This window comes from Leucoraja erinacea, chromosome 12, assembly GCF_028641065.1.
Source record: "Leucoraja erinacea ecotype New England chromosome 12, Leri_hhj_1, whole genome shotgun sequence".
NCBI classification, from domain to species: Eukaryota; Metazoa; Chordata; class Chondrichthyes; order Rajiformes; family Rajidae; genus Leucoraja; species Leucoraja erinaceus.
Genome location: NC_073388.1, coordinates 4,227,410 through 4,371,588, shown reverse-complemented (window position 1 = coordinate 4,371,588; position 144,179 = coordinate 4,227,410). Strand labels below are relative to the sequence as shown.

Genomic DNA, 144,179 nt, shown 5'->3' with positions numbered 1-144,179 from the left:
GAGGAATTGGCCATGTCTGACTGGCCCAACCCTTCTACCGCAACTAGAGAGCAGTCCTGAGCTACCATCTTATTGCAGGCCCAGTTCAGTTTAGTTTATGGTCACGTGTACCGAGGTACAGTGAAAAGCTTTTTGTTGTGTGCTAACCAGTCAGCGGAAAGACGATACATGATTACAATCGAGCCATTTAAACTGTACAGACACATGATGAGGGAATAACGTTTAGTGCAAGGTAAAGCCAGCAAATCCGATCAGGGCTAGTCCGAGGTAATAATAATAATAATAATAATAACTTTATTTATAAAGCGCTTTTAGACAACATCAGTTACCACAAAGTGCTGTACATGGGAAGTCAACAAAAAGTTATTACAAACTACTAAAACCATTAAGACGACAGGACTATAAAAACAGAAAAAATTAAATGACATTAAAAGCACTAAAAACAGGAACAATGTCTCAGCCAGTGTCGAAAGCCAGTGAATAAAAGTGAGTTTTTAGGGAGGATTTAAAGATGGACAGTGAAGGGGCCTGTCTGATCTGCAGCGGCAAGGTGTTCCAGAGTGCCGGGGCAGCAACAGAAAAGGCTCTATCCCCTCTGAGCTTCCGCTTAGACCTTGGTACCTCAAGGAGCAGCTGATCCGCTGACCTGCTCCTTGAGGCACCGGGCAGGAGCATATAGGTGGAGCAGCTCAGAGAGGTAAGGCGGGGCGAGGCCATTCAATGATTTAAAAACAAATAAAATAATTTTAAAATGAACTCGAAAGTGCACTGGGAGCCAGTGAAGGGAGGCCAAAATTGGCGTAATGTGCTCCCTCTTTCGAGTTCCGGTTAAAAGGCGAGCGGCAGCATTTTGGACCAACTGGAGACGAGCCAACGAAGCTCGTGAGACTCCAGAATATAGAGGTAGACAAAAATGCTGGAGAAACTCAGCGAGTAAGGCAGCATCTATGGAGCAAAGGAATAGGCAACCAGTCTGAAGAAGGGTCTCGACCCGAAACGTCGCCTATTCCTTCGCTCCATAGATGCTGCCTTACCCGCTGAGTTTCTCCAGCACTTTTCTCTTCCTTCGATTTCTCCAGCATCTGCGGTTCTTTCTTAAACAAGGGTAGTCTGAGGTTCACCAATGAGGTAGATAGTAGTTCAGGACCGCTCTCTGGTTGTGGTAGGATGATTCAGTTGCCTGATAACAGCTGGGAAGAAACTGTTCCTGAAACTGAACATTTTGCCTGATGGTTGAGGGGAGAAGAGATAGTCACCAGGGGTGCGACTGGTCCTTGATGATGCTGCTGGCCTTGCCAAGGCAGCGTGAGGTGTAGATGGAGTCAATGGAAGGGATGTGTATGAAAGAACTGCAGATGCTGGTTTAAATCGAAAGTAGGCACAAAATGCTGGAGTAACTCAGTAGATCAGGCAGCATTTCTGGGGAGAAGGAGTGTGTGACGTTTTCGGGCCGAGAATGTTTTGAGTGATGGTCTGGGCTATTTCCACAATTTGACCCTTGGACTATCTTTGATTGGACTTTGCTGGCTTTACCTTGCACCAAACGATATTCCTTTATAATGTATCTGTACACTGTAAATGGCTCGATTGTAATCCCCGCACACCCTACACACACTAGGGAAAATTTAGATTCATATCAAGCCAATTAACCTACAAGCCTGTACATCTTTGGAGCGGGAGAGGAAATTGGAGATCTCGGAGAAAACCCACGTGGTCCTGGGGAGATAGCACAAACTCCGTACAGACAGCACCCGTTGTCAGGATCGAACTGGCGCAGTAAGGCAGTAGCTCTACCGTTGTGCCACCGTGCCGCCCTTGTTGGCACTCACTCAAGTAAACGCTGGCAAAGGTCAGGTTGAGGCTGGGATTGACACTGCGTAATTGCTGGCAAAACTCATGCAAAATCCGCGGCGTTGCGATGCCTAGGGCGTGGACTGGACTTTGACTATGGCGCCAAATAACTGGTGCCTTTAGCATGCGGTCCACGTAGACTAGATCCGTACACTTTGCTCATCGTAGATTGTGTTTCGGTATGGCAATGCTCTTCTGGACTGTTTGTGAGAAAAGGATCTCACTGCGTTTGGGCTCATGACGAGAAAGACCCACTGGACGTTGAACATTCTCAACGCTGAGCGAGTTTGGTGCGTACAAGGAAGGTTACATGACGTTCTTCTGGAAGGTCACGTGTGGAGATGCAAGAAGGCACTGCGGTGGAGTTGCCGCCTCACAGCGCCAGAGACCCGGGTTCGACCCCGACTACGGGCGCTGCCCGTGCGCAGTTTTTACGTTCTCCCCGTGACCTGCGTGGGTTTTCTCCGGGAGCTCCGGCTTCCTCCCACACTCCAAAGACGTGCGGGTTTGTAGGTTAATTGGCTTTGGGTAAAAACTGTAAATCGTCCCAAGTGAGCAGGAACGGGTTGACTGCTAGTTGGCGTGGACTCGGTGGGCCGAAGGGCTTGTTTCCATGCTGTGTCTCTGACCGTCGAATAGTGAAAGGCCTGGATAGAGTGGATGTGGAGAGGATGGTTCCACTAGTGGGACAGTCTAGAATTATAGGCTATAGTCTCAGAATAAAAGGACTTTCCTTTGGAAAGGAGATGAGGAGAGGTTTCTTTGGCCAGAGGGTGGTGAATCTGTGGAAATCATTGCCACAGACGGCGGCTGTGGAGGCCAAGTCAGTGGATATGTTTAAGGCAGATATAGATAGATTCTAGATTAGTACGGGTGTCAGGGGTTATGGGGAGAAGGCAGGAGAATGGGGTTGAGAGGGAGAGATAGATCAGCCATGATTGAATGACGGAGTAGACTTGATGGGCCGAGTGGCCTAATGCTACTCCTCTTCCTTATGATCTTATGAATATTTGACCTTCTGATGTACCTGGAGCCTGCGAGCTGCTTGTTTAGTTTAGAGATACAGCATGGGCCTGTTTCCATCTTCCAATCAATTCAAACTGATATCTGAATGGCAAATTCTGCTCCTATAATGTATATGAACGTTTCGGGTTGGGACCCTTCTTCACCCTGATCGCCAATCTGCTCCAATCGCTTACGAACGAGTGAAGGGAGTTGCCATCTGTAATTGGCTAAGTAAGAACTGCAGATGCTGGAAAATCGAAGGTAGGTTGGTGGATGCAAAGACGACATCCAAGTTTAGCGACCTTATTTATTAAGACAATAGCTCCTTGGCTTACAGGTCTCTGCAAACACGACAACGGTGGGCAGTAACACAACTGTGGCGCCAAAGCAAAATCGCACGAAAACAGCCGCCCCTCCCAAGTCACGTGACCGCGGCTTCCGAACGCCGGGTTCGATACCTGCGCTCGCCAGCAGGCGCTGTTACAGTAGACAAAACATAGAAACATAGACAATAGGTGCAGGAGTAGGCCATTCGGCCCTTCGAGCCTGCACCGCCATTCAATATGATCATGGCTGATCATCCAACTCAGTATCCTGTACCTGCCTTCTCTCCATACCCCCTGATCCCTTTAGCCACAAGGGCTAAACTGCTGGAGAAACTCAGCGGGTGAGGCAGCATCAATGGGGCGAGGGAAATAGTCGATGTTTCGGGATGAGACCCTTCTTCAGACTCATCCCCCAATATCTCCCTTCGACCCAACTTGCCCATACTGACCAACATGTCTCAGCTACACTAGCCTGAAGAAGGGTCTCGACCTGAAACGTCGCCTATTCCTTTGCTCCATAGATGCCACCTGACCCGCTGAGTTTCTCCAGCATTTTTGTCTCCCTGTCACCTGTAACTGGCGGCCTAATCCTAATGGATATGTGTTTTGTTTCCGCAGACGTGTCGGGCTTGCGTTGCCCACAACACATCCTGTGCCTACAACAGGAGGCTGAGCAAGCGCTGACGGAACACACCCAGTGCATCCACCAGCAGGACACACGTCGCCACGGCCAGATAGAGCTGGCGCTGGCCTCCTTGAGGGGCATCAGCCCCCACATCGTCACGCAACTCTTCTTCCGACCTCTGATCGGAAACGTCCAGATGAACGCCCTGTTGGTGGAGATGCTCAGCGCCAGCTAGTCGCCCGCCAGCGCAAGAACAAACCCTTCCTGGGACCAACGACAACCCTTTCTGCTGGAGATGTTAACTTATTTATCACAGTTGTGTTTTGCAGATGTTTACATATAAAGTGTTTTAATTGTGCCCCAGCTGTGTCTCAAGTACATGTTCCAAATGCGGAGTGGATGCATTAAGGTTGATGTAATACCTACCTGCGGTGTGAGACTTAATGTGCAGTAATTAATAAATGCATCCTAACCAACAGACCACATCAAACTCATCCCCAATATCTCCATCAAGATTCATCCTCATTACATGCCTTGTATTTATTGTCGTAGAGTGATACAGGCCCTTCGGCCCAACTTTCCCATACTGACCAACATGTCCCAGCTACACTAGTCTCACCTGCCTGCATTTGGCCCATATCCCTCTAAACTTATCCTATCCATGTACCTGTCTAACTGCTTCTTAAAAGTTGGGATAGTCCCTGCCACAACTACCTCCTCTGGCAGCTCGTTCCATACACCACCCTCTGGTTATCCTGAAGGAAAAACAATAACATACGCACACAAACTTACACACACACTCACACATGCACGCACGCACACACGCGCACACACACACACACACACACACACACACACACACACACACACACACACACACACACACACACTCACACACTCACACATGCACGCGCGCACACACACACGCACGCACACGCACACACACACACTCACACATGCACGCACGCACACACACGCACACACACGCACACACACGCACACACACGCACACACACGCACACACACTCACACATGCACGCACGCACACACACGCCACACACACGCACACACACGCGCACACACACACACACACTCATACACACACGCACGCACACACACACGCACGCACACGCACGCACGTAAACACACACACTCACACACGCGCACACACACACCTACACTCACGCACGCACGCACACACACGCACACACACACACACACACACTCACACACGCACACACACGTGCACACACACACGCACACACACGCACACACACACACACACACACCCACACACTTGTTAGATTTAGATCTTAGGGCTAACGGAATTAAGGGATATGTGGAGAAAGCAGGAACGGGGTACTGATTGTGGATGATCAGCCATGATCGTATTGAAGCCATGCTCAAGGGGCCGAATGGCCTGCACCTGCACCTATTTTCTATGTTTCTACGTTTCAAAGCAAGGTCAGGCAACATCACTGGTGATAGTGCGACACTACCCAATGAATAGAATGCACACACACACTCAATCGCACGCACAACACACGCACGCACGCACACTCGCGCACACATGCAGAGCTGGACTAACAGCTGGTCAGGCAGCATCTCTGGAGAACGGGATGGATGACGTTTCGTGTCGGGACCCTTCGTCAGGCTAGGACTTGAGTTGAAAGAAATTGATTTAAAAATACAGCATGGAAACAGGCCCTTCAGCCCTCCGGGTCTGTGCCAACCATCCATCATCAAACACTGCCTCTATACTAACCCATATTCACGTCCACTCCTTGCACACGAGAGGCAATTTACAGATGGACAATTATCCAACAAACATCTTTGGGATATGGGGGGAAACTGGAGCGCCCGGTGAAAACCCATGGGAGAACGTGCAAACTCCACATAGACAGCACCCGAGGCTGGGATGGAAAAGGGGCCAAAAGGAACCAAAATAGTGCGGGGGAATCACTGGTAATTGCGGACACGCCGGGCCAAAGAGCCTGCTTCCGTGCTGAATCTGTAAACTAAACTAAAACTGAACTAAACTAACACTGTAGACAAAAATGCTGGAGAAACTCAGTGGGTGAGGCAGCATCTATGGAGCTCTCGACCCGAAACGTCACCTATTCCTTCGCTCCATAGATGCTGCCTCACCCGCTGAGTTCCTCCAGCATTTTTGTCTACCTTCGATTTTTCCAGCATCTGCAGTTCTCTCTTAAATTAACACTGTACAATAGACGCTAGACAATACACAATAGCCAATAGACAATAGTTGCAGGTCACATTGAATGGTGGCGCTGGTATGAACCATTTTAGAACGAATAGACATTTTATTTGCAAGCTTTAGAACCAATAGACATTTTTTGCAAGCTTTAGAACCACTAAGGGCCCCTCCCCCCCCCCCATCCCTTCCCCCCCCCCTTTCTCTCTTTCCCCCCCCCCTTTCCCCCTCCCCCCCCCCCCCCCCCCCCTTTCTCCCCCCCCCCCCCCTCCCCCCCCCCCCCCCCCCCCCCCTTTTCTACCCCCCCCCTCCTCCTCCCTTTGGCTTGGGTGTGTGTCTTGAAATTGAAAGGCACTACTTACTGCAAATGGTGGCATGAAGTTGAAAAGTACTACTTACTGAAAATTGTGGCTTGGGTGTGGCTTGAAGTTGAAAGGCACTACCTACTGCAAATGGTGGCTTTGGTGCTGTGGCTTGAAGTTGAAAGGCACTACTTACTGCAGATGGTGGCTTGGGTGCATTGGCTTGAAGTTGAAAGGCACTACTGTAAATGCACTTACTTCCTGTTTGCACTGTATATTGATTTTAGATAAAACGCTACCACTTACGGCTGTGATTTTTGGCCATCTTACTCAGTCCCCCTCCGCTGAGCAGGTGCAGAGAATTCTTCCCATCAATGAAAAATAAAAGTGTTATTAGTTTAAAACAAAATGTTGAGAATCTCTCTCCTGTCAATCACTCCATGAAAGCCACACCTTTTCCAGTGTGGGGGGTGGGGGGGTGGGAGGAGGGGTTATAAAACCCAGAAATGTGGGTGTGGCTCAGTCTCTGCAAGATGGAGGAGGGAGAGGTCACGACTCGCTGCCTTTAGTGGCTTTGCACCCTACTTCAAATGGTATGAAACTGCACTTGAATTTGGTGGCCTTATACCCTGCTTGAAATAGAATTTCAAGGATTGGCCGTGAGTCAACTAGCAGCCCACCAGCCGTGAGTGAGTGAGTTGCCAGCACAACAGGCTTGAATGACTGAGACGCCAGCCCAAGAATCCATTTGGCACACAATTTGCATACTAGCCCTCTGGAAACCAGTCCCTTCAGCCCACAACACCCATACTAGCGCTCCAGAAAGCCCCCTCCCTCCTCCCAACTGGCAACCAATATTAGAATTGGTGGAGAGGTGGAATATTGCATTGGATGACCAGCCCTCCTGTGTGATGCTGGGACCCAACGGGTCCCACTTATTCTAGTATTTATATAAAGGTAGAATAGAATCGCACTCTCCGTAATACTGAAGCGATTTTTCCTTGTTCATTTTAAGCAACACATTGTTGGTTTTCCTGAATGATTTTCTAGAGATCTTATCCTGTACTGTGTAGCCATACCACCACCCTGTGTTTGCTTCTCAAATAGCATCATTGCTCAGAATTCTCGGGAGATTGCCGTCTGCGAATTTAGTTTAGTTTAGTTCAGAGATACAGCGCGGAAGCAGGCCCTTCGGCCCACCGAGACACCTGCCGACCAGCGACCTCCCGCACACTTGCACCATCCCACACACTAGGGACAATTTACGATTTTACCAAAGCCAATTAACCTGCAAACACGCACGCCTTTGCAATGTGGGAGGAAACCGGAGCTCCCGGAGAAAAATTACGCGGGTCGCAGTGAGAAGGTGCAAACCCCGTACAGACGGCACCCGTCGTTAGGATCGAACCCGGGTCTCTGGCGCTGCGCCACCGTGCCACTCCCGAAATGGAAAAGGGAATAATTCTCAAAGCAACACTAAAAAGCCATCAAACAGCCAACAAAGCCGTCATGGATGCCAAGAGACAACTCTGGGACTAACCTGAGTCCCAGTGTAAACATTCGGACACATGGAGAACTTGGAACGGTCTGGATAAGGTAGGTGGCTGTGGAATTCTCTGCCGCAGAAGGTAGTCGAGGCCAGTTCATTGACTATATTTAAGAGGGAGTTAGATGTGGCCCTTGTGGCTAAGGGGATTAGGGGGTATGGAGAGAAGGCAGGTACAGGATACTGAGCTGGATGATCAGCCATAATCATATTGAATGGTGGTGCAGGCTCGAAGGGCCGAATGGCCTACTCCTGCACCTATTGTCTATGTTTCTATGTTTCAAAGCAAGGTCAGGCAACATCACTGGTGATAGTGCGACACTACCCAATGAATAGAATGCTTTTTCTCACAGAGAGCGGTGAGTCTGTGGAATTCTCTGCCTCAGAGGGCGGTGGAGGCCAGTTCTCTGGATACTTTCAAGAGAGAGCTAGATAGGGGCTCTTAAAGATAGCGGAGTCGGGGGATATGGGGAGAAGGCAGGATGGGGGTACTGATTGTGGATGATCAGGTATGGTCACATTGAATGGCGGTGCTGGCTCGAAGGTCCGAATGGCCTACTCCTGCACCTGTTGTCTATTGTCTTTGTATGCCCACTTCAAGCCGAAGGCCACAGGGCCATGACACCTGTTTTTAATGACAACGTTTTTAAAAACTTTTTAATATATATTTATTTTACAGAACCATGCGCATGAGGCATTTTTATGGACGCACCTGGAACTTTTAACTATTAACTGATTTTGGAGAGTAAAATGCAACGAAATTTCGTTCAAGGTGCACTGTGTCTAGGTGTATATCTGAATGACAATAAAGTTTTCAATCATTCATTCATTCATTCATTCATTCATTCATTCATGGCCCTTCAGACTCCAGTGTGCCCCTCCCCACGGTGACTGTAGCGGACGTTAGATTGCCGCTCCTGAGGGTAAACCCACGAAAAGCAACTGGCCCAGACGGAGTTCCTGGCCGTGTCCTTAGTAGCTGAGCGGACCGGCTAGCGGGAGAACTCACGGACATCTTTAATCTCTCCCTACTCCGTCCCGAGGTACCCACCTGCATCAAGAAGACCACCATCATCCCAGCGCCAAAGAAAAACAACACCTCATGCCTAAAGGACCACTGTCCAGTGGCCTTGCTATCCATCATCATGAAATGCTTTGACAGACTAGTTATGGAACGCAGCCTACCCAGCAGCCACGACCCTCAGCAGTTCACCCATCACCATAACTGATCCACGGGCAATGCCATCGCCCTACACTCAACACCTGGATAAGAAAGACACCTAGTCTAGACTCCTGTTCCTAAAATACACCCTCTGCCATTAATGCCATTATCACAAAACTCACGGGACTTACATCTCTGCCACTGGATCCTTGACCTCCTGACAATAGATCCCCCGATCAATGAGGTTAGGAGTCGATCATCAAAGATGAGATAGCCGCACATTTGGATAGCAGTAACAGGATCGGTCCGAGTCAGCATTGGATTTACGAAGGGGAAATCATGCTTGACTAATCTTCTGGAATTTTTTGAGGATGTAACTATGAAAATGGACAAGGGAGAGCCAGTGTAAGTAGTGTACCTTATAGAGCTCTTAAAAATAGCGGAGCCAGGGGATATGGGGAGAAGGCAGCAACGGGGTACTGATTGGGAATAATCAGCCATGATCACATTGAATGGCGGTGCTGGCTCGAAGGGCCGAATGGCCGACTCCTGCACCTATTGTCTATTGTCTATTGTTGCGGAAATGGGGCCGCAGATTACCCATGAATCTGCCCATGACCGTACTACGGCTTTTCCTTTGAGTGCACGATCTTGCTTGCTCTGGCCAAAGATTCTGCAAGTTCTGTAAATTCTGCAAAATAGAGAGAGTACAGAGGAGATTTACTAGAATGTTGCCTGGGTTTCAGCAACTAAGTTACAGAGATAGGTTGAACAAGTTAGGTCTTTATTCTCTGGAGCGCAGAAGGTTAAGGGGGGACTTGATAGAGGTCTTTAAAATGATGAGAGGGATAGACAGAGTTGACGTGGATAAGCTTTTCCCTTTGAGAATAGGGAAGATTCAAACAAGGGGACATGACTTGAGAATTAAGGGACAGAAGTTTAGGGGTAACATGAGGGGGAACTTCTTTACTCAGAGAGTGGTAGCTGTGTGGAATGAGCTTCCAGTGAAGGTGGTGGAGGCAGGTTTTTTTTTTTATCATTTAAAAATAAAATTGGATAGTTATATGGATGGGAAGGGAATGGAGGGTTATGGTCTGAGCGCAGGTATATGGGACTAGGGGAGATTATGTGTTCGGCACGGACTAGAAGGGTCGAGATGGCCTGTTTCCGTGCTGTAATTGTTATATGGTTATTGTTATATGGTTATAAGTTAATTTTGATTTAAGCTCTCCTCAAAGTCAAACTATAGTTTGAATGTTGTGCATACGTAGTTCATTGTGTGTTAATTTCTGATAGAAATAAGATCTCACTGCTTACATTTGAATTACCGCAAGAGTGACTCATCCGCAGCTTAATTGGTACACAGAAGCAGTTAATCCCCCAGTCGCTGCTAATATAATTAACATCAGCCTGGAAATGTCATCGGGTAGCTAGCTAGAAGAACTGCAATTGACTTTACCCAGTGTAAGAAAAATGTTTTCTCTGACTCACAGTCTCGACCCGAAACGTCACCTATTCCTTCTCTCCAGATCAATTGCTATTGCGGGAGTGCAGCGTAGGTTTACAAGGTTAATTCCTGGGATGGCGGGACTGTCATATGCTGAGAGAATGGAGCGGCTGGGCTCGTACACTCTGGAATTTAGGATGACAGGGGATCTTATTGAAACATATAAGATTATTAAGGGTTTGGACATGCCAGAGGCAGGAAACATGTTCACGATGTTGGGGGAGTCCAGAACCAGGGGCCACAGTTTAAGAATAAGGAGTAATGCATTTAGGAGATGAGGAAACACTTTTTCACAGAGAGAGTTGTGAGTCTGTGGAATTCTCTGCCACAGAGGGCGATGGGGGTCGGTTCTCTGGATACATTCAAGAGAGAGCTAGACAAGGCTCTTAAAGATAGCGGAGTCAGGGGATATGGGGAGAAGGCAGGAACGGGGTACTGGAGTAACTCAGCGGGTCAGACAGCATCAATGGAGAGAAGGAATGGGTGACGTTTCAATAGGCAATAGACAATAGATAATAGGTGCAGGAGTAGGCCATTCAGCCCTTTGAGTCAGCACCGCCATTCAATGTGATCATGGCTGATCATCCCCAATCAATACCCCGTTCCTGCCTTATCCCCACATCCTCTGACTCCGCTATCTTTAAGAGCCCTATCTAGCTCTCACTTGAAAGCATCCAGAGAAAGCATCCGGCCTCCACCACCCTCTGAGGCAGGGAATTCCACAGACTCACCACGCTCTGTGAGAAAAAGTGTTTCCTCGTCTCCGTTCTAAGAAAAGGTGTTTCCTCGTTTCCATTTCGTGTCGAGACCTTTCTTCAGTAAATAAAAAATGTTTAATTGTCGTACGAACCAACAAAATCCTCGCTGCAACCTTACGACCAAATTAAATACACCAACTCAACAAATAAATATCCAGCAAGATCAGGATAATTCTTCATTTCGTAGAGACAGCAAGCACTGGTCAATGATGAAGGTGTGGGTGTGAGCAGGTTATTTTTAGTCGATTCCCCACAGCCTTAGTAATGTGATTCACCACGTGACACCACTCTGCTGCGTTTTTGGTATGTAAAATGGTCAGCAAGGACTCGGTGGGGTGAAGGGCCTGTTTACAGGCTGTATCTCTAAACTAAGCTAATCTTAAAGACTGCAGCCAGTTCTGAAGCTAACATAGAAACATAGAAATTAGGTGCAGGAGTAGGCCATTCGGCCCTTCGAGCCTGCACCGCCATTTAATATGATCATGGCTGATCATCCAACTCAGTATCCCGTACCTGCCTTCTCTCCATACCCTCTGATCCCCTTGGCCACAAGGGCCACATCTAACTCCCTCTTAAATATAGCCAATGAACTGGCCTCAACTACCCTCTGTGGCAGAGAGTTCCAGAGATTCACCACTCTCTGCGTGAAAAAAGTTCTCCTCATCTCGGTTTTTAAAGGATTTCCCCCTTATCCTTAAGCTGTGACCCCTTGTCCTGGACTTCCCCAACATCGGGAACAATCTTCCTGCATCTAGCCTGTCCAACCCCTTAAGAATTTTGTAAGTTTCTATAAGATCCCCTCTCAATCTCCTAAATTCTAGAGAGTATAAACCAAGTCTATCCAGTCTTTCTTCATAAGACAGTCCTGACATCCCAGGAATCAGTCTGGTGAACCTTCTCTGCACTCCCTCTATGGCAATAATGTCCTTCCTCAGATTTGGAGACCAAAACTATACGCAATACTCCAGGTGTGGTCTCACCAAGACCCTGTACAACTGCAGTAGAACCTCCCTGCTCCTATACTCAAATCCTCTTGCTATGAAAGCCAACATGCCATTCGCTTTCTTTACTGCCTGCTGCACCTGCATGCCTACCTTCAATGACTGGTGTACCATGACACCCAGGTCTCGCTGCATCTCCCCCTTTCCCAATCGGCCACCTGAGCTTTCTGCTATTAGATGCAAGGTAGAATTTATAATGAAGTCAGGTCTCCACATGTCCAGCCATATTTTAATTTAGATGTTTCAAGCAATCAAATATAATTTTTTTTTTTTGGTTTAGTTTAGTTCAGCAATGCAGCGTGGAACCCACCGAGTCCGCGGCCACCAGCTCTCACCTCGACACTAATTGCACCCACACACTCGGGAGAATTTACAGAGGCCAATCGACCTACAGACCTGCACGTCTTCGGAGTGTGGGAGGAAACCGGAGCGCTCGGAGAAAACCCACGCAGATCATAGAAACATAGAAACTTCGAAAATAGGTGCAGGAGGAGGCCATTCGGTCCTTCGAGCCTGCACCGCCATTCATTGTGATCATGGCTGCTCTTCCCCTATCAATAACCCGTGCCTGCCTTCTCCCCATGTCCCTTGACTTCACTAGCCCCTAGAGCCCTATCTAACTCTCTCTTAAATCCATCCAGTGACTTGGCCACCACTGCCCTCTGTGGCAGGGAATTCCACAAATTCACAACTCTCTGGGTGAAAAAGTCTTAAATGACCTCCCCTTTATTCTAAGATCTAAGGTCAACGTACAAACTCCGTACAGGCAGCACCCGTGGTCAGGATCGAACCCGAGACTCTGGCGCTGTGAGGCAGCGACTCTACCGCTGCGCCACCGTGTCAACGCGCCGCCCTCAGAATGAATGTAAACATTCTACGCAGCGATTGCCATTTCGTAATTCCTCATCCCTTCATTTCTGATTCATTAATATTCAAGAGCCCTTCGATATGAAGGAGTAGCGCCGAATAGTCAGAGGCAGCAGCGTGATTTAATGGATGACATTTTTCTGGTGTTTGATATGTGTCCTCCTCATAATACCTAGAGTAAATGTCCAACCCAAACTCATACATTTCGAGAGAATGGCTACCCAGAGAAAATCAATGTAACTCATTTCAAGATCTGACACTGGCACTGTAGATAAAAAGATGATCCATAAATCAGAAGTCCATCAAAAGATGGCTGTAACTACTTTCGGCAGTAATATAGTTTAGTTTAGTTTCATTTGGTTATATAGAGATATAGCACGGAAACAGACCCTTCAGCCCACCGGGTCCGCGCCGACCAGCGATCCCCGCACACAGCATTTCGCAAATCACGGGCTGTCACGGTGGCGCAGCGGTAGAGTTGCTGCCTTACTGCGAAAGCAGCGCCGGAGACCCGGGTTCGATCCTGACTACGGGTGCTGTCTGTACGGAGTTTGTACATTCTCCCCGTGATCTGCGTGGGTTTTCTCCGAGTGCTCTGGTTTCCTCCCACACGTACAGGTTTGTAGGTTAATAGGTTTGGTAAATGCAAAAATTGTCCCTAGTGGGTGTAGGATAGCGTCCGTGTGCGGGGATCGCTGGTCGGCGCGGATTCGGTCGGCCAAAGGGCTTGTTTTCACTCTGTATCTCCAAAACAAACTAAATTAAAACTAAAGGTACACAAAAGTGCTGGAGAAACTCAGCGGGTGCAGCAGCATCTATGGAGCGAAGGAAATAGGCGACGTTTCGGGCTGAAACCCTTCGGGTTTCGGCCCGAAACGTCGCCTATTTCCTTCGCTCCATAGATGCTGCTGCACTCGCTGAGTTTCTCCAGCACCTTTGTGTACCTTCAATCTTCCAGCATCTGCAGTTCCTTCTTGAATAAATTAAAACTAATCGGCCTGTCCCACTTGGAGATTTTTTTAGACAACTGCCGGCGACTGTCAGGTCGCCGAAAAACCGGTGACAACCGATGTCATCCTGGCGACAACCTACGACAGCTCCCACGTGAGGAGAAGTCAAGCTACGCTCATTGGCGCCAAAGCTTCAGGTTCCTGGGAGTCAACATCTCCGATGACCTCTCTTGGACCCACAATACCTCAACTCTGATCAAGAGGGCTCACCAGCGTCTCTTCTTCCTGAGGAGACTGAAGAAGGTCCATCTGTCTCCTCAGATCCTGGTGAACTTCTACCGCTGCACCATCGAGAGCATCCTTACCAACTGTATCACAGTATGGTACGGCAACTGCTCTGTCTCCGACCGGAAGGCATTGCAGAGGGTGGTGAAAATTGCCCAACGCATCACCGGTTCCTCGCTCCCCTCCATTGAGTCTGTCCAAAGCAAGCGTAGTCTGCGGAGGGCGCTCAGCATCGCCAAGGACTGCTCTCACCCCAACCATGGACTGTTTACCATCCTACCATCCGGGAGGCGTTACAGGTCTCTCCGTTGCCGAACCAGCAGGTCGAGGAACAGCTTCTTCCCGGCGGCTGTCACTCTACTCAACAACGTACCTCGGTGACTGCCAATCACCACCCCCCCCCCCGGACACTTATTATTATTTATTCAAATCATTTGCTATGTTGCTCTTCCAGGGAGATGATAAATGCATTTCGTTGTCTCTGTACTGTACACTGACAATGACAATTAAAATTGAATCTGAATCTGAATCTGAAGCCACTGTTGCCGAAAATGTTTCGACATGTTGAAAATTTAGCGGCGACCGGAAAGACGCTACGACTTTTTGCGCGACTGGGGAGACGACTCCCGGCGACAACCGGCGAACACGCGGCGACAAACTAGTCGCCTGTAGTTGCCTAAAAAAAATCACCTAAGTGGGACAGGTCCATCAGCAAAGACCTTCAAGGTCAAACGGAGTTCAGCCTGAACCAGATAGCTGGGACCATGAGTCATCTAAAACACGATAAATCTGCCCACACAACTTAATGCCCAATATTCCAGTGAACGTCTTCAAGTACACGGTGGAGGGCACACTGATCGGTTGCATCGTGGCCTGGTTCAGAAATTTGAGCACCTAAGAGCGAAGGAAGCTGCAGAAATTGTTGGGAACTGCCCGGTCCATCACAAGTAGGGTTGCCAACTCTCCCGTATTAGCCGGGACTTCCCGTATTTTGGGCTAAGTTGGTTTGTCCTGTACGGGACCGCCCTTGTCCCGTATTTGACCGCTACTACTCGGGTCGAGGGGACTGCCGGGTCGGAGCGACGCATCCAGCCCCCGCCTCACCCGTCCCAACGTTGTGCAGCCCGTGGAGTGCAGCATCACCCGTCGGTCGGCAGCCCGGCCAGCTGTCCGGCCTTCGGTCCTTCGCTTACCGCCGACACCACCACCACCCCTCCTTCTCATGGCCGATCATCGGTTCATGAGTTGGACGGGGCGCCGGACTTTGGCCTGGGCCAAAACTCCTCAGCTGGCCCGCCGGCTGGGCTTTGTGTACAGTCCAGCACCCGGGCCAACTCATCATTCACGGTCAACAAATTGCCGTCGGGAATTTGTCCCGTATTTTGACCTTTTGTCCCTTATTCGGGAGTCAGAAAGTTGGCAGCACTAATCACAAGTGATGCAATTCTGACCATCAAAGTGATCTTCAGAAAACCGTGCCTCAAGACATCAGCTAATGTGGCCAAAGGCCCACACACAACCGATTAAGGCCACAGTAGCATAGGAGCAGGGCACAGAGTGCTGGAGTAACTCAGCGAGTCAGGCAGCATCTGTGGAGAACATGGACAGCAGGTGACATTTCGGGTTGCGACCTCACGATGGTGGGTGGAAAAGTTACTTTTATAACTACTAAACCAGGTTCGCTTCTTAATAAACAGACACCACACAAACTGTTTGGTAGACCAGTTCAAAACTTTACTTAACATCGGACGACGGAAGGGAGCGAGAATTCCAGTCAAGTGACCAATGTAGACACTTCACTGTGCTCAGCCACCTTCTCTGAACAACAGAATCACATTGCCTTAAATAGGGTTTTTTTGTCCCCTTAGCACATTCCACAGACATTAGTCATGGTCAGAGGTACAGGAAAAGGTTTCCACAGAATGCATCACATCAAAGGCCTTTTGTTTACATGGTACAAGATATACTAAAAACATTGGCCATTTGCTTTAGGTCATTTTATCTCCAAAGAGATCACCCTAGCTCTTTTCGCTGCTTCCTCTCTGTCACTTGGTCCCTCATAAACATAGGCCATTTGGTTTATGGCATCTTACTTCAAAGATGTGACTAGCTGTTTCTCTCTTCCTCTCTGTCACTTCCTCACTTGGGAGACAATGTTATGGTATTTATTATCCCACACACTGCAACCTGAGGCAAGCCTAATTTGACACTAAATATAAGCTGTAAGCTAGCCCAGAAACCTATTTTAATATCTTCTTATATTTTTAACTAAAATTCGGCTTCATCAGTGGGGAAGTCAGCACCCGTGATGGGCCGGGCGGTCGCGGTGGCGCAGCGGTAGAGTTGCTGCCTTACAGCGAATGGAGCAATGGAGACCCGGGTTCGATCCTGACCGCGGGTGCTGCCTGTACGGAGTTTGTCCGTTCTCCCCGTGACCTGCGTGGGTTTTACTCCGAGATCTTCAGTTTCCTCCCACACTCCAAAGACGTGCAGGTGTGCAGGTGAACTGGCTTGGTAAATGTAAAAATTGTCCCTAGTGTGTGTGTAGGATAGTGTTAGTGTGCGGGGATCGCTGGTCGGCGCGGACCTGGTGGGCCGAAGGGCCTGTTTCCGCGCTGTATTTCTAAACGGGCAATGTCCGTCACTTTCTGCAGCCTCCTTCATCCCTGAGCATTTTGTTTTTACAAACCAGCTGGTCATTAATGTTCAATGTTGTGAGCTAGGAGACGTTTGATGGAGTATTCAGCAACAAGTTGTGTGGGCAGAGTCATCATGTTAGAGTAGACACAGCCACTGTCACTTGGCTCAGACTGAACAAAGAGCTAACAATGGCCTGTTGCCTTCATCATCGCTATGTTTTTGCACATCTTTGTTTATCTCTCCACATCATCGTCTATATCTCTCATTCCCCTTATCCCCAGTCAGTCTGAAGAAGGGTCTCGACCCGAACCTGTACGTCGTTAGACTGTGGGAGGAAACCAGAGCACCCGGAGAAAACCCACGCAGGTCACGGGGAGAACGTACAAACTGCGTACAGACAGCGCCCGTAGTCAGGATCGAACCCGGGTCTCTGGCGCTGTGAGGCAGTAGTTCTACCACTCCGTGCCGTCCTTATCCTTCAAAGGGTCCAGGCCGGATATTCACCTATCCATGAACTCCAGAGATGCTGCCTGACCCGCTGAGTTACTCCAGCATGTTGTGCCCTTTTTGTGGAAACTAGCGCCTGCAGTTCCTGGATTCTACAGCCTAGGGGCAGGACTGGGAGCCAAATCACCATGGAAACCACTGTGTCTGGACCACTGTGCCTGTCCCTAAAAAAGCTGCCGGAAAACCAGAGGAGCCGGAGTTGAGGAAGTGTTGGGAACCAACAAACCTGCACGTCTTTGGAATGTGGGAGGAAACCGAAGATTTTGGAGAAAACCCACACAGGTCACGGGGAGAACGTACAAACTCCGTACAGACAGCGCCCGTAGTCGGGATCGGAACCGGGTCTCTGGCGCTGTGAGGCAGCGACTCTACCGCTGCGCCACCGTGACGGCCTATGAGTCACAGATTCATAGAGCCATGGAGATGAACAGCATGGAAACAGGCCCTTCGGCCCAACTTGCCCACACTGACCAACATACCCCATCTACACCAATCCCACCTTCCTGGGATTTGTCACATCCAGTCTGAAGAAGGGTTTCGGCCCGAAACGTCGCCTATTTCCTTCGCTCCATAGATGCTGCTGCACCCGCTGAGTTTCTCCAGCAATTTTGTGTACCTCCCACCTTCCTGCATTTGGCCCACTTCCCTCTAAACCTGACCTATCCATGCACCTGTCCAAAATTTTGTTAAACATTGTGATGGAATCTGCCTCAACTACCTCCTCTGGCAACTCGTTCCATACACCCAACCCCCTTTGTGTGAAATAGTTACCCCTCGGGTTCCAATTAAATCTCCCCTACCCCCTCACCTTCAACTTATGTCCTCTGGTTCTCAATGACATTACTCTGAGTAAAATACTGTATTTACCCTATTTGTGCCCCTTGTGATTTTGTACAACTTTGTATGATCATTCCCCAATCCTCCTGCGCTCCAAGGAAATAGAATCCTAGCCTGCTCAATCAGTCCCTATCGCCCAGGGCCTTGAGTCCCGGCAACATCCTCATCAATGTTCTCATTGTCAGATCAAGTCAAGTCAAGTCAAGTTTATTTGTCACATACACATACGAGATGTGCAGTGAAATGAAAGTGGCAATGCTCGCGGACTTTTGTGCAAAAAGCCAAACAACCTATAAAGTGAGTCTCACTTACGGGTTGGCGGCACGACCGATGTCGCAGCGGCCTCTGCAGTCCGGCTGTCTTTTTTTATTTTATTGTCCTGTTGAGTGTATAGTTTGTGGTGGGTTTTTGACTGTGTTTGTGTGGGACCCGACCTTTTCTCTGCCTGGTCACCGTTGCTGTTGGGGCCTAGCGCCGTGGAACGGCCTCCAACCGGAACGACAGCTCAAGTCACGGAGCCTGTGGAGCTGCGGACCTACCATCGTGGAGCTGGCCGGCTTCGTGGCGTGGAGAGCTGCGGTGGCACGCTGCTGTGACCCGACTTCAGTGGATGGTGACACCGGGAGCTCGCGGGTCCCCGGTGGGAGACCGCTTTGTGGGGCCCCGGCAATGGCGACTTCCCCCGCCCGAATTGCGGGGTTGTGAGTGACCTGGAGCGGGGCCTTACATCGCCCGGCGCGGCTTTAAATGGCCACGGACTTGCTAGCGCCCGCCGGGGGTTTTGACTTTGACTTCGGGAGAGGAATGGAGAGCAGGGGAGAGACAAGACTTTTCCGATGTTGGGGAAGTCCAGAACAAGGGGTCACAGTTTAAGGATAAGGGGGAAATCTTTTAGGGCTGAGATGAGAAAAACATTTTTTACACAGAGAGTGGTGAATCTTTGGAATTCTCTGCCACAGAAAGTAGTTGAGGCCAGTTCATTGGCTATATTTAAGAGGGAGCAAGATGTGGCCCTTGTGGCTAAAGGGATCAGGGGGTATGGAGAGAAGGCAGGTACAGGATACTGAGTTGGATGATCAGCCATGATCATATTGAATGGCGGTGCAGGCTCGAAGGGCCGAATGGCCTACTCCTGCACCTAATTTCTATGTTTCTATGTTTCTAAAGGGAATAATGTTTAGTCCTAGATAAATTCCAGTAAAGTCCGATCAAGGATAGTCCGAGGATCTCCAATGAGGTAGATAGTAGTCCAGGACTGCTCTCTGGTTCAGTTGCCTGATAACAGCAGGGAAGAAACTGTCCCTGAATCTGGAGGTGTGCGTTTTACCACTTCTGTACCTCTTGCCCGATGGGAGAGGGGGAGAAGAGGGAGTGGCCGGGGAGTGAGACTGGTCCTTGATGATGCTGCTGGCCTTGCCGAGGCAGCGTGAGGTGTAGATGGAGCCAATGGAAGGGAGGTTGGTTTGTGTGATGGTCTGGGCTGCAATGTCCACAATTCTCTGCAATTTCTCACATGCAGAGACAGAGAGGTGAATCCTTCCTTTCAATCATTCAATGTGGTTTGAGCCTCTTCAGTCTTGACATTAAGGTTGTTGCAAAGCTTTTTCAATCAGACCTTTAGTTAAAGTGAGCCATGACAACAATGCATTAGGCTGCCAATATTGGCTGAGGCACAGCATCACAGTACGAATGTTTGCTGCCAATTTCAGAAAATGTACTTCAGCCAAGTATGAGTGGATTATTTCCAATAAGAATATTTAGCTGAAAGTTACAGGAAGGTTAGAGTTATTGAAACGCAGCCAGGCCTGTTTTAAATAAGGAGTAAACGACATCTGAAGGTAGACACAAATGCAGTACAATTGAAATTGAAATTCAGAACATGAGGCTGGGACTATCACAATCTTTAAGAAACAGTTAGACAGGTACATGAATGGGGTAGGTTTGGAGGGATATGGACCAAATGGGGGAGTCCAGAACCAGGGGCCACAGTCTCCTGCCTTCTCCCCATATCCCCTGACTCCGCTATCTTCAAGAACCCTATCTAGCTCTCTCTTGATAGTATCCAAAGAACCGGCCTCCACTGCCCTCTGAGGCAGAGAATTCCACAGCCTCACCACTCTCTGTGAGAAAAAGTGGTTCCTCGTCTCCGTTCTAAATGGCTTGCTCATTCTTAAACTGTGCCCCCTGGTTCTGGACTCCCCCAACATCGGGAACATGTTTTGGCCCGACACGTTGCCTATTTCCTTCGCTCCATAGATGCTGCTGCACCCGCTGAGTTTCTCCAGCTTTTTTGTGTACCTTCGATTCTCCAGCATCTGCAGTTCCTTCTTAAACATCGGGAACATGTTTCCTGCCTCTAGCGTGTCCAAACCCTTAATAATCTTATATGTTTCAATGAGATGCCCTCTCATCCTTCTAAACTCCAGAGTATTTGGCTTGGTGAAGGACAAAGTTACGCTCACTTCAAATCTCTCCATTTCATTCCGCATAATAGTGTTATTGTTCGGACATTCTGACGGTACTTATCTCCTTGGAAAATAGTGCGCTTTCCCTTCATGCCTTTTCTAAAGGAGAATCCTGCCCTGCCCTGCGTGATTTCTTTTTTATACTCCTGCTGTGACATCCCAACAATGTCTTTTGTCATCGAAATGACTTGAAATGGCAAATAGCCGCGAGGAACATTAAGTTTCAGTGTCCTTGTCAAAAGGAACCATTCAGCGTTGATGTCGTTAGGTTCGACTCGGCAAAGAAAACAACATTTACAAGGAGATGTATTGAACCTTAGTTTGAGTGCCTTGCTTTTAGCAAGGTGGAGTTGCTGCCTAATAGAAACATAGAAACATAGAAATTAGGTGCAGGAGTAGGCCATTCGGCCCTTCGAGCCTGCACCGCCATTCAATATGATCATGGCTGATCATCCAACTCAGTATCCCGTACCTGCCTTCTCTCCATACCCCCTGATCCCCTTAGCCACAAGGGCCACATCTAACTCCCTCTTAAATGTAGCCAATGAACTGTGGCCTCAACTACCCTCTGCGGCAGAGAGTTCCAGAGATTCACCACTCTGTGTGTGAAAAAAAGTTCTTCTCATCTCGGTTTTAAAGGATTTCCCCCTTATCCTTAAGCTGTGACCCCTTGTCCTGTAATGCCCCTGTCCCACTTTGGAAACCTGAACGGAAACCTCTGCAGACTTTGTGCCCCACCCAAGGTTTCCGTGCGGTTCCCGGAGGTTGCAGGTGGTTGCCGGAGGTTGCAGGTAGTGGAAGCAGGTAGGGAGACTGACAAAGAGTGACCTCCGGGCACTGCACGGAAACCTCAGGTGGGGCGCAAAGTCTCCAGAGGTTTCCGTTCAGGTTCCCAAAGTGGGGTATGGGCATTACTGCACCAGAGATCCGGGTTCCATCCTGAATACGGGCGCTGCCTGTACGGGGTTTGTTGGTTCTCCCCGTGACCCGCGAGGGTTTTTTTCCGAGATCTTCGGTTTCCTCCCACACTCCGAAGGTGTACAGATTTGTAGGTTAATTGGCTTGGTTAATATGAATGTAAAACTGTCTCTAGTGTGTGTGGGGTAGTGTTGAGGGCCTGTTCCACATGGGCGTCATGGGACATCACGAAATCCTGGGGCGCCGCGCGCGATCGTGCATCACTTCCAAGGTCACCATGCGGGACTAATGCATCGTGATGCATAAATGATGACACGTAAATTATGCGCAAATGGCGCCCAAGCGGGGCAGGCCCTTTACCGTGCGGGGATCGCTGGGCGTCGCGGACTCAGTGGGCCGAAGGGCCTGTTTCCACGCTGTATCTCTAAACTAAACGTCAAGTGCTGTTCTAACTCAGCGGGTCAGGCAACATCTTTTAGTTTAAGAAGGAACTGCAGATGCTGGAAAATCGAAGGTACACAAAATTGCTGGAGAAACTCAGCGGGTGCAGCAGCATCTATGGAGCGAAGGAAATAGGCAACGTTTCGGGCCGAAACCCTTCTTCAGACTTTTAGTTTAGTTTAGTTTAGAGATACAGCATAGAAACAGGCCCTCCCGCCCACTGAGTCCGCGCCGACCCAGCGATCCCCACATAATCCTAACACAATTTACAACTATACCAAGCTAGTAAACTACAAACCTGTACATAGAAACATAGAAACATAGAAATTAGGTGCAGGAGTAGGCCATTTCGGCCCTTCGAGCCTGCACCGCCATTCAATATGATCATGGCTGATCATCCAACTCAGTATCCCGTACCTGCCTTCTCTCCATACCCTCTGATCCCCTTAGCCACAAGGGCCACATCTAACTCCCTCTTAAATATAGCCAATGAACTGGCCTCAACTACCCTCTGCGGCAGAGAGTTCCAGAAATTCACCACTCTCTGCGTGAAAAAAAGTTCTTCTCATCTCGGTTTTTAAAGGATTTCCCCTTTATCCTTAAGCTGTGACCCCTTGTCCTGGACTTCCCTAACATCGGGAACAATCTTCCTGCATCTAGCCTGTCCAACCCCTTAAGAATTTTGTAAGTTTTCTATAAGATCCCCTCTCAATCTTCTAAATTCTAGAGAGTATAAACCAAGTCTATCCAGTCTTTCTTCATAAGACAGTCCTGACATCCCAGGAATCAGTCTGGTGAACCGTCTCTGCACTCCCTCTATGGCAATAATGTCCTTCCTCAGATTTGGAGAGACCAAAACTGTACGCAATACTCCAGGTGTGGTCTCACCAAGACCCTGTACAACTGCAGTAGAACCTCTCTGCTCCTATACTCAAATCCTTTTGCAATGAAAGCTAACATACCATTCGCTTTCTTTACTGCCTGCTGCACCTGCATGCCTACCTTCAATGACTGGTGTACCATGACACCCAGGTCTCGCTGCATCTCCCCCTTTCCCAATCGGCCACCATCTTTGGAATGTGGGAGGAAACCGGAGGCAGGTCATGGGGAGAACGTGCAAACTCCGCACAGACAGCACTCGTTGTCGGGACCCTGGCGCTGTGAGACAGCAACTCTACCGCTGCGCCACCCTGCTGCCCATTCTCCAGAGAACTTACCTTCAATTTAATATTCGGTAAACATTGTCCTCGGCTATTTCTCTAGCAAGCCTGGTCTGTTCATAGAAGCCTGCAGAAATACCAGAGAATTTGAATCGGGGGGTAATGGGGAGAAGGCAGGAGAATGGGGTTGAGAGGGAGAGATAGATCAGCCGTGATTGAATGGCGGAGTGGATTTGTTGGGCTGAATGGCCTGATTCTCCTCCTAACACTTATGAACGTGAAACCTGCCACTAGTGGACCCATCATCTCCACATCCACTCTATCCAGGCCTTTCATTACCCGGTAAGTTTCAATATCTCCAGCAGTGAGAGCGCTTAATGAAAATGAAAGCCCACACATCTGACAATGCGCTCCGGGTGCGAGAACAATTAGATGTGAGAGAGACTGAAGAGAGACCTTTTGAGATTCATCTCTGGCTGGTGACACGAAACACACTGAATAGTTGCTGGGGAACATTCTATTCAGGGTGTGAAGTTCAATTCCGTTGAAGTTAATAGAATTGGAATTGAAAGATATTGGAGCGCACCGCACATTGTCAACTGAAGATGACTTTCTCGGCATGAAATGGCCGCTGTCTATTGAAGAGGTGATATGTGGGCAATGGTACACATGACAATGAAACGCTTGCGACGTCTGAGGCACTGGGACTGTTTAAGACACGGGGTCACCACCGATTTTCCGGCAACCTCTAGTTTAATTTAGTTTAGTTTAGAGACACAGCACGGAAACAGGCCCTTCGGCCCACCGAGACCAAGGGAAGTGGGGAGAAGGCAGGAACGGGGTACTGATTGGGGATGATCAGTCATGATGGCAGTGAATGGCGGTGCTGGCTCGAAGGACCAAATGGCCTACACCTGCACCTATTGTCTATTGTCTATTGTCTAACCGTCCTACACACACACCAGGGACATAGAAACATCGGAGTAGGCCATTCGGCCCTTCAAGCCTGCACCGCCATTCAATATGATCATCCAACTCAGTATCCTGTACCTGCCTTCTCTCCATACCCCCTGATCCCTTTAGCCACAAGGGCCGCATCTAACTCCCTCTTAATTAGCATTTATACCAAGCCAATTAACCTACAAACCAGTACGTCTTTGGGGTGTGGGGGGAAACCGAAGATCTCACGCAGGTCACGGGGAGAACGTACAAACTCCGTACAGACAGCACCCGTAGTCAGGATCGAACCTGGGACCCTGGCGCTGTGAGGCGGCAACTCTACCGCTGCGCCACCGTGCCGCCCAGTCTCTGGAGAAGTTGCCTTGAATCTAATGTTCGGTAAATATTGCCCTCGGCTTTTTGTCCAGCAAGCCTGGTATTTTCATAAGGCGGGAGCTCTACCGCTGCACCACTGTCTTTACAATTCTGTAACGTAACATCGTCTATAGTTTTAGGCAGGACGTGGATTGAATTTGTTTGCTCAGGGATAATATTGCATTTTAAACTCACTCCAATTGATCTTTGCGTTCTGTTGCTGCCCACGTCCAATGCTCGCCATATGTTAGTTCCATGTTTCCTGGCAAACCCGAGATGGAGTGTGGGAGGGAACCGGAGCACCCTGGAGAAAACCCACGTGGTCACGGGGAGAAAGTACAAACTCCGTACAGACATCACACCCGTGGCCAGGATTGAACCCGGGTCTCTGGCGCTGTGAGGCGGGAACTCTACCGCTGCGCCACCGTGACCGCCCCACTTTGAGGAGAGTGCGTAGTGGAGCAGAGAAGACGTAATAGAAAGGAACTGCGGATAATGGTTTACACCCGAGATGGCGGCCGAGCCAGGCGGCGCTCTCCGCGCACTGGTCCCAGACGTGAATCACTCATTACAATCGCTGCGCTCTTTGAAACCTCTACTCCAATAGCAGCATTTATTACTCTAACTATGCTAACTATTGTTATCTATGCTAACTATGTTAACTGTGTTAACTATGTTCGCTAACGTTAAGGGCCAGTCCCACTTTCACGACCTAATTCACGACCTTTTTTACTCGTGGACATTTTTCATCATGTTGAAAAAACACCCCGACCCTACTTGGTGCCACGAGTACCCACGACTAGCATCACAGCCTACCTACGACCTACCTACAACCTACCTACGACCTACCTACGCCCTACCCACGACCTCCTACGACCTCGTGACGACCATGCTCCGAGTATGAGTCAAGGGCAAACTCGGCAGAGGTCGTGAATTAGGTCGTGAAAGTGGGACATAGAAACGCAGAAAATAGGTGCAGGAGGAGTAGGCCATTCGGCCCTTCGAGCCTGCACCGCCATTCAATATGATCATGGCTGATAATCCAACTCAGTATCCTGTACCTGCCTTCTCTCCATACCCCCTGATCCCTTTAGCCACAAGGGCCACATCTAACTCCCTCTTAAATATAGCCAATGAACTGGCCTCAACTACCTTCTGTAGCAGAAAGTTCCAGAGATTCACCACTCTCTGTGTGAAAAATGTTTTTCTCATCTCAGTCCTAAAGAATTTCCCCCTTATCCTTAAGCTGTGACCCCTTGTCCTGGACTTCCCCAACATCGGGAACAACCTTCCTGCATCTAGCCTGTCCAACCCCTTAAGAATTTTGTACGTTTCTATAAGATCCCCCCTCAATCTCCTAAATTCTAGCGAGTATAAACCAAGTCTATCCAGTCTTTTTTCCTTTATCATGTATCTGTACACTATGAATGGTTCGATTGTAATCGTGTATAGACTTTCCGCTGACTGGATAGCACGCAACAAAAGCTTTTCACTGTACCTCAGTACACGTGACATAATGCAGTTATTCTTTCATTGTATTTAACATATGTTCACTAAAACTGCAATCACAAAGTATTAATAAATCAAACTTTACCCTGCTGTACAACGTACAAAGTCCAGAATGCCATAAGGCATTTTTTATTTTAAGAGTCTAAATGTGTGCAATTTTTTTTCCAAAAATATACTTTATTCATACAATATACAGTAATATATTCGAGCCACGCAATTATTTTTATTCAATCTGTCAAATAATTCAATCAATTTAATATGTCAACGTCGCTAATGTTTCTTTCAAATTATTGCATCAGTGAAATGTTTGTGGCTGTTATATCTTCTGAACCTTCTGAATGTTGTAGTCGGCAGAGCAGTACTTTGCATATCGCCAACTTGGACAATTTTACATTTTATCAAGCCAATTAATCAACCAATTAACCTGCAAACCTGGACGTCGTTGGAGTGTGGGAGGAAACTGAAGATCTCGGAGAAATTGATTTTGCATTATTACTGTTTGTTTCTATATATATATACACATACATCACACACACTATCACAAGAATTATATAGAAACATAGAAACATAGAAATTAGGTGCAGGAGTAGGCCATTCGGCCCTTCGAGCCTGCACCGCCATTCAATATGATCATGGCTGATCATCCAACTCAGTATCCCGTACCTGCCTTCTTTCCATACCCCCGATCCCCTTAGCCACAAGGGCCACATCTAACTCCCTCTTAAACATAGCCAATGAACTGGCCTCAACTACCCTCTGTGGCAGAGAGTTCCAGAGATTCACCACTCTCTGTGTGAAAAAAGTTCTTCTCATCTCGGTTTTAAAGGATTTCCCCCTTATCCCTTAAGCTGTGACCCCTTGTCCTGGACGTCCCCAACATCGGGAACAATCTTCCTGCATCTAGCCAGTCCAACCCCTTAAGAATTTTGTAAGTTTCTATAAGAACCCCTCTCAATCTCCTAAATTCTAGAGAGTATAAACCAAGTCTATCCAGTCTTTCTTCATAAGACAGTCCTGACATCCCAGGAATCAGTCTGGTGAACCTAGTGTATATAAATGTGTAGGAGGGAATTGCAGATTCTGGTTTAAACCAAAGATAGACACAAAATGCTGGAGTAACTCAGCGGGACAGGCAGCATCTCTGGAGAGAAGGAATGGGTGGCGTTTCAGGTCGAGACCCTTCTTCAAACTGAAAGTCACGGGGAAGGGAAACAAAAGATATAGAGATACAGTTATGTGTAACGTTTAGTGCAAGATAAAGCCAGTAAAGTCTGATCAAAGATAGCCTGAGGGATACTTTAGATTTTCGATTTCAGAAATACAGTGTGGAAACAGACCCTTCGGCCCACCAAGTTCGTGCTAACCAGCGATCACCACCCTGTATACTAGCACTATCCTCTGCACATGGGACAATTTGTAATTTTTACCGAAGCCGATTAACCTACAAACCTGCGCGTCTTTGGAGTGTGGGAGGAAACCGGAGCACCCGGAGAAAACCCACGAGGTCACGTGGAGAACGTACAAACTCCGTACAGACAGCACCCGTAGTCAGGATTGAACCCGGGTCTCTGGCGCTGTGAGGCAGCAACTCTACCGCTGCGCCACCGTGCCGGCCTACCTTGAGTAGATTTCGTAGTGGAGCAGAGAAGGAGCTGTGGATAATGGTTCATACAAAACCCTCGAGCATATCATCTGGCGAGAAACCAGAACAATGGGAAGAGATTTTCCCAAGACAGAACACTATTTGTACGTGCATATTAAGCAGCTGCAGCAAGAAGGCATGCAAGAAAATCATCTCTGGCAACGTTCCCGCCTCCTTCCACTTCTCCATGGAAACCATGAGGAGGATTCTAACCAGCGAAGGGCTGGCATGCAAGAACAAGAACGTCAATTGTGTGGCACGGTGGCGCAGCGGTAGAGTGGGTTCGATCCCGACCACGGGTGCTGTCTGTACGGAGTTTGTGCGTTCTCCCCGTGACCTGCGTGGGTTTTCCACGATTTCCTCCCCGCACTCCAATGACGTACAAGTTTGTCGGCTAATTGGCTTGGTTCCATTGTAAATCGTCCCAAGTGTACGCGTGTAGGATAGTGTTCGCGTGCTGGGATCCCGGCCGGTGCGGACTCGATGGGCCGAAGGGCCTGTTTCCGCGCTGTATCTCTAAACAAAACTAAAAATGCTCAGTACAAATTGGGATAATGGATGGTAGCAATGCGAGAATGGATCAGAAAGCACACTGAGCCCCTTAGCTCTTCAAGCCTACACTGCTGATCAATGATACCACGCTGATCAATAAATTAAACACATTCATCCATCTTGACTCCACTTATTATCATTTCCCAGCAGAAACCTGTCAAAATCAGATTTGATATTGATCGATTTAATTGGGTTTATTAGAGTGGCTGCTGCCTCACTGCGCTAGAGATCCGGTGTGCTGTCTGTACGGAGTTTGCACGTTCTCCCCATGACCTGTGTGGGATTTCTCCGGGTGCTCCGGTTTCCTCCCACACTCCAAAAGACCTACAGGTTTGTAGGTTATTTTGGCTTTGGTAAACAAAAATTGTAAGCTGTCCCTAGTGTGTGTAGGATAGTCCTAGTGTATGGGGATCAAGGGTCGGCACGGACTCGGTGGGCCGAAGGGCCTGTTTCCACGCTGTATCTCTTAACCATATAACCATATATAAACATATAACAATTACAGCACGGAAACAGGCCATCTCGGCCCTACAAGTCCGTGCCGAACAACTTTTTTCCCTTAGTCCCACCTGCCTGCACTCATACCATAACCCTCCATTCCCTTCTCATCCATATGCCTATCCAATTTATTTTTAAATGATACCAACGAACCTGCCTCCATCACTTCCACTGGGAGCTCATTCCACACCGCTACCACTCTCCGAGTAAAGAAGTTCCCCCTCATGTTACCCCTAAACTTCTGTCCCTTAATTCTGAAGTCATGTCCTCTTGTTTGAATCTTCCCTATTCTCAAAGGGAAAAGCTTGTCCACGTCAACTCTGTCTATCCCTCTCATCATTTTAAAGACCTCTATCAAATCCCTCCTTAACCTTCTGCACTCCAGAGAATAAAGACCTAACTTATTCAACCTTTCTCTGTAACTTAGTTGTTGAAACCCAGGCAACATTCTAGTAAATCTCCTCTGTACTCTCTCTATTTTGTTGACATCCTTCCTATAATTGGGCGACCAAAATTGTACACCATATCTCTTAACTAAACTAAATAGTTTTTAGAGGAAGGAGTTTCCGAATCTCGACATGATTTTCATGGAGAAGTATTTTCTGGCATCGCCTGAGAAGATATTGCCCTCACTGATGGATAAGCAACATTAGATAGGCAATGGGGACTGGGTGGCACAGCTGGCCGAGCCCCTGCCTCACAGTGCCAGCGATCCAGGTTAGTCCATGTAGTTCAGAGCTCATTTGGAGGTTGTTGCCAGATGGCTGTAGCTGTTCCTGAACCTGGACGTTACTATTTCAGGCTCCTGTACCTTCGTCCTGATGGCAGGAGTGAAATGAGAGCGTGGCCAGGATGGTGTGGGTCTCTGATGATGCTGGCTGCCGTTTTGAGGCAGCGACTCCTGTAGATCCCCTTCGATGGTGGGGAGATCAGTACCCGTAACCAAGAGCGGAACTCGCTGCCAAAACATGGAGGGGACGGGGGACACACACAATTTTTTGGCGGCCGCGCGCGCGCACGTGCACACTCACACACGCGCGAGGCTTCGGAGGCTCAATCCAGCGCTAAAAGCGGAGATTTTAAAGTCGGGATGACAAACTTGGGGGACATGTCCCCCACCTCTCAAAATATGGGGGGTGGGGGAGACATGTGTCCCCTCTGGCCCCCCCGGGTTTTCCGCCCCTGCCCGTAATGGACTGGGCAGTGTCCACCACTTTTTGCAGTTGTCTTAGCTCCTGGGCGTTCGGATTGCTGAACCCGGCCAAGATTCATCCATATGCTCTCTACCGTACACCTGTAGAAGTTCTTCAAGAGAAGGTGGCATGGTGGCACGGCTGGGAGAGTTGCTGCCTCACAGCGCCAGGTACCCGGGTTCGATTCTGACCTCGGGCGCTGTCTGTACGGAGTTTGTACGTTCTCCCCGTGTCATGTGTGGGTTTTCGCCGGGTGTGCTCCAGTTTCCTCCCACTCTCCAAAGACGAGCAAGTTTTGTAGGTTAATTGGCTTCGGTAAAACGCTGGCCTTCGTAGATCGCTGGCCGGCGTGGGCTCAGTGGGCTGAAGCGCCTGTTTCCGTGCTGTATCTCTAAAGTCTAAAGTATTCACCGCCATGGATAGAACAGGATATGGGTCAAATGCAGGCAGGTCAGACCAGTGTAGATGGGACATGTAAGTCGGTGTGGGCAAGTTGGGCCGAAGGGTCTGTTTCCATACTGCATCAGTCTATGACATACAGAATCGCCTCAATCTTTAGAGATACAGCGCGGAAACAGGCCCTTCGTCAACGACACTAACACTATCCTACACACACTAGGGGCAACCTTCTGTGGGAGTAGAGGCATTGATAGGCTTACATTATACACCTGTGATGGGCGTAGACAGGACTAGGTTCAGTTACGTTTATTGTCATGTGGACCAAGGTGCAGTGAAAAGCTTTTGTTGCATGCTAACCAGTCAGTGAAAAGACAATGCATGATTACCATCGAGCCGTCCACAGTGTGCAGATACATGATAAGGGAATAACATTTAGTGCAGGGGTGGGCAACCTTGTTCTGCATATGGGGCCGGGCGCAAGTCTGTGAGCGGATGGCGGACCACATCTACCACGTGTACACGTGGATCCCGCCCCCATCCCGCCCCGGATGGCAGGCATCAAATCACGTGTTCACAGAAGGTGGACAACAATGCTGGAGAAACTCAGCGGGTGAGGCAGCCTCGTGCAATCCTTGCATGTCTCACCCACTGAGTTTCTCCAGCATTGGTGTCTGCCTTCGATTTTTCCAGCATCTGCAGTTCGTTCTTATACGTGTTCACGGAAGGTGCGCAGCCGTGCTGGCGGCTTTGCGCGGGATACGGTACAGACAGAGCTCGGCGCTCGACCGCGCTCGGCCGGGCGCTCGACGGGCTAGATGATTATGGGGAAATAAATCTGCCGGTGGGGCGTATGATTTTGGGTTACGGGCCGCATTTGGCCCGGGGGCCGCAGGATGCCGACCCCTGGTTTAGTGCAAGGTAAAGCCATTAAAGTCCGAACAAATAGAATTGGAATAACGTTTATTGTCATTTGAGCCTAAGTTCAAACAAAATGACGTTTCTGCAGTCATACAAAGGGGAAAAAACCAAGACACACAATAACACAATTTACATAAACATCCATCACAGTGCATCTCCAAACACCTCCTCACTGTGATGGAAGGCAAAGTCTTGTCTCTCCCCTGTTCTTTATTCTTCTCCCGATGTTAAAGCCCCCAGCGGGCGATGGTAAGTCCCATGGCCTTTAAAGCCGCGCCGGGCGATGTAAGGCCCTGCTCCGGGTCTTGATGTTGGAGCCCCCGGCAGGTGAGCGATGGTAAGTCCCGCTGTCGTTAAAGCCGCGCTGGGTGATGCAAGAGCCCCGCTCCGGGTCAGTTTTAACCCCGCGATCTGGGCAGGAGAAGTTGTCGCTGCGGGAGCTCCAAAAAGCGGTCTCCCACCAGGGACCCGCGAGCTCCCGATGTTCCTGTCCACCGGGCCTGCGGCTGGAACCTCCAAAGCTCCGGAGTCGGGTCGCAGCCGCGCGCCACCACAGCTCCCCACGCTCCTAAGCGGCCAGCCCCACGGTGGTGAGTCCACAGCTCCGCGACTGGAGCCCCCAGTTCATTCCAGTTGGAGGCCGCTCCACGGTGCTAGGCCCCACAGACTGTACGGGGGACCAAAAGAAACATAGAAAATAGGTGCAGGATGAGGCCATTTGGCCCTTCGAGCCAGCACCGCCATTGATTGTGATCATGGCTGATCGTCCCCAATCAATAACCCTGTGGGGACCCGTATCAATAACAAAACTGGGGACCCGACAGGGAAAAGGTCGGGTTCCCCGTACAGGGAAGAGATTTAAAAGTTTCCCCCTCACACATATACACAGCTAAAAACAATATATAAACTACAACCAAAACATACACTTAACAAGACAAAAACAGGATGCTGCCACTTCCACAGTCCGAGGGTCTCCAATGAGGTAGATAGTAGTTCAGGACCGCTCTCTGGTTGTGGTGGGATGATTCAGTTGCCTGATAACAGCCGGGAAGAAACTGTCCCTGAATTCCCTGGAGGTGTGTGCGTTTTCACACTTGTGTACATATTTTGTCTGATGGGAGAGGGGAGACGAGGGAGTGGCCGGGGTGGGAGCCGAGGGGGTGGTGTGGTGTGGTGTGGTGCAGGGGGGCGGTATGAACGAGCAATCCCAGGCGCAGGGGGTGGAGAGAGGAGAACAGGAGATGCATCAGCACCGCCCGTTGGAAGAAAGCCATCTCCCTCCCCTTACAGAGAGAGGGAGGGAGAGGGAGAGAGAGAATGCAAGCTCAGGAATAAGCCAGCATCTTCGGGACTCTGGAACAGAAGGAAGAAGAGGGATTGTGTGTGTGTGTGTGTGGTGGTGGTGGGGGAGAGAGAGAGAGGATGCAGATTGCAACACATCAGCTTTGAATGCAGCGGGCGAGAGTGGCTTGTGCTTAGTGCGCTGGGATCAGGGGATAGGACTCGCTGATCAGACGCTGCCTCCTTCATCATTCCACCATGTCCCGCCGCTGCAGCCTCTGCCTGAGCATCTTCTTGCTGCAACTTTTATCAGGGACTTCCCTGCTGGCAGAGACGGTGCTGGGCCCGCTGGCTGCCCGGCTGGGCAACGCCACTGGGCGCTGGGTGGCCGCAGCCTCCGGCCAGCCGCTGACCAGAGCCCTCCAGCCGGCCTGGGAGCCGGGGCTGAACGGGAGCGGCGGCGAGGACACCGCGCTGAAGATCTTCTCCATCGAATACCATCACGTCCAGGTGCCGTTCGAGATCACCCTGTGGATCATGCTGGCCTCGCTGGCTAAGATAGGTAAGCGTGGCTGGCCTTTTGGCATCTGTGCGCCGTGGTGGAGGAGAAAGAACAAGAGTGTTTCATTGTCCTGGGTCCCAGGGAGAAGATTCTCACTTCTAGCGGCACAACACGATGTATAAACGATGTACACTGTACATTATATGATAAAGGAGAGAAATATACACACACACACACACACACACACACACACACACACACACACACATACACACACACACACATACACACATACACACACACACACACATATACATACACACACACACACACACACACACACACACACACACACACATACACACACACACACACACACACACACACACACACACACATATATACACACACACACACACACATATATATACACACACACACAAATATACACACACACACACACACACGCACACGCACACACACACACACACACACATACAATAGCATATCACATATATATTCAACTATATATATATATATATAGCGTCCCCTGCGTTCCATGGAATAGAGACCCAGTCTACTCAACCTCTCCCTATTGCTACTGTATATATGTAATATATATGTGTATAGCTGTATATGTGTGTATATGTATATATAATAAATACATACACACACACACACATAATATAAAATAGAACATCGCATATATATTCAACTATATATATATATGACTATAACTATATATATATATATGGCTATAATTATCTATCTATCTATCTATCTATCTATCTATCTATCTATCTATCTATCTATCTATCTATCTAGATATCTAGATATCTAGATATCTAGATATCTAGATATCTAGATATATAGATATATAGATATATAAACATAGAAAATAGGTGCAGGAGTAGGCCATTCGGCCCTTCGAGCCTGCACCGCCATTCAATATGATCAAGGCTGATCATCCAACTCAGTATCCTGTACCTGCCTTCTCTCCATACCCCCTGATCCATTTAGCCACAAGGGCCACATCTTACTCCCTCTTAAATATAGCCAATGAACTGGCCTCAACTACCTTCTCATCTCGGTCCTAAAAGATTTCCCCCTTATCCTTAATATCCCCCTTTCCCCCATATATATATATATATATGTGTGTGTGTGTGCGTGTGTATTTATTTATATATACATATATACACATATATAGCTATACACATAGATATTTCAATATTTACAGTAGCTATAGGGAGAGGTTGAGTAGACGGGGTCTCTATTCCATGGAGCGCAGGAGGATGAGGGGTAATCTTATGGAAGTGTAAGGGTTCAGAAAAGATTTACGAGGATGTTGCCAGGACTAGAGGGTGTGAGCTATAGGGAGAGGTTAAGTAGGCTGGGTCTCTATTCCATGGAGCGCAGGAGGATTAGGGGTGCACAAAATCATGAGAGGAATAGATCGGGTAGATACACAGAGCCTTTTGCTGAGAGTTGAGGAATCGAGGACCAGAGGACATAGGTTCAAGGTGAAGGGGAAAAGATTTGATAGGGATCTGAGGGGTAACTTTTTCACACAAAGGGTGGTGGGTGTATGGAACGAGCTGCCAGTGGAGGTCGATGAGGCTGGGACTACCCCATCGTTTAAGAAACAGTTGGTCAGGTACATGGATAGGACAGGTTTGGAGGGATATGGACCAAGGTGGGACTAGTGTAGCTGGGACATTGTTGGCCGGTGTGGGCAAGTTGGGACGAAGGGCCTGTTTCCACACTGTATCACCCAATACTTTTTACATATATATATATATATACAGAGAGAGAGAGCGCTGGAGTAATTCAGCAGGACATGTAGCATCTCTGGAGAGAAGGAACGGGTGATGTTTTCGGGTCAAGACCATTCTTCAGACTGAGAGTCGGGGGAAATAGAAATGAGAGATATAGACGGTGATGAAGAGAGATATAAAACAAATAAATGAAAGATATGCAAAAAAGTGACGATGATAAAATAAATAGGTCATTATTAGCTGTGGACTCGGTGAAAATGAGTTACATATATATATATGTATGTCTATATATGTAAGAAAGAACAGCAGATGCTGGTTTAAATCGAAGGTAGACACAAAATGCTGGAGTAACTCAGCGGGACAGGCAGAAAGAAAAACCATTCCTTTTGTCCAGAGATGCTGCCTGTCCCAGTGAGTTACTCCAGCATTTTGTGTCTGGCTTATATGTGTGTGCCTCCTCTCCCTCTCTGCTCCCCCCTTCCCTCCCTCCCCCTCCCTCCCCCCCCCTCCCTCCCTCTCTCCCCCTCTCTCTCCCTCTCTCTCTCTCTCTCTGTATCTCTCTCTGTCTCACTCTCTGTCTCTCTCTGTATCTCTCTCTCTCTCTGTCTGTCTCTCTGTATATACATATACAAACAGACACACATATACATTACTGACTGCCTTCACATGACCAGCATCTTCAGTGACTAGTCACATTGGAAATTGCTGCAGTTGATCCCAAACGATAAATAATGAAAAGCTGCAACTCAAACTGTGCATTTCATGCTCATCTTGTTGCAGAAATGCTGGCTGCTTTAGGATGGATACAGCAAGCAGGCAGTCAGACGAAGGCTCTTGTTAGCGGCACTCATTAGGAGGATGCATCCAATGGCAATCTGGACCAGTCGTTGTTTGGGAGAGGGGCCAGTCGGTGCATTGTGAAGGGAGGAACTGCGGATGCTGGTGTATCCCGGAGATGGGCACATAAAGTGCTGGAGTCACTCAGCGGCGGGGTCAGGCTGCATCTCTGGAGAGAAGGGACGGGTGGCGTTTTGGCTCGGATCCTTCTTCAGACCTGAAGCATCACCGATCCCTTCTCTCCAGAGATGCTGCCTGACCCGCTGAGTTACTCCAGCATTTCGCATTTACCACTGACTGGTTTGGTTTACCCGTGCTGCTAATTACCACAGTGTAGCACAATTCCCCACACAACCCCCTCTCCGAACTGCACAAATTGGATGTGTAGTTCAACCCAGCTTCTGTAATTTCTTTCACAGTTCGATTTATTTTGGTAATCCCAAGAGTGAGACGAGACGAGTTTATATGAGCAAGTACAATGCGGAGAAGATTCAGATGCTTTGACTTGCCAACATCAGTCTAGTTTATTGTCACGTGTACCGAGGGACAGTGAAAAGCTTTTTGTTGCGTGCTAACCAGTCAGCAGAAAGACAATACATGATTACAATCGAGCCATTTACAGTGTATAGATACATGATAAGGGAATAACGTTTAGTGCAAGGTAAAGCCAGCAAAGTCCGATCAAGGATAGTCTGAGGGTCACCAATGAGGTAGATAGTAGTTCAGGACCGCTCTCTGGTTGTGGTAGGATGATTCAGTTGCCTGATAACAGCCGGGAAGAAACTGTCCCTGAATCTGTATGTGTGTGTGTGTACGTTTACACACTTCTGTACCTCTTGCCTGATGGGAGAGAGGGGGGGAAGAGGGAGTGACCGGGGGTGAGACTGGTCCTTGATGATGCTGCTGGCCTTGCCGGGGCAGCGTGAGGTGTCGATGGAGTCAATGGAAGGGAGGTTGGTTTGTGTGATGGTCTGGGCTGCAATGTCCAACATTCGCTACAATTGGATGGAGCCGTTCACGAACTAAGCTGGGAGGCATCCCGATAAAAATGCTTCCTGTGGCGCATCTGTAGAAGTTGGTGAGAGTTGTAGGGGACATGTCGAACTTCCTAAGCCTTCTGAGGAAGTAGAGGCATTGGTCTAGCAGGGACGAAACTGTCCCTGAATCTGGAGGTGTGTGTTTTTACACTTCTGTACCTCTTGCCTTATGGGAGAGGGGAGAAGAGGGGGAATGGTTGGGGGATCATGGACCTTCATGGGGGTGTGTCGGTTTGGGGAGAGGGACGGGGCAGGGGGGGGGGGGGGGGGGGGGGGGGGGTGGGGTGAAGGGGAGTGCGGATGGTGGAAGGGGTTCATTGCCGGATAACTGGGTGTCACATTTTAGTTTAGTTAGTTATAATTATTTTAATATATTGTCACGTGTGCCGAGGTACAGTGAAAAGCTTTTGACTCGTGCCATCCTGTCAGTGGAACGACAATGCATGATTACAATCGAGCCGTCCACTGTGTACAGATACATGATGAATGGAATTATGTGAATAACATTTAGTGTAAGAGAAAGTCAATAGACAATAGGAGCAGGAGTTGGCCATTCGGCCCTTCGAGCCTGCACCGCCATTCAATATGATCATGGCTGATCATCCAACTCAGTATCCCATCCCTGCCTTTTCTCCATACCCCCTGATCCCTTTAGCCACAAGGGCCACATCTAACTCCCTCTTAAATATAGCCAATGAACTGGCCTCAACTACCTTCTGTGGCAGAGAATTCCACAGATTCACCACTCTCTGTGTGAAAAATGTTTTCCTCATCTCGGTCCTAAAAGATTTCCCCCTTATCCTTAAACTGTGATCCCCTTGTTCTGGACTTCCCCAACATCGGGAACAATCTTCCTGCATCTAGCCTGTCTAACCCCTTAAGAATATTGTAAGTTTCTATAAGATCCCCCCTCAATCTTCTAAATTCTAGCGAGTACAAGCCGAGTCTATCCAGTCTTTCTTCATATGAAAGTCCTGACATCCCAGGAATCAGTCTGGTGAACCTTCTCTGTACTCCCTCTATGGCAAGAATGTCTTTCCTCAGATTAGGAGACCAAAACTGCACGCAATACTCCAGGTGTGGTCTCACCAAGACCCTGTACAACTGCAGTAGAACCTCCCTGCTCCTATACTCAAATCCTTTTGCTATGAATGCTAACATACCATTCGTCTTCTTCACTGCCTGCTACACCTGCATGCCTACTTTTAATGACTGGTGTACCATGACACCCAGGTCTCGTTGCATCTCCCCTTTTCCTAATCGGCCATCATGGCTGATCATCCCCAATCAGTACTCCGTTCCTGCCTTCTCCCCATATCCCTTGACTCAGATATCTTTAAGAGCCCTATCTAGCTCTCTCTTGAAAGCATCCAGTGAATTGGCCTCCACTGTCTTCTGAGGCGGAGAATTCCAGAGATTCACAAATCTGGTTGAAAAGGTTTTTCCTCATCTCCGTTCCAAATGGCCTACCCCTTATTCTTAAAGTTGGACCCCCCCAACAACGGGAATATGTTTCCTTCCTCTAGCTTGTCCAATCCCTTAATACTCACTAAGATCACCTCTCATCCTCCTAAATTCCAGAATATACAAGCCCAGCCGCTCCATTCTTTCAATATATGGCAGTCCCGCCATCCCGGGAATTAACCTGGTGAACCTACGCTGCACTCCCTCAAGTCCGATTTCAGATAGTCCGAGGATCTCCATTGAGGTAGATGGGATTCAGGACCGCTCACTAGAAGTGTGAAAACGCACACCTCCCGATTCAGGGACAATTTCCTCCCAGCTGTTATCAGGCAACTGAACCATCCTATCACAACCAGAGAGCAGTCCTGAACTACTATCTACCTCATTGGAGACCCACGGCCTATCTTTAATCTGGACTTTTTGCACTAAACCGTATTTCCTTTTATTGTGTATCTGTACACAATGGCAGCTCGATAATAAACATGTATGGTCTTTTCACTGAGTGGATAGCATCCTATACTTGATCTGACTATGCTGGCTTTACCTTGCACTAAGCATTATTCTCTTATTATGTATCTACACACTGTAAGTGGCTCGATTGTAATCATGTATCGACCTGCTGCTGTCTGGAGAGCAGGGTCACGGTGGCGCAGCAGGTAGAGCCGCTGCCTCACAGCGAATGCAGCGCCGGAGACCCGGGTTCGATCCCCGACTACGGGCGCTGTCTGTACGGAGTTTGCACGTTCTCCCCATTACCTGCGTGGGTTTTCTCCGAGATCTTCTGTTTCCTCCCACACTCCAAAGACGTGGAGGCTTGTAGGTTAATTGGCTCGGTCAATGTAAAAACTGTCCCTAGTGGGTGTAGGATAGTGTTGAGGTGCGGGGATCGCTGGTCGGCACGGACCCGGTGGGCCGAAGGGCCTGCTAAGCACGCAGCATACAAAAGCTCTTCACTGTACCTCGCTGCACGTGACAGTAAACAAAACTAAACGAAAATTAAAATCCATGAAATGAACACATTAGAACTTGGTGGCCAACTTAGAGAGGAACCTGGAGGTGGTGGTGCTCCCATGAGCGGCTGCCCTTGTCCCTCTCTGGGGAGAGGCCAAGGGTTTGGAAGGGGCATTTTGCAGGTAAATAACACAGTGCTTGTTGTAGGGGGTGAACACTGCTGTCTCTGTTATTCTGGTTGTGGAAGGAATGAATGTATAATTAATGTGTTTGTGCAAGTTGCTTTATCCTGGAAGGCCAGGAGGTTGGGAGGTCATGTTGCAGTTATATAAGACGTTGGTGAGGCCGCATTTAGAGGGTTGTATTGGAAGGAACTGCAGATGTTGGTTTCAATCGAAGGTAGATACAAAAAGCTGGAGTAACTCGGTGGGACAGGCAGCATCTCTGGAGAGAAGGAATGGGTGACGTTTCGAGTCAAGCCCTTGAGGAAGGGTCTCGACCCAAAGTGTCACCTTTTCCTTTTCTTTAGACTGTTGTGTTCAGTTCTGGGCACCGTGTTATAGGAAAGATGTTGTCGAGCTGGAAAGGGCACAGAGAAGATTTACAAGGATGTTGCCAGGACTAGAGGGGTCTGAGCCACAGGGAGAGGTCGAGTTGGCTGGGACTCTATTCCATGGAGCGCATGGAGATGAGGGGTGATCTTATAGAGGTGTATGAAATCATGAAGGGAATAGATCGGGTAGACGCACAGAGTCTCTTGCCCAGAGTAGGGGAATCGAGGACCAGAGGACAGAGGTTCAAGGTGAAGGCGAACAGGCGTGCTAGCCTGTCAGCAGAAAGACAATTCAATTCAATTCAATTCAATTCAATTCAATTTAATTTAATTGTCATTTGGACCCCTTGAGGTCCAAACAAAATGCCGTTTCTGCAGCCATACATTACAAACAAATAGACCCAAGACACAACATAATTTACATAAACATCCATCACATCGCTGTGATGGAAGGCCAAAAAAACTTATCTCTCCACTGCACACTCCCCCCCCCCCCCCCCCCCCCCCCCCCCATGTCAGAGTCAAAGTCAAAGCCCCCGGCTGGCGATGGCGATTGTCCCGCGGCCATTAAAGCCACGCCGGGTGGTGCAAGGTCGCACACCGGGTCTTGATGTTGGAGCCCCCGGCGTGCGCTCGCAGAGTCCCGCGGCCATTCCAAGCCGCGCGGGGCGGTGCTGTAAGGCCCCGCTCCAGGAGCTCTTCGACCCCGCAACTCGGGCGGGAGAAGTCGCCGTGGCGGGAGCCCTGAAAAGCGGTCTCCCTCCAGGGACCCGCGGGCTCCCGGTGCCGCCGTCCGCCAGACCCGCAGTTGCAGCCTCCGAATCTCTGGAGGTCGGGCCGCAGCAGCAGCAGCGCTCCACCACCGCTCCACCCGCTCTGGACTCGGCCAGCTCCGCGACGGTGAGGTGAGTCGTCGGCACCAGAGCCCCCGGTCTTCTCCTGTTGGAGGCCGCTCCTCGTTGCAGCCCCAACGACAACGGAGACCCGACAAAGAAAAGGTCGAGTCTCCCGTGCAGGGAGAGATGTAAAAATTTCCCCCTCCCTCCCACCCCACCCACACACACACACCCCAACAAAAAATAACAAAAACTACATAGAAACATAGACAAAAAATAATAAAAACGCAGACGGGCTGCAGAGGCCGCTGCTGACGAGAGTCACAACACGCAGGTCACAATCGAGCCATTGACAGCGGGCGGAGTAGTAGAGATTTAAGAGTGTGGAGCGATCGTAATGTGTGATTGTAGATCTGTGTCTGTGGCCGGCACCCAAATAGTCGCCTGGGCTGTTTCAAGCACGCAGACCACAATAAACGATTAACTACTGTTCCGACAGCTGTAATTATCTACTAACGTTGCCAGGACTAGAGGGTGTGAGCTATAGGGAGAGGTTGAGCAGGCTGGGACTCTATTCCATGGGGCGCAGGAGGATGGGGGGAGATCTTATAGAGGTGGACAAAATCATGAGAGGAGTTCTACTAATATCTACTAACCTTTTAAGTTTGGTTTGTGGAGAAGTAACTCTACAGAAAACTGATGACACGGACGAAAATGGATTGGAAAAACCTGGCGACTCTTCCACGCGGTCTTGGTGGAATATTAGTTAGCATTTTGTACTAATCCGGTTTCGTGCTTAGGTGTGGCAATACTTTACTGTACGCAAGAAAATAATGTCCCTGTGCTTCGGCGATGTTATAATAAACATTGACCCATTGAGAATTGCATATTTATCTTTATATTTCAAACTTGTTATTCCTTCACTCATTCACTCGATCTGCGTTTATTCACAAGGCTGCATGAGTTAAGTTTAGTTTAGAGATGCAGCGCGGAAACATGGCGCTTCGGCCCGCCGTGTCCGCGCCGACCAGCGATACCGCATATTAACACCATCCTACGCACACTGGAATAGAATAGAATAGAATGCAATTTATTGTCATTCAAACCTGGGTTTGAACGAAATATAATTTCTACAGTTTTTTTACATTACAAAACAATCCAAGACCCACACTTAACACAGTTTACATAAACATCCATCACAGTGAGTCTCCAACATCTCCTCACTGTGATGGAAGGCAAAGTCTTTATCTCTTCCCTTTGTTCCTTCTCCCGTGGTCCAGCAGTCCAACTGCAGTCGAGGCGAACTGGGGCTCCGATGTTAAAGCCCCCGGCGGGCGATGGTAAGTCCTGAGGCCGTTTAAGCCGCGCCGGGCGATGTTAGGCCCCGGCTCCATGTCCTTAAACCCACGATTCCAGCGGGAGAAGTCGCCGTTGCGGAGCTGGGAAAAGCGGTCTCCCACCAGGGACCTGCGAGCTCCCGATGTTCCCGTCCACCGGGTCTGCGGCCGGTGCCTCCGAACTCCAAAAGTCGGGTCGCAGCCGCGCGCCACCACAGCTCTTCCCGCTCCGAAGTTGGCCAGCTCCGCGATGTCAGTTCCGCAGGCTCTGCAACTGGAGCCCCCAGGTTAGTCCCGGCCGGAGGTCGCCGCCGGCTCCACGATGTTAGGCCCAACGACATCCGAGACCCGACAGGAAATAGTCGGGTCCCCGCACAGGGACGAGATTTAAACGGTTTCCCCCACAGCCCCCCACCCATCCCACACATAAAAATAATAAAAACTAACTCAAGACATACATTTAACGAGACAAAAATAAAAAAAGACAGATGACTGTAGTCGAGCCGCTGCCGTTAGGCGCCACCACTGCACTAGGGACAATGTTTACATCTATACCAAGCCAATTAACCTACAAACCTGCACGTCTTTGGGGTGTGGGGGGAAACCGAAGGTCTTGGAGAAAACCCACACTGGTCACGGGGAGAACGTGCAAACTCCGTACAGACAGCGCCCGTAGTCGGGATTGAACCCGGGGTCTCTGGCGCTCTGAGGCAGCAACTCTACCGCTGCGCCACCGTGCCATTAGAGTGCGGGAGGAAACCGGAGCACCCGGATAGAGAACCCATAAGGGTCACAGGGAGAACATACAAACTCCGTGCAGGCAGCACCTGTAGTCAGGATCGAACCTAGGTCTCTGGTGCTGGAAGGTCCTAACTCTACCACCGTGCCATTTGTATTAGATAATTGTCTATTTTGGTGTTGTGCTGTAGATGCATTTATGTGAATGTCATTCGGTGATGGAATCACTACACTGCATTGTAAATATGGATCCTCTTTCAGTGATATTCGGAAGATGTTCTTTCGGTTCCAGCACACATTAACTACTCTCACCTCTCCTCCCCACATACCTTCAAATATCCATTTTCTTTGACAATAAGTAATAATTTCAAAACCGACTCCAGTTGTAAATGACTTAGAACGTGGAACATAGACCAGTCTAGTACAGGAACAGGCCCTTCTGCCCACAATGCCTGTGCCGAACATGATGCCAATGATAAACACATCGCCTCTGCCTGCACCTGATCCATATCCCTCCATTCCCTGCATATCCCTGAGTAATGAGGTTCTTCTGCAGTTGTATAGGGCTCTAGTGAGACCACATCTGGAGTATTGTGTACAGTTTTGGTCTCCTAATTTGAGGAAGGACGTCCTTGTGATTGAGGCAGTGCAGCGTAGGTTCACGAGATTGATCCCTGGGATGGCGGGACTGTCATATGAGGAAAGATTGAAAAGACTAGGCTTGTTTTCACTGGAGTTTAGAAGGATGAATGTGGAATCTTATAGAAACATATAAAATTATAAAAGGACTGGACAAGCTAGATGCAGGAAAAATGTTCCCAATGTTGGGCGAGTCCAGAACCAGGGGCCACAGACTTAGAATAAAGGGGAGGTCATTTAAGACTGAGGTGAGAAAAAACTTTTTCACCCTGAGAGTTGTGAATTTGTGGAATTCCCTGCCACAGAGGGCAGTGGAGGCCAAGTCACTGGATGGATTTAAGAGAGAGTTAGATAGAGCTCTAGGGGCTGGTGGAGTCAAGGGATATGGGGAAAAGGCAGGCACGGGTTATTGATTGGGGACGATCAGCCATGATCACAATGAATGGCGGTGCTGGCTCGAAGGGCCGAATGGCCTCCTCCTGCACCTATTTTCTATGTTTCTATTTTTCTATATCCAGGAGCCCAGATAAAATCCTCTTGAATGCCACTATTGTATCCGCCTTTCGACTTTAGAGAGACAGCATCAGAAACAGGACCTTCGGCCCACCGAGTCCATGCTGGCCAGCGGTCACCCGTACACTAGCACTACCCTGCACATTAGGGGACAATTTACAGAAGCCAATTAACGTGCAAACCTGCGCGTCTCTTACGAGTGGGGGGAAACTGGAGTGAAGCAAACCCGATAGCTTGGTCTCCTTGGGAGATTGAGAGGGGATCTTATAGAAACTTACAAAATTCTTAAGTGGAGACAAATGCAGGATTGCTCCCGATGTTGGGGAAGTCCAGGACACTGGGAGAATCCTTTGTGCAAACACAGAGAGTGGTGAATCTCTGGAACTCTCTGCCACAGAGGGTAGTCGAGGCCAGTTCATTGGCTATATTTAAGAGGGAGTTAGATGTGGCCCTTGTGGCTAAGGGGATCAGGGGGTATGGAGAAGGCAGGTACGGGATACTGAGTTGGATGATCAGCCATGATCATATTGAATGACGGTGGCCGAATGGCCTACTCCTGGATGTTTCTAAAACCAGGGGTCACTGGGAGAATGTGCAAACTCCATGCAAGCAGCACCCGTGGTCGGGATCGAACCCGGGTCCCTGTCTCTGCGAGGCAGCAACTCTACCGCTGCGCCACCGTGAATTGAGTCAATAACGTAACGGACATTGCAACTCTTTCAACCCCTACACCGCCAATGGTCAGCTCTGGCACCTTTTAACATTATTTTAAACGTAAAACCGCAGCCAACCCAGTTCCACAATACGGTGCAAAAAATCATTGATTTCCCTCCTTAAGCCCCTGTCCCACTTAGGCGATTTTTTTCCCGGCGACTACAGGCGACTAGGCTGTCGCCACATGGTCGCGGCGTGATGCCTGTACGGCCGTGAGTCGTCTCCTCAAGTCGCCGAAAGAGTCGTAACGTTTTTCTGGCCGCCGCTGGATTTTGAAATGTTTTCTGCGACTGTGGGCTTGACGTAGTTTGTCTTCTCCTGTCGTACGCGTTGTCGCCATGATGACGTAGGTTGTCGCCAGGGTGACATTGGTTGTCGCCGGGCGCTGACTTCGGTGAATTCCATTGGCGACTACCTGCGTCAACCTACGTCAACCGGCGACACGTAACGGCGACTGAATTGTCTTCATTTGCCTTCAGTTGTCGCCAACAGGGTCGTAGGTGGACGTCCTAATGGGTCGGCAGTTGTCGGTAGCTTGCTTGACGTCGACTAGGTGGTCGTAGACGTTGTCGTTGGGGGGGGGGAGGAGGGTAGTTCCAGTTGCTGTTTTTTCGTTGACCTGCTACGACAGTGGCAGTCGGGCCCTTTATAATCCTGAATCCATTCTGCATCCGAATTCTTAATCCACGCATTTGTTTTGCATAATGGCATGTTCACTCTGATTTGGTAGCTATTTATTAGCTATTTAAGGGACAGAAGTTTAGGGGTAATATGAGGGGGAACGTTTTTACTCAGAGAGTGGCAGCGGTGTGGAATGAGCTTCCAGTGGAAGTGGTGGAGGCAGGTTCGTTGGTATCATTTAAAAATAAATTGGATAGGCATATGGATGAGAAGGGAATGGAGGGTTATGGTATGAGTGCAGGCAGGTGGGACTAAGGGAAAAAAAGTTGTTCGGCACGGACTTGTAGGGTTGAGATGGCCTGTTTCCGTGCTGTAATTGTTATATGGTTATATGGTTATATTAGATGTACAAGGTGGATTTCATTTTTGCTGCATTCAATCTGATAAAATATTTATGAAGTATTGCCCTGCAGCCCGGATTTTTCACTTCACCCTCGACTAATCATTTATCATCCTCTCTATTGATGCCGGAATGGACAGCCGATGTTTGAGCAATCCAATTTATGACGGTTTCTTTTAGCGATGTTTCCCATATCTCTGTGCAAGATTAATATCTTGAATCTTTGCTTCTGATAAAAAATAGTCGTTCCTTCAATCAAATTGGATGAGGCAAGCAGCACTGAGAATTTTTTTGGCGTCATTTTTTTAAGAAGTACCTGCCTCGCTACTAGAGGGTCCGGCATGGTGGCGCATGGGGAGAACGTGCAAACTCCGTACAGACAGCGCCCGTAGTCAGGATCGAACCCGGGGTCTCCGGCGCTGTGAGGCAGCAACTCTACCGCTGCGCCACCGTGCCACTTGATTGAAGAAGGGGCTGAATGGCCTGTTCCGGTGCTGTCGTGGTCTGTGTTCACTCCCAGTTCCAGCAGGAAGGAATGTTGTGGGGACGTTGAATGATGGATTGTATTTTGTGTGGAGCTGCAGCATGGAATAAAGATGAGGACACTTGCACTGAATTAAGTTTGTAACCGTGCCGGCAGCAGCTAGAATCCCCTTGGCATCACGAGTAGATCAATTCCCAGTGTCAGCAGTTGGTGTGGAGCAGAATACAGTAATATCAAATAACAGCAGTGTGTGTAGGTGAGATTTACCTACGTGTACTGAGGTACAGTGAAAAGCATTTGCAGCGTGCTAGCCATTCAGCAGATGGCCAATTCATGATGACAATCGAGCCAGGTACAGCATACAGATATATAATAATAATTACTTATAATAATAATAACTTTATTTATAGAGCACTTTAAAAACAACCACTGTTGCAACAAAGAGCTGTGCATGACTAATCATGGACTAATCATTCCACGACAATAAAAACATTAAAAGAAATAGTGAAAACAATAAAATTAAAAACATTAAAAGCACTAAAACAGGAGGAAAGTCTCAAGCAGGGTCAAAAGCCAAGGAATATAAATGTGTTTTAATACTGGTTTTGAAGATGGACAGTGAGGGGGGCCTGTCTGATGTGCAATGGCAGAGTGTTCCAGAGTGCCGGAGCAGCAACAGAAAAGGCTCTATCCCCTCTGAGCTTCCGCTTAGACCTCGGTACCTCCAGGAGCAGCTGATCCGCTGACCTGAGGCACCGGGCAGGAGCGTATGGATGAAGCAGCTCAGAGAGGTAAGGCGGGGCGAGCCCATTTAGAGATTTAAAAACAAATAAAAGAATTTTAAAATGAACTCGAAAGTGCACTGGGAGCCAGTGGAGGGAGGCCAGAATTGGCGTTATGTGCTCCCTCTTTCGAGTTCCGGTTAAAAGGCGAGCGGCAGCATTTTGAACCAACTGGAGACGAGCCAGTGAAGATCGAGCAACTCCAAAATAGAGTGCGTTACAGTAATCCAGCCTAGATGTTATAAAGGCATGGATTACTGTTTCAAAATGCTGCCGCTCAACAATGGGCTTCACCTTTGCCAGTTGCCTTAGGTGAAAGAAGCTGGACTTTACCACCGCGCCTATTTGATGATCTAATTTAAAATCACTGTCCATCCTAAAACCCAGGTCCAAAACTGTTGGACCTGGGTCTGATTCCCTTATCAGACCCAGTTTGATTCCCTTATCAAAACATGATAAGGGAATAACGTTTAGTGCAAGGTAAAGTCAGTAAAGTCCGATCAAGGATAGTCTGAGGGTCACCAATGAGGTAGATAGTAGTTCAGGACCGCTCTCTGGTTGTGGTAGGATGGTTCAGTTGCCTGAAAACAGCTGGGAAGAAACTGTCCCTGAATCTGGAGGTGTGCGTTTTCACGCCTCTGTACCTCTTGCCCGATGGGAGAGGGGAGAAGAGGGAGTGGCTGGGGTGCGACTGGTCCTTGATGATGCTGCTGGCCTTGCCGAGGCAGCGTGAGGTGTGTGCCGTTTCAGTTTAGTTTATTGTCACAAGGTACAGTGAAAAGCTTTTTGTTGCGTGCTAACCAGTCAGTGGAAAGACAATGCATGATTACAATCGAGCCATTCGCAGTGTACAGATGAAGTGGATAACATCTAGTGCAAGACAAAGCCAGTGATCAAAGATGGTCCCAGGGTCTCCAATGAGCTGTGTAGTAAACACTGTATGATTTGTGTGGATGAGCATTTAATGCAGACTGAGTTATTTCTCATGTCTAAATAACTTTGCTGCAGTTTATTATATTTAAAACAGACAGAACTAAATTGAAGTTTAGAACTAAATTGAAGTTGAAATTCATTTTTCTGAAGAAGGGTCCCAACATGAAACTATCACCTACCCTTTTCCTCCAGAGATGCTGCCTGGCCCGCTGAGTTACTCCAGCACTTGTGTCCTTTTTTGTAAACCAGCATATGCAGTTTAGTTTCATTTAGTTTAGTTTAGAGATACAGCGCAGAAACAGGCCCTTCGACCCACAATCCCCGCACACTAACGCCATTCTAACCTGGGGCCGATTTTTACATTTACACCAAGCCAATTAACCCACAAACCTGCATGTCTTTGGAGTGTGGGAGGAGACCAGAGCACCAGGAGAAAACCCACGCAGGTCACGGGGACAACGTGCGGACTCCGTAACAGGCAGCGCCCGTAGTCAGGATCGAACCCGCATCTCTGGCGCTGTGAGGCAGCAACTCTACCGCTGCGCCACCATTTTCTGGATATTTGTGCTGGATATTATCCCACCTCCTGCTGCTGCTTGGCTGCAACTGTTTATCCTTTAATGGCAGCAAGAGAAGTCCAGCGTGTCTCTGTTTAAATATTACCACAGGAACATTCGCCACTGGAGCTGTTTGATGCCTATTAACCTGTACAACTAAATCCTGCCATGTAAATACAAGATCAGCAGCATCATTTACAGATGATTCATCCAAAGCCCGATACTAATAATTCTGATCACATCGTCAATCCACACCTGGAGTTGCACAAGGATCTGTTCTGGGACCTCTGCTATTTGCGATCATAAGTTCAATAGACAATAGACAATAGGTGCAGGAGTAGGCCATTCGGCCCTTTGGGACAGCATCTCCATTCACTGTGATCATGGCTGATCATCCATAAGGTCAGAAGTGATAGGAGCAGAATTTTAGCCCCTGTCCCACAGTACGAGTTCATTCCAAGAGCTCCCCGAATTTAAAAAAAAATCAAATTCGTGGTAAGCACGGAGAATGAACGTAGCGGGTACGTCGGAGCTCGGGGACGTCTCTTAGCGGCTCGTAACGCTAACGGCAGGTACTCGGGAAGACTCGCTAACGGCAGGTAAGCTTGGGAAGACTCGTGAAGATTTTTCAACAAGTTGATAAATGTCCACGAGAGCCCCGAGTACCGACGAGCGGCCATTACCATAAATCTCCGAGTTCGAATCAGGGCAAACTCTTCGAATGAACTGGTACCGTGGGACAGGGCTTTTAGGCCCAACAATCAATCATGGCTGATCTATCTTCTCCCCTTAACCCCATACTCTTGCCTTCCCCACATAAGCTCTGGCACCTGATATATAAAAATGACCTGCACAGGGTGGTGGGTGTATGGAACGAGCTGCCGGAGGAGAGAGTTGAGGCAGGGACTATCGCAACATTTAGATAATCGCAAGTAATTAGACCGGTACATGTAGCAATGTTACAAAATTTTGAGATTTAAAAAATCAAGTCTGTAATGTATCCCATCAGATAAAGCATAAAAAGAAGTTTAATTTGACACCTAATTCACTTTCATATCTCAAGTATTTAAAAAGTTATGGCCATTTTCATACTCGGCAATTAGCATCTTGTTCCCTATTGATTTTCTATGGACATAACAAAAAAGCTGTGATCGCGTGCTGTCAAAAGCCCATAACCTTCTTAAAAATTAAGAGAACTGAATGAAATTTTCAGTTATCGTAGATTGAACCATTCTGAAACAAATATGAAATAATCTTACTTGGATGATCTGAAATTAAAGCATATAATTAGTTAGTTACCCAAGTGTAGCAAATTTCAAACTTCAATTACTAGATCTAAACATCTATCCATTTCTTAATAAATGATTAACATTTTTAAATAGCCCAAGTGTCCAAATAATATTCATAAATAATTCACAATAAAACATGATTTTGAAATCTCATTTACATCAATTTATAGGACAAATGGAAGGAATTTAGTGTTCAATTGCTGTAATTAAAGTCCATTTAAATCAGCTTTCCAGTGGGTTCCTGTGAACGCGCTGGTTTAGAACGTTCACATTGCGCTGGATTTGTGCCTCAAATGCCCAGAAAAATACTGAAGGATATAAAGAGCCCAAAATTAGCTACTCGCAATAGTAAACTTTGTATAAAGGGTTCTTAAGAAGCCCTTTTTAATGTAAAAATAAGCTACATACCTTCTGTATATAGCTCCATGCGGTCCTGTGGTTGCGTGAGGTCGTGGGTTTAGAGAGTGATTTTTAAACTATTATAACTATTATACAAGGCCATAAAAACTAATAATACCTTTTGCGACGGGGTCTTTCAGCGATTTTTCGTTAATGATTTACTAGGCTAAACATCTTCGATTGGAACAGCCTAGTGAAAATCGCGTTTTAAACCCGCCTCCCTCTAAACGGCGCCAAAATCGCGCACACGGGCTGGGACAGATTTTCAGCTATGCCTCAGGTAGGCTTTGCAACATACCTAGTACATGGATAGAATGAATGAGTTTATTGGCCAAGCATGTTCACATACAAGGAATTTGCCTTGGTGCTCCACTCGCAACTAACAACACGATATACAGTAAATAATTAAGAATAAAACATTAAACATTAATAATAAAATATTATAGTTTAAACATGTGAATGAAATAAAATTCCAGAGCAAAATGAGGCCAGGTTTAGAGGGATATGGACCAAATGCAGGCTAGTGTGGGACTAGTGTGGATAGGACATGTTGGTTGGAGTGGGCAAGTTGGGCTGAAAGGCCTGTTTCAACGCTGTAAGACTCTGTGACTTCATGGCATGGACGTAAAGGTTGGTGAGTAAGTTTGCTGATGACGTCAAGATTGGAGGAGTTGCAGACTGTGGTGAAGGCTGTCAGATGATACAGTGGGATGTAGGTCGGGCTGCAGAAATGGGCAGGGAAATGGCAGGCGCAGTTCAACCTGAGCAAGTGTGAGATGTTGCACTTTGGTAAGGTTGAATATAAGGAGTAAGATATTTAATGACAAGACCCTTAACAGCACCGATGTACAGAGGGAGCCCAAGTTCATAGCTCACTGTAGGTGGCAACACAGGTTGATGGGATGGTAAATAATGTGTAAGGCATGGTTGCCTTCTTTGCCAGGGACACTGAGTAGAAGCGTCAGGCAGTCATGATGCAGTTCTGTAGGACTTTGGTTAGAGTATTGCGTGCAGTTCTGGTCACCCCGATACAGGAGGTGCAGAGAAGGTTTACCAGTTCGTTGTGTGTTAGAAGGAACGGCAGATGCTGGTTTAATCCAAAGATAGACACAAAATGCTGGAGTAACTCAGCGGGACAGGCAGCATCTCTGGAGAGAAGGAACGGGTGACGTTTTGGGTCGAGTCCGAACTGAAGAAGGGTCTCGACCCGAAACGTCACCTAGTCCTTCGCCCCATAGATGCTGTCTCACCCGCTGAGTTCCTCCAGCATTTTTGTCTACCGTCGATTTTCGAAGCATCTGCAGTTCTTTCTTAAACATTAACATATGGGTGATCGCTGGTTGGCACGGACCTGGCGAGTCCAAATTCCACACTGTATCTCTAAACCATAATCAGTTTAGGTAGGGGATGATCAGCCATGATCACATTGAATGGTGGTGCTGGCTCGAAGGGTCGAATGGCCAACTCCTGCACCTATTGTCTGAAGCTGGGTCGCCTATTCATTTTCTCCAGAGATGCTGCCTGACCCGCTGAGTTACTCCAGCTATTTGCGTCTGTCTTTGCTCCAAACCGACTTCTGCAGGTCCCTGTTATTACATTATAACATAAGGTCGATAAAGCTGCAGGAAATGTCTGTTCGATTGCACAGTGCCATATCATTAAATCCCAGCGATTTTAAAAGCATTGTTTTTCAGACGGACTCGCACAAATGTGAATTATCCAGGAATGTAGCAATTAATGAAACAATACCTGTCACTGCTGGTGCCTCTCACACTGGCTCAGGTTCAAGTTCAAGTTCACAGTTATTTGTCATAAGCTGCAGTGAAATGTATTTACACACCAGACACCCTTGCAGTGTCTTATAATGTTGTTATTGTGCCGGCATGGTGGCGCAGCGGTAGAGTTGCTGCCTCACGGTGCCAGAGACCCGGGTTCGATCCTGACGACGGGTGCTGTCTGTACGGAGTTTGCACGTTCTCCCCGTGAGGTTTCTCCGAGATCTTCGGTTTCCCCCCACACTGCAAAGACGTACAGGTTTGTAGGTTAGTCGGCTTGGTGTAAATGTCAAATTGTCCCCAGTGTGTGTAGGGCAGTGTTAGTGGGCGGGGATTGCTGGTCGGCCCGTGCCAATGGGTCTGTTTCCACGCTGTATCTCTAAACTAAATCTGTCTCATCAACTTCCTTTAGTTTAGTCGAGTTTAGAGATACAGCGCGGAAACAGGCCCTTCGGCCCACCGGGTCCGCACAGACCAGCGATCCCCGCACACTAATACTATCCTACACGCACTAGCGGGCAATTTTTACATTTACCAAGCCAATTAATCTACAAACCTGAACGTCTTTGGAGTGTGGGAGGAAACCGAAGATCTCAAAGAAAACCCACACTGGTCACGGGGAGAACGTGCAAACTCCGTACAGACGGCACCCGTAGTCGGGATCGAACCCGGGTCTCCGGCGCTGCATTTGCTGTAAGGCAGCAACTCTACCGCTGCGCCACCGTGAATGCCCAAACTGTCTCTGGCAGCTCATTCCATATCCCCACTACCCTCTGTGTGAAAAAGTTGCCCTTCTTGCCCCGCTCAACTTAAACCTATGCCATCTAGTTCCTAATTCCCCTTCTCTGGGCAAGAGACAGGTCATTCATCCTATCTATTTCCTCGTGGATTTATCCAGTACCATAAGATCACCTCTCAGAATCCTGGGCTCCAGAGAATAAATCCAGACTTTGCGATGTCTCAATAGACAATAGATAATAGGTGCAGGAGTATGCCATTCGGCCCTTCGAGCCAGCACCGCCATTCAATGTGATCATGGCTAATCATCCACAATCAGTACCCCGTTCCTGCCTTCTCCCCATATCCCCTGACTCCGCTATCTTTAAGAGCCCTATCTAGCTCTCTCTTGAAAGCATCCAGAGAACCCGCCACCACCGCCTTCTGAGGCAGAGAATTCCACAGACTCACCACTCTCTGTGAGAAAAAGTGTTTCCTCGTCTCCGTTCTCAATGGCTTACCCCTTATTCTTAAACTGTGGCCCCTGGTTCTGGACTCCCCCAACATCGGGAACATATTTCCTGCCTCTAGCATGTCCAAACCCTCAATAATCTTGTCTGAAGAAGGGTTTTGGCCCGAAACGTTGCCTATTTCCTTCACTCCATAGATGCTGCTGCACCCGCTGAGTTTCTCCAGCATTTTTGTGTACGTTAATAATCTTATACGTTTCAATGAGATCTCCTCTCATCCTTCTAAACTCCAGAGTGTACAAGCCCAGCTGCTCCATTCTCACAGCATATGACAGTCCCGCCATCCCGGGAATTAACCTTGTGAACATATTGAGGGAGTGCAGACTCGATGCTTCTGATGTGTAATTACGTCTGCTGTTTTCTCACCCCACTCAGGTTTTCATCTCTACATCAAGCTCCCCTCCATTGTGCCAGAGAGCTGCCTGCTGATCATCGTGGGGCTGATAATGGGCGGGATAATCTACGGGGTGAACGAGACATCGCCGCCCATCATGAGTACGGATGTTTTCTTCCTCTACCTGCTGCCCCCCATTGTACTGGACGCGGGCTACTTCATGCCCAGCCGCCCCTTCTTCGACAACATTGGGACCATCCTCTGGTACGCGGTGGTGGGGACCTTGTGGAACGTCTTTGGGATCGGCCTGTCCCTCTACGGCATTTGCCAGATCGAGTCGTTTGGCCTGAAGGATATCTCGCTGCTCTACAACCTGCTGTTCGGCAGTTTGATCGCCGCCGTCGACCCCGTGGCCGTGCTGTCCGTGTTCGAGGAGATCCACGTCAACGAGCAACTCCACATCCTGGTCTTCGGAGAATCGCTGCTCAACGATGCCATCACCGTGGTAAGTCGTTGCTGTCACCATCCGATACGATTCGATACGAGACGATACGATAATGACAATAGACAATAGACAATAAGTGCAGGAGTAGGCCATTCGGCCCTTCGAGCCAGCGCCGCCATTCAATGTGATCATGGCTGATCATCCCCAATCAGTACCCCGTTCCTGCCTTCATCCCATATCCCCTGACTCCGCTATCTTTAAGAGCCCTATCCAGCTCTCTCTTGAAAGCATCCAGAGAACCGGCCTCCACCGCCCTCTGAGGCAGAGAATTCCACAGGCTCACCACTCTCTGTGAGAAAAAACGTTTCCTCGTCTCCGTTCTAAATGGCTTACTTCTTATTCTTAAACTGTGGCCCCTTGTTCTGGATAATAAGATACAATACAATATATGATATGACATGATATGGTACGATAGAAACATATCAAATTATAAAAGGACTTATTTATTTATTGCAGGAAGATTGTTCCCGATGTTGGGGAAGTCCAGGACAAGGGGTCACAGCTTAAGGATAAGGGGGAAATCCTTTAAAACCGAGATGAGAAGAACTTTTTTTCACACAGAGAGTGGTGAATCTCTGGAACTCTCTGCCACAGAGGGTAGTTGAGGCCAGTTCATTGGCTATATTTAAGAGGGAGTTAGATGTGTGGCCCTTGTGGCTAAGGGGATCAGGGGGTATGGAGAGAAGGCAGGTACGGGATACTGAGTTGGATGATCAGCCATGATCATATTGAATGGCGGTGCAGGCTCGAAGGGCCGAATGGCGACTCCTGCACCTAATTTCTATGTTTCTATGTTTCTATGTTTCTATGTTTAGCGAATGCAAAGTCCTTTAGCCAAGCAGTTGCCTCTTGATCTGCTGTATGAAGGGTGACAAGTCCTCCTTTGAGTCGTTGTTGAGGGCATGCTTCAATGATGTGTTGCATTGTTTGCTGCTCTCCACAAGCACACCATGAGGTTGGACTGCTGCCCCATTTGTGAAGGCTGGCCAAGCAGGGGCCATGTCCAGTCCTGAATCTATTCAGCGTCGTCCACTGCTTCCTTGGGAGATTGGTGCCAGGGACCGGTAGGGTGGGGTCTGGACAAGCTGGATGCAGGAAAAATGTTCCCAATGTTGGGCAAGTCCAGAACCAGGGGCCACAGTCTTAGAATAAAGGGGAGGCCAGTTCAGACTGAGGTGAGAAAAAACTATTTCACCCAGAGAGTTGTGAATTTGTGGAATTCCCTGCCACAGAGGGCAGTGGAGGCCAAATCACTGGATGGATTTAAGAGAGAGTTAGATAGCGCTCTAGAGGCTAGTGGAGTCAAGGGGAGAAAGCAGGCACGGGTTATTGATTGGGGACGATCAGCCATGATCACAATGAATGGCGGTGCTGGCTCGAAGGGGGCGAATGGCCTCCTCCTGCACCTATTTTCTATGTTTCGATGATACAATTTGATACGATACAATATGATTAAACGTTATTTACCCCAGGAGGGAAATTGATCTGCCGACAGTGATAAAACACAACATACATGAAACATGAAATTAAAGTGACAAGTGGAAAGGATTGGGGATGTGCAAAGATTGTGGATGTAGGTGGGGGGAGGAGGGAGTCAGTCTACCCCACGACAGAAGTGGGGAGGAGTTGCACAGTTTGATAGCCACAGGGAAGAAGGATCTCCTGTGGCGTTCTGTACTGCAATTTTTTTAATTAGTTATTTTTGCCTTTTTGCCTTTTTGATTTTTCCTGTTGCGTGCGTGCTGAGTTATACCAGCACTTGATGTTTAGTTTAGAGATACAGTGCGGAAACAGGCCCTTCGGCCCACCGAGTCCTCACCGACCAGCGATCCCCGCACACTAACACTATCCTACACACACACACTAGGGACAATTTACATTTACACCAAGCCAATTAACCTACAAACCTGTATGTCTTTGGAGTGTGGGAGGAAACCGGAGAGAGTGATGGACTTCAGGAAGCGGAGTGGTACACACAGCCCAGTTTGCATTGATGGCACCAAAGCAGAGATTCCTTGGAGTCAATATCACCAACAACTTCTCCTGGCCCACCCACATTGAAGCAATGACCAAGAAAGCACACCTACGCCTCTACTTCATTAGAAGGCTTAGGGAAGTTCGCCATGTCCCCTACAACTCTCACCATCTTCTACAGATGCGCCACAGAAAGAAAGCATTGTATCAGGATGCCTCACAGCCTGGTTTGGGAACAGCTCCATCCAAGAGCACAAGAAATTGCAGTGTATTGTGGACATTGCAGCCCAGACCATCACACCAACCAACCTCCCTTCCGTTGACTCCATCTACACCTCACGCTGCCTCCGCAAGGCCAGCAGCATCATCAAGGACCAGTCGCACCCCGGCCACTCCCTCTTCTCCCCTCTCCCATCGGGCAAGAGGTACAGAAGTGTGAAAACGCACACCTCCAGATTCAGGGACAGTTTCTTCCCAGCTGTTATCAGGCAACTGAACCATCCTACCACAACCAGAGAGCGGTCCTGAACTACTATCTACATCATGGTGACCCTCGGGCTATCCTTGATTGGCCGTATCTTGCACTAAACGTTTTTCCCTTATCATGTATCTGTAGACTGTAAATGACTAGGTAGTAATCATATATTGTCTTTCCGCTGACTGGTTAGCACGCAACAAAACACGTGACAATAAACTAAACTGAACTCAAATTAAACTAAACTAGTGGGTGGTCAGAGAGTTGAACAGCATGGAGACAGGCCTTTCGGCCCAACTCGTCCATGCTGACCCAGATGCCCCCACCTATGCTAGTCCCACTAGCCCATAGAGTCATAGAGTCATACTGCACGAAACAGGCCCTTCGGCCCTACTTGCTCGTACAGACAAAAATGTCCCATCAATGCTTGCCCCACTTGCCTGCCTTTGGCCCATATCCCTCTAGACCCGTTCTATCTATGTACCCGTCTGAATGTTTCTTAAGCATCATGATATTACTTGCTAACCTAATTGTACGAATCTTGTGGGATAATAGAACTGACATTTAATTAGTAATGAGCTGGAATTGATTTCTATTTTGAGGGTTAGGAAATATTTTGTGAACCTTCAGATGATTAAATGTTGAGAACGCGTGGAGCCGCGATGGCTGCCTCGCCAACAGTCTGTCTGTCTTTTCGTCATTTTGTTGTTATTTTTTAGTGTGTTTTAGAAGTATGTGTTATATGTTCTCTGGTTTATTTTATGTGGGGGAGGGGGAAACTTTGTTTCATTCTCTTATCTTGCCGGAGACGCGATTGTTTTCCGGATCGTATCTCTGGTTGCTCTGCGGCCTAACATCATGGAGCTGGCGGCCTTCGCTCGGGACTGACTTTGAGCCCCACCGCGGGGCCGTGGACTTACCATCGGAGCCTGCGATCCCTTGCCTGGGAACCACGCTCCAACCGTGGCCTGCGGATTTCACCATCGAGGAGCTCGCAGTCTCAGGTCGAGGCCGATGTCGGGATGCTCCAAACGACGCAGAAGGTCGCCCGGTGCAGGGGAGATGAGATTCGCCCCCCGTTGTGGGAACGGAAATGTGAAATCTGGCATTTGAATTTAGAACGGAGACGAGGAAACACTTTTTCTCACAGAGAGTTGTAAGTCTGTGGGATTCTCTGCCTCGGAGGGCGGTGGAGGCCGGTTCTCTGAATACTTTCAAGAGAGAGCTAGATAGGGGAAGGGGATATGGGGCGAAGGCAGGAACGGGGTACTGATTGTGGATGATCAGCCATGATCGCATTGAATGGTGGTGCTGGCTCGAAGGGCCGAATGGCCTACTCCTGCATCTATAGTCTACTGTCTATTGACTCGATGGGCCGAAGGGCCTGTTTCCACGCTGTATCTCTAAACTAAACAGCATTTCAGATTGGAGTTATTGTAGTTTCGAGGACCAAGAGGCTTTGAAAGATGTTGAACCAGTCTGCAGAATGTTTTGTTACAGGCACGTAGCCCTTTGAGATGTTGTCAGTCCTGTTAATAGATTTACATTGTTAGTGATCAAAGCAAGAACCTTCTTTGAAGCTGGCATTTGAATAGGATCAGGGACCAGCAATTATCCCACGCTCCCGACAAACAAGAGATAATCTTCCCGGACGTTTAGTCCCCCACGGCCAGATATTCCGCAGCTTCACGCAACACTGGAGTTTTAGAACATAGAAACATAGAAATTAGGGGGGAGGGGGCCATTCATCGAGCCTGCACCGATATGATGAATGGCTGATCATCCAATTCAGATTCCGCGGATGCCTTCTCTCCATACCCCTGATCCCCTAGCCAGAAGGGCCACATGTAACCCCTAGTGGGATAGTCAAATGAACTGGAGGCCAACTACCCTCAGAATGGCAGAAGTTCCAGAGACGTCTCTGTGTGAAAAAGATCTCATCTCGGTTTTAAAGGATTTCCCCCTTATCCTTAAGCTGTGAGAGGGTGGGATTCTTCCCCAACATTGGGAACAATCTTCCTGCATCTAACCTGTCCAACCCCTTAAGAATTTTGTAAGTTTCTATAAGATCCCCTCTCAATCTCCTAAATTCTAGAGAGTACAAACCTTCATAAGACAGTCCTGACATCCCAGGAATCAGTCTGGTGAACCTTCTCTGCACTCCCTCTATGGCAATGCACTCCCTCTATGGCAAAGAACGAGAGGGACCTCCTTGAAACGTACAGAATAGTGAACGGCTTGGATAGAGCGGATGTGGAGAGGATGTTTCCACTAGTGGGAGAGTCTAGGACCAGAGGCCATAGCCTCAGAATTAAAGGATGCTCTTTTAGGAAGGAGATGATGAGAAATTTATTGCCACAGAAGGCCTTGGAGGCCAAGTCAGTGGATATTATTAAAGGCACAGATAGATAGATAGATTCTTGATTAGTACGGGTGTCAGAGATTATGGGGAGAAGGCAGGAGAATGGGTTTAGGAGGAAGAGATAGATGAGCCATGATTGAATGGCGGGGTAGACTTGATGGGCCGAATGGCCTTAGTCTGCTCCTATCACTTATGACCTAATGACCTTATGTCCCAAATGGTTAGTTGAGGCTAGTTCGAAAGTTATTACCTGATTTCCTCCCCAATTAAACAGTATCTGCCCATCATCCTGAATACAATTACTGACCCCCCCCCCCCACCCCCCACATCAAGTGCAGTCTGTTAGCACAAGCAAGCTGTTTAACATACCTCAAGAATTCTCCAAGCTCTCATTAAAACCACAATTAACTTCACTTTGAAATAAAAATATCTTCTTTGCCAAATGACTCATTTTTCATAACAATTAAACCAGAAGGTAAAATTTGAAGCATTTTCTGTCTGGCATAGAGATAGAGATAGAGATGGGGATACGGTGTAGAAACAGGCCCTTCGGCCCACCAAGTCCATGCCGACCAGCGATCACCCCATACACTAGCACCACCCAGCACACCAGGGATAATTTACAGTTTTCACTGAATTGTAATGGTAACTCATTTATTAGACGAGTATGTAAAAACATACGAGGAATTTGATTTGCCATACAGCCATACCAAAAAAGCAACTAGACGCACAACTACATAAAAGTTAACGTAAACATCCACCACAGCGCACTGTGACGGAAGGCAGTCATGTATTATCCTCTGCTCGCCTTTTCTCCCGTGGTCGGGCCAGTCGAAGCTCCCGTGTCGGGGCGATCACAGCTCCTGCGGTTGGAGCTCCCGAAGTCGGGCCCTAACTAAGTAGGGTATGTTACCCCACCGTCCCACTATCCCTGAAAGTGCAGTCGTTAGCACAAGCAAGCTGTTTAACATACCTCAAGAATTCTCCAAGCTCTCATTAAAACCACAATTAACTTCACTTTGAAATAAAAATATCTTCTTTGCCAAATGACTCATTTTTTATAACAATTAAACCAGAAGGTAAAATTTGAAGCATTTTCTGTCTGGCATAGAGATAGAGATGGGGATACGGTGTAGAAACAGGCCCTTCGGCCCACCGAGTCCATGCCGACCAGCGATCACCCCATACACTAGCACCACCCAGCACACCAGGGATAATTTACAGTTTTCACTGAATTGTAATGGTAACTCATTTATTAGACGAGTATGTAAAAACATACGAGGAATTTGATTTGCCATACAGCCATACCAAAAAAGCAACTAGACGCACAACTACAAAAAGTTAACGTAAACATCCACCACAGCGCACTGTGACGGAAGGCAATCATGTATTATCTTCTGCTCGCCTTTTCTCCCGTGGTCGGGCCAGTCGAAGCTCCCGTGTCGGGGCGATCACAGCTCCTGCGGTTGGAGCTCCCGAAGTCGGTCCCTAACTAAGTAGGTATGTTACAAAGCCTACCTGAATCGTGGCTGAGAATCTGCCCCAGCCCGTGTGTGCGATTTTGGCGCTGTTTTGAGGGGGCGGGTTTAAAACGCGATTTTCACTAGGCTGTTGCAATCGAAAATGTTCAGCCTAGTAAATCATTAACGAAAAATCGCTGAAAGACCCCGTCGCAAAAGGTATTATTAGTTTTTATGGCCTTGTATAATAGTTATAGTAGTTTAAAAATCACTCTCTAAACCCGCGACCTCTCGCAGCCCCAGGGTTTTATAAAGCAAACAATTAAAGGTATGTACCTTATTTTTACATTAAAAGGGGCTTCTTAAGAACCCTGTATATAAAGTTTTCTATAGCGAGTAGCTCATTTTGGGCTCTTTATATCCCGCAGTGTTTTTCTGGGCATTTGAGGGCACAAATCCACTGCAATGTGAACGTTCTAAACCAGCGCGTTCCACAGGAACCCACTAGAAAGCTGATTTAAAATGGACTTTAATTTACAGCAATTGAACACTAAATTCCTTCCATTTGGCCTATAAATTAATGTAAATGAGATTTTAAAATCATGTTTTATTGTGAATTATTTATGAATATTATTTGGACACTTGGGCTATTTAAAAACGTTAATCATTTATTAAGAAATGGATAGATGTTTAGATCTAGTAATTGAAGTCTGAAATTAGCTACACTTGGGTAACTAACTAATTATATGCTTTAATTTCAGGTCATCCAAGTAAGATCATTCTATATTTGTTTCCGAATGTTTCAATCTACGATAACTGAAAATTTCATTCAGTTCTCTTAATTTTTAAGAAGGTTATGGCCTTTTGACTGTCCACGATCACAGCTTTTTGTTATGTCCATAGAAAATCAATAGGGAACAAGACGCTAATTTCCGAGTATGAAAATGGCCATAACCTTTTAAATACTTGAGATATGAAAGTGAATTAGGTGTCAAATTAAACTTCTTTTTATGCTTTATCTGATGGGATAAATTGCAGACTTGATTTTTTAAATCTCAAAATTTTGTAACGTTGCTAAACTAAGGGCCCGCGCGCGAGCTGCACGATGTTAGAGTCCGCAGGCTCCCACGGTTGGAGCTCCTGAGGTCGATCCCCGACAAAGTGACCGCCAGCTCCACGGTGTTAGGCCGCAGTGCGGACGGAGATAGGATACGGAAAAAGCCGGGGCAGTCGAAGCTCCCGTGTCGGGGCGATCACAGCTCCTGCGCTTGGAGCTCCCGAAGTCGGTCCCTAACTAAGTAGGTATGTTACAAAACCTACCTGAAGCGTGGCTGAGAATCTGCCCCAGCCCGTGTGCGCGATTTTGGCGCTGTTTTGAGGGGGCGGGTTTAAAACGCGATTTTCACTAGGCTGTTGCAATCGAAAATGTTCAGCCTAGTAAATCATTAACGAAAAATCGCTGAAAGACCCCGTCGCAAAAGGTATTATTAGTTTGTATGGCCTTGTATAATAGTTATAGTAGTTTAAAAATCACTCTCTAAACCCGCGACCTCTCGCAGCCCCAGGGTTTTATAAAGCAAACAATTAAAGGTATGTACCTTATTTTTACATTAAAAGGGGCTTCTTAAGAAGATAGGAGATAGGATACGGAAAAAGCCTCATCTCCGTCGAGGAAGGAGATTTAAAAACGTTTCCCCCCCCCCCCCCACCCACATAAAACAAAACTAAAGATGCACTAAAACAAACATTTAACAACAGAATATAAACAACAAATGAAGAAAAGTACGAGACAGATCGTTGACGAGGCTGCCATCGTACGGCGCCACCTGGTGAAGCCAATGAACCTCCAAACCTGTACGACTTTGGAATGTGGGAGGAAACCTGAGCACCCAGAGTAAACCCGGCACCAGCCCGGCGTGAGGGCCTGAACATCGGGCCACCCGGGGCGGCGACTGCGGGTGCTCGGAAGGCCCCGACCACGGATGAACACGGAGGGGAGGCTGGCTGGACTATGGTGCCATCCTCACCTTGCTGCCATTTATGTTATGTTGTGTCGTGGACTTTCTGTGTTTGTGCTTTTTATTTTTTTTTTAATTCAATTTCAATTTTATTTTTAATATGTTTTATTATTTATTTATTATTTATTTATATTTTTATGATTTTTTTTTTATGATACTGCCTGTAAAGGGAAATTCATTTCGTTGTCTCAAATTGAGACAATGACAATAAATTTGAATACAATACAATACAATAAACCCACAAGGAGAACGTGCAAACTCCGTACAGACAGCACCAGGATCGAACCCGGGTCTCTGATGCTGCAAGCCAACAGCTCGGGTGGCACGGTGGCGCAACGGTAGAGTTGCTGCCTCACAGCGCCTGTGTAAATGATCCCCAGTGTGTATAGGGTAGTGTTAGTGTGCGGGGATCGCTGGTTGGCGCGGACTCGGTGGGCCGAAGGGCCTGTTTCTGCGCTGTATCTCGAAGCTAAACAAAACTAAACTCTACCGCTGTGCCTCTGTGCCACCACTGGGGGATATGGAGGAGGTTTGATATACTATTATTTCTTTGGGAGCTTGTAATATTTGAGCAGCTCCGACATAAACAGTGACTCACCTGCGCACCTGGAGCAGGTGGCGTGGGCTTGCTGTGAATTCCATGTCACGGCAGGAACTAGCTGTGCCCAATTCTTAGTCACTCGAGCTAAGAAGGATTACCAGATGGCAGCACAAGGTAAAAACAGCAGATGCTGGAAATCTGAAACAGAAGCAGAAGATAGTGGAAACATATGGGGGCACGGTGGCACAGCTACCTCACAGCGCCATAGACCCGGGTTCGATCCTCACCATGGGTGCTGTCTATACGGAGTTTGTACGTTCTCCTCGTGACCTGCGTGGGTTTTCTCCGGGTGCTCCGGTTTTGTCTCCCACACTCCAAAGACGTGCAGGTTTGTAGGTTAATTGGCTTCAGTAAAAATAGTTAAATTGTCCCTAGTGTGTGTTGGGGGGTCAGCAAGGACCTGGTGGGCCGAAGGGCCTGTTTCTGCGCTGTATCTCTAAAATCCAAAGTCTAATCCTATCTGAGGTTTAGTTTAGTTTCGAGATACAGCGCGGAGACAGACCATCGAGTCCGTGCCGACCAGCGACCACTACCACCACCCTACACCACACTAGGGATGACTTTACATTTTTATACCAAGCCGATTAACCTACAAATCTGCACGTCTTTGGTGTGTGGGAGGAAACCGGAGCACCCGGAGAAAACCCACGCAGGCCACGGGGAGAACGTACAAACTCTGTTCAACTCTGGCGCTGTGAGGCGGCGACTCTACCGCTGCCCAAAGTAGTTGATGAAACATAATATTAAAGTTCCTTCTCTCTATTTTTCCTGCAGGTTTTGTACAAATTGTTTAAGACGTTCTGCACCATGCCCTCGGTTGGATTGTCTGACGTATTTATTGGGTTTATAAAGTTCTTCCTGGTGGGGCTCGGGGGCCTTCTCGTGGGCTTTGTGTACGGAATCATCGCGGCCCTCACCACTCGCTTCACCGAGAACATCCGTGTGATCGAACCTCTCTTCGTCTTCCTCTACAGCTACCTGTCCTACTTGACTGCCGAGATGTTTCACTTCTCTGGCATCGTGGCGTAAGTGTCGACGCCATTGTTACGTTCTTATAACGCATGACATATTGTCCCTGTTGTGGCTAGCCCAATGAATGCACGTCCGACACAGACGCCATCTTGTATTACCAACACTAACAGGAACTTCTAGAAGGTCCCTTGACCTCATTCACGTGGCACTGGCTCACTCGCCAACTTGTACTCCTGGCCTCAAGGGGGCGCTGGCATTTACATTACATAGAAACATAGAAACATTGAAAATAGGTGCAGGAGGAGGCCATTCGGCCCTTCGAGCCAGCACCGCCATTCATTGTGATCACGGCTGATCGTCCCCTATCAACGTGTTCGGCACGGACTAGAAGGGTCGAGATGGCCTGTTTCCGTGCTGTAATTGTTATATGGTTATATGGTTATAATAACCCGTGCCTGCCTTCTCCCCATATCCCTTGACTCCACCAGCCCCTAGAGCTCTATCTAACTCTCTCTTAAATCCATCCAGTGACTTGGCCTCCACTGCCCTCTGTGGCAGGGAATTCCACAAATTCACAACTCTCTGGGTGAAAAAGTTTTCTCTCACCTCAGTCTTAAATGGCCTCCCCTTTATTCTAAGACTGTGGCCCCTGGTTCTGGACTCGCCCAACATTGGGAACATTTTTCCTGCATCTAGCTTGTCCAGTCCTTTTATAATTTTATATGTTTCTATGTACATCTCATCTCCCACTTCAACTTTATTTACATTACAGCCATCATAGCCTGGATGGCATGGATGTGGGGGAGGGGGGTGTGTCCACTAGTGGGAGAGTCTAAGACCAGAGGGCACAGCCTCAAAGTTAAAGCATGTTCCTTTAGAAAGAAGATGCGGAGGAATTTATTTGGCCAGAGGGTGGTGAATCTGTGGAATTCATTGCCACAGACGGCTGCGGAGGCCAAGTCAATGGATATTTTTAAGGCAGAGGTAGATAGATTCTTGATTAGAATTAGAATTTCTTTTTTTTGTCATTCAAAACAAGTTTGAACGAAATTTCGTTACCATGCAGTCGCAACAGTAAAAAAGCAACAAAACACACAATTAACACAATTTAACTCAAACATCCATTACAGTGACTCTGTTCCAGGCACCTCCTCACTGTGATGAAAGCTTCCCTGCTTCTTCTCCCGCGGTCAGGCAGTCCAACTGCTGCGTCAAAGCTCCCGATGTTGTACGGGTGTCAGGGTTTATGGGGAGAAGGCAGGAGAATGGGATTAGGAAAGGGAGAGTGATCAGCCATGATTGAATGGCGGAGTGGACTTGATGGGCCGAATGGCCGAATTCTGCTCCTATCGCATATGACCTTATAGAAACATAGAACATAGAAATTAGGTGCAGGAGTAGGCCATTCGGCCCTTCGAGCCTGCACCGCCATTCAATATGATCATGGCTGATCATCCAACTCAGTATCCCGTACCTGCCTTCTCTCCATACCCCTCTGACCCCCTTAGCCACAAGGGCCACATCTAACTCCCTCTTAAATATAGCCAATGAACTGGCCTCGACTACCCTCTGCGGCAGAGAGTTCCACAGATTCACCACTCTCTGTGTGAAAAAAGTTCTTCTCATCTCGGTTTTTAAAGGATTTCCCCCTTATCCTTAAGCTGTGACCCCTTGTCCTGGACTTCCCCAACATCGGGAACAATCTTCCTGCATCTAGCCTGTCCAACCCCTTAAGAATTTTGTAAGTTTCTATAAGATCCCCTCTCAATCTCCTAAATTCTAGAGAGTATAAACCAAGTCTATCCAGTCTTTCTTCATACGACAGTCCTGACATCCCAGGAATCAGTCTGGTGAACCTTCTCTGCACTCCCTCTATGGCAATAATGTCCTTCCTCAGATTTGGAGACCAAAACTGTACGCAATACTCCCGGTGTGGTCTCACCAAGACCCTGTACAACTGCAGTAGAACCTCCCTGCTCCTATGCTCAAATCCTTTTGTTATGACCTTATGTTCCGAGCTGCTCGTTGAGGCTAATTCGAAAATTAGAACCATGTTTCCTTCCCAATTATTTTTCTCCCAGAAACTAAATTAGTTTCCTAACCTCCTTACTCAAAACTCACGTCAAAAAATTTGACTCCGCATTGAAGTTTGACAAACAGGTCAATGCCGTGGTAAAAGCTTGCTTCTTTCAGCTTCGCACGATAGCTAAAATCCAACCATTCCTCCAATTCGACGACCTTGAAAAGATCATCCACTCATTTATCTCCTCCCGCCTTGATTACTGCAACTCCCTTTACACTGGCATCAGCCAATCATCCCTGTCCCGCCTGCAATTGGTCTAAAACGTGCCTGTAAAAGGGACCACATCACCCCGATCCTGGCCTTTTCAGAGGTTTCACATCTCTGCCAACATAGTCACAGTGATACCCATGGATAAAGGCCCTTCAGTCCATCTTGCCCCCACCGACCCAACATGTCCCATCTACACTAACCCCACATGCCTGCGTTTGGCCCATATCCTTCTAAATCTGTCCTATCCATGTACCAGTCTAGCTGTTTCTTAAACATTGCAATAGTCCCAGCCTCAACTACCTCCTCCGGCAGCTTGTTCCATACACCCACCATCCTTTGCGTGAAAATGTTGCCCGATGGGTTCCTATTAAATCTTTCCCCCCCCCTCACCTTAAACCCATGTTCTCTGGTTCTCGATTCCCTTACTCTGAGCAAGAGACTCTGTGTGTCTACCCGATCTAGTCCTCTAATGATGGGCTGAATGGCTTCCTTCTACATTGCATGGAAATATGAGAATTAACATGAGAAATGATTCCACACTGGACTTGCCAACATTCCAGTGCTTGCTCATGGCCCTTGCCCTGGCCTGGTTCAGCCTAGTTTGGTGATGCAGCATGGAAACAGGCCCTTTGGCCCATTGAGTCTGTCCCGACCATCGTTCACCCCGTACACTAGTACTATCCTACACGCTAGGGACAAGTTGGATTTTTTACCGGAGCCTATTTTAACCTACAAACCTGCACGTCTTTGGAGTGTGGGAAGAAACCGGAGCACCCGGAGAAAACCCACGTGGTCGCAGGGAGAACGTGCAAACTCCGTACAGACAGCACCTGTATTCAGTCCTACTCATTTCCCCAGCAGCTGCGCCAATGTGCCATTGATGATCCTCTGAAGCTGATGGCAGAGCTGCTGCCTCACAGGTTCAATCCCGACCACGGACGCTGTCTCTGCGGAGTTTGCACGTTCACCCCCGTGACCCGCGTGGGTTTTCTCCGGGTGCTCCGGTTTCCTTCCACATCCCAAAGACGTGCTGGTATGTAGTTTACTTGGCCCTCTGTAAATTGCCCCTGGTGTGTAGGGAGTGGATGAGAGAGTGGGGTAACATCGAACCAGCGTGAAGGGTTCAATGAGGCCATCAGTGATAGGAGCACAATTAGGCCATTCGGCCCATCAACTCTACTCTCCCATTCAATCATGGCTGATCTATCTCTCCTAACCCCATTCCCCTGCCTTCGCCCCATAACCTCTGACACCTGCACTAATCAAGAACCTATCTATCTCTGCCTTAACAATATCCATTGACTTGGCCTCCACAGCCTTCCAAGTGGATAAATAATCAGAGACCAATTTAGCTGAAAATGCATCTTTGTTGTGCCAGTGCTTAAAGTCGGAACCCCGTCATTTTAAAACATTTGAATCGATTTATTCTGCTGTAGAATTAGCGCAACTCGCATGTACAAGATTGTTCATAAGTGGTAGGTGCAGAACGAGGCCATTCGGCCCATCAAGTCTACTCCGCCATTCAGTCACGGCTGATCTATCTCTTCCCTCCTAACCCCACAAACACCTCTGTGTATCTATCCATCGAATTCAATTTCCAAAATGTTAATGGTTTCTGCAGAAGCGCAAGAGATTGTGTGTGATTTATGAATGTGATGTCGCTTGCCTTAAATAATTGATTAGGCTATGGCTTTACAGTCCCCTCGTTAATGCATCGAATGTTCCTCACTGCAAGGTATTGTCGATGTGAATTGTGTATGGATTTTACATGTTGTAGCGTCTCTGGTTTCATTAATTAACAGCAACCCTGGTGTTGGTAAATCTAATTACAGGGACCTCACGTTTTACGCATGCGCGATTCACGTGTTTTTCAGAATGAAACGCTTGTCTAATTACTGCAGTAGTTTCATTTATGCGTGGAGACAGACTCTATATGCTTGAGTGACTCAGCGGGACAGGCAGCATCTCTGGAGAGAAGGAATGGGTGACGATTCGGAGTGAGACGTTAGTCTGAAGAAGGGTCTCGACCTGAAACGTCTTCTCTCCAGAGATGCTGCCTGTCCCGCTGAGTCACTCCAGCACTTTGTGACCATTTGCGTAATAATCAGCATTAGTTTAGTTTAGTTTAGTTTAGTTTAGAGATACAGCGCAGGGTCCACCCCACCGACCAGCGATCACCCCGTACACTAGCACTATCCTACACACAATAGGGACATGGGCCAAATGCAGGCAGGTGGGACTAGTGTAGCTGGGACATGTTGGCCGGTGCGTGCAAGTTGGGCCGAAGGGCCTGTTTCCACACTGTATCACTCCATGACGGGGGACAATATACAGAAGCCATTTAACCTACAAACCTGTACGTCTTTGGAGTGTGGGAGGAAACCGGAGCGCCCGGGGAAAACCCACGCAATCACGGGGAGAACGTACAAACTCCGTACAGAGAGCACCCGTAGTCGGGATCGAACCCGGGTCTCTGGCGCCATGAGGCAACAACTCCACCGCTGCGCCACCGTGCCGCTCAAAATCTGCATTGCCTTGTTTCGAGCTGAGGTTGAGTCGGGGTTGATCAGCCATGATCACATTGATTAGTGGTATGATGGCTTGAAGGGCCGAATGGCCTCCTCCTGAACCTAGTGTCTATTGTCGATTGAGTTTGTTCATTACCCGTGACCATTTTGCGAATTGTCTTTTCCAGGATAATAGCTTGTTCAATGAGCATGAAACGTTACGTGGAGGCCAATATCTCTCAGAAGTCTCACACTACAATCAAATATTTCATGAAGATGTGGAGCAGTGTGAGTGAGACTCTCATCTTTATTTTCCTCGGCGTGTCCACTATCGGGGATAAGCACGAGTGGAGCTGGCCGTATGTTTGTTTCACAATGCTCTTTTGCCTTGTCTGGAGAGCTGGTGGTAAATAAAGTTTACTTTCTCTCTTTTCAATAACCTTCTAACCTCTTCCCTCCCCCTTGTTGCAGTTTGCACTTTAGTTTATTGTCACATGGTGTCAAAGGGGAAGTACAACGGGGTCTGGGGGCCCTTGTTCATCAGTCACTGAAAGTAAGCAGGAAAGTAAGCGGGGCAGCAGCATCTATGGAGCGAAGGAAATAGGCAACGTTTCGGCCCGAAACGTTGCCTATTTCCTTCGCTCCATAGATGCTGCTGCACCCGCTGAGTTTCTCCAGCTTTTTTGTGTAACCTTCGATTCTCCAGCATCTGCAGTTCCCTCTTAAACACTGAAAGTAAGCATGCAGGTAGTTCAAAGTTCAAAGTAAGCTTCATTGTCAATTCAATTATACAACAGTAGTTACACAGAGGATTGAAATTACGTTTCCCCATACTCCAAATGTGCAAGTAATATTAAAAACACAGACAGACAACATACCAATAAAAATAGACAATAGACATTACATTATTTAAAATATTAAAATATTCACAGTGTGCCAAAATGTAGCAAAAACGTTGAGGTATTTTAAAAAGGGTGCAACAATGAAAGGTGCAATATAGAAAAAGTGCAAATTTCGTACTGGAGACATTGAGCCAAAGTTATTTTCACAGTTTGTTTGTCTTTGTTTGGGTACTGTTCATGGAGTTTTCTTAAGTGTGTTGAGTAGTCTGATGGCCTGAGGTAAAAAGCTGTTTTTGAATCTGCAGGCACAGCAGGTACAGCAGGCAGTGACGAAAGCGAATGGCATGTTGTTCTCTATAACAAGAGGAGTTGAGTATAGGAGCAAAGGGGTCCTTCTGCAGTTGTACGGAGCCCTAGTGAGACCACACCTGGAGTATTGTGTGCCGTTTTGGTCCCCTAATTTGAGGGAGTGCAGCGTAGGTTCACCAGGTTAATTCCCAGGATGGGAAATTATTAATTACATAGAAACATAGACACATTACCAGACACATTTCCTCACTAATGTGGATTCCCTTCAGTTCCTCCCTCCCACTAGATCCTCGGTCCCCTGTGCTGTCGGTATGGAGTTTGCATGTTCGCCCTGCAACCCCGTAGCTTTTCCTCGCTGCCTCCGGTTTTCCCCCACACTCCACAAAGACGTACAGGTTTTGGTAGGTTAATAGACTTCCGTACGTTTGGAATTTGTCCTGAGTGTGTGTAGGATGGTGTTAGCGTGTGGGGATCGCTGGTCGGTGCAGACTTGGTGGGCCGAAAGGCCTGTTTCCGCGCTGTATAGCTTAGTGTAGTCTAGTTTGGAGATACAGCACGGAAACAGGCCCTGTCAGCCCACCGGGTCCGCGCCGACCAGCGATCCCGCACACTAACACTATCCTACACCCACTAGGGACAATTGTTACATTTACCAAGCCAATTAACCTACAAACCTGTGCGCCTTTAGAGTGTGGAAGGAAACCGAAGATCTTGGAGAAAACCCACGCAGGTCACGGGGAGAACGTGCAAACTCCGTACAGACAGCGCCCGTAGTCGGGATCGAACCTGGGTCTCCGGCGCTGCATTCGTTGTAAGGCAGCAACTCTACCGCTGCGCCACCCAGAGGTTGAGTAGGGTGGGTCTCTATTCCTTGGAGTGCAGGAGGATGAGGGGAGATCTTATAGAGGTGTACAAAACCATGAGAGGAATAGATCGGAGAGATGCACAGAGTCTCTTGCCCAGAGTAGGGGAATCGAGGACCAGAGGACACAGGTCCTTGTTCATCCCTCGAGGGTCACTGATTCCTGGGATGTCGGGACTGTCTTATGAAGAAAGACTGGATAGACTCGGCTTGTACTCTCTAGAATTTAGGAGATTGAGAGGGGATCTTATAGAAACTTACAAAATTCTTAAGGGGTTGGACAGGCTAGATGCAGGAAGATTGTTCCTGATGTTGGGGAAGTCCAGGACAAGGGGTCACAGCTTAAGGATAAGGGGGAAATCCTTTAAAACCGAGATGAGAAGAACTTTTTTCACACAGTGGTGAATCTCTGGAACTCTCTGCCACAGAGGATAGTTGAGGCCAGTTCATTGGCTATATTTAAGAGGGAGTTAGATGTGGCCCTTGTGGCCAAGGGGATCAGAGGGTATGGAGAGAGGGCAGGTACGGGATACTGAGTTGGATGATCAGCCATGATCATATTGAAGGCTCGAAGGGCCGAATGGCCTACACCTGCACCTAATTTCTATGTTTCTATGTCACGAGGAGAACGCACAAACTCCGTGCAGACAGGATCCGCAGTCGGTCTCTGGCTGGACTCTACCGCTGCGCCACCGTGCCGCCCGATCTATCAACGAATGAAACAAAACACCAAATCACATTGCCCACTGGTGTCATCCTGTGAGCTTCTGTGTTAAAAGATGAAGTGTAACGCCTGGTGATGGGTTTCTGTGTTTGGGTGCAGGAGTGATTTTCCTGACGTTTATCGTGAACAAGTTCCGTGTGAATGTGGTAACGAAGAAGAACCAGTTCATCATCGCCTACGGCGGATTGCGAGGAGCAATCTGCTTCTCCCTCGTCTTCTTGCTGCCAAACTTCCCACAGAAGAAGCTGTTCACCACAGCCACCATCGTGGTCATCTTTTTCACTGTCTTTGTCCAGGTAGGTGGAGAATGCCTTTGAACGAAATTAAGCTTCCACATTTCAGCAAATTTTTAAAACGGAAAAGGAAAAGGGGAAGTACAACGGGATCTGGGGGTCCTTGTACATCAATCTATGAAAGTAAGCATGCAGGTACAGCAGGCAGTGAAGAAAGTGAATGACATGTTGGCCTTCATAACAAGAGGAATCGAGTATAGGAGCAAAGAGGACCTTCTGCAGTTGTACAGGGCCCTAGTGAGACCACACCTGGAGTATTGTGTGCAGTTTTGGTCCCCTAATTTGAGGAAGACCATTCTTGCCATTGAGGGAGTGCAGCGTAGGTTCACCAGGTTAATTCCCGGGATGGCGGGGCTGTCATACGCTGAGAGAACGGAGCAGCTGGGCTTGTACACTCTGGAGTTTAGAAGGATGAGAGGGTATCTCATTGAAACACATAAGATTGTTAAGGGTTTGGACACGCTAGAGGCAGGAAACATGTTCCCGACGTTGGGGGAGTCCAGAACCAGGGGCCACAGTTTAAGAATAAGGGGTAAGCCATTTAGAACGGAGATGAGGAAACACTTTTTCTCGCAGAGAGTGGTGAGTCTGTGGAATTCTCTGCCTCAGAGGACGGTGGAGGCAGGTTCTCTGGATGCTTTCAAGAGAGAGCTAGATAGGGCTCTTAAATCAGGGATACTGAGTTGGATGGTCAGCCATGATCATATTGAATGGCGGTGCAGGCTCGAAGGGCCGAATGGCCTACTCCTGCACCTAATTTCTATGTTTCTATGTTTAAAGATAGCGGTGTCAGGGGATATGGGGAGAAGGCAAGAACGGGGTACTGATTGGGGATGATCAGCCATGATCACATTGAATATGAATATTGAATATTGAATATTGATTTGGCTCGAAGGGCCGAATGGCCTACTCCTGCACCTATTGTCTATTGTCTGTTGTTTTTCCTAATGGGCCTGAACCACTTACCCAACTTTTTCGGCGACTGCCGGCACCCGTCATAGGTCGTCACCGAAAATTTTAATCGTGTTGAAAATCCAGCGGCGACCAGAACAAGGTACGACTCTTTGGGCGACTACTCACGACCGTACAGGCTTCACCCCGCGACATGTCGCCTGTACGGTCGTGAATCGTCTCCTCAGTCGCCCAAGGAGACGTACGTCATCGTCTGGTCGCCGCTGGATTTTCAACATGTTGAACATTTTCAGCGACCTGCAACGACCTATGACGGGTACCGGCAGTCGCCGAGAAAGTCGCGTTAGTGGGACGGGCACTTTACGGATACTGCGTGGAATCGGGTCGTTCGGCCCGGCGAGTCCGCGCTGGCCAAGGATCATCCCGTACGCAAGTCAAGTCAAGTCAAGTCTATTCGTCACATACACGTACGAGATGAGCAGTGAAATGAAAAGTGGCGATGCTCGCGGACTTTGTGCAAAAAGACAAACAAACAAACAACCAAACAAACTACAAACAGAATGGAACAGAATCACATATTCTTTTACATATTAAATATTGTGGGCGGAAGGAAAAAGGGAAAAAAACAGCAATTTAAATAAAAGCAGTAGAGTGGTCCAGTAAAAGTTAGTCCCTGGTGAGATAGGAGTTTACAGTCCTAATGGCCTCTGGGAAGAAACTCCTTCTCATCCTCTCCGTTCTCACCGCATGGCAACGGAGGCATTTGCCTGACCGTAGCAGCTGGAACAGTCCGTTGCAGGGGTGGAAGGGGTCTCCCATGATCTTATTGGCTCTGGAGTTGCACCTCCTGATGTATAGTTCCTTCAGGGGGGTGAGTGAAGTTCCCATAGTGCGTTTGTTCGGCCGAACGCACTACTCTCTGCAGAGCCTTCTTGTCCTGGGCAGAGCAATTCCCAAACCAGATTGTAATGTTTCCGGACAAGATGCTTTCCACCGCCGCTGCGTAGAAGCACTGGAGGATCCTTGGAGACCCTCTGAAGTTCCTCAATTGCCTGAGGTGGTAAAGGCGCTGCCTTGCCTTACTCACGAGTGCTGCGGCGTGTGATGACCATTGTCAGATCCTCAGAGATGCACACTGCATGTGCAGCGGGGACAATTAACGGAAGCCACGCAACTTACAAACCTGCAGGTCTCTGGAGTGTGGGGGGGAAACCGGTTCCTCCCGGAGAAAACCCACGCAGGTCACGGGGGGGGGTGGGTGCCAACTCCGCACGGTTAGCACCCGTAGTCAGGATGGAACCCGGGTCTCTGGCGCTGAAGGGCAGCAACTCTACCGCTGCGCCACCCAAACTTATCCGTCTCCACTGTCGTCCCTCTCTCCCATCGTGACAGGGTGTTTGCTTGTCTTCCCATATTCACGTCAGAGTTATAGTCACGGGGTGATACAGTGTGGAAACAGGCCCTTCGGCCCAACTTACCCACACCGACCAACATGTCCCATCTACACTAGCCCCACCTGCGTGCGTTTGGCCCGTACCCTTCTAACAACAATGTACATGTCAAAATGTTTCTTAATCATTGCGATAGTCCCAGCCTCCACTACCTCCTCCGGCAGCTGGGTCCACACATCCACCACCCTTTGGGTGAAAATAAGAACAAGGAGTAAGCCATTTAGGACGGAGATGAGGAAACTCTTTTTCTCACAGAGAGTGGTGAGTCTGTGGAATTCTCTGCCTCAGAGGGTGGTGGAGGCTTTCAAAAGAGATAGGGCTCTTGAAAATAGCGGAGCCAGGGGATATGGGGAGAAGGCAGGAACGGGGTACTGATTGGGGATGATCAGCCATGATCACATTGAATGGCGGTGCTGGCTCGAAGGGCCAAATGGCCTCCTGCTGCACCTATTGTCTATTGTCCATTGTCTATAAAATTTTGCCCGTCAGGTTCCTACTAAATCTTCCCCCGCTCCCCCCCCCACCTTAAATCTGCATCCTCTGGTTCTCCATTCCCTTACTCTGAGCAAGAGACTCTGTGTGTCTACCCGATCTAGTCCTCCATTGATGGGCTGAATGGCTTCCTTCCACATTGCATCGAAATATGATAATTAACTTGAGAAATCATTCCACACTGGACCTGCCAACATTACAGTGCTTGCTCATGGCCCCTGCTCAGGTCTGGTTCAGCCCAACCTGCCCAAACCGGCCAACATGTCCCATCTACACTAGTCTAACCTGCCTGCGTTTGGCCCATATAACCTGTCCTGTGTATGTACCTGTCTAAATGTTCCCACCCTTAGCTTCCTGATTGACCTGCCTCTGGGTAGCAGACCCCTTTTAAAAACTACCACACTCACCTTGGCGATAAAGTCATATTTTGTGTTCAGTTGGCCTCTGCAAACACAGAATAATGTCACAGAATAATGTCCCCTGTCCCACTTTGGAAACTTGAACGGAAACCTCTGGAGACTTTGCGCCCCACCCAAGGTTTCCGTGCGGTTCCCGGAGGTTGCAGGTGGTTGCCGGAGGTTGCAGGTAGTGGAAGCAGGTCGGGAGACTGACAAAAACCTCCGGGAACCGCACGGAAACCACACGGAAACCTTGGGTGGGGCGCAAAGTCTCCAGAGGTTTCCGTTCAGGTTTCCTAAGTGGGACAGGGGGCACACATGTGAACGGGCGACCGATGGTCGGCATGGACTCGGTGGGCCGAAGGGCCTGTATCCATGCTGTATCTTGACAACAGTCCTTCATGGTCAGGTCAAGATCCCTGCACTTACAACAACTGGGGATTTGACAATGACCCAAAACTGTCTGTACCAAAACCATTGCTACACACTCATACTGTATCTGAAGATAGACACAAAAAGCTGGAGTAACTCAGCGGGACAGGCAGCATCTCTGGAGAGAAGGGATGGATGACGTTTCGGGTCGAGACTCTTCTTCGGTCTGAAGGGCTTATGTCTAGTGATACGTGTACAAGAATGAATTTCACTAAAACCTCGATACAAGTGACAAATAGCTAAATAGATAAAAATGTTACCATAAAAAATAAAAATCAATCAATCAAAACTTCAATCAATCGGTTTATTTTGCGCATTAATCCTATGAAAAGGCACACGGGCCAATATTGTGAGTGAATGCAAATCAATAGAAATAATAACCATCTACTCACAGCTGGAGTCAGCACTTCACATCTACGGATCAATAAAACGGTTTAAGCAGCTCAAATGAGAACTACACAAATCAGATTCAATAGGATGCTTAGTTGCTCAACATTACATTTGACTGAAGGAAGAAAGCCTTGCATCCTAGCTTAGTTTAGAGATACAGCGTGGAAACAGGCCCTTCGGCCCATCGAGCCCGTGCCGACCAGCGATCCCCGCACATTAGTTTAGTTTAGAGATACAGAGTGGAAACAGGCCCTTCGGCCCACCGAGTCGGCTATCAACCACCTCCCAAGTCCAACACACCAGGGGCAATTTATAGAAGCCAGTTAACGTGCAAATCTGTACGCCTTTGGAGTGTGGGAGGAAACCGGAGCACCCGGAGAAAACCCACGCAGGTCACGGGGAGAACGTACAAACTCCGTACATTCAGCGCCCGTAGTCAGTCTGAAGACCCGAAACGCCACCTGCTTCTTCTCTCCAGAGATGCTGCCTGTCCCGCTGAGTTACTCCAGCATTTTGTGTCTGCCCGTAGTCAGGATTGAACCCGGGTCTCTGGCGCTGTGAGGCAGCAACTCTACCGCTGCGCTACCGTGCCGTATGTCAGAAACGGGATTTGAACTCACGCCTGCTGTTGGAGACCAAAACACCCACTTTGCTGTAGATGTTTTTTTACTCTGTGTGATCCGTTAGGCAGCCACATCTTAAAGGAATGTTTCATTCCAAGTTTCAGGAAAGAAGCAGAGAGGGTGAACGTACGGAAGCTTGGAAGAGCGCACCACCAGACTCAGGAACAGCCTCTTCCCCTCTGTTATCAGGCTTCTGAACTGAATCAGTGTTTAATGTCCATGTTCCTTACACAGAACTTTGGACAGCAAGCTGAACAAAGTCCGTCACTGTACACGTGACAATAATAAACGCACGGTGGCGCAGCGGTAGAGTTGCTGCCTCACAGCGCCAGAGACCCGGGTTCAATCCTGACCACGGGTGCTGACTGTACGGAGTTTGTACGTTCTCCCCGTGACCTGCGTTGGGTTTTCTCCGGGTGCTCCGGTTTCCTCCCACTCTCCAAAGACGTGCAGGTCTGTAGGTTAATTGGCTTTTCGGTAAATTTGTTGATTGTCCCTAGTGTGTGTCGGACAGTGCTAGTGTACGGGGTGATCGCTGCTCGGCGCGGACTCGTGGACTGAACGGCCTGTTTCCACGCTGTGTCTCTATAATGTTCAAAATCTAGACCCATGGATTAGTTAGTGTGCTGCTGATTTACGGGATTTTACCGGGAAACATCCCAGCATGGTTTGGGAACAGCTCCATCCCAGACCGCAAACAATTGCAAAGAATTGTGGACATTGCAGCCCAGACCATCACACAAACCAACCTCCCCCCTTCCATTGACTCCATCTCCACCTCACGCTGCCTCGGCAAGGCCAGCAGCATCATCAAGGACCAGTCGCACCCCGGCCACTCCCTCTTCTCCCCCTCTCCCATCGGGCAAAAGGTACAGAAGTGTGAAAACGCACACCTCCAGATTCAGGGACAGTTTCTTCCCAGCTGTTATCAGGCAACTGAACCATCCTACCACAACCAGTGAGCAGTCCTGAACTACTATCTACCTCATTGGTGACCCTCAGACTATCCTTGATTGGACTTTGCTGGCTTTACCTTGCACTAAACGTTATTCCCTTATCATGTATCTATACACTGTAAATGGATCAATTGTAATCATGTATTGTCTTTCCGCTGACTGGTTAGCACGCAACAAAAAGCTTTTCACTGTACCTCGGTACACGTGACAATAAACTAAACTGAACTGACATGAGGTGAGAATGTGCAGGAAGGAATGCAGATGCTAGTTTAAACCAGAGATAGACACAAAATGTTGGAGTAAGTTGGGCCGAAGGGCCTGTATGACTCTATGAGAGAGAGATAGAGAGATGGAGTAACTCAGCGGGACAGGCAGCATCTCTGGAGAGAAGGAATGGGTGACGTTTCGGGCTGAGACCCTTCTTCAGACTAGACTGATTTCTTCTTTCCTCTGTTGTTCCAGGGTATGACAATTAAACCACTGGTGGAGTTACTGGAGGTGAAGAGAACAAGCCTGGCTCCACCCACTGTCAGCGAGCAGATTCACATCCGGGTAAGTTAAAGCCTGACACAGCCTCTACATGTTCGTGCAATGCTGAACTCTGAGTCCTGAGTTTTAGTTTAGAGGTCCTGCCTTCATCTCAAACAATGTTTGGCAGCACTGTGGCGCAGTGGGTAGAGTTACTGCCTTGCAGAGAATGCAGCGCCAGAGACCTGGGTTCGATCCCCACTACGGGTGCTGTCTGTACGGAGTTTGCACGTTCTCCCCGTGACCTGCGTGGGTTTTCTCTGAGATCTTCGGTTTCCTCCCACAATCCAAAGGCGTGCAGGTTTGTAGGTTAATTGGCTTGGTGTGTATGTAAACATTGCCCCCCAGTGTGTGTGGGATAGTGTTAATGTGCGGGGAACGCTGGTCCTACAATCATTGTCCACATTGACTATCATTGCCCCATAGAGAATGTCATCGTCTTGCCACTGGCCCATCTGAGACACCAACTCGCCACCCGGACTGCAATCCTGACGCATTCGCACACGCACACACATGCACACACGCACACATACACACACAGGCACGCACACGCGCACGCACGCACGCACACGCACACACACGCACGCACACATGCACGCACGCGCACACACATACGCACGCACGCACACACACGCACGCACATGCACACACACACACGCACACATACACTCACACACATGCACACTCACACACGTACACACACACACGTACACACACACACACACACGCATGCACACACGCACACACACACACACGCTCACACACAAACACACTGATAAGCACATACACACTGACTGACACAGACTCACACACTCACTCCCCCACAAACAAACACAAACACACTCACAATCACGCGCACACAGACGCAAACGCACATGGACACACACACACTCGTACACCCACACAAGCACACACACCCACGCACACACATACAGACCTACGCACACACCCACACACACACAGTGAGTCTGCAGCATGGCCTCTTTAATATTTCGTCTTGTTGTTATTTTGAGCGGGGTGCCTGCAGTGGGGAGTGGGGCTGAGACAGAGTTGCCTGCAGTGGGGAGTGAGGCTGAGACAGAGTTGGGGCTGAGACAGAGTTGCGTGCCGTGCGGAGTGAGGCTGAGACAGAGTTGCCTGCAGTGGGGAGTGGGGCTGAGACAGCGTGGGGCTGAGACAGAGTTGCGGGGAGCAGGGCAGCAGTCGGCAATATCTCTCTGCCCACACCACTTTTATCTTTGCTTCCCTCCGCGGTGAATGAGAAATTCCAAAAAACCTAACTCCATCAACTAGGTTGAGGAGCAGAAGCTGCCAATACAGTCATTCTAAATGAATCTTGGCCAACAGCTTTGTACTGCAGCATCTGCTGGTTCACCAGTCTGTACAGAGAGGGCTTCTGCATCAGTAACCATGGAGCATATCATGGGCGAAATTACGCTCTTCAGAAATGACAATAACTTCATAACAAACATCTTATGAGTTTAGAAGGATGAGGGGGAACCTCATTGAAACGTTACCAAATAGTGAAAGGCCTGGATAGAGTGGATGTGGAGTGGATGTTTCCACTAGTGGGAGAGTCTAGGACCAGAGGTCACAGCCTCAGAATAATAGGACGTTCCGTTAGAAAGGAGATGAGGAGGAATTTCTTCAGTCAGAGGGTGGTGAATCTGTGGAATTCATTGCCACTGAAGGCTGTGGAGGCCAAGTCAGTGGATATTTTCAAGGCGGAGATTGACAGATTATTGATTAGTATGGGTGTCAGGAATTATGGGGAGAAGGCAGGAGAATGGGGTTGAGAAGGAAAGATACATCAGCCTTGATGGGCCGAATGGCCTAATTCTGCACATTTAACATGAACTTACAATCAAACTTGCCCACACCGACCAATATGTCCCTTCTACAAGTTCCACCTGCCTGCATTTGGCCCGTATCCCTCCCAACCAGTACTATCCACGTACCTGTTCAAATGTTTCTTAAACATAGCGATAGTCCCTGCCTCAGCTACCTCCTCTGGCAGCTCGTTCCACCCACCCCCCACCCTTTGTGTGAATAAAGTTGCCACTTAGGTTCCTATTAAATCTTAAGGGGTTGGACAGGCTAGATGCAGGAAGATTGCTCCCGATGTTGGGGAAGTCCAGGACAAGGGGTCACAGCTTAAGGATAAGGGGGAAATCCTTTAAAACTGAGATGAGAAGAACTTTTTTTTCACAGAGAGTGGTGAATCTCTGGAACTCTCTGCCGCAGAGGGTAGTCGAGGCCAGTTCATTGGCTATATTTAAGAGGGAGTTAGATGTGGCCCTTGTGGCTAAGGGGATCAGGGGGTATGGAGAGAAGGCAGGTATGGGATACTGAGTTGGATGATCAGCCATGATCATATTGAATGGCGGTGCAGGCTCGAAGGGCCGAATGGCCTACTCCTGCACCTAATTTCTATGTTTTTATGTTTCTATGTTAAATGATTACAATCGATCCATTCACAGTGTATGGATACATGATAAAGGGAATAACGTTTAGTGCAAGGTAAAGCCAGCAAAGCCCGATCAAGGATAGTCTGAGGGTCCCCAATGAGGTAGATAGTAGTTCAGGACTGCTCTCTGGTTGTGGTAGGATGATTCAGTTGCCTGATAACAGCTGGGAAGAAACTGTCCCTGAATCTGGAGGTGTGCGTTTTCACACTTTAATACAAGATAAAGTCCAATAACGTCTGTTCAAAGATAGTCCTAGGGTCTGTGGTAGATGGTAGCTCATGACAAGTGCTGCAACAGGTAAGTGTGGGAAGGAACTGCAGATGCTGGTTTAAACTGAAGATAGACACAAAATGCTGGAGTAACTCAGCGGGACAGGCAGCATCTCTGGAGAGAAGGAATGGGTGACGTTTTGGGTCGGGACACTTCTTCAGACTCATAGAACTATTCAAGGTTCTGAAGAAGGGTCTCGACCCGAAACGTAACCCATTCCTTCTCTCCAGCGATCCTGCCTGTTCCACTGAGTTACTCCAGCATTTTGTGTCTGTCTGCAATAGACAGGGATGCTGATGGGCTGTGAGATGGCCATGATTAATGACTGACAAACTGATTTGTAAACTGTGCTTTCTGCAGTTCCTGGACCATTTGTTGGCGGGGATCGAAGATATCTGCGGACATTGGGGCCAATATTACTGGAAAGACAGGTATAAGATTCTTCAGTCTGCCTTGGTGCTGCCTGTCTCTGTGTGTAACCGGTGGTCTGTGTTGGGCTCGATGAGCGACACAAAACGCTGGAGTAACTCAGCAGGACAGGCAGCATCTCTGAAGAAAAGGAATGGATGACATTTCATAGATGTACCTTCTTCCCGACAGCAGGAATGAAATGAGAGGGTGGCCCGATGCTGGATGGGTTCGATCTCTTGAAAGAATTAGTTCAGTTTAGTGTAGGCCAGACATACATAGAAACATAGAAAATAGGTGCAGGAGTAGGCCATTCGGCCCTTCGAGCCTGCACCGCCATTCGATATGATCATGGCTGATCATCCAATTCAGTATCCCATCCCTGCCTTCTCTCCACACCCCCTGATCCCTCTAGCCAAAGGGCCAATCTAACTCCCTCGTAAATAAAGCCAATGAACTGGCCTCAACTACCTTCTGTGGCAGAGAATTCCACAGATTCACCACTCTCTGTGTAAAAAATGATTTTCTCATCTCGGTCCTAAAAGACTTCCCTCTTATCCTTAAACTGTGACCCCTAGTTCTGGACTTCCCCAACATCGGGAATAATCTTCCTGCATCTAGTCTGTCCAACCCCTTAAGAATATTGTAAGTTTCTATAAGATCCCCCCTCAATCTTCTGAATTCTAGCGAGTACAAGCCGAGTCTATCCAGTCTTTCTTCATATGAAAGTCCTGACATCCCAGGAATCAGTCTGGTGAACCTTCTCTGTACTTCCTCAATGGCAAGAATGTCTTTCCTCAGATTAGGAGACCAAAACTGTATGCAGTACTCCAGGTGTGGTCTCACCAAGACCCTGTACAACTGCAGTAGAACCTCTCGACTTTCCAGTCGAGACCCTGACTCTCAGTCTGAAGAAGGATTTAGACGAAGGAATCCAGAGAGTTGTGAATGTAACATCTCCAAGTTTGCGGGTGACACAAAGCTGGGTGGCAGTGTGAGCTGCGAGGAGGATGCTATGAGGCTGCAGGATGACTTGGATAGGTTGGGTGAGTAGGCAGATGCATGGCAGATGCAGTATAATGTGGATAAATGTGAGGTTATCCACTTTGGTAGCAAGAACAAGAAGGCAGATTATTATCTGAATGGTGTCAGATTAGGAAAAGGGGAGGTGCAACGAGACCTGGGTGTGCTTGTACATCAGTCACTGAAAGTAAGCATGCAGGTACAGCAGGCAGTGAAGAAAGCTAATGGCATGTTGGCCTTCATTGTGAGAGGATTTGAGTTTAGGAGCAAGGAGGTCCTACTGCAGTTGTACAGGGCCCTGGTGAGACCACATCTGGAGTATTGTGTGCAGTTTTGGTCTCCTAATTTGAGGAAGGACATTCTTGCTATTGAGGGAGTGCAGCGTAGGTTCACCAGGTTAATTCCCGGGATGGCGGGACCGACATGATGAAAGAATGGATCGACTGGGCTTGTACTCACTGGAATTTAGAAGGACTAGAGGGGATCTTATGGAAACATATAAAATGCTTAAGGGATTGGACAGGCTAGATGCAGGAAATATGTTCCTGATGTTGGGCGAGTCCAGAACCAGGGGTCACAGTTTACGAATAAGGCGTAGGCCATTTAGGGCTGAGATGAGGAAAAACATTTTTACCCAGAGAGTTGTGAATCTGTGGAATTTCTGCCACAGAAGGCAGTGGAGGCAAATTCACTGCATGTTTTCAAGAGAGATTTGGATATAGCTCTTAGGGCTAACGGAATAAAGGGATTATGGGGAGAAAGCAGCAATGGGGTACTGATTGGGGATGATCAGCCATGATCATATTGAATGGCTGTGCTGGCTCGAAGGGCCGAATGGCCTACTCCTGCACCTATTGTTTATGTTTCTATGACATGAAACGTCACCCATTCCTTCCCTCCAGAGATGCTGCCTGTCCCGTTGCGTTACTCCAGCATTTTGTGTCTATCTTTGGTTTAAACCAGCATCTGCAGTTCCTTCCTACACCTAACTATTGCAGCACTGGTCATGAGCTACTATCGACCTCAGGCCCTAGGACTATCTTTGATCGGACTTTATTGGACTTCATCTTGTATTTAAAATGTTTCTTAAAGATAGTGGTGTCAGGGGATATGGGGAGAAGGCAGGAACGGGGTACTGATTGTGGATGATCAGCCACGATCACAGTGAATGGTTGTGCTGTCTCGAAGGGCCGAATGGCCTCCTCCTGCACCTATTGTGTATTGTCTATTATATTTACGTTATTCCCTTATCATGTACACTGTAAATGGCTCGATTGTAATCATGTATTGTCTTTCCGCTGACTGGTTAGCACGCAACAAAAAGCTTTTCATTGTACCTCGGTACACGTTACAACAAACTAAACTGAACATAGAAACATAGAAACATAGAAAATAGGTGCAGGAGTAGGCCATTCGGCCCTTTGAGCCTGCACCGCCATTCAATATGATCATGGCTGATCATCCAACTCAGTATCCCGTACCTGCCTTCTCTCCATACCCTCTGATCCCCTTAGCCACAAGGGCCACATCTAACTCCCTCTTAAATATAGCCAATGAACTGGCCTCGACTACCCTCTGTGGCAGAGAGTTCCAGAGATTCACCACTCTCTGTGTGAAAAAAGTTTTTCTCATCTCGGTTTTAAAGGATTTCCCCCTTATCCTTAAGCTGTGACCCCTTGTCCTGGACTTCCCCAACATCGGGAACAATCTTCCTGCATCTAGCCTGTCCAACCCCTTAAGAATTTTGTAAGTTTCTATAAGATCCCCCCTCAATCTCCTAAATTCTAGAGAGTATAAACCAAGTCTATCCAGTGAAACTGAACATAAAACACATAAAACTGAAACATAGACCCCTCTGCCCCCCCCCCCCCCCCCCCCCCCCCCCGCGCGCTAAACTCTGTTTCCCATTTCTTGCAGATTTGAAAACTTCAACAACAAATATCTCAACAAGCTATTCATCAGGGAACAGCATCTGTCCAAGTCCAGCATCGTGATGCTGTACCAGAAACTGGAGAAGAAGCATGCCATTGAGCTGGCAGAGACAGGCCAGCTGGCAGGGACAGCATCGACGGCATCTCTACAGTGAGTAGATGGGCAGAGTGGATGTGGGGAGGAGGTGTCCACTAGTGGGAGAGTCTAGGACCAGAGGGCACAGCCTGAGAATGAAAGGACGTTCCTTTAGAAAGGAGATGAGGAGGAATTTCAGGTAGTCCCTGCTCTCTCCCTCCTTCCCTTCCCCTTCCCAGCTCTCCCACAGCCTACAGTCTCCTTTCTTCTTCCCGCGCCCCCCACCCCGCCCACATCAGTCTGAACAAGGGTCTTGACCCGAAACATCGCCTATTCCTTCGCTCCATAGATGCTGCCTCACCCGCTGAGTTTCTCCAGCATTTCTGTCTACCTAGGAATTTCTTTAGTAAAGAGGGTGGTGAATCTGTGGAGGCCAAGTCAATGGGTGTTTTTAAGGCGGAGATTAAAAGATTCTTGATTAGTACGGGTGCCTGGTTTAGTTTTGTTTAGAGATACAGCGCGGAAACAGGCCGTTCGGCCCACCAGGTCCGCGCCGACCAGCGATCCCCGCACGCTAACACTATCCTACACACACTAGGGCTAATTCTTTTACAGTTTAAAGTTTACATTTATACCAAGGCAATTAAGCTACAAACCTGTGCGTCTTTGGAGTGTTGGGGGAGACTGAAGGTCTCGGAGAAAACCCACGCAGGTCACGGGGAGAAGGTACAAACTCCGTACAAACAGCAGCCGCAGTCGGGATCGAACACGGGTCTCCGGCGCTGCATTCGCTGTAAGGCAGCAACTCTACCGCCGTGCCACCAAGATGGGGTTATGGGGAGAAGGCAGGAGATTGGGGTTGAGAGGGAGCGATGGATCAGACAAGATTAAATGGCAGAGTCCACTTGATGCGCCAAAGGGCCTCATCCTGATCTTATACCCCTGTCCCACTTAGGAAACCTGAACGGAAACCTCTGGAGACTTTGCGCCCCGCCCAAGGTTTCCTTGCGGTTCCTGGAGGTTTTTAATTTTTTTAAATAATCGCCGGTACATAGAAGAAGCGGAAACCACTTTTGACCATTAGGGAGACTGACAAAAACCTCCGGAATACCTAGGAATTTCTTTAGTAAGAGGGTGGTGAATCTGTGGGATTCATTGCCACAGACGGCTGTGGAGGCCAAGTCAATGGGTATTTTTAAGGTGACGATATACACATTCTTGATTAGTGCGGGTGTCAGGGGTTATGGGGAGAAGGCAGGAGAATGGGGTTAGGAGGGAGAGATAGATCAGCCATGATTGAATGGTGCGTGGAGTTCAATCAAGGCTGATCGATCTTTCCCTATCAACCCCATTCTCCTGTCTTCTCCCCGTAACCCCGACACCCGTGCTCATTAAGAATACATCTTAATATCTATCCGACCATGGAGCAGTTAGCACGGGATTACCCCACCACGGGTGCCATGTAATCCCGTGCTACCTGCTCTGTGGTCGGATAGTCGGCGACTAAACCTGGGTTTGCCAGGAACGGAAACCTCTGGAGACTTTGCGGGGGGGGGGGGGGGGGGGGGGGGGGGGGGAGGCCTGTGGACCCCCAGCAGGGCCAAGAACAAAAAATTCAAACTCAAACTAAACTCCAGGGAAGCAACAACAACTTTATTCCACTTCAATAATTTAATGCTGCCCTTTCAGATTGAGACTGATGCAGGGTCTAAGCTCATGTCAAACTGATGCCAGCGGAAATTTCAGCTGCTGCATCTGAAGCAATAAACTTCATTTAATCAATTATTAAAGCATTTCCAGGGACAGAGTCTTTTTGTAATCAGATGCAGTGACTCGGCACACAGAACATAAGACTGTAGAGCTGAGGAACAGGCCCTTCGGCCCACTGTGTCTGTGCAAGCATGAGGGCAAGGTGAACTCATCTACTCTGCCTGCACGTGATCCATGTTCCTCCCCATCCTGCATAATACCCGCTGCCTCCAAATTGTGAGATTTAGTTTGGCTTGGTTTAGTTCAGTCTAGTTTATTGTCACGTGTACCGAGGTGCAGTGAAAAGCTTTTCGTTGCGTGCTAACCAGTCAGCGGAAAGACAACACATGATTACAATCAAACTGCCCACGGTACAAACTGCCTATGATTAAGGATACAATATTCAGTGCAAGATAAGATTAAGTTTGATTAAGTTCCTAATGCCCCTGTCCCACTTAGGAAACCCTGAACGGAAACCTCTGGAGACTTTGCGCCCCACCCAAGGTCTCCGTTCGGTTCCCGGAGGTTTCCGTGAGGTTACCGGAGGTTTTTGTCAGTCTCCCTAATGGTCGAAAGTGGTTTCCGCTTCTTCTATGTTCCGGCGATTATTTAAAAAAATTAAAAACCTCCGGGAACCGCACGGAAACCTTGGGTGGGGCGCAAAGTCTCCAGAGGTTTCCGTTCAGGTTTCCTAAGTGGGACAGGGGCATATGTGATAGGATCAGGATGAGGCCATTTGGCGCATCACGTGGACTCTGCCATTTAATCTTGTCTGATCCATTGCTCCCTCTCAACCCCAATCTCCTGCCTTCTCCCCATAACCCCATCTTGGTGGCACAGCGGGAGAGTTGCTGCCTTACAGCGAATGCAGCGCCGGAGACCCGTGTTCGATCCCGACTGCGGCTGCTGTTTGTACGGAGTTTGTACCTTCTCCCCTTGACCTGCGTGGGTTTTCTCCGAGATCTTCAGTTTCCCCCCACACTCCAAAGATGTACAGGTTTGTAGCTTAATTGGCTTGGTATAAATGTAAAAAGATTCGCCCTAGTGTGTGTAGGATAGTGTTAGTGCGCGGGGATCGCTGGTCGGCGCAGATCTGGTGGGCAGTACGGCCTGTTTCCGCGCTGTATCTCTAAACAAAACTAAACTAGGCACCCGTACTAATCAAGAATCTTTTAATCTCCGCCTTAAAAATACCCATTGGCTTGGTCTCCACAGCTGTCTGTGGCAATGAATTCCACAGATTCACTACCCTCTGGCTAAAGAAATCCCTCCTCATCTCCTTTCTAAAGGTTGGTCCTTTTATTCTGAGGCTGTGGCCTCTAGTCCTGGACTCTCCCACCAGTGGAAACATCCTCTCCACATCCGCTCCATCCAGGCCTTTCACAATTTGATAAGTTTCTATGAGGTGCCCCCTCATCCTTCTATCCATGAGAGTGAATCTTGTTTTTAATCTTCTCCACACAGGAATGAGAAAGCCGCAGAAGTCACCAAACGGCCAGTGTCACCAGAACAGCTCGATAATATCCAGGAGCTCTTGTTAAGAAATCTCTATCGAATTCGGCAAACGGTACGAATTTATTGGTTGTGTGTGTGGGTGAACGGGTGATCGATGCGCTGAAGGGCCTGTCTCCGGAGGGGCTGTAACTCTAATCTCCAATGTTGGTGTGATGATCAGCCATGATCACATTGAATGGCGGTGCTGGCTCGAAGGGCCGAATGGCCTACTCCTGCACCCATTGTTTATTGTCTATTGACCCGGGTTCGATCCCGACCGCGGCTGCTGTCTGTACGGAGTTTGCACGTTCTCCCCGTGACCTGCGTGGGTTTTCTCCGAGATCTTCGATTTCCTCCCACACTCCAAAGATGTACAGATTTGGTAAAATGTAAAAATTGTCAATAGACAATAGGTACAGGAGTAGGCCATTCGGCCCTTTGAGCCAGCACTGCCATTCAATGTGATCATGGCTGATCATCCCCAACCAGTACCCCGTTCCTGCCTTCTCCCCATACCCCCTGACTCCGCTATGCCCCTAACAGTGTAGGATAGTGTTAATGTACGGGGATCGCTGGTTGTTGCGGACCCGTTGGGCCGAAGGGCCTGTTTCCGCGCTGTATCTCTAAACTAAACTAAACTGAACCAAACTCAAGAGGAAGATGTAATTACAGTGCATGTTCTCGCTGTGACTGCTTGGGTTTGCTTTAGGGTGAGGGGACAAAATTTTTCACTTAGGGGGTGGTGGGGCTATGGGAGGTATGTGTTGAAAGGAACGGCAGATGCTGGCTTATACCAAAGATAGACACAAAGTGCCGGAGTAACTAAACGGGTCAGGCAGCATCTCTGGAGAAAACGGATGTGTGACACATCTCAGGTCAAAACCCCTTCTTCAGACTCCTAGTCTAAAGAATGGTCCCAACCCAAAACATCACCTATCCATGTTCTCCCGGGATGCTGCCTGACCCGCTGAGTTACTCCAGCACTTTGCTGGCCACCACAGCCAGCCATAAAAACAGTTTTTATCCAAGAGTAGTTGCTCTACTCAACAGCCAAAAATCTGTAGCCTCCCTTTGATCTGGTATTTTGTTCGTCCACATGCTTGATCAATGGTGTTTTATCGTGAATGTTTTATTATTAATATTTAGTGTTTTCTCAGCCATTCGTAACTGTCACTGTATGTCATGTTGTTACCTGTGAGCGGAGCACCAAGGCAAATTCCTTGTATGTGAATAGTTGGCCAATAAACTTGCTTACTTACTAATGTGCATCTTTTGCCAAGGGAGGTAGTCGAGGCAGCTACCACAACAGCATATAAATGTCTGCACCTCATATTCCGTTTGGGGAGTCTGCATCCCGGGGGCATGAACATCGAATTCTCCCAATTTTGTTAGTCCTTGCTGTCTCCTCCCCTTCCTCAGTCCCCCTGCTGTCTCCTCCCATCCCCCAGCCTTCGGGCTCCTCCTCCTTTTCCCTTTCTTGTCCCCGCCCACCCCCGCCCCCAATCAGTCTGAAGAAGGGTTTCAGCCCGAAACGTTGCCTATTTCCTTCGCTCCATAGATGCTGCTGCACCCCGCTGAGTTTCTCCAGATTTTTTCTGTAACGTTCGATTCTCCAGCATCTGCAGTTCCCTCTTAAACACAGCATATAAATGTCACCTGGACAGGTACATGGATAGGAACAAGGCTCAGAGTGATATGGAACAAACGTGGGCAGGTGTGGGACTGGGGTAGATGGGGCATCTTGGTGGGGCCGAAGGGCCTGTTTCCGTGCCGTGTGACTAAGACCTCAGCATTGCCATAATCTGTTGCTCCCCTTTACACAGATGCCGTCCTACAACAGGCACACCTTGCCGCAGGGGAAAAGCACCAACCAGGCCAAGGAGATCTTCCTGCGGCGACAGGAGAGTTTGCTGAAAGATGACGTCTCTCTGAATTCCGTAAAGGTAATTGGACGGGCCCTATCATCACCGCTCAACGGGGCTCTGACAGAAGACGTTATTGTGGGCAGTTTTGGGCACCATAGCTGAGGAAGGATGTGCTGGTGCTGGAGAGGGCCCAGAGGATGATCCCGGGATTGAGTGGGTTAACATATGATGAGCGATTGAGGGCGCTGGGCCTGTAGTCGCTGGGGTTCTTGGTTCTTGGTTCCTTGGTCCTCCAAAATATTCCAAATGGAATTTAAACTGGAGGTGGTGAAGGGAGGGCTTAAGCCAGAAAGGGTTTTTGGGAAGAAAGAGCTACTTTAAATTTAGTTGTATCTGGTTGGGTAATTATAGTAGGGTAAAGACTATTCCATACTTTAATTGTGCGGGGGAAGAACAAATTGCTGTACACATCTGTCTTGGTAGCTGGGATCCCAAATTGGATCGAATACCCTCGTCTGCTCCTAATTGGTTTTGGTTTGGTGTAGGTCTTGTAGTCTATGTCGAGCTGACCATTTAACATTTTGTAAAAACAGGTCAAACGGTGAGTTTCACGTCTGTCATGGAGAGGGTTCCACCCCCCGAAGAACTCAGAAGTTTGGTGACACTCGCTTCTCTCTCATAGTTTAGAAGGATGAGTGGGGGGCTCATTGAAACTTCACGAATAGTGAATGGCCTGGGTAGAGTGGATGTGGACAGGATGTTTCCACCAGTGGGAGAGTCTAGAACCAGAGAGCGTAGCCTCAGAATAAAAGGGACAAACCTGTAGAAAGTAGATGAGAAGGGATGTCTTTAGTCAGAGGGTGGTGAATCTGTGGAATTCATTGCCCCAGATGCTGTGGAGGCCAAGTCAATGGATATTTTAAAGGCAGAGATAGATAGATTATTGATTAGTACGGATGTCAGAGGTTATGGGGAGAAGGCAGGAGAATGGGATTAGGAGGGAGAGATAGTTCAGCCATGATTGAATGGCGGAGTATACTTGATGGGCCAAATGGCCTAATTTTGCTCCTATCACCTTTGAACTTATTTATTTGTGCACAGCGATGCTGCCTCACCCGCTAGTTTCTCCAGCATTTTTACTTACCGTAGAGAATCATCTGATCTGTTTTGGATAGCAAACAAATCGCAGCTTTTCACTGTACCTCGGTACACGTGGCAACCATAAACACAGACTGCTGCTGATAATTAATAATTAATAATTGATGACAGAGGCGGGAGGCAAAGCAACTTTTGTATATTAATTGCTCTTTTATTTCCTTCCACCACAGAGGAGATCGGTTTGTTTAGCCGATGAGTCACAAAAGAAAGGCAAACTGGCCCGGTCCCTCACAGGTAAAGAACATCAACAACTCCGCCAAAAACACAGGGATAGAAACATAGAAACATAGAAATTAGGTGCAGGAGTAGGCCATTCGGCCCTTCGAGCCTGCACCGCCATTCAATATGATCATGGCTCCCGTACCTGCCTTCTCTCCATACCCCCTGATCCCCTTAGCCACAAGGGCCACATCTAACTCCCTCTTAAATATAGCCAATTAACTGGCCTCAACTACCTTCCGTGGCAGAGAGTTCCAGAGATTCACCACTCTCTGTGTGAAAAACATTTCTTCTCATCTCGGTTTTAAAGGATTTCCCCCTTATCCTTAAGCTGTGACCCCTTGTCCTGGACTTCCCCAACATCGGGAATAATCTTCCTGCATCTAGCCTGTCCAACCCCTTAAGAATTTTGAAAGTTTCTTTAAGATCCCCTCTCAATCTCCTAAATTCTAGAGAGTATCACTCTCTAGAGAATCACTCCCTTCATCTATTTCCATAACCCAATGGCCGTATCATGCCCAGAATAAGCCTTCGAAGAACACACAAGTCACCACCCACGACAAAATGGCCCAACTTCGGCCCAACTCGCCCAACACCGGCCAACACGTCCCAGCTACACTAGTCCCACCAGCCCACCTTTGGCCCATATCCCTTCAAACCTGTCCTATATCCATGTACCCGTCTAAATGTTTCTGAAACATTATTGCGATAGTCCCAGCCTCAACCACCTCCTCTGGCAGCTCGTTCCGTACACCCACCACCCTCTGTGTGAAAAGGTCACCCCTCAGATTCCTATTAAATCTTTTCCCCTTCACCTTAAACCTATGTCCTCTGGTCCTCTATTCCCCTACTCCGGGCAAGAGATTCTGCCCGATCAATTCCTCTCATGCTTTCATACATAAAAGTTGTCCTCATGGAATTGAAGCACAGGCCCACCACCACTAGTGTCCGATGGCTACTTTAATCCGGAAAACTGTAACACCCAGATTCAGGAACAGTTTCTTCCCTGCAGCCATCAGGCTATTAAACACTACAACCTCCAAACTGGCTCTGAACTACATAGACTATTATTGGTATCATTGCACTGTTATTGTTTGTTTTTTATGTGTGCGTGTCTATGTGGATATACAGTGCCCTCCATCATGTTTGGGACAAGACAGGAAGCAGCATGTGAGGCTGGGAAAGCACATCTCGGACCCACAGACCCACAGCATAGGAGCACCGCAAGGCTGCGTACTCTCCCCTCTCCTCGACTCTCTCTACACCAACGACTGCACCTCCACAGACACCTCTGTCAAGCTTCTCAAGTTTGCTGATGACACAGATTCCTATTAAATCTTTTCCCCTTCACCTTAAACCTATGTCCTCTGGTCCTCTATTCCCTGGACTGATCCAGGGTGAGCAGTTTTTACACAGTCTCCCCATTTCAGGGCACCATGATGTTTGGGACACAGCAATGTCATGTAAATGAAAGTTCTACATGGTGAAACGAAACCATATAGAAATGGCCTTTATTACAATCTGACAATGTTCACTTTAACCACATGTGATTTTTTTCTATTACAAATCTCATATTGTGGAGTACATAGGCAAATAAATAAATGATGGGTCTTTGTCCCAAACATTATGGAGGGCTATACATATTAACATAAAAAAATAGGTGCAGGATGAGGGTTCAATCCTGACTACGGGTGCTGTCTGTACGGAGTGTGCACGTTCTCCCTGTGACCCACGTGGGTTTTCTCCGAGATCTTCGGTTTCCTCCCACTCTCCAAAGACGTGCTGGTTTGTAGGTTAATTGGCTTGGTAAATGTAAAAAATGATCCCTAATGTGTGTAGGATAGTGTTAATGTGCGGGGATCGCTGGTCGGCACGGACCCGGTGGGCCGAATGGCCTGTTTCCGCACTGTATCTCTAACCTAAGCTATAATCCACATCTTCTCATTTGCTCTACATCTTTTACTTGAGTTTGCCTTGATTATATTTATATGTAGTATTATAGAAACAGGTGCAGGAGTAGGCCATTCGGCCCTTTTGAGCCAGCACTGCCATTCAATATTTTCAGTTTCGGCCCGAAACGTTGCCTATTTCCTTTGCTCCATAGATGCTGCTGCACCCGCTGAGTTTCTCCAGCTTTTTTGTGTACCTTCGATTCTCCAGCATGTGCAGTTCCTTCTTATCCCACCATATTATGTTAATATGCCTATCTCACCAGGGACTAACTCTACAGAACGTTTTTCCTTCTATTATTTATTGTGTAAAAGAATATGTGTGTTATGATTGTGTTTATAATTTGTTTGGTTGTTTTGTTGTTTGTCTTTTTGCACAAAAGTCCGCGAGCATTGCCACTTTCATTTCACTGCACATCTCATATGTGTATGTGACAAATAAACTTGACTTGACTTGACTTGACTTAAACAATGTCTTTGTGTCTCTTTTGTGCAGTTGGTGGATACAGAGGCGATGAAAACCATCCCGAGATAGAATGTCCGAGTTTGCCCAAGTCCATTTCAGTCACGCCGCAGCAGCCCAGCACAGCAGAGTGGATCAACGAGGAAGAGCCGGAAAACCTGCAAACGCCGGATGAAAACGGGATCAAGCTGAAGTGGAGGGATGAGAATGAAACTGTGGCGGAAAGCCGGAGGTCTGGGCTCAAGTTGAAGCTCCAGTTCGCTTCTCCGGATGCAATTGGAAACGGGTCGCCGCGGGATGGGACGGACAACCTCGCTCCGCTGAGCAGGCAGTTTTCCCAGCAGGTCCACGACGGAGGAACCGCGCAGAGCGAATGAAAGGGAAGGTAGCCTTGAGTCACCATGACACGAGTTGTTTTACCCTCAACGTTAAAATGGAAGGGAGCAAATTAATTCAAGGGTAGACATGAGACAATTTACGTCCAACCTGTCCCACTTGGCGTTTTATTCGGCCACTGTCGGCGTCAATAGACAATAGACAATAGGTGCAGGAGTAGAGGCCATTCGGCCCTTCGAGCCAGCACCGCCATTCAATATGATCATGGCTGATCATCCCCAATCAGTACCCCGTTCCTGCCTTCCCCCCATATCCCCCTGACTCCCCTGCCATTTTTAAGAGCCCTATCTAGCTCTCTCTTGAAAGCATCCAGAGAACCTGCCTCCACCGCCCTCCGAGGCAGAGAATTCCACATTCACCACTCTCTGTGAGAAAAAGTGTTTCTGTTCTAAATGGCTTACTCCTTATTCTTAAACTGTGGCCCCTGGTTCTGGACTCCCCCAACATCGGGAACATGTTTCCTGCCTCTAGCGTGCCCAAGCCCTTAACAATCTTATATGTTTCTTACATGTCTTATCAGTGTCGCCAGGAAATTGTGAACATTTCAAAATCCAGCGGCAACAAAAAAAATGTTGCGACACTTGAAAAAACGGCGCACGTCAATATACGTCGTCACGCGGCGTATTTTTCGGTGACCTGATACGTCACAGTCGGTGATGCCGGCAGTTGCCGAAAAAAATCGCCAAGTGGGACAGGCCCTTTAATCGTGCACCAGAAAACGGCCGTTTTTCCACAAGGGAGTTTGCAGCCTCACACTGCACTGTCGGCAATAAATGAACCGGTCTCTCGCTCCAGAGATCGACGCAAAAAGCTGGAGTAACTCAGCGGGGCAGGCGGCATCTCTGGAGGGAAGGAATGGGCGACGTTTCGGGTCGAGACCCTTCCTCAGACCCGAAACGTCGCCCATTCCTTCTCTCCGGATCATGGCTGCGAATCAGTACCCCATTCCTGCTTTCTCCCCGCCTCCCTTGATTCCGTTACCCCTCTGAACTATCTAAGAAGGGTCTCGACCCGAAACGTCACCCCCCATTCCTTCTCTCCAGAGATGCTGCCTGTCCCGCTGAGTTACTCCGGCACTTTGTGGCGATCTTCGGTTTGAAAACAGCATCTGCAGTTCCTACCCACACTGTCTCCCCTTCCATCTAGACTACCAGGCAGCATCAGCTTGGCACATGGAATCTCATACTGAATGAAACCCATTCTCTTGATACAACCACTGCAATAATCTAACCCGGATCGCCACAACAAACCTAACAGTACCTTGCTCCTCAGGGCTTCCTGCACCAGGAGGAGGGGGGGGGGGGGGGGGGGGGGGGGGGGGGGGGGGTGGGGGGGAAGGACATTGCATGACTCTATTCACCAAGAAACTCCACAACAGTGAAGTTTGGTAGATGGGGTGGAGAATACGGCATAAGAGGTCATTGTCTTCATTGGTCAGGACCTAGAATATCTGAAGATGGGTCCCGACCTGAAACGTCGCCTATCCATGTTCTCCAGAGATGCTACCTTCACCCGCTGAGTTACTCCAGCACTTTGTGTCTTTTTTTTTGTAAACCAGCACCTGCAGTTCCATATTCCTACAAACAAAGGGAGAGATTGCATCTAGCCACATTAAAACCATGAGCGTAGTAAATATAGAAACATAGAAATTAGGTGCAGGAGTAGAGGCCATTCGGCTTCTTCGAGCCTGCACCGCCATTCAATATGATCATGGCTGATCATCCAACTCAGTATCCCGTACCTGCCTTCTCTCCATACCCTCTGATCCCTTAGCCACAAGGGCCACATCTAACTCCCTCTTAAATATAGCCAATGAACTGTGGCCTCAACTACCCTCTGTGGCAGAGAGTTCCAGAGATTCACCACTCTCTGTGTGAAAAAAGTTCTCCTCATCTCGGTTTTAAAGGATTTTAAAGGTTTAAAGGATATGCTGTACAAATAGTCGCTGATAACATATCTGAGGCTGCTTCACACTTTATGGAGCAATTTAATCAATGTGATTACAAATGGATTCACTCACCCAGATGTATAAGAAGTCTCTGCACCTATCGATCGACATTTTCCCACCGATTTTTCAATTCCTACAGGGAGGTTATCAGTTCCAAAACAGTCTAGCGAACTGGCCCTATCGCGAGCTTGAAACGTTGTGCACTTTCTAAATGTCTCGTGCAGTCTGAGACGGAGGTCCCAGCCTGGCGCATATTTAGTGTATCTCTTTGCTGTTCCCTCTGCACTGAATGCAACAGATCTGCTTAAAACATCTGGGCGTCACGGTGGCGCAGCGGGTGGAGCTGCTGCCTCACAGCGCCGGAGACCCAGGTTCGATCCTGACCTTCGTGTGCGTGGACTGTGCACGTTCTCCACGTGACCGCGTGGGTTTAGTTTAGTTTAGTATTAGTTCAGAGATACAGCGTGGAAGCAGGCCCACTTCGGCCTACCGAGTCCGCGCCGACCAGCGATCCCCGCACGCTAACACTATCCCACACACACACACACACACGCACACACACACACACACACACACACACACACACACACACACACACACACACACACAAGGGAACAATTTTACATTTACACCAAGCCAATTAACCTACAAGCATCCACGTCTTTAGAGTGTGGGAGGAAACCGGAGGATCTTGGAGAAAACCCACGGGGAGAAGGTACAAACTCCGTACAGACAGCACCCGTAGTCCGGATCGAACGTACGACTCTCTGGCGCTGTGAGGCAGCAACTCTACCGCTGTGCCACCGTGCCGCCCTCTGGAAATTTACCCCCTAGTGTGCAGGGAGTGGACGAGAAAGTGGGATATCATAGAACTAGTGTGAACGGGTGATCGATAGTTGGGTCAAAGCTGCCTGTTTCCATGCTGGAAACAATCGATCAATCAATCGATGGATCTCATAGATTTCCCAATTGAAAAGACTTTTAATTTGAATGTGAGCGGAAGTGCAATATTTTAAAATAAATTGTATATCACCTCATGTACTAATATGTTATAAAGTAACTATGTATTGTATATACCACATACCATATGGTATTGTAACTGCATTGTACATACAGCTGATTTATCACATGCTTATATTTATTGTATATATAAATATCCGATAAATGACGAGCTATCCATGTTGTTATTGTTGAAAATAAATACTGGAATCACTGGAAACTCTGAAGCCTATCAGCATTTTTGTCTTGACAACAATTCCATTCGTAAGTTATAAGTTGTTATAGCAGCGGAATTCGGCCCGTCGAGTCTACTCCGCCATTCAATCATGGCTGATCTATCTCTCCCTCTCAACCCCATTCTCCTGCCTTCTTCCCATAACCCCTGACACCCGCACTAATCAAGAATCTATTTGTGTGTTAAATAATATCGGTTGACTTGGTCTCCGCAGCCCTCTACGGCAATGGATTTCATTGGCACGGTGGCGCAGCGGTAGAGTTGCTGCCCCACAGAGTCAGAGACCAGGGTTCGATCCCAACTACGGGTGCTGTCTGTACGGAGTTTGTACGTTCTCCCCGTGACCTGCATGGGTTTTCTCCGAGATAGACAATAGACAATAGGTGCAGGAGTAGGCCATTCGGCCCTTCGAGCCAGCACCGCCATTCAATGTGATCATGGCTGATCATCCCCAATCAGTACCCCGTTCCTGCCTTCTCCCCATATCCCCTGACTCCGCTATTTTTAAGAGCTCTATCTTGCTCTCTCTTGAAAGCATCCAGAGAAACTGCCTCCACCGCCCTCTCCAGGCAGAGAATTCCACAGATCTTCGGTTTCCTCCCACACTCCAAAGACGTCCAGGACAAGGGGTCACAGCTTAAGGATAAGGGGGAAATCCTTTAAAACCGAGATGAGAAGAACTTTTTTCACACAGAGAGTGGTGAATCTCTGGAACTCTCTGCCACAGAGGGTAGTTGAGGCCAGTTCATTGGCTATATTTAAGAGGGAGTTAGATGTGGCCTTGTGGCTAAGGGGATCAGAGGGTATGGAAAGAAGGCAGGGATGGGATACTGAGTTGGATGATCAGCCATGATCATATTGAATGGCGGTGCAGGCTCGAAGGGCCGAATGGCCTACTCCTGCACCTAATTTCTATGTATGTAGGTTAATTGGCTTGGTGAATGTAAAAATTGTCCCTAGTGTGTGTCGGATAGTGTTAATGTGCGGGGATCGCTGGTCGGCACGGACCCGGTGGGCCGAAGGGCCTGTTTCCGTGATGTATCTCTAAACTAATCTAAAAGATTCACCACCCTCTGAAGTACCAACCTTCAGGTGATGTCGGTGCACCCCCTAAACTCCAGTCAATAAAGCAATCTTTCTCTAAGACTCTGTTTCCTGTAACAGCAAGAAATTTCATATTGACATTGCCGCAAGATCCTTCTCATTCTAACATGCTTCTGCTCTGCTAACAAGCTCACCATGTGGCATTTTATCAAAGGCTTTCTGAGAATGTGTTTACATCAACTGTGTTGCTGTTATCAATGCTGTCATTTGATCAATAGCACAGGGCCAGCCCATTAAACATGACTTGTCTCATGCAGACACACGTTGGCCTTCGTTTCATCAACCCATATTTCTCCAAATGTTTACGAATTTTATATCCCAGTCTAACATTTTTAATATCATTGGACTGAAATATTTGAGGCACGTGAAGCATTTGAGACAGATTGGGCAGGTACAGGGATAGGAAAGTGATATCACAATCACAATAATACTTTATTAGCCAAGTGTGTTTTGCAACATGCGAGGAATTTCATTTGCCAAGTCAGTCATACAAATAAAAAGGAACGGAACACATAAAACGCATTTTAACCTAAACATCCACCACAGTGACTCCTCCACATTCCTCGAAAAAAAGTTCCAACTCTTCCATTTGCTCTCCCGCAGTCGGGGGCCTCGAACCCTCCGTTGACGGGACATTGCCGGCGGTGAGCACCCAACGTCGAGGTGATCAGCTCCTGCATCGAGGGGATGTCAGCTCCCTCGTGCCGGACAATCGAACCCCGTGTTGGGGCTGGTCGGACGTTGGAGCTCCCGACATCCACGGCCTCTCCCGAGACTGCGACCTCCCGATGTAAAGTCCGCAGGCTGCTGTTGGAGCGATCCCAGGCAAGGGATCGACTCCGATGTTAAGTCCACACCCCGCAGTGGGGCCCCAAGGTCCGTCCAAGGAGGCCTCCAGGTCCATCGATGGTAGGCCGCAGATCTACCAGATACTGCGATCCGAAAATTAATCTCAGCTCCTACAAGGTAAGAAATTGGAAAAAAAGTTTCCCCTGACCCCTCCACCACATCAAAGAAAACCACATCTAACTCCCTCTTAAATATAGCCAATGAACTGGCCTCAACTACCTTCTGTGGCAGAGAATTCCAGAGATTCACCACTCTCTGTGTGAAAAATGTTTTTCTCATCTCAGTCCTAAAAGACTTCCCCTTTATCCTTAAACTGTGACCCCTTGTTCTGGACTTCCCCAACATCGGGAATAATCTTCCTGCATCTAGCCTGTCCAACCCCTTAAGAATATTGTAAGTTTCTATAAGATCCCCCCTCAATCTTCTGAATTCTAGCGTGTACAAGCTGAGTCTATCCAGTCTTTCTTCATATGAAAGTCCTGACATCCCAGGAATCAGTCTGGTGAACCTTCTCTGTATTCCCTCTATGGCAAGAATATCTTTCCTCAGATTAGGAGACCAAAACTGTATGCAATACTCCAGGTGTGGTCTCACCAAGACCCTGTACAACTGCAGTAGAACCTCCCTGCTCCTGTACTGAAATCCTTTTGCTATGAATGCTAACATACCATTCGCTTTCTTCACTGCCTGCTGCACCTGCATGCCTACTTTTAATGACTGATGTACCATGACACCCAGGTCTCGTTGCATTTCCCCTTTTCCTGGGTTGGGTCAATGAGCCCGTTTCCATGCTGTATGACTATAATTAAATGACCTTTTTACACTCTGTTGAACAATGATCAATGGTGAATTATTGTACACATGCAAACACACGGAGAAATTATTATTTTTGCAATAAGTATTGTACGTAAAGTTTTATGCATACAATTTAATATATTGGATTGTACAAGAGTGGCACGATGGCGCAGCTGTTGAGTTGTTGCCTTTCAGTGCCAGAGACCCGGATTCAATCCTGACTACGGCTGCTGTCAGTACAGAGTTTGCACGTTCTCCCCGTGACCTGCGTGGGTTTTCTCAGAAATCTTCGGTTTCCATCCAACACTCCAAAGACGTGCAGGTTTGCAGGTTAATTGGCTTGGTGTAAATGTATATTGTCCCTAGTGTGTGTGGGATAGTGTTAGTGTGCGGGGATCGCTGGTTGGCCCGGACTCGGTGGGCCGAAGGGCCTGTTTCCACGCTGAATCTCTAAACTAAACTAAACTAAACTGAGCACAATCTCCAATTAGCAAAATGTACAGAAAAAGTCTGCGTGCAAGAGCCAATCCAAAGTCCAGGCCGGTCCGCGCTCCGGGTCTCATGGTGCGGTGCCCGATCCAGGCGAGTCCCAGGCTGCTGCTGGGCCTCCAGCTGTCACCTTCCTTGATCATGTTAATCGACCAGTGATTCCACGCCCCTCTCTCCTTGCCCGCCCACCTTTGTTCCCTGGGAATATTGTTATTCTTTAATATAATAAATATTATAAATATTAATGTATTACAACACATAGAAACGTAGAAACGTAGAAAATAGGTGGAGGTGTAGGCAATAGCCAATAGACGCAGGAGTAGGCCATTCGGCCCTTCGAGCCAGCACCGCCATTCAATGTGATCATAGCTGATCATCCCCAATCAGTAACCCGTTCCTGCCTTCTCCCCATATCCCCTAACATATCCCTTGATTCCGTTAGCCCTAAGAGCTAAATGTAGCACAGAGTATTAACACAGGAATGGGTACACCGCACTCACACAGAGGCTCAGGATTGAGCGAGGGTTCCGAAGAGGGGCAGGCAGGAGACGTAGTCGGGGTAGCGGAAGGTCCGGTAACCAGGAGATCCAACTCACGATGCAAACAAACCAGCGAGGGACAGACCCCTTATTTTGACCCTGGTTCTGGACTCCCCCGAAAACAACGGCAGGGGAAATCGCTGGAGTTTCTTGCATCTAACCTGGCACTACCCCTTAGGAGAGTCTATATGTATATGTGTCTATCAGATCCCTTCTCATCCTTCTAAATTCCAGTGAATCGAAGGGTGGGAGCCTCGAGGGCGGGGGAGGGGAGGGCCAGACCCTGGTCCCCTCTCCTCTCCTCTCCTCTCCTCTCCTCTCCTCCCCTCTCCTCCCGGCCTTGAGTTTCACATCCATTGTCGCAGGCTTCCTCGTTTATATTCTCTGGTCTTCGGGGAACGAGCAGGAGCGGCTCGGCGGCTCCCCCTGCTGACCGCGGCCCGCCAGGTCAGCAGTTTAGTTTTTAAGAAGGAACTGCAGATGCTGGAAAATCGAAATGCTGGAGGAACTCAGCGGGTGCAGCAGCATCTATGGAGCGAAGGAAAAAGGCAACGTTTCGGGCCGAAACCCTTCTTCCGCCTAGAAGTTGTGAGCCCCCCATGTTTTCATAGCGCCCCCCCCCCCCTCCCCATGCCTGTCACTCTCCTAACTCCTGCCTTCTCCCCATAACCTCTGACACCCGTACTAATCAAGAATCTATCTATGCCTGCCTTAAAAATTTCCACTGACTTGGCCTCCACAGCCTTCTGTGACAGATAATTCCACAGATTCACCACCCTGAGCTGCCATCTACCTCACTGGAGACCCTCAGACTGTCTTTAATCGGACTTTACCTTGTACTAAACGTTATTTCCTTTATCCTGTATCTGTCCACTGTGGATGGCTCGATTGATAATAACCATATAACCATATAACAATTACAGCACGGAAACAGGCCATCTCGGCCCTACAAGTCCGTGCCGAACAATTTGTTTTTCCCGCCCCCCCACCTGCCTGCACTCATAACCCTGCCCCTCCATAACCCTTCTCATCCATATGCCTATCCAATTTATTTTAAAATAATACCAATGAACCTGCCTCCACCACTTCCACTGGAAGATCATTCCACACCGCTACCACTCTCTGAGTAAAGAATCCCCCTCATATTACCCCTAAACTTCTGTCCCTTAATGCTGAAGTCATGTCCTATAGTTTGAATCTTCCCTATTCTCAAAGGGAAAAATGTAGAACTAGTGTTCCCAGCTCAGACCCTCGAGTCCCGGCAACATCCTTGTATATCCTCTCTGCTTCAAACTCGGAAGCATCAGTCCAGACTACGAGCGCAAGTCCGATACTGAGGATAGACGCAAAGCGCTGGAGGAATGCTGATATGTTGAGAGAATTGAGCAGCTGGGCTTGTATGCTCTGGAGTTTAGAAGGATGAGAGGGTATCTTATTGAAACATATAAGATTGTTAAGGGCTTGGATACGCTAGAGGCAGGAAACGTGTCCCCGATGTTGGGGGAGTCCAGAACCAGGGGCCACAGTTTAAGAATAAGGGGCAAGCCATTTAGAACGGAGACGAGGAAACACTTTTTCACACAGAGAGTTGTGAGTCTGTTAATTCTCTGCCTCAGAGGGCGGTGGAGGCCGGTTCTCTGGATACTTTCAAGAGAGAGCTAGATAGGGCTCTTAAAGATAGCGGAGTCAGGGGATATGGGGAGAAGGCAGGAACGGGGTACTGATTGGGGATGATCAGCCATGATCACATTGAATGGTAGCGCTGGCTCGAAGGGCCGAATGGCCTACTCCCGCACCTATTGTCTATTAACTCAGCGGGTCAGGCAGCATCTCTGGAGAGCAGGAGTAGGTGACGTTTCGGTTCGAGAGCGTTCTTTAGACTGAATGTCAGGGGTGAGGGAAACTAGAGAAATGGAATGTGCAGGAAGGAACTGCAGATGCTGGTTTAAACCGAAGATAGATACAAAATGCTGGAGTAACTCAGCGGGACGGGCAGCATCTGTGGAGAGAAGGAATGGGTGACGTTTCGGGTCGAGACCCCTCTTCAGACCTAGACGAGGGGCCAAAGCGATTAGTTTCTCTCCGACTGTGAGACAAGATATGGAACGCTGGGGTTTCTGCCATTTGTCAGCTGAATGGCTATATAAATATTTGACTGGGTAAATCTGATCTTAAAGCCTGGTTTTACACTTCAATTAATCTTCTCGACATCATGATGTGTTTATTTCCCTTGGCTAAGCCTTGTTTGTGGTTCTTAAACATCACAGCACGCAAAATGGTGTTTTAATTATTGCAACGGTTTGAGTGTCTATCCTGAAACCCACTCTATAAATATTTCACCAGTCCTGCCACCTACTCCGTCTCTCTATTAATTCAGGGACAGTTTCTTCCCAGCTGTTATCAGGCAACTGAACCATTCCATCACCAACTAGAGGGCAGTCCTGAACTACCATCTACCACATTGGAGACCCTCAGACCATCTTTGATCGGACTATATCTGGCACTAAACGTTATTCCCTTCATCCTTATAATCTGTACACAGTGGATGGCTGGATTGTAATAGACAATAGACAATAGACAATAGGTGCAGGAGTAGGCCATTCGGCCCTTCGAGCCAGCACTGCCATTCAATGTGATCATGGCTGATCATCCCCAATCAGTACCCCGTTCCTGCCTTCTCCCCATATCCCCTGACTCCGCTATTTTTAAGAGCCCTCTCTAGCTCTCTCTTGAAAGCATCCAGAGAACCGGCCTCCACCGCCGTCTGAGGCAGAGAATGGGGAATAATCTTTCCGCTGACTGGATACCATGCAACAAAAAATCTTTTCACTGTAGCTCGATACATGTGACAATAAACTAAACTAAGCCAGACTATTAAATCCTCAGTGCCAGTGACCAAGACTAATTTATTGAAACTCTATAAGGTGAGGGGGGAAGATAGTGGAGTCAAGGGATATGGGGAGAAGGCAGGAACGGGGTACTGATTGTGGATGATCAGCCATGGTCACATTGAATGGCGGTGCTGGTTCGAAGGGCCGAATGGCCTCCTCCTGCACCTATTGTCCATTGTCTAATGGGATAGATTTCATAGGAAACTGAGGGACAAGACTTTTACACAAAGGGTGGTGTGTGTATGGAATGAACAGCTGGAGAAGGTAGTTGAGGTCACAATGTTTAAGAGGCATTTGGATAGGTACAATAACATGGGTAGTACAGATTTGGAAGCATATGGGCCAAACGCAGGCAGGTGGGACGAGTGTAGATGGGACATGTTGGTGGCAATGGGCAAGTTGGGCCGAAGGGCCTGTTTCTTTGTAGCAATATTGACAATATTCAACCAGTACAACCAATAGCAACTGTGCACAATGGTCCTTGAGAAATATTGTCACCCCATGATCAGTCCATTTGTCCCAGGGACACAAAAATGCTGGAGAAACTCAGCGGGTGCAGCAGCATCTATGGAGCGAAGGAAATAAGCAACGTTTCGGGCCGAAACCATTCCTCAGTCCATTTGTCCCAGTGTATGCCCTCGCCAGGTTTCACACACACGACTCGGGTACAGCCCTTGTGTAAGAACAAGTTTAGTACAGAAATACATTGCAGAAACAGGCCCTTCGGCCCACCGAGTCCGCACCGACCAGCGATCCCCGCACACTGACACTATCCCACACACACCAGCGACAATTTCCATCTACACCAAGCCAATCAACCTACAAACCTGCACGTCTTTGGAGGGTGGGAGGAAACATAGAAACATAGAAACATAGAAATTAGATGCAGGAGTAGGCCATTCGGCCCTTCGAGCCTGCACCGCCATTCAATATGATCATGGCTGATCATCCAACTCAGTATCCCGTACCTGCCTTCTCTCCATACCCCCTGATCCCCTGAGCCACAAGGGCCACATCTAACTCCCTCTTAAATATAGCCCATGAACTGGCCTCAACTACCCTCTGTGGCAGAGAGTTCCAGAGATTCATCACTCTCTGTGTGAAAAAAGTTCTTCTCATCTTGGTTTTAAAGGATTTCCCCCTTTATCCTTAAGCTGTGACCCCTTGTCCTGGACTTCCCTAACATCGGGAACAATCTTCCTGCATCTAGCCTGTCCAACCCCTTAAGAATTTTGTAAGTTTCTATAAGATCCCCTCTCAATCTCCTAAATTCTAGAGAGTATAAACCAAGTCTATCCAGTCTTTCTTCATAATAAGACAGTCCTGACATCCCAGAAATCAGTCTGGTGAACCTTCTCTGCACTCCCTCTATGGCAATACTGTCCTTCCTCAGATTTGGAGACCAAAACTGTACGCAATACTCCAGGTGTGGTCTCACCAAGACCCTGTACAACTGCAGTAGAACCTCCCTGCTCCTATACTCAAATCCTTTTTGAGTACTGGAACCGGAGCACCCGGAGAAAACCCATGCGGGTCGCGGGGAGAACGTACAAACTCCGTACAGACAGCGCCCGTAGTCAGGATGGAACCCGGGTCTCTGGCGCTGTGAGGCAGCAACTCTACCGCTGGGCCACCGTGCTGTCTTTGATTGCATCACACATTTGGTTCAATTCCACCAGTGTTACGTTTATTAATATATCACATTTTTGATTAATACATGTACAAAATTGTCCAGTTAAGCTGCTGCAGGTAAAAATGTTACTAGGTGTGTCTGTCTGACAAACACTCTTGACTCTTGAAACATACGTGGATCGCAGCTGATCCAGTGGTTTGCTGCAATATGTGTTATCGTCACACGAGGGAGATTGGGTTGAATAATTCATGACAGAGTTAGACGCAAGGAGGTTTCAGAAGGTAGACACAAGAGGCTGGAATAGCTCAGCGGGTCGGGAGTCTATTAGTCACTTAATAAAGTCACCTAATTAGTCACCTAATAAAGAGGTATTAATCTGGGAAAAAGTTGAGGAATCTGAGGGGTAGATTTTTCCTCACAAAGGGTGGTGGGTGTATGGAACGAGCTGCCAGAGGACGCAGTTGAGGCTGGGACTATCCCAACGTTTAAGAAAAAGTTAAACAGGTACACGGATAGGACAGGTTTGGAGGGATATGGACCAAGTTGGGACAGGCAGTGGGTCTAAAAATATTGGTTGCCAGGAGACAAAGGGGGCCCACTTCATCAGGGCCCACTTGCCATCGGGCAAGCTGACACCCTGGCCAGTCCACCACTGGGGACAGGTGTTGCTGGGACATGTTGGCCTAGTGTGGGCAAGTTGGGCCCAGGGCCTGTTTCCACACTACGACCTGCTGAGTTACTCCGGCATTTGTGTCAATGGTCTGTTTAAACCAGCATCTGCAGTTCCTTCCTACACATCGTGGGCTGAAGGGCCTGTTCCTGTGCTGTACTGTGCATGAGGTCTTCGATTAGCTTTTAGCTTTGTGTGGCTTTTCGTCAGCAGAAGAATCCAAGTCACTGTGTAATTATGTGGCTGACATAACTGTAAAACAGATGTGATTCCTCTTTATTGACTGTTGGCAGATTTTTCCATCCATTAACTTAAATATCAAGAGTTGGGTTTGGCATTAAAATAACTGAGATTTTCCAATGGCCAACATCGATGCAGAGCAAGAACAGCACGGTGGCGCAGCGGTAGAGTTGCTGCCTCACAGCTCCGGAGACCCGGGTTCCATCCCGACCGTGGAGTTTGTACGTTCTCCCCGTGACCTGCGTGGGTTTTCTCCGGGTGTCTGCGTTTACCTCCCACCTCCAAAGACGTGCGGGTTTTTAGGTTGTAGTGTGTGTAGGATAGTGCTAGTGTATTGTATTGTATATCTTTATTGTCATTCACATACCAGAGGAAACAAAAAAACGTTGCTCAACCAGTGTCCATTCAGTGTGCATTAAAAATAAATAGAAATAAAAATACATATATCATGAACAAATTTAACACTCTACTAAACATTCAACAGACGTTCCGATCGGCAGCGGCACGACAGTGGCTCTGCTGCAGTGTGGGGGTTGGTGGTTGGTGCGCGATACTTTGGCAGGGGGCAAAGTCCGTTTATCAGTCTTATAGCCTGCGGGAAGAAGCTGCGGAGCATCCTGCTGGTTTTGCAGCTAATGCTCCTGTACCTCTTCCCAGATGGCAGGATGGAGAATATGTGATGCGATGGGTGGTAGGGGTCTTTGATGATGGCGATGGCTCTGCTGATACATCTCTTCCTGTATATGTCCAGCAGGAAAGGGAGTGGAGCACCAATAATCCTGCTGGCGGTCTTCACAATCCTGTCTAGTTGGTGCCGTTCGTACGCCTTGCAGCTCCCGAACCAGGAAGTGATGCCGTAGGTTAATGTGCTCTCGATTGTCCCCCTATAAAAAGTCCGTAGGTGTGTAGTGGGGAGACCTGCTTTCCGTAGTCTTCGGAGAGGGTGTAGTCGCTGCTGGGCTCTCTTTACCAGTGCTGTGGTGTTGGTTGTGGACGTCAGGTCATCTGACAGGTGGAGTCCTAGGAACTTCACGCTGCTCTCTTCCTGTATATGTCCAGCAGGAAAGGGAGTGGAGCACCAATAATCCTGCGGGGTGATCGCTGGTCGGCACGGACAAGGATGGGCGGAAGGGCCCGTTTCCACGCTGTGTATAGGGGCTGTCCCACTTGGGCGACCTAATCAGCGAGTTCAGAAGAGTGTCTTCGACCTTCAAGCTCGAGGGCACTCGTGGGTGAGAGGGTGCAGGGAGTTTGAATCTAGATTCGGAAGGCTGGGCATGTATGTGATGACAATATGTATCTATGGTGTTTATCTAATCTGCATGCAAAACATCCAAAATAAATCTTTTCACTGACTTTAGACTTTAGGGATAGAGTGCAGAAACAGGCCCTTCGACCCACTGTGTCCGCAATGACCAGCGATCACCCGGTGTACGAGCACTATCCTAACACACAGAGACACATAGAAAATATCTATTCTGCCATTTGGCCCTTTGAGCCATTCATTGTGATAGAAACATAGAAACATAGAAATTAGGTGCAGGAGTAGGCCATTCGGCCCTTCGAGCCTGCACCGCCATTCAATATGATCATGGCTGATCATCCAACTCAGTATCCCGTACCTGCCTTCTCTCCATACCCCCTGATCCCCTTAGCCACAAGGGCCACATCTAACTCCCTCTTAAATATAGCCAATGAACTGGCCTCAACTATCCTTAAATGCATTTGAAACTATCCTTAATGCATTTCGTTGTCTCTGTACTGTACACTGACAATGACAATTAAAATTGAATCTGAATCTGAATCAACTACCTTTGTGGCAGAGAGTTCCAGAGATTCACCACTCTCTGTGTGAAAAAAGTTCTTCTCATCTCGGTTTTAAAGGATTTCCCCCTTATCCTTAAGCTGTGACCCCTTGTCCTGGACTTCCCCAACATCGGGAACAATCTTCCTGCATCTAGCCTGTCCAACCCCTTAAGAATTTTGTAAGTTTCTATAAGATCCCCTCTCAATCTCCTAAATTCTAGAGAGTATAAACCAAGTCTATCCAGTCTTTCTTCATAAGACAGTCCTGACATCCCAGGAATCAGTCTGATCATCCACAGTCAGCACCCCGTGTCTGCCTTCTCCCCATACCCCGTTTGATTCCGTTAGCCCCTCGAGCTATTACCAGCTCTACGGACATTTACACCAAGCCAGTTACCCTACAAACCTGTACGTCTTTGGAGTGTGTGTGGGAGGAAACCGAAGATGTCGGAGAAAACCCACGCAGGTCACGGGGAGAAAGTACAAACTCCATGCAGACGGCACCTGTGGTCAGGATCGAACCAAGGTCTCTGGCACCGCGAGGCAGCGACTCTACCGCTGCACCACCGTGCCTTGGTACAAATGCAAATAATAAACCTGAAAAAAAAAAAATTCCCGCATGTTTATCCAATATTTCATCAAAGCTGGAACGCCCTGGAGATATCCTCGTAAATCTCCTCTGCACCTTCCCCAGAGCTATCAAGTCTTGTGCTGGCCAGAACTGGATGCAGTGCTCATACTGTGGACTAACTAGTATAGTACACATCACACACCCTGCTGTTATCTTCAAAGCCTTGGCTAACGCAGGGAAGCAATTTGTTCTGATTTTTGAAGAAAAAAGAAGAAAATTACCTGTTCTGCTTTTCCCTAACGATCCACAGATGTGAATTCCGCCGCTCATCCACGGCACCTGAAACAAAAGAAATCCTCCAAGTTATTCTGTATCTCCTGGCACCTGCTCTAACGCTTTGCCTCCCAATGTCTTTGCCTTCCAAGATGGCCATTCGCGGGTCCGGGCAGCGGGCAGTCGACGGGCACCCCTTTCCCGGGGTTATGTCTGTGCCCGCGTGTCCCTGGAGAGGGAACACGCGCTGTCCACGGGGACTGTGGAGGCCTTCCGTCAACGCTTGTCGCCGCGGGAAGTCGAATGTATTGTTGATAAAATTGTTAATATTTTAATTTGATAACTTTCTTTGTAAAATGCCAATATAGGCGTCCTCTGACCGTGTTACTACTCTGTATATTTGTTTGTTCTGAATAAAAGCATTTTGTATTAAAAAAAAAAAAAAAAATGTCTTTGCCTCGACGCATTGATTGTTGAACAGACCAGTCCATCCTGGTCCCACAGAGCAGTGGGTGGCACGGTGGCGCAGCGGTAGAGTTGCTGCCTCAGTCACAGCGCCAGAGACCCGGGTTGCATCCTGACTATGGGTGCTGTCTGTACAGAGTTTGCACGTTCTCCCCGTGACCTGCGTGGGTTTTCTCCGGGAGCTCCGGTTTCCTCCCACACTCCAAAGACGCGCAGGTTTGTAGGTTAATTGGCTTCGGTAAAATTCTCCCTGGTGTGTTGGATAGTGCTAGTGTACGGGTGATCGCTGGTTGGTACGGACTTGGTGGGCCGAAGGGCCTGTTTCCACGCTGTATCTCTAAGACTGTATCGCTAAAGTGTAAAGTCTAAATCTATATGAAGATGTTTCTCAAATTTGGAATTCTGGCTACTCCCTCTCCTCCCCCCCCCCCCCCCCCCCCCTCTACGATCTTCACCCCTGCGGGCAGCGACCCGCCATGTCCTTCTGCACGACGGTGAACCAGGCCAGTCACCGCTGCACGCGGACGCACCCGGCTGTGTCTCCATTCTCGGCGCGCCCATCCTCATTCTCCTTGGCCACTTGGTCCGCCCTGTTTTCTATAGTTTAGTTTAGTTTAGAGATACAGCGTGGAAACAGGCCCTTCAGCCCTCCGATCCCCGCCGACCAGCGATCCCCACACACTAACACTATCCTACGCACATAATCCAAACATAGAAACATAGAAAATAGGTGCAGGCGTAGGCCATTCGGCCCCTCGAGCCAGCACCACCATTCAATATGATCATCCACAATTAGTACCCCGTTCCTGCTTTTTCCCCCATATCCCGTGACTCCGTTAGCCCTAAGAGCTAAATCTAACTCTCTCTTGAAAACATCCAGTGAATTGGCCTCCACTGCCTGCTGTGGCAGAGAATTCCACAGATTCACAACTCTCTGGGTTAAAAAGCTTTTCCTCATCTCAGTCCTAAATGGCCGACCCCTTAATCTTAAACTGTGGGACCCCTGGTTCTGGACACCCCCAACATCGGGAACATTTTTCCTGCACCTAACCTTTCCAATCCTCTAAGAATTTTATATGTTTCTATAAGAAACCCTCTCATCCTTCTAAATTCCAGCGAATACAAGCCCAGTCGACCCATTCTTTCATCATATGCCAGTCCCGCCATCCCGGGAATTAACCTGATGAACCTACGCTGCACTCCCTCAATAGCAGGAATAGTGGCGTTTAAGAGGCTTTTGGATAGGCGCGTGGATATGCCTATAGAGGGAGTTAGATGTGGCCCTTCTGGCTAAGGGGATCAGGGGGTATGGAGAGAAGGCAGGTACGGGATACTGAGTTGGATGATCAGCCATGATCATATTGAATGGCGGTGCAGGTTCAAAGGGCCGAATGGCCTACTCCTGCACCTAATTTCTATGTTTCTATGTTTCTATGATATGCGGGGAATGGAAGGATATGGATCACGCGCAGGCAGATAAGAGTTCGTCTTGGCATCATGTTTGGCACAAACATTGTGGGCTGAAGGGCCTGTTCCTGTGATAGAATAATACGGTGATACAGCATGGAAACAGGCCCTTCGGCCCAACTTGCCCACACCGGCCAACATGTCCCAGCTACACGGGTCCCAACCTGCCCAAGTTTGGTCCATATGGCAGAAGAGTTCAATAATTACTTTGGATCTGTCTTCGCTAAGGAAGGCACAAGCAATCTCCCAGATGTACTGGAGGACAGAGGATCTAAGGGGGTAGAGGAACTGACAGAAATTTTCATTAGGTGAGAAATAGTATTGGGTAGGCTAATGGGACTGAAGCATGATAAATCCCCTGGACCTGATGGTCTGTATTCCAGATTCCTCAGGGAGGTGGCTCTAGAAATAGTGGACGCATTGGTGATCATTTCCCAATGTTCAATAGATTCAGGATTAGTTCCTGTGGAGTGGAGGATAGCTAATGTTATCCCACTTTTCAAGAAAGGATCGAGAGAGAAAACGAGGAATTACAGACCAGTTAGCCTGACTTCGGTGGTGGGAAAGATGCTGGAGTCAATTATTAAAGAGGTAATAATGGGGCATTTGGATAGCAGTAAAAGGATTAGTCCAAGTCAACATGGATTTATGAAAGGGAAATCATGCTTGAATAATCTTCTGGAATTTTTTGAGGATGTGACAAGTAAAATGGATGAAGGGGTGCCAGTGGATGTAGTGTATCTAGACTTTCAGAAAGCCTTTGATAAGGTCCCGCATGGGAGACTAGTGACTAAAATGAGAGCACATGGTATTGGGGGTAGGGTGTTGACATGGTTAGAAAATTGGTTGGCAGACCGGAAGCAAAGAGTAGGAGTGAACGGGTCCTTCTCAGAATGGCAGGCAGTGGCGAGTGGAGTGCCGCAAGGCTCGGTGTTGGGGCCGCAACTGTTTACCATATATATTAATGGTTTGTAAGAGGGAATTAGGAGCAACACTAGCAAGTTTGCAGATGACACAAAGCTGGGTGGCAGTGTGAGCTGTGAAGAGGATGTTAGGAGGTTGCAGGGTGACCTGGACAGGTTGAGTGAGTGGGCAGATGTGTGGCAGATGCAGTATAATATAGATAAATCTGAGGTGGCAAAAACATGGGGGCAGATTATTATCTCAACGGGGTTAGGTTAGGTAAGGGGGAGGTGCAGCGAGACCTGAGTGTCCTTGTACACCGGTCACTGAAAGTTGGCGTGCAGGTACAGCAGGCAGTGAAGAAAGCTAATGGAATGTTGACCTTCATAACAAGAGGATTTCAGTCTAGGAGTAGAGAGGTTCTTCTGCAGTTGTATAGGGCTCTGGTGAGACCACATCTGGAGTATTGTGTACAGTTTTGGTCTCCTAATTTGAGGAAGGACATCCTTGCGATTGAGGCAGTGCAGCGTAGGTTCACGAGATTGATCCCTGGGATGGCGGGACTGTCATCTGAGGAAAGATTGAAAAGACTGGGCTTGTATTCACTGGAATTTAGAAGGATGTGGGGGGATCTTATAGAAACATATACTATTATAAAAGGACTGGACAAGCTAGATGCAGGAAAAATGTTCCCAATGTTGGGCGAGCCCAGAACCAGGGGCCACAGTCTTAGAATAAAAGGGAGGTCATTTAAGACTGAGGTGAGAACAAACTTTTTCACCCAGAGAGTTGTGAATTTGTGGAATTCCCTGCCACAGAGGGCAGTGGAGGCCAAATCACTGGATGGATTTAAGAGAGTTGTTAGATAGAGCTCTAGGGGCTAGTGTAGTCAAGGGATAGGGGGAGAAGGCAGGCACGGGTTATTGATTGGGGACGATCAGCCGTGATCACAATGAATGGCGGTGCTGGCTCGAAGGGCCGAATGGCCTCCTCCTGCATCTATTTTCTATGTTTCTATATCCTTCCAATATGTCAGCCTGCATACCCCAAGCCCACATTAACTGGCCCAATGCCCTTCCCAAAATGTCTGCCAACATACCGTAAGGGCACATTAATACTCTTCCCAATATGTCTGCCTGCACACCCTTGCTATATTTAAGAGGGAGTTAGATGTGGCCCGTGTGGCTAAAGGGATCAGGGGGTATGGAGAGAAGGCAGGTACAGGATACTGAGTTGGATGATCAGCCATGATCATATTGAATGGTGGTGCAGACTCGAAGGGCCGAATGGCCTACTCCTGCACCTATGTTCTATGTTTCTATGTTTCAAGGACCATATAACCATATGACAATTACAGCACGGAAACAGGCCATCTCGACCCTTCTAGTCCGTGCCGTTAAGGACAGGTTAATTGACAAAATGCCCTTCTCAATATGTCTGCCTAGGTATCCAAACGACACACTAACTCACCCAATGCCCTTCCCAATATGTCAGCTTGCATTGCCCCTCACCCCCCAACAAATGTGTTGGCTCTCACAACCCAGGCAGCAAACATATCCTAAATTGCATTCTTATTTTAACAGCGAGGTTGATTCAGTCAGCGTGCCCCACCCAACTAATGGAGGATGAATTTGAGATTGGTCTGTCGGATGCTTCTGCAATAACATCATTTGTAATTGTGATTTGGGCTGAAGTTCCCTTCTCATTTCCCCATCCAAGTTAGTTGCTTGTTCCGACTCCCGGGGGAGGAACACGGTGATCTGTGGCATTTGCCAGAGGAGATTGTTTCCCCGTGACCCATCACACATGGGGAGCAGATTACTGGCAGAGAAAATCAAATCTTCCCTTTTTATGGGATTTAGACCAACTTTCCTCACCCCGGAGCCTTGAGTTTCCAAAGTATTTTCGGACAGAATGCTGACTGAAGAAGCATTTCAGCCATCGGTTGTCACCAACCTTTTCAGCACCAGGAGTTGAGATTGGCATCTCTTCTCCTGGCCAAGGCCACCTGCTTTAATGAATGATGAGGCATAGGCCTCAGGAACGTACTCCTGTTACAAAATGACATGGATCTGCATCCTAAAATAGTCATCTCATTCACACTGTCAATCTCTCTCGCTCTCTCTGTCTCTCCCCTCTCCCTCTCCCTCTCACTCCCCTCTCCCTCTCCTCTCCCTCCTCTCTCCCTCTCCCCTCCCTCCCCTCTCCTCCCCTCTCCTCTCTCCCTCTCCCTCTCCTCTCCCTCCCCCCCCCTCTCTCTCCTCTCTCTCTCCTCCCCCCTCTCCCTCCCTCCTCCCTCTCCCTCTCCCTCTCCCTCTCTCTCTCTCCTCTCCCTTCTCCTTCTCCCTCTCCTTCTCCCTCTCCTTCTCCCTCTCCCTCTCTCCTTCTCCCTCTCTCCTCTCCCTCTCCCTCTCCCTCTCCCTCTCCCTCTCCCTCTTCCCTCCCTCTCCCTCTCTCTCTCCTCTCTCCTCTCTCCCTCTCCCTCTCCCTCCCTCTCCTCTCCCTTTCCCTCTTCCCCCCTCTCCCCCACCCACCATCATTGTCATCTCTTCTCCTGGCCAAGGCCACCTGCTTTAATGAATGATGAGGCATAGCCCTCAGGAACGTACTCCTGTTGCAAAATGACATGTCTCTGCATCCTAAAATAGTCATCTCATTTACTCTGTCAATCTCTCTCGCTCTCTCTCTCTCTCCCTCTCCCTCTCCCTCTCCCTCTCTCTCCTCTCTCTCTATATATATATATATATATATATATCCCGCCCCCTCTCCCTCTCTCCCTCTCCCATCTCTCCTCTCTCTCCCTCCCCCCCCCCCCTCATCTCCCCCTCCCCAAGTCCACTTCTCCAGTTTAGCTGAGTTGGTGATATAAAGTTTGAACTGTATTCACTGTAGACAAACAGAATGAGCAGACACGATTTGTCCAGTGTAACAGAGTGACCCGAGACTCTTTTCCTCTCTCTTGTCAAATCCAGGCTGCTTTTGCCACAACCAGAATAAACCCCCCTCAAAACGAGAAGCAGCAGCACATTGAATCTCATCTCTGATGACCAAAGATGGGTGACATCTTCGGGTCACGACCCCTTGACCCTTCACCCATTCATGTTCTCAAGGGATGCTGCCTGACCCGCTGAGTTCCGATCCGATCCGATCCGATATTTATCCCAGGAGGGAAATTGATCTGCCAATAGTCATAAAAACACAACATAGATATATGAAATATGAAATTAAAGTGACGAGTGGAAAGGACTTGTGACGTGTACAAAGATTGGGGGAGGGGGGGGGGGGGGGGGGAGTCAGTCTACCCCACGACAGAAGGGGGAGGAGTTGTACAGTTTGATAGCCGCAGGGAAGAAGGATCTCCTGTGGCGTTCTGTGCTGCATCTTGGTGGAACCAGTCTGTTGCTGAAAGTGCTCCTGTTGACCAGTGTGTCACGGAGGGGGTGAGCTGTATTGTCCAGGATGCTCCACAGTTTGAGGAGCATCCCCCCCTCCAAGACCAACCTCCCGCAAACCCAAGTCCGCCCCCATTTCCAGTATTTGCAGCTCCGTGTCAAGGGTCTACGACCTAATTCACGACCTCTGCCGAGTTTGTCCTTGACTCATACTCGCAGCATGATGGTCACGAGGTCGTAGGTAGGTCGTAGGTAGGTCTTGATGCTAGTCGTAGGCATCAAGTAGGTCGGGGCATTTTTTCTAGCCTGATGAAAAATGTCCACGAGTAAAAAAGGTCGTGAATTAGCTCGTGAAAGTGGGACAGGCCCTTTAGTTCGACACAAAAGTAACTCAGCAGGTCAGACCACGTCTCTGGAGAAATTGGACAGGTGGCGTTTGGGATTGGAACCCTTCTTCAGACTGTGAAGATGTGGCTCGACCGGAAACGTCACCCATTCCTTCTCTCCAGAGATGCTGCCTGACCCGCTGAGTTAAACCTCCATCATTCCGTGCCTATCTTCGGTGTAAACAAGCTTCTGCAGTTCCTTCCTACACATTTTGCCTGCAGTTCCTTGTTTCTATATTGAACCTTTTATCTGTTGATTTCCGTTCCTTTGGCGATTTCTCTTTTAACACTTAAGGGGCCTGAACCTTCTGAATGTTGTAGTCGGCAGGGCAGTACTCTGCATATCGCCAACTTGGACAATTTTACATTTATTTAAAACATTCTATCAAGCCAATTAATCAATCCAATTCACCTACAAACCTGCACGTCTTTGGAGTGTGGGAGGAAACCGAAGATCTCGGAGAAAACCCACGCAGGTCACGGGGAGAATGTGCACACTCCGTACAGACAGCACCCGTAGTCGGGATCGAACCCGGGTCTCTGGCGCTGCATTTTTGCCGTAAGGCAGCAACTCTACCGCAGTGCCACCGCTGTGCTTGTCTCACTTAGGCTACTTTTTGGGTGAAAATTTTTCGGCGACAGTGGCAACATTTTTTGCTGTTGTAGGTTGTTGTAGATTGTTGTAGGTTGTTGTAGGTCGTTGTAGATTGTTGTAGATTGTTGTAGGTTGTAGATTGTTGTAGGTTGTTGTAGATTGTTGTAGGTTGTTGTAGATTGTTGTAGGTTGTTGTATTGTTGGTTGTTGTAGGTTGTTGTAGATTGTTGTAGGTTGTTTAGGTTGTAGATTGTTGTAGGTTGTTGTAGATTGTTGTAGGTTGTTGTAGATTGTTGTAGATTGTTGTAGGTTGTTGTAGGTTGTTGTAGATTGTTGTAGATTGTTGTAGGTTGTTGTAGATTGGTGTAGATTGTTGTAGGTTGTAGATTGTTGTAGATTGTTGTAGGTTGTTGTAGATTGTTGTAGATTGTTGTAGATTGTTGTAGATTGTTGTAGGTTGTTGTAGATTGTTGTAGATTGTTGTAGGTTGTTGTAGATTGTTGTTGATTGTTGTAGATTGTTGTAGATTGTTGTAGATTGTTGTAGATTGTTGTAGATTGTTGTAGGTTGTTGTAGATTGTTGTAGATTGTTGTAGGTTGTAGATTGTTGTAGATTGTTGTAGATTGTTGTAGATTGTTGTAGGTTGTTGTAGATTGTTGTAGGTTGTTGTAGATTGTTGTAGATTGTTGTAGGTTGTTGTAGATTGTTGTAGATTGTTGTAGATTGTTGTAGGTTGTTGTAGATTGTTGTAGATTGTTGTAGATTGTTGTAGATTGTTGTAGGTTGTTGTAGATTGTTGTAGATTGTTGTAGATTGTTGTAGGTTGTTGTAGATTGTTGTAGATTGTTGTAGATTGTAAATTGTTGTAGGTTGTTGTAGATTGTTGTAGATTGTTGTAGGTTGTTGTAGATTGTTGTAGGTGCTGTAGGTTGTTGTAGATTGTTGTAGATTATTGTAGGTTGTTGTAGATTGTTGTAGATTGTTGTAGGTTGTTGTAGATTGTTTGTTGTAGATTGTTGTAGATTGTTGTAGATTGTTGTAGGTTGTTGTAGATTGTTGTAGGTTGTTGTAGGTTGTTGTAGATTGTTGTAGATTGGTTGTTGTAGATTGTTGTAGATTGTTGTAGGTTGTTGTAGGTTGTTGTAGGTTGTTGTAGATTGTTGTAGATTGTTGTAGGTTGTTGTAGATTGTTGTAGATTGTTGTAGATTGTTGTAGGTTGTTGTAGATTGTTGTAGGTTGTTGTAGATTGTTGTAGATTGTTTGTTGTTGTTGTAGGTTGTAGGTAGTTGTTGTAGATTGTTGTAGATTGTTGTTGTAGGTGTTGTGTTGTTGTAGATTGTAGATTGTTGTAGGTTGTAGATTGTTGTAGCTTGTTATAGATTGTTGTAGATTGTTGTAGATTGTTGTAGATTGTTGTAGATTGTTGTAGGTTGTTGTAGATTGGTGTAGGTTGTTGTAGGTTGTTGTAGATTGTTGTAGATTGGTGTAGGTTGTTGTAGGTTGTTGTAGATTGTTGTAGATTGGTGTAGGTGTTGTAGGTTATTGTAGATTGTTGTAGATTGTTGTAGGTTGTTGTAGATTGTTGTAGATTGGTGTAGGTTGTTGTAGGTTGTTGTAGATTGTTGTAGATTGTTGTAGGTTGTTGTAGATTGTTGTAGATTGTTGTAGGTTGTTGTAGATTGTTGTAGATTGTTGTAGGTTGTTGTAGGTTGTTGTAGATTGTTGTAGATTGTTGTAGGTTGTTGTAGATTGTTGTAGGTTGTTGTAGATTGTTGTAGATTGTTGTAGGTTGTTGTAGGTTGTTGTAGATTGTTGTAGATTGTTGTAGGTTGTTGTAGGTTATTGTAGATTGTTGTAGATTGTTGTAGGTTGTTGTAGGCTGTAGGTTGTAGATTGTTGTAGGTTGTAGGTTGTTGTAGGTTGTTGTAGATTGTTGTAGGTTGTAGATTGTTGTAGATTGTTGTAGGTTGTTGTAGATTGTTGTAGATTGTTGTAGGTTGTTGTAGTAGGTTGTTGTAGATTGTTGTAGATTGTTGTCGATTGTTGTAGATTGTTGTAGGTTGTCGCCAGGTGTCGTATGTGAATTACATTAAAATGAGTCCCTGGAAGTGGCCTAAAGAGTTGCCTAAGTGGGACAGGGCCATTATTGTTATTATTATCTCCTTTTGTCAGGACACTCCTTTCACCACCACACTCTGCTGTTGCGACAACTTCTCATAAAACCTTTCTCTGCAGATTCGTTCTCCTTGTTTGGGTTCCCCCGGCTGTGAGACACACAAACTAATGAAGCCAGATTCTGCATCTGTGCGGTTTGGGAGGAGAACGAGCAGGGATTAGGCCAGTCTCATTAAATACAGAGCACTGTACCCACAAGGGAACAGCCGGCCAAATGTAACATTACTGCGGTTCCTCCAGCACTTTGCATTTCTTGCTCATGATTTAACGACCGGCATGGTGGCGCAGCGGTAGAGTCGATGCCTCACAGCGCCAGAGACCCGGGTTCGATCCTGACTACGGGTGCTGTCTGTGCGGAGTTTGCACGTTCTCCCAGTCACCTGTGCAGATTTTCTACGAGACCTCCGGTTTCCTCCCACATTCCAAAGACGTGCAGGTTTGTAGGTTAATTGGCTTGGTGTAAATGTAAAAATTGTCCCTGGTGTGTGTTGGGGTAGTGTTGGCGTGTGGGGATCGCTGGTCGGCACGGACCTGATGGGCCGAACGGCCTGTTTCCGCGCTGTATCTCTAAACTAAACTAAATTCCAGCATCTGCAGTGTCCAGTAAATGATATTGGCTCGACTTTTCCCATGTGTGGGAAGAACTAGAGGTTTTGTGCTGTTCCACCCATTCTATTTGAGTCAATGTTTAAACTTGGCCTCCACTCTCCCCTCCACCCCTGCCCTCTAATGCTTTGGCCAGCACGCCCTCAACCACTTTTGCCTGGCCTCTGTTATCCTTTGGCTTGGATAGAGTGGGTGTGGAGAGGATGTTCCCACTGGTGGGAGAGTCTAGGGACCAGAGGTCTCAGCCTCGGAATTAAAGGACGTTCCTTGAGGAAGGAGATGAGGAGGAATTTCTTCAGCCAGAGGGTGGCGAATCTGTGGAATTCTTTGCCACCGAAGGCTGTGGAGGCCAAGTCAGTGGATATTTTCACGGCAGAGATAGATAGATTCTTGATTAGTACGGGTGTCCGGGGTTATGGGGAGACGGCAGGGGAATGGGGTTAGGAAGGGGAGATAGATCAGCTATGATTGAATGACGGACTAGATATGATGGGCCGAATGGCCTAATTCTGCTCCTATCACTTATGAACCCGAACCCACAAGAAACACACTTGAAAGCCACCATTCTTGAAACAAAACGTTCTATGCAGCAATTGCTGCAGTTATTTAGTGAGTTGGAAATGTTCAGCATGCTAAGGTTAAAATGCGATCGTATGTAAAGCTGCAGATTCAGATCGTTGCAGGTGGTTCCCGGAGGTTCCCGGAGGTTTTTGTCAGTCTCCCTACCTGCTTCCACTACCTGCAACCCCCGGCAACCACCTGCAACCTCCGGGAACCGCACGGAAACCTTGGGCGGGGCGCAAAGTCTCCAGAGGTTTCCGTTCAGGTTTCCTAAGTGGGACAGGGGCATTATCTTTAATGTTGTTACTGTCCTTAATAAGAATTTTACGGGGCTATATCTTGCACTAAACACTATTGTCCTGTATCTGTACACTGTGGACGGCATGTCTCATGCATAGTCTTTCCAGCTTTTCGCTGTACCTCGGTACACGTGACAATAAACTGGACCCTAAACTAAAGCTAAACAAAACAAGGGCGCAGCGGTAGAGTTGCTGCCTCATGGAGCCAGAAACCAGGGTTCGATCCTGACTATGGGTCCTGTCTGTACGGAGTTTGTACGTTCTCCCCGTGACCTGCGTGGGTTTTCTCTGAGATCTTCGGTTTCCTCCCGCACTCCAAAGACGACTAGGTTTGTAGCTTAATTGGCTTCGGTAAAAATGTGAAAATTGTCCCGTGTTTAAGAAGGAGCTGCAGATGCTGGAAAATCGAAGGTAGACAAAAGCGCTGGAGAAACTCAGCGGGCGAGGCAGCATCTATGGAGCGAAGGAAATAGGCAACGTTTCGGGCCGAAACGCGCAAAGGAGGGGCGGGTGGGTGGTGGTGTCGGCGGTAAGCGAAGGTCCGAAGGTCGGACAGCTGGCCGGGCTGCCCACCGGGCGAGGCGCTGCTGCTGCTGCACTCCACGGGCTGCACTACGTCGGGACGGGTGATGCGGGGCCGGAAGCGGCGCTCAAGGGCGGTCCCGTACGGGACAAACCAATTTAGCCCAATATACGAGATGTCCCGGCTAATACGGGACTGTTAGCAACCCTATGCCTGACCCGCTGAGTTACTCCACCACTTTGTGTCTAGCAACAGAAGTCTGTTGATTGGTCACATCCATGCCCTCTCGTTGAAAGAGGTTTACATTTAATTCCTTTCCTTGGAGGTAAAGTCTGTGGTGCTGTCTGCACGGAGTTTGCATGTTCTCCCCATGACCCGCGTGGGTTTTCTCTGGGTGGCTCCGGTTTCCTCCCGCACTTCAAAGTTGTGCAGGTTTGAAGTTTCATCTGCTTTGGTAAAATTGTAAATTGTCCCTCTTGTCTGCAGGAACGTTGGACGGCACGGACTCGGTGGGCCGAAGGGCCGGTTTCCGTGCTGTGTCTCTAAGCCACTGAAAGTAAGCATGCTGGTACAGCAGGCAGTGAAGAAAGAAATGGCACGTTGGCCTCCATTGCGAGAGGATTTGAGTATAGGAGCAAGTTGTACAGGGCCCTGGTGAGACCACACCTGGAGTATTGTGTGCAGTTTTGGTCTCCTAATTTGAGGAAGAACATTCTTGCTATTGAGGGAGTGCAGCGTAGGTTTACAAGGTTAATTCCTGGGATGGCAGGGGGGTTTAGGGGGGGGGGAGTGGAGTTGGAAGTTGAGACACAGCTTGTCAACATAAGCAGTTTCAGATTGAAAATGGGCCGCAGATGTCAGTGTGTACATTATGTAACTTGGAGGCTTGGCATTAACACCCAGGGCTGAGACGACATCAATCTGATTGGAGTCTTGCATTAATGAATCGTGGCTAATTAATTTGACTGGCTGCACGGCCACAAATGGGCCCCGACCTCGGGTGTTTCACAGAGGAAGAGGACTTAACTTTCTGTTGCCTTTCCCCACAGTGGAAATTTTTGATTCTGCTGTGGGGGGACGTTTGTGTTGAACTCTATAATGTGTTGTGTCCATTTTATTCTTTTTTTTAACCTTTTTCTTAGGTATGCAAACTTATTATCTATTTTATGTAAAGCACTTTGGTGTCAATGCGAGTTGACTTAAAACGCAGGAAGATTGCTCCCGATGTTGGGGAAGTCCAGGACAAGGGGTTACAGCTTAAGGATAAGGGGGAAATCGTTTAAAACCGAGATGAAGCCCCAACCACAGATGAACACGGAGGGGAGGCTGGCTGGACTATGGTGCCATCCTCACCTTGCTGCCATTTATGTTATGTTGTGTCGTGGACTTTCTGCGTCTGTGCTTTTTTTAAAATTCAATTTCAATTTTATTTTTAATATGTTTTATTATTTATTTATTATTTATTTATTTTTTGGTGATTTCTTTTATGATACTGCCTGTAAGGGAAATTCATTTTGTTGTCTCAAATTGAGACAATGACAATAAATTTGAATACAATACAATACAATACAATGAGAAGAACATTTTTCACACAGAGAGTGGTGAATCTCTGGAACTCTCTGCCACAGAGGGTAGTCGAGGCCAGTTCATTAGCTATATTTAAGAGGGAGTTAGATGTGGCCCTCCTGGCTAAGGGGATCAGGGGGTATGGAGAGAAGGCAGGTACGGGATACTGAGTTGGATGATCAGCCATGATCATATTGAATGGCGGTGCAGGCTCGAAGGGCCGAATGGCCTACTCCTGCACCTAATTTCTATGTTTCTATGTTTCTATGTGCTATATAAATAAAACGCACTTACTTACCATATGAGGCAGCAATAATAGCCAGGTTTGGGAATGTGTAGGAAGGAACTGCAGATGCTGGTTTAAACCGAAGATAGACACAAAATGCTGGAGTAACTCAGCGGGTCAGACAGCATCTCTGGAGAGAAGGAATGCGTGACGTTTCGTGTCGAGACCCTTCTTCAGGAATGTAGGCAGGCTCCAGGGCCACACCAAGTCATTCTTCTCGAGTTCTCTCTAAGACCAAGAAAGTGGATCACATCAGTTTTGAGGTCCTTCTGTAGTTGTACAGAGCCCTAGTGAGACCACACCTGGAGTATTGTGTGCAGTTTTGATCCCCTAATTTGAGGAAGGACATTCTTGCTATTGAGGGAGTGCAGCGTAGGTTTACAAGGTTAATTCCCGGGATGGCGGGACTGTCATATGCTGAGAGAATGGAGCAGCTGGGCTTGTACACTCTGGAGTTCAGAAGGATGAGAGGATATCTCATTGAAAAATATAAGATTGTTAAGGATTTGGACACGCTACAGGCAGCAAACATGTTCGCGATGGTGGGGGAGTCCAGAACCAGGGGCCACAGTTTAAGAATAAGGAGTAAGCCATTTAGAACGGAGACAAAGAAACACTTTTTCTCACAGAGAGTGGCGAGTCTGTGGAATTCTCTGCCTCAGAGGGCGGTGGGGGCTTTCAAGAGAGAGCTAGATAGGGCTCTTAAAAATAGCGGAGTCAGGGGATATGGGGAGAAGGCAGGAACGGGGTACTGAATGGGGATGATTAGCCATGATCACCTTGAATGGCGGGGCTGGCTCGAAGGGCCGAATGGCCTACTCTTTCAATGCGGAGTCAAATTTTTTGACGTGAGTTTTGAGTAAGGAGGTTAGGAAACTAATTTAGTTTCTGGGAGAAAAATAATTGGGAAGGAAACATGGTTCTAATTTTCGAATTAGCCTCAACGAGCAGCTCGGAACATAAGGTCATAACAAAAGGATTTGAGTATAGGAGCAGGGAGGTTCTACTGCAGTTGTACAGGGTCTTGGTGAGACCACACCTGGAGTATTGGGTACAGTTTTGGTCTCCAAATCAGAGGAAGGACATTATTGCCATAGAGGGAGTACAGAGATGGTTCACCAGACTGATTCCTGGGATGTCAGGACTGTCTTATGAAGAAAGACTGGATAGACTTGGTTTATACTCGCTAGAATTTAGGAGATTGAGGGGGGATCTTATAGAAACTTACAAAATTCTTAAGGGGTTGGACAGGCTAGATGCAGGAAGATTGCTCCCGATGTTGGGGAAGTCCAGAACAAGGGGTCACAGCTTAAGGATAAGGCGGAAATCCTTTAAGACCGAGATGAGAAAAACTTTTTTCACACAGAGAGTGGTGAATCTCTGGAACTCTCTGCCACAGAGGGTAGTTGAGGCCACAGTTCATTGGCTATATTTAAGCGGGAGTTAGATGTGGCCCTTGTGGCTAAAGGGATCAGAGGGTATGGAGAGAAGGCAGGTACGGGATACTGAGTTGGATGATCAGCCATGATCATATTAAATGGCGGTGCAGGCTCGAAGGGCCGAATGGCCTACTCCTGCACCTAATTTCTATGTTTCTATGTTTCTATGAAATGGTCCTAAGTTCATAGGCATAGGAGCAGAATTCGGCCATTCTGCCCATCGAGTCTACTCCGCCATTCAATCATGGGTGATCTACCTCTCCCTCCTAACCCCATTCTCAAGCCTTCTCCCCATAACCCTCGACACCCTCGACACCCACACTCGAAGGGCCGAATGGCCTACTCCTGCACCTGTTGTGTAATGTCTTTACACTGGCTTCCAGTCTGTCAAATAATTGATTTCAAAATACCAGCCAAAATATATTTCTGATCTTCTGTTTAAGAAGGAACTGCAGCTGCTGGAAAAATCGAAGGTAGATAAATATGCTGGAGAAACTCAGCGGGTGAGGCAGCATCTATGGAGCGAAGGAAATAGGTGACGTTTCAGGTCGAGACCCTTCTTCTGATCTCCTGCTACATTATGAACCATCCAGACCTCTGAGATCATCTGGGACAGGTCTGCTTTTTGTCCCCAGAGTCAGAACTAAACGTGGAGAAGCAGCCATTAGTTTTAATCACCACATATATGGAACAAACTTCCAGAAAAACCGCAGGTCCGCTCCAACTCTCAGTTCATTAAAATCAGGGGCTGAAGACTTTAGTATTTGATGCTGTCTTTATTTAAATTAAATAATTCTTCATTTCTTACACTGCACTGTAACTTTTATTCTGTTTAAGAAGGAGCTGCAGATGCTGGAAAAATCGAAGGTAGGCAAAAATGCTGGAGAAACTCAGCGGGTGAGGCACAAGCAGGTCACGGGGAGAACGTACAAACTCCGCGCAGACAGCACCCCTAGTCGCGATCGGACCCGGGTCTCTGGCGCCGTGAGTGCTGTAAGGCAGCAACTCAACTGCTGCGCCACCGTGGATATTTTTGCTTTAACAGAGAGGAGGAAACACTTTTTCACACAGAGAGTTGTGAGTGTGGAATTCTCTGCCTCAGAGGGCGGTGGAGGCAGGTTCTCGGAGTCCTCAGAAAATAGCGGAGTCAGGGGATATGGGGAGAAGGCACGAACGGGGTACTGTTTGGAGATGATCAGCCATGATCACAGTGAATGGCGGTGCTGGCTCAAAGGGCCGAATGGCCTACTCCTGCACCTATTGTCTATTGTCTAATTTTCTGTACTGTTTCCTATACTTCCAACTTGTATGTTGCTGATAACTGGCTTTAGGTGTGTATCAAGATACTGTGAAGAGGTTTTGGCAAACAGTCAAAGAACAGACTAGGTGAATGCAATCAAAGCATCCACAGTACACAGATAAAGGATAAAGGCACAGGATTTAGTACAAGATATACCGTTGAAGTCGAATAACGTTCGAGTAAAGTACTGTAATACCTCGGTGGGACAGGCAGCATCTCTCTGGAGAGAAGGAATAGGTAACATTTCAGGTTGAGACCCTTCTTCAGACTGAGAGTCAAGGGAAAGAGTAACGAGAGATATAAAGAGGTACAATGTACAGTTTGCTGCCCGAAAGGGTTTCGGCTCGAAACGTTGCCCATTTCCTTTGCTCAAAGGTTCAAAGGTTATTTATTGGCCACATACACCTCGGTGTAGTGAAATGCTTCTTGCCAATGCAGCACATAAAGAGAGAATACAGACATAACATTAATAAAGAAATTTAAACATAAAAAACATCCCCCGCAATGGTTCCCATTATGAGGGAAGGCACAATGTCCAGTCCCCATCCCCATGTCCACCCATAGTCGGGCCTATTGAGGCCTCCGCAGTTGCCGCTAGTGGGCCCGATGTTCCAGGCCGTTCTCGCCGGGTGATGGTTCTCCGGCGTCGGGAGAATCCTCTCAGCGGCTTGGGACACCTGGAACGGCCGCTTCCCTTACCGGAGACCGCGGCTTCCGAAGCCGACAAGGCCGCGCTGGATGGAGCTCCACAACTGGCGATCTCGGCCGAGAGGTCCCAGGCTCCCGATGTAAAGTTCAGCGCCGCCGCCCGCGGCTGGCTGCTCCGCAGACCCGCATGTTTTTTATCGGCAGTCCCAGCTCACCGGAGTTCCAGCGCAGCGACCCGGGCAAGGCTCCGCGATAGCGCTCCAACGCTGTGCCGCCGCCACCGAAGCCGAGGTGCTGGGCGGTCCCCTCACGAAACGCCGCTCCGACGCAGGCCGCTGGTAGGCCGCGAGGACGGGTCAAAAGCGCAGCCTGGAGAAAACCCGCTCTCCGACCAGGTAGGGAATCCTAGAATGCAGTTTCCCCCCTCCCCCCCCCCCCCCCCCCCCCACATAAAAAAGTCTAGAGCTCCAAAAACAAAACAGTAAAACTCACTAAAAAATTTTAAAAAGAGTGAAAAACGAACAGTTGCAGGCTGGGCAGCTCTACCACACAGGACAGCGCCCCCTATCATAGATGCTGCTGCACCCGCTGAGTTTCTCCAGCACTTTTGTCTACCTACAATGCACAAAATGCTGGAGTCACTCAGCACGTCAGGCAGCACCTTTGAAGAAACGGGATAGGAGTTGCTTCAATTGTGACCCTCCTTCAGACTCGAGATGCTGCCCGTCCCGCTGAGCGAGTCCAGCGTTTTGTGTCTACCTTTGGTCCAAACCAGCATCCACACGTATTATCTGATCTATTCAGTTGGACCATAGCTGGAAGATCTCCAACGAGGCAGATGGGAGGTCAGGACCACACTCTGGCCGATGTGAGGACGGTTCGGTTGCCTGATAACATCTGGGATGAAACTCTCCCTGAATCTGGGCGGCGAGCCTTTCACTTTAACTTCCACCATTCACTCTGCCTTGGATTTTGGACAGCATTCATCTCAGTTGGAAGGAATTGCAGGCGCTGGTTTACAGCGAAGATAGACACAAAAATGCTGGAGTAACTCAGTGGGACATGCAGCAGTATCTCTGGAGAGAAGGGATGGGTGATGTTCTGGGTCGAGACCCTTCTTCAGACTGAGAGGGAGACACAGAGATAAGGAAGGGTAAAGTGTGTGAAAAGGAGACATCAAAAGAGATCTTCTTCTTGCGTATGGCGTGCACAGACTAAAGCTGTAGGACAACTTGTTCTGTTTGATCTTATTTGATTGTGCACGCCAGGTTGATTGCATTCGTCGAAACAGGGAGGACCACGTGAAGGTTGCAATCTCCCACCCCCACCAAAAGAGGGCTGAGGCTCAAGGAGATGTCGACTGGATCATTGTTAGCGAGGAGAATTAGATGTGGCCAGCAATCTTGTGGGAGGATTCCTGCTAGTTTGCCCAGTGTCATTTTCCGGAGCCAAGCCCTACAAAGCAAGACGCTCGTATATTTTGGCTGTTGGTAAGTCACGCTATTCTCCACAAGAAACAACATTGATTAAACCGTGCTGGAGTCTCGCGGATCTCTGAGCATCGTTTAATTAATTCAACGCCAAGAAAACCCGCTCCTTCAAATGATTTTTGTGGCTCCTTTGTCCATTGTTAAACCATGAAGTCCGCTTGGATCGGGTAATCCGTCTGGTTTGATTTTGTTACGCTCGACTGGAACGGCTGTGTGTAATCACGAGATGCCTTGCGGTTAACATTAAGGGAACTCATTTGAGACTCTTAGTTCCTGATTGGAAACCAGTGGGTGTGTTTGCCAATCGCAACGCCTAACACGGCACCCCTGCAGGAAGGAACTGCAGATGCCGGCTTCAACCGGAGATAGACGCAAAAATGCTGGAGTAACTCAGCGGGACAGGCGGCATCTCTGGAGGGAAGGAATGGGTGAGGTTTCGGGTCGAGATCTTTCTTCGGGCTCGACCCGAAACGTCACCCATTCCTTCCCTCCAGAGATGCTGCCTGTCCCGCTGAGTTACTCCAGCATTTTATGTCTTGCTATCGAGGGAGTGCAGCGTAGGTTTACAAGGTTAATTCCCGGGACGGCAGGACTGTCATATGCTGAGAGAATGGGCTTGTACACTCTGGGGTTTAGAAGGATGAGAGGGTATCTCATTGAAACATATAAGATTGTTAAGGGTTTGGACACGCTAGAGGCAGGAAACATGTTGGGGGAGTCCAGAACCAGGGGCCACCGTTTAAGAATAAGGAGTAAGCCATTTAAAACGGAGACGAGGAAACACTTTTTCTCACAGAGCGTGGTGAGTCTGTGGGATTCTCTGCCTCAGAGAGCGGTAGAGGCAGGTTCTCTGGGTGCTTTCAAGAGAGAGCTAGATAAGGCTCTTAAAAATAGAGGTGAGAAGGCAGGAACGGGGTACTGATTGGGGATGATCAGCCATGATCACATTGAATGGTGGTGCTGGTTTGAAGGGCCGAATGGCCTACTCCTGCACCTATTGTCTATTGTCTAACATAGATTTACATTGTTGGTTTAGCTTAGTTTAGAGATACAGCACGGAAAGAGTCCCTTCGGCCCACTGTGTCCGTGCAGACAGACGATCCCTACACACACACACACACACACAAGAGACAATTTACATTGATTGCGTACAGTTTTGGTCTCCTAATCTGAGGAAGGACATTCTTGCCATAGAGGGAGTACAGAGAAGGTTCACCAGACTGATTCTTGGGATGTCAGCCCTTTCATATGAAGAAAGACTGGATAGACTCAGCTTGTATTCGCTAGAATTTAGAAGATTGAGGGGGTATCTTATAGAAACTTACAAAATTCTTAAGAGGTTGGACAGGCTAGATGCAGGAAGATTGTTCCCGATGTTGGGGAAGTCCAGGACAAGGGGTCACAGTTTAAGGATAAGGGGGAAATCTTTTAGGACAGAGATGAGGAAAACATTTTTCGCACAGAGAGTGGGTGAATCTCTGGAACTCTCTGCCACAGAAGGTAGTTGAGGCCACAGTTCATTGGCTATATTTAAGAGGGAGTTAGATGTGGCCCTTGTGGCTAAAGGTATCAGGGGGTATGGAGAGAAGGCAGGTACAGGATACTGAGTTGGATGATCAGCCATGATCATATTGAATGGCGGTGCAGGCTCGAAGGGCCGAATGGCCTACTCCTGCACCTAGTTTCTATGTTTGATACCAAGCCGATTTACCTACAAACCTGTCCGTCTTTGGAGTGTGGGAGGAAACCGGAGCACCCGGGGAAAACCCCACGTGGTCGCGGGGAGAACGTACATGCAGCAGCCGTGATCAGGATGGAACCCGGGTCTCTGGCGCTGTGAGGCAGCAACTCTACCACTGCGCCACCGTGCCACCCTACTGCTGGTTCAGTAGCTGGCAAATGCACCCATTGACATCCGAGCAGGTCTATCAAGGAACCGGTGAAATGTCTTCCTTTGTAGGAAGGTTATTTTTCCACCCTGATATTGCTATTCGTAATGTGGAAGGAATCTGGTGTTGATTTGGAACGACCCGTACTACAGGGGAGGAGTGCTGGTTGCCAGAACATCCGAATCAATGCGAACTGTGGTCATGCAGGAAGGAACTGCAGATGCTGGTTAACACTGAGGATAGTCACAAAATGCTGGAGTAACTCAGCGGAACAGGCGGCATCTCTGGAGTAAAGGAATGGGTAACCTTTCAATAGACAATAGACAATAGACAATAGCTGCAGGAATAGGCCATTCGGCCCTTCGAGCCAGCACCGCCATTCACTGTGATCATGGCTGATCATCTACAATCAGTACCCCGTTCCTGCCTTCTCCCCATATCCCCTGACTCCGCTATCTTTAAGAGTTCTATCTAACTCTCTCTTGAAAGCATCCAGAGATTGGCCTCCACTTCTGAGGCAGAGAATTCCACAGATTCACAACTCTCTCTGAAAAGGCCTTATTCTTAAACTGTGGCCCAAGTTCTGGATTTCCCCAACATCGGGAACATGTTTCCTGCCTCCCTGTCTCTCCAAACCCTTAATAGAAACATAGAAACATAGAAATTAGGTGCAGGAGTAGGCCATTCGGCCCTTCGAGCCTGCACCGCCATTCAATATGATCATGGCTGATCATCCAACTCAGTATCCCGTACCTGCCTTCTATCCATACCCCCTGATCCCCTTAGCCACAAGGGCCACATCTCACTCCCTCTTAAATATAGCCAATGAACTGGCCTCAATATTATATGTTTCAATAAGATTCCCTCTCATCATTCTAAATTCCAGAGTATACAAGCCCGGCCGCTCCATTCTCCCAGCATTTGACAGTCCCGCCATCCCGGGAATTAACCTTGTGAACCTACGCTGCACTCCCTCAATAGCAAGAATGTCCTTCCTCAAATTTGGAGACCAAAACTGCCTCTGGTCGAGACCCTTCTTCAGGCTGTTGTACCTAATAGGCAACTCCATCGATGCCTGGAATAAACAGAGATATGTGTGGGGTAGACAACAGTACAAATAAACACTGTACAGGTTCGCCAGACTGATTCCTGGGATGTCAGGACTTTCATATGAAGAAAGACTGGATAGACTCGGCTTGTACTTGCTAGAATTTAGAAGAAGATCTTATAGAAACTTGCAAAATTCTTAAGGGGTTGGACAGGCTATGTGCAGGAAGATTGTTCCCGATGTTGGGGAATTCCAGGACAAGGGGTCACAGTTTAAGGATAAGGGGGAAATCTTTTAGGACCGAGATGAGGAAAATTTTTTTTTCACACAGAGAGTGGTGAATCTCTGGAATTCTCTGCCACAGAGGTAGTTGAGGCCACAGTTCATTGGCTATATTTAAGAGGGAGTTAGATGTGGCCCTTGTGGCTAAGGGATCAGGGGGTATGGAGAGAAGGCAGGTACAGGATACTGAGTTGGATGATCAGCCATGATCATATTGAATGGCGGTGCAGGCTCGAAGGGCCGAATGGCCTACTCCTGCACCTATTGTCTATGTTTCTATGTTTCTAATAGAGAGGTATAATAATTAGTGAATAGGGACATGATTGTGCTAATGCAGTGACAGGAAACCGGAGACCAAACCTAACAGGGATTTCATTGACCATGCGTTCACCCATCATTGTAACAGAAATTTGGATCAAGTGCTAATGAATTTAGACTTGCGGACAATCACCTCATTCTGTTTGTGACCAGATTTAGTCTTTCTGGGTTCCATTCTGTAAGGAAGACCTTGTTTTACTGTTCAGGAAGTCTCTGTGCAAAACCTCGTTTTACCATTAATCGAGTTTCTGTGATTAGGCTCAGAGGTTCTTTACTAGTCAGTTGGTGTCGTGAAATGCTTGTTGCCAATGCAGCACATAAAAAAAAATACAAACATCTCAATAATAAAGACATTTTCAGTCAACAAAGTCAAAAAGTCAACAAAATAGAGAGAGTACAGAGGAGATTTACTAGAATGTTGCCTGGGTTTCAACAACTAAGTTACAGAGATAGGTTGAATAAGTTAGGTCTTTATTCTCTGGAGCGCAGAAGGTTAAGGGGGGGACTTGATAGAGGTCTTTAAAATGATGAGAGGGATAGACAGAGTTGATGTGGACAAGCTTTTCCCTTTGTGAATAGGGAAGATTCAAACAAGAGGACGTGACTTCAGAATTAAGGGACAGAAGTTTAGGGGTAACATGAGGGGGAACTTCTTTACTGGTGTGGTAGTGGTGTGGAATGAGCTTCCAGTGGAAGTGGTGGAGGCAGGTTCATTGGTATCATTTAAAAATAAATTGGATAGGCATATGGATGAGAAGGGAATGGAGGGTTATGGTATGAGTGCAGGCAGGTGGGACTAAGGGAAAAAAAGTTGTTCGGCACGGACTTGTAGGGCCGAGATGGCCTGTTTCCGTGCTGTACTTGTTATATGGTTATATGGTTAAATTTAAACATAAAAAACATCCCCCCACAATGGTTTCCATAATGAAGGAAGGCACAAAGTCCAGTCCCCATCCCCATGTCCACCCATAGTCGGGCCTATTTTGGCCTCCGCAGTCACCTTTACGGAGGCCCGATGTTCCAGGCCGTTCTCGCCAGATGATGGTGCTCCGGCGTCGGGAGAATCCTCACAGCGACATGGGAAACCCTGGAACGGCCTCCTCCCTTACCGGAAGATTAATACCTTGTTTTACAGTTAATCACGTTTCTGTGATTAATAAGGTACACAAAAATGCTGGAGAAACTCAGCGGGTGCAGCAGCATCTATGGAGCGAAGGAAAAAGGCAACGTTTCGGGCCGAAAACCCTTCTTCAGACTGATCGGGGGCGGGGAAAAGAAAGGAAAAAGGAGGAGGAGCCCGAAGGCTGGGGGATGGGAGGAGAAAGCAGGGGGACTGAGGAAGGGGAGGAGACAGCAAGGAGGAGGTCTCCGGAGAGAGGAGGAGAACTTCTTCAAGGTAGGCTTACCTTTAAGAGATTTCACAGTGGAGTATACAAAGTGTTTGAGAAGGAACTGCAGATGCTGGAAAGTCGAATTAAGAAGGGTTTCGGCCCGAACCGTTGCCTTTTCCCTTCGTTCCATAGTTGCTGCTACACCCGCTGAGCTTCTCCAGCTTTTTTGTGCACCTTCGATTTTCCAGCATCTGCAGTTCCTTCTTAAACATTCCGTGTCATAGTCTTCCCTCTCCTCATTCTCATCCACTTCACCTCCCAGTACTTTTCCACCTGTCCCTCCTTCTCCTCACCTGCCTGCCTGCCACTCCCCTCTCATCAGCCTAACTCTCCTCACCTGTTACACTCAGTTGCCTCTGATCACCAATTAACCCGGTATTATAGACTCTCCTCACCGTTCACACAGAGCCAGATTGTTCTCAGCATTCATGCAAGACTCTCCAGCGATTTCCCGACTGCCTACACAGATTCGAACCTGCCTGACCATTCCGTCCTGTCGTCTTCCCGGATATCACCTCAGCCTTCTGTCCCCGACCACAGCCTTCTGTCCCCGACCTCCTGGTTTCTGTCTGCCTCTCTCCGGGGCTGTTTGGTGTATCCCTGCAACGGCTCCTCGACTTCCTGCCTGGCTTCGACTCTCCTTTCGTCTGTCCCTCACTGGTTTGTTTGCATCGTGTGTTGGATCTCCTGGTTACCGGACCTTCCGCTACCCCGACTACATCTCCTGCCTGCCCCTCTTCGGAACCCTTGCTCAATCCTGTGTGAGCCTCTGTGTGAGTACGGTGTACCCATTCCTGTGTTACTACTCTGTGTTACAGTATCGTAATAAGGTTCATGACCAATTATACCTGCCTGATTCTGTGCTGCTATTGGGTCCAAGCTATACCCGTTACATTCTGTGATTAATACCTCGTTTTACTGTCAATCGCGTTTTTGAGTAAACTTGTCATCTGTGAATATAAAAAACGTTCCAAAGTCACACTTGACCGGATGGCGTCCTAGTGCGTTAATCGCCCGTTACCTCAAATACCAACTCTGCCAGGCCTTTCCATTTTGCTCCTACAAGATAATTCCGAAACCTGGAGAGAAAGCTCCTGTGCGGTGCGAGATTTGATCCGGGCAGTGGGAAATCAGACATAGTTGTTCACATTCCTGCATGGGTGGTGCTGACAGCTTGCATAGGCCTTGTTAAGACTAATGGGGCGACGGCATGCAAGTCCCTGCCTTCGTTTCGCTTGGGTTGTGTCATCTTTGGCAATGCAAGACTTAATTTTGCACAGACCAGACTCCCCACCATTGACTCCATCTACACTTCATGCTGCATTGGGGGAGAAAAGCAGCCAACACAATCAAAGACTTGTCCCACCCCGCTCATTCCTCCTTCTCCCCGCTCCCCTCCCAGCAGAAGGTACTGAAGCTTGAAAGCGCGCACCACCAGACTCGGGAACAGCTTCTTCCCCTCTGTTGCCAGGCGTCGGCAACGGTCCTGCTTTAAGTGGGTGTACTGTTCTTCTGATGGAGTCCACACCCACACACAAGATTAGAAGTTGTTCGGCCAGAGCTGAATGCACTTCTCGGCATCTGCACACAATGGCGTCTGTCTTAGACATAGAAAACTGGGTGCAGGAGTGGCCATTCTGGCCCTTCGAGCCTGCACCGCCATTCAATATGATCATGGCTGATCATCCTTAAAACTCAGTATCCTGTACCTGCCTTCTCTCCATACCCCCTGATGACCCCTTAGCCACAAGGGCCACATCTAACTCCCTCTTAAATATAGCCAATGAACTGGCCTCAACTACCTTCTGTGGCAGAGAATTCCACAGATTCACCACTCTCTGTGTGAAAAAAATGTTTTCCTCATCTCGGTCCTAAAAGATTTCCCCCTTATCCTTAAACTGTGACCCCCTTCTTCTGGATGTGACCCCTTGTTCTGGAGGTATATAGGTAAAAGGGAAACTGACATCGCCTTGTGTATGATCTTTTACTGTCAGCTTTGCATTCTAATGACCGCGGTGCTCAAGCTAAAAACTGTTATGTTCAGTGGTGGAATAACTAGTTTAATAAAACACATTTCAATCTGCCTCTACTCTAATTCCTTAGTCACTGCTCTTTCTGTGAGGTTGTGGGCGGCTCTTAGAAGAGCCTTTGTTTTGTGTTGGAATAAAGGGGGTAGTTATTTAGCCACCGAACCCGTACAGAGTGCGGTCCTGTCGTTTCAGAGCGTACACCACATCCATGGCAGTGACCGTCTTGCGCTTGCTCCAGGAAAGCCTTCAGCACCCCACGGGTCTCCTCGTAGATCAGACCCGAGATCCGCTTGACCCCACCACGCCGAGCCAGGCGGCGGATAGCTGGCTTGGTGATGCCCTGGATGTTATCGCGAAGCGGTGTTGCTTTGCTCCTGTAACGGGTATAGCTTGGACCCAATTGCAGCACAGAATCAGGCAGGTATAATTGGTCATGAACTTTATTACAATACTGTAACACAGAGTAGTAACACAGGAATGGGTACACCGTACTCACACAGAGGCTCACACAGGATTGAGCGAGGGTTCCGTAGAGGGGCAGGCAGGAGATGTAGTTGGGGTAGCGGAAGGTCCGGTAACCAGGAGATCCAACACACGATGCAAACAAACCAGCGAGGGACAAGACGAAAGGAGAGTCGAAGCCAGGCAGGAAGTCGAGGAGCCGTTGCAGGGATACACCAAACAGCCCAGGAGAGAGGCAGACAGAAACCAGGAGGTACGGGATGAAGGCCGTGGTCGAGGACAGAAGGCCAAGGTGCTATCCGGGAAGACGACAGGACGGAATGGTCAAGGGCAGGCATGTTCGAATCCGTGTAGTCAGTCGGGAAATCGCTGGAGAGTCTTGCATGAATGCTGAGAACAATCTGGCACTGTGTGAACGGTGAGGAGAGTCTATATACTGGGTTAATAGGTGATCAGAGGCAACTGAGTGCAACAGGTGAGGAGAGTTAGGCTGATGAGAGGGGAGTGGCAGGCAGGCAGGTGAGGAGAAGGAGGGACCGGTGGAAAAGTACTGGGTGGTGAAGTGGATGAGAATGAGGAGAGGACGGACTTTGACAGCTCCGCCTTTTCCTAATCCTTTCCCTTGACCAGACATGATGCTGTTTCCCCCGAGTCGCTGCTCAGTGATAATCTAACTGGTGCTATCTCTTTTTACACGCAGCGCCCCGACCTGCCCGAGATACGCAGAGAGTGAGAGGCGGGGAGAGGAGGAGACAAAGTGACAGATAGCTTCCTCTCATATTCCAGCTCCACACCCCAGATTCCTGAAAACAATACTCTTACAGTAAATGCCACCACAAATGCTTATATGCTTGTCTCAGCATGAAAATGGGGCTATTAATACAATTTCAAAGTATGTCTTATGCTAGGTGAAGGACATTTACTTAAGTATTTACACAAATTCACGGATCACAGTGTTAAGGCACAGTAGACTTCCTTTGATCTAGCTGGCATGTTAAAGTCCATAATGACTTCCATTCCTTTTGATGTAGAAGAAGTGTTGAACTGTCACAACTCAGCATTTGAAATGATCAGCGAGGGAGCTTTAGAAGTGTCGCAAGGAACTGCAGATGCTGGCTTCAAGCGAAGATCGACACAAAAAGCTGGAGTAACTCAACGGGTCAGGCGGCATCCCTGGAGAAAAGGAATAGGTGACGTTTCGGGACGAGGCCCTTCTTCAGACTGAGAGTCCGGGGAGAGGTAAACGAGAGATACAGATGGTGGTGTAGAGAGATATGGAACAAATTAATGAAAGATATGCAAAAAATGTAACAATGATAAAGGAAACGGCTGTGGGCTGGGTGAAAACCAGTCACAGACAATGAGACTCAACAAGGTGACTTTGAAGCTGGTAGGACTTAGTTGGGGAAGGGATGGAGAGAGAGGGGGTGCAGGGGTTACTTGAAGTTGGAGAAATCAATGTTCATGCCGCTGGGGTGTAAGCTGTCCAAGCGAAATACGAGGTGCTGTTCATCCTATTTGCATTTGACCTCACTCTGATGACGGAAGAGGCCCAGGACAGAAAGGTCAGTGTGGGTAGACAAAAATGCTGGAGAAACTCAGCGGGTGAGGCAGCATCTATGGAGCGAAGGAAATAGACAACGTTTTGGGTCAAAACCCTTCTTCAGACTGATGTGAGGAGGGGGAGGCGCGGGAAGAAGTAGGGAAAAGGTGGAGCCAGTGAGTTGAGGGAGAGCTGAGAAGGGGAGGAGAAAATAGGGACTTCCTGAAATTGGAGAAGTCAATGTTCATACCGCTGGGGTGTAAACTACCCAAGCGGAATATGAGGTGTTGCTCCTCCGGTGGGACTCACTCTGGCCATGGAGGAGGCCCAGGACAGAAAGGTCAGATTCGGAATGGGAGGGGGAGTTGAAGTGCTGAGCCACTGGGAGATCAGGTTGGTTATTGCGAACCGAGCGGAGGTGTTGGGCGAAGCGATCGCCAATCCTATACTTGGTCTCACCGATGGAGAGCAGCTGACGCCTAGAGCAGCGGATGCAATAGATGAGGTTGGAGGAGGTGCAGGTGAACCTCTGCCTCACCTGGAACGACTGTTTGGGTCCTTGGATGGAGTCGAGGGGGGGAGGTAAAGCAACAAGTGTAGCATTTCCTGCAGAAGGGAAGTGCCCGGGGAGAGGGGCTGGTTCGGGTGGGAAGGGTCGAATTGACCAGGGAGTTACGGAGGGAGCGGTCCCTGCGGAAAGGAGATTTGGGAGGAGATGGGAAGATGTGGCAAGTGGTGGGATCACGTTGGAGGTGGCGAAAATGTCGGAGGGCAAATGGTACAGAAGTGTGAAAACGCACACCTCCAGATTCAGGGGCAGTTTCTTCCCAGCTGTTATCAGGCAACTGAACCATCCTACAAGATGCAAGATACAAGATACGTTTGTTTGTCACATGTGCCAGTTGGCACAATGAAATGAGATCGCCATACAATAAAAATAAAGAACCCAACACATGATAGAGTTCAACATAAAACATCCCCACACAGCAGAAGCAAAGTTTTCCACTGTGAAGGAAGGCACCAAAGTCAGTCATCTTCCCCTGATGTTCCCCAATGTTCACCCATGGTCGGGGCCTCCCCGAGCCCTCCACAATCGGCGCTACGGGCGGCCCGATGTTCAGGCCCGCTCGCCGGGGTGATGTAAGTCCGACGTCGGGGCTGGGGGACATCCTCAGCGGCCTGGACATCAGAGTCGGGCACCTACAACCAGAGTCCGTGGCTCCCAAAGCCCGCAGGCTGCAACCATCCTCCCACAACCAGAGGGCAGTGCTAAACTACTATAGACCTTATCGGGGACACTTGGACTATCTTTGATCGGACTTTACTGGCTTTGCCTTGCACTAATCATTATTCAATTATCATGCACATAGTCACATGGGACAATAAAGTATTCCGTTCCATTCCATGTATCTGTACGCTGTAAACGGCTCGATTGGAATCATGTATTGTCTTTCCGCTGACTGGTTAGCACGCAACAAAAGCTTTTCACTGCACCCCGGTCCACGTGACAATAAACTAAACTGAACTAAATCATGTAGATAAGTTTAGTTTAGAGATACAGTGTGGAAACAGGCCCTTCGGCTTACCAGGTCCACGCCGACCAGCGATCCCCGCATATTAACACAATCCTACACACTCTAGGGACAATTGTCAATGACACCAAGCCAATAAACCTACAAACCTGCACGCCTTTGCAGTGTGGGGCAAAGCTGAAGATCTCTTTTTCTTTTTTTCTTTTTTGTTTTGGCTTTGTAAATATTTGATTAGTGTTCAAATGCAAATAATTTGGTGTACATATAGTGGCTGGTGTACATATAGCTGCTAAATTTGTATAAGATAATTACAAGCAGTTGAATAAGGGGTGGGAATTAATAAGCGTTGATTCTTCCAGCTCATTTTCAGACACATATGATTTCATTTATTTATAGATATTGTTCATGACATTTTTATAAATATTCTTGTTTTGTTTTTTTTGTATGCTGTTTCACACTTGCTTTTTATTCTTTTAGTCTGTTCGAAATAAATAATAAAATTAAAACAAAATAATAAATATATCTCGGAGAAAACCCACACGGGTCAGGGGGAGAAGGCACAAACTTGAAGCCTGGCCTCTGGTGTTGTAAGGCAGCAGCTCCACTGCTGAGCCACCTGTGCTAAATTTGTAATGGACAAGGAGACGTTGTTACCTGGGTTGTTGAGGACCGTTGAGCCAAACAGTAGGTCTGGCTCACCCGCCTAAAGAGAGAACACAGTTCTTTGAGTATAGAAGCTGGGATGTAATGTTAAAATTGTACAAGGCATTGGTGAGACCAAATCTGGAGTATGGTGTACAATTTTGGTCGCTCAATTATAGGAAGGATGTCAACAAAATAGAGAGAGTACAGAGGAGATTTACTAGAATGTTGCCTGGGTTTCAACAACTAAGTTACAGAGAAAGGTTGAATAAGTTAGGTCTTTATTCTCTGGAGCGCAGAAGGTTAAGGGGGGACCTGATAGAGGTCTTTAAAATGATGAGAGGGATAGACAGAGTTGATGTGGACAAGCTTTTCCCTTTGAGAATAGGGAAGATTCAAACAAGAGGACATGACTTCAGAATTAAGGGACAGAAGTTTAGGGGTAATATGAGGGGGAACTTCTTTACGCAGAGAGTGGTAGCGGTGTGGAATGAGCTCCCAGTGGAAGTGGTGGAGGCAGGTTCATTGGTATCATTTAAAAATAAATTGGATAGGCATATGGATGAGAAGGGAATGGAGGTTTATGGTATGAGTGCAGGCAGGTGGGACTAAGGGGAAAAAAAATTGTTCGGCATGGACTTGTAGGGCCGAGATGGCCTGTTTCCGTGCTGTAATTGTTATATGGTTATATGGTTAGAAGCCGCCCCTATGGTTAACCCATGATGAGCGTTTAACGGCACTGGGCCTGTGCTCGCTGGTGTTTAGAAGAATGAGGGGGGGGACCTCATTGAACTTACCGAATAGTGAAAGGCCTGGATAGATTGGATGTGGAGAGGATGTCTCCACTAGTGGGAGAGTCCAGCACCAGAGAATATAAAGACAAGGATGTAATGTTCATAGCAAAAGGATTTGAGTATAGGAGCAGGGAGGTTCTACTGCAGTTGTACAGGGTCTTGGTGAGACCACACCTGGAGTATTGCGTACAGTTTTGGTCTCCAAATCTGAGGAAGGACATTATTGCCATAGAGGGAGTGCAGAGAAGGTTCACCAGACTGATTCCTGGGATGTCAGGACTGTCTTATGAAGAAAGGCTGGATAGACTTGGTTTATACTCTCTAGAATTTAGGAGATTGAGAGGGGATCTTATAGAAACTTACAAAAGTCTTAAGGGGTCGGACAGGCTAGATGCAGGAAGATTGCTCCCGATGTTGGGGAAGTCCAGGACAAGGGGTCACAGCTTAAGGATAAGGGGGAAATCCTTTAAAACCGAGATGAGAAAAACTTTTTTCACACAGAGAGTGGTGAATCTCTGGAACTCTCTGCTGCAGAGGGTAGTCGAGGCCAGTTCATTGGCTATATTTAAGAGGGAGTTAGATGTGGCCCTTGTGGCTAAGGGGATCAGAGGGTATGGAGAGAAGGCAGGTACGGGATACTGAGTAGGATGATCAGCCATGATCATGTTGAATGGCGGTGCAGGCTCGAAGGGCCGAATGGCCTACTCCTGCACCTAATTTCTATGTTTCTATGTTGAGGCTCTATAAGGTACTGGTCAGACTGCATTTGGAATATTGTGACCAGTTTTGGGCACCATACCTGAGGAAGGATGTGCTGGTTCACAGAGGGTGCAGAGGAGGTTTACAAGATTGATCCCAGGAATGAGTGGGTTAACATATGATGAGTGTTTGACAGCACTGGGCCTGTACTTGTTGGAGTTTAGAAGGATGAGTGGGGGGGACCTCATTGAAACTTACAGAAAAGTGAAAGGCCTGGATAGAGTGGATGCGGAGAGGATGTTTCCACTAGTGGGAGAGTCTAGAAACAGAGGCCACCGTCTCAAAATTAAAGGATGTTCCTTTAAGAAGAAGATGAGGAAGAATTTCTTTAGCCAGAGTAGAGTTGCTGCCTTACAGCGCCAGAGACTCGGGTTCAATCCTGACTACGGGCGCTGTCTGTGCGGAGTTTGTACGTTCTCCCCGTGACCTGCGTTGGTTTTTCTCCGAGATCTTCTCTTTCCTCCCACACTCATTGTACATCAGTCACTGAAAGTAAGCATGCAGGTACAGCAGGCAGTGAAGAAAGCTAATGGCATGCTGGCTTTCATTGCGAGAGGATTTGAGTTTAGAAGCAAGGATGTCTTACTGCAGTTGTACAGGGCCCTGGTGAGACCGCACCTGGAGTATTGTGTGCAGTTTAGGTCTCCTAATTTGAGGAAGGACATTATTGCTATTGAGGGAGTGCAGCGTAGGTTTACAAGGCTAATTCCCGGGATGGCGGGACTGTCATATGATGAAAGAATGGATCGACTGGACTTGTATTCACTGGAATTTAAAAGGATGGGAGGGGGACATTATAGAAACATGTAAAATTCTTAAAGGATTGGACAGGCTAGATGCAGGGAAAATGTTCCCCGTGTTGGGCCGAAAGGACCGTCTCCACCTGCGTGACAAGACGGCTGTGGAGACCAAGTCAATGGATGTTTTTCAGGCAGAGATAGATAGATTCTTGATCAGTCCGGGTGTCAGGGGTTATGGAGAGAAGGCAGGAGTATGGGGTTGAGAGGGAGAGACAGATCAGCCGTGATTGAATGGCGGAGTAGACTTGACGGGCCGAATGGCCTGATTCTACTCCTATAACCTCTGAACTTGTGACTCTTCCACGTTTCTACGGCTCTCTGAACCCTGAGGTCGGAGTTGAGGGGTTAAGCTAGGCTTGAATCTTGGATTTGGACGGGGGGGGGGGGGGGGGGGGGCAAGTAGGAATTTCGGATATGAGACCAATGCATGATTTGGGCTGCAACAAGCCCTCTGCAATGTGCCAATTGTTACAGAACAATAATTGTCCCAAGACATTTGTAAAACAAAAACAAATGTATATATTTTTCAGAATACAGTGGAGTGCAAGCCAGCACTGTTGAAAACTGGAACACCATGTCCTTGCTTCTCCCAATCCATTGAGTCAACACACACTCATCTCCCTGGGACCTTGGACAAGACTACTGATGGGGTAGGATGGTTGGTGTGGAGTGTGGGAATGTGCAGGGGATACCAACTATATCCACCTCCATAAACTACAGATGTGTCCCCTGACCCTTTTCTCCCTCCCCCCCCTCGCCTCCATCCAAGGACATGTACAATTCTTGAGGGATTGAACAGGTTAGATGTAGGAAAAATGTTCCCGATGTTGGGGGAGTCCAGAACCAGGGGTCACACAGTTTAAGAATAAGGGGTAGGCCATTTAGGACTGAGATGAGGTAAAACTTTTTCACCCAGAGAGTTGTGAATCTGTGGAATTCTCTGCCACAGAGGGTGGTGGAGGCCGGTTCTCTGGATTCTTTCGAGAGAGAGCTAGATAGGGCTCTTAAAAATAGCGGAGTCAGAGGATATGGGGAGAAGGCAGGAACGGGGTACTGATTGGGGATGATCAGCCGTGATCACATTGAATGGCGGTGCTGGCTCGAAGGGCCGAATGGCCTCCTGCTGCACCTATTGTCTATTGTCTATTGTCTCGGGTTTTTTTGGTTTTTGCATCGTGTTGGAATTTAAATAAATAATATTTTGATACAAAAAAAACACAAGGGGAAATGGACCTAGCCTGGGTGTTCAGACTGTTGTAATCAGACAGGTACAGGTTGTTCTAGCTCTGTGGAAATCATTTCCTTTCCACTGGTTTGACAGCTGTGGTGTAATTGTTTTGGAAAGGGGTTAGACGGAGCGTTGCGAAATGCACCACGAAAGTCCCGGCCATCATCTCTCTGCGCGGTTCCACGCGGTGCTCGGATCAGTGACGACAGAATCCGAGACAAACAGTTGGAAAAGAGCTGAAGCCAAAATAAAAAATATCAAGGCAGGTCACTGCTTCACTGCCTTAGAGAGACGATAGATGATAGACAATTGACAGAGGTGCAGGAGTAGGCCATTCGGCCCTTCGAGCCAGCACCGCCTTTCAATGCAGATGCAGGAAGATTGTTTCCAATGTTGGGGAAGTCCAGAGCAAGGGGTCACAGTTTAAGGATAAGGGGGGAATCTTTTAGGACTGAGATGAGGAAAACATTTTTCACACAGAGAGTGGTGAATCTGTGGAACTCTCTGCCACAGAGGGTAGTTGAGGCCACAGTTCATTGGCTATATTTAAGAGGGAGTTAGATGTGGCCCTTGTGGCTAAAGGGATCAGGGGGTATGGAGAGAAGGCAGGGATGGGATACTGAGTTTGATGATCAGCCATTGAATGGCAGTGCAGGCTCGATGGGCCGAATGGCCTACTCCTGCACCTATTTTCTATGTTTCTATCATGGCTGATCATCCCCAATTCCTGCCTTCTCCCCATACCCCCTGACTCCGCTATCTTTAAGAGCTGATGACGATGAAAATCAAGCACATCAACTCATGCTTCGTTATAGAGTCACACAGTGTGGGAACTGGCCCTTCGACACTACTTGCCCGCACCGGCCAACGTGTGCCAATGTACACGACAGTGGTGCGGCACGGTGGCGCAGCGGTAGAATTGCTACATTACAGCGCCAGAGACCCGAGATCGATCCCGACTACGGGCGATGTCTGAACGGAGTTTGTACGTTCTCCCTGTGACCACGTGGGTTTTCTCCGGGCCCACAGGTTTCCTCCCACACTCCAAAGTCTGCAGATTTGTAGGTTAATTGGCTTGGTATAAGTGTAAAATTGTCCCCAGTGGCGTCAGTGTGCCGGGATCGCTGGTCAGAGCGGAAGGTCTGTTTCCAGTCTGTATCTGTAAACTAAATTAAACTAAAAACTACACTAGTCCCACCTGCCTGCGCTTGGTCCACATCCCCTCAATCCTGACCTATCCGTGTACCTGTCTAACTGTTTCTTAAACAGTTGCGATAGTCCCAGCCTCAACTGCCTCCTCCGGCAGCTCGTTCCACAAACCCGCCCCCCCCCTTTGTGTGAGTTGCGTGGAATTAACTTATACCAATATGGTCAGAGTTTGTGTCCACTTCACTTCCTCCTGAATATTTACTTTCCCAAACACAAGCCCTTCACCATGTAGAAACAAGGAACTGCAGATGTTGGTTTACAAAATAAAAGTGCCGGAGGAACTCAGCAGGTTAAGCAATGTTACTGGGGAACACAAAGGTTGGTGGGTGCATGGAACGAGCAGCAGGAGGAGGTAGTTGAGGCTGGGACTATCGCAACGGTGAAGAAACAGTTAACGGCCTGTCCCACTTGGGCGACCTAATCCACGAGTTCTGGCGAGTTTGCCCACGACTCATACTCGCAGCACGGTCCACACGAGGTTGTAGGAGGTCTTCGTAACTCTCCTTCCTGCTCGAGAGTGGTCTCCGCGTCCTCGAGGCCTCAGCTAGGTCACGGCGGTTTTTTCAACATGTTAAAAAATGCCCGCGAGTAAAAAAAGGTCGCCATGGAAAAAATCGATACTTTTTTATCGTAGGTTTAGTCGTAGTAGGTCGGCATGTTAGTCGTAGATAATCGAGGGTAGTCGAAGGTAGTCGTAGATAGTCTTCAACATAGTCGAAGGAGATCGAAGGAGGTCGATCTCTCCACTATTCGGTGTCCAATTTTCCCGAAGTTAGTCGTAGCTAGTCGTAGCTAGTCGTAGCTGGTCTTCAACATAGTCGAAGGAGGTCTTCAACATGTCATTTTTTTCAAACTCTTCTAAATGTGCCAATTAGGTCGCCCAAGTGGGACAGCCCCTTCAGACAGGTACATGGATAGAACAGGTTTGGAGGGATGTGGGCCATATGTAGGCAGATGGGACCAGTGTAGATAAGACATATTGTTCAAGAAGGAACTGCAGATGCTGGAAGATCGAAGGTACACAAAATTGCTGGAGAAACTCAGCGGGTGCAGCAGCATCTATGGAGCGAAGGAAATAGGCAACGTTTCGGGACAAAACCCTTCTTCAGACTGTTTGTTGGGGGTGTAAGGGTTTCGGCCCGAAACGTCGCCTATTTCCTTCGCTCCATAGATGCTGCTGCACTCGCTGAGTTTCTCCAGCAATTTTGTGTACCTTAGGGAAGACATATTGGTGTGGGCAAGTTGGGCCAACGGGCCTGTTTCCACACTGTATGACTCTATAACATGGATAGGTGATGTTTCGGGATGGGACCCTTCTTCCGACTGTTTGTTTGTTGGGGGTGGGGGTGGGGGGGGGGGGGGGGGGGGGGGGGGGGGGGGGAGGCTGGGGAGAGAATGGCAGTGCGGGCCCTTTAAGCCATTCAATATGATCACGGCTGATCATCCCCAATCAGTACCCCGTTCCTGCTTTCTCCCCATATCCCTTGATTCTGTTAGCCCTAAGAGCTAAATCTAACTCTCTCTTGAAAACATGCAGTGAATTGGCCTCCACTGCCTTCTGTGGCAGAGAATCCCACAGATTCACAACTCTCTGGGTGAAACACTGTTTCCTCATCTCAGTCCTAAATGGTCTATCCCTTATTCTTAAACTGTGTGACCCCTGGTTCTGGACTCCCCCAACATCGGGAACATTTTTCCTGCATCTAGCCTGTTCAATCCCTCAAGAATTGTACATGTCCTTGGATGGAGGGGGGGGGGGGGGAGGGGGGGGGGGGGGGGGGGGGGAAAGGGGCAGGGGTCACATGTGTAGTTTATGGAGGTGGATATAGTTGGTGTCCCCTGCACATTCCCACACTCCACACCAACCA

At 48.1% G+C, this 144,179-nt stretch overlaps 2 protein-coding genes across 2 annotated transcripts in view; both read left to right on the top strand.

Annotated features, from left to right (window-relative positions):
* Positions 1–4,666, top strand: part of LOC129702011 (nuclear receptor subfamily 0 group B member 1-like) — a 19,952-nt gene extending 15,286 nt beyond the window's left edge. The window contains exon 2 of the mRNA XM_055643495.1: positions 3,801–4,666. Coding sequence (XP_055499470.1) covers positions 3,801–4,042 — 242 coding nt within the window. The 3' untranslated portion in view covers positions 4,043–4,666. The remainder of the gene's footprint in view (positions 1–3,800) is intronic.
* Positions 4,667–32,685: 28,019 nt separating this feature from the next.
* Positions 32,686–94,537, top strand: LOC129702010 (sodium/hydrogen exchanger 2-like). The gene is made up of 12 exons (XM_055643494.1): positions 32,686–33,236; positions 53,433–53,896; positions 63,561–63,811; positions 68,747–68,964; positions 71,395–71,591; positions 77,705–77,794; positions 80,869–80,939; positions 83,857–84,021; positions 87,160–87,262; positions 89,013–89,132; positions 90,383–90,446; positions 92,877–94,537. The coding sequence occupies exons 1-12, from the start codon at positions 32,933–32,935 to the stop codon at positions 93,218–93,220; spliced, it is 2,391 nt and encodes a 796-aa protein (XP_055499469.1). The 5' UTR covers positions 32,686–32,932; the 3' UTR covers positions 93,221–94,537.
* The last annotated feature ends 49,642 nt before the right edge of the window (positions 94,538–144,179 follow it).

Coding starts and splice junctions, on each gene's coding strand:
- LOC129702010 (XM_055643494.1), top strand. CDS start 32,933: ATGTCCCGCCGCTGCAGCCTCTGCCTGAGCATCTTCTTGCTGCAACTT. Junction 53,897..63,560: donor TCAACGATGCCATCACCGTG/GTAAGTCGTTGC, acceptor TTTTTCCTGCAG/GTTTTGTACAAATTGTTTAA. Junction 89,133..90,382: donor TCTCTCTGAATTCCGTAAAG/GTAATTGGACGG, acceptor CTTCCACCACAG/AGGAGATCGGTTTGTTTAGC.